Consider the following 123,661-nt stretch of genomic DNA (forward strand, 5'->3'; position numbering starts at 1 on the left):
GCTCAGTAACTCCATCCCTGCCGAGATTCCTTACCTGTGGATGTTGACGGCTGCGCCCCATCGTCGCTCCCATTGGTGATGTTCTTGGCAGGCTGCTCTGACGGTTTGGGACCAACCACTTCATCTCCAACTACTTCGAACTCCACATCTTTCTCAAGCTCTTCACTGGTTTTAAAAAAAAAATGAACCCGCTTGAACGCACATCTGATTGTGGCCAACAGGAGTCAGAGGGACGGATTCCAAGCCAGTTTGGTGTAGTGGTTAAGAGCGGCAGGACTCTAATCTGGAGAAGTGGGTTGATTCCCCACTCACAGAATCATAGGGTTGGAAGAGGCCTCCAGGGTCATCTAGTGTCCGATCCCCCCTGCACAATGCAGGAAATTCACAACTACCCCCCCTCCTCTGCTCTAAGTCAGCTGGGTGACCTTGGGTCAGTCACAGCTCTTCCACAGCTCTCTCAGCCCCACCCAACTCACAGGGTGATTGTCGTGGGGATAATAATAACACATTTTGTAAGCTGCTCTGAGTGGGTGTTAAGTTGTCCTGAAGGGCAGTACATAAATCAATGATGATGATGATGATGACGAAGCACCCTCCAAGTAGCCTTCCTCCAACTTAAGTGGTTCTTCCTCCCACTGAAAGAGCCATTTAAGTTCCAGGAAAGCTCCTTAGGACTAGAAGAAGACTTCAAATTGAGCCAAAACGAAAGGTAGGATATGAATATTTTAATGAACAAAAAAATAGACTTTGCTCAGTGGAAAGAAGGATAGGTGTAGGAGTTACCTCAGAGATTCCAGCAATGTGGAATGCTGCTTTACATGACTTTTCTCATCACTTATCCAAGCTGCCCACCCTATCCCAAAACTATTCATGGACAACTGCTCTAGCAGTGGATCTGAGAAATTCTTCCTCCCCAGAGAAAGAGAAATCATAGTCCTCAGCTGCACTCTCATTTCTCACGAATGCAGAGCTGGTCTCCGGGTTAGAGAGATGGCCCCTCCCTCCCTTTGAAGGCTGTTCCCCTAGCTTCCGGTACCACCCCCATTCCACAAGGTTCTCACCTGTGCAGCACGTTGATCAGCAGGGTGTAATCTTGAAGGAAGTCATCTGCTTGTAGCCGAGTACCATTTCTGATCCCAAAGTCTGACAGCTTCCTGTGGTTATTTGCTAGGAACAAACCAAAAAAACAAGTGAACAAGAGTTGACTTCCAGGGCTTCTCTAAAGATGTAGTAAGGCTGTTTTTACGCATAGCCACCAACAACCCTGTTATGCTAATGATTATACAGCAATGTATACAGCCACTCCTTTATCTGCTTGCCTGTGTCAGATGCCAGAAGGAGGGCTACACTTGATGTCAAAGAAGAGCGGGTACACTTGTCAAAGGTGATTAAAACCAAACACGTACAGAAGGTCCGTGTGATGGTGGAATGCAAGGTGCCTTGGCCAACACAAACAGTTGCCGGAACTCCAAGAGACATGATTGCATCCAGCACCTTAAATACTTCATCCAGTGGCAGTAATACATTAGCATTAATGCCCCACCCCCAAGCAGGTATCCCAGGGAGACTCCGCCTGCAGCTTGGACATGAACATATTGGTTGGGGATTCTCTGATGTCTAAACATGGCTTGTGACAGCGGCAATGGATGTGTTTGCAACTGGAATCCCTGGTGCCTAGGCAACACATGCCGCCAGGGCTAAAGGTAGTTTAAGAGCCAGGCTGGCCTTGGATACTCACTGCACTGTGCATCAGGGAACACTCATTGCATACCTTCGGTTTCTCCTTCTTCGGAGGAGATGAGAATAGTTCCTTTCCCATCTTCTATCTGTACATCCGGAGCTACCATATTAAATTTTTCTTTCACTATCTGGAAAGGCAAGCGATATTTAATTTGAAAAAGCATTATGAACACCAGGCCTCACGTGATGGAAACTGAGAGAGTATTTGCAGCAGCTCAAATTGTTTCACTAGACAGAAAGAACGCCGTCTGTTTATTGCTATTGCTGGAAACAGAAGTGTGTCTCAAAATCTTGGTTTTAAATCCTTTGAAACCTCCGCTATAAAATGCACGTGCTTCAGTAGAAGATTCTTGCCGCCATCAAGCAAGCTTTGATGGCCTCCAGCTTAGATGACGACAGTAATAAATTCTACGAGCGGGCGCCCTTGAGGGCTTACCCAGACTGCGCCGCTTGCTGCAAACGCTGCTGCCTACGGTAGGCACAGATTCTACAGATGAGAAATTCACCACGTAAGTTGAAAACGTTACGAGCTGGGTAACAAAAGCTTACTTACTCTATCCTGCAGTGTCAACACAGTCACTTTGTGGACATTGAGTTTCACCGTCACTTCAGGCTTGCTTGCACACACGTAGCAGTTCGGGTTTGGAGGATCCAAGGCGCAAGGGACGAGCAGCTTTTTTCTTGGGTTTGGCTGCTTATTAAGGAATATCTCCGAAGAGGAGAGAAAAGGAGTAATAAATATCCCGCACGCCCAAGCACCAAGGGAAAGAGGAAGACGGGGGGAAGGGGGGATAACCAGACTTACTGCTCTGCACTGCTCTATTTTTCCCGAGAGAATCTTTAAGCCCTCCAGGACTATCAGGCCAGCTATGACAGCATTAGTGGTCGCTATAGCAGGGATGATGTTTCCTGCCATTGCTGCCGAACAAGCAGAAAGTCAGATTTCTCTTGCGCACCGAAAAGGAGAGAGCAAATACGGGAAAGGATCAAGGGAAGTGTTTTTGTTCTTACATTTGATATCAAACCGGCTCTTCATATTCATACTAAAAATATGCATTCTGAGGTTTGCAGCAGAAGTGACGAAGTCCAACGCCGGAGGGTCATCCTGTCAACAAGTTTACCCATTTCACATGATTTTTTTAAAAAAAAGACAGTTCCTCAGTTTAAACGCAGGATAGTTATGTTTTACCGACCGTAATACTTATGATTACTCAGCAATACAGGCTTGTTACTTATCATTTTCGTATCTAAAAAGATCATGTTCACAGCCCTGGCACATAGTCTCCCCTGACAGCAACAAGCCCATAAGCATTTGCCGAACTAACCTTATCCCACGTAAGGGCAGCTCCATCACCTTTTTCTGCCAGTTGAGTTCTCAGGGTCTCTATGCTTTTAGAAAAGAGGCGTGCACAGCTCTTGACATCCAGAACCTGTTGATCTTTAAGGCCTGAAGAGGGCTCACTCTGTTCAGATGCATTGTTCACTTCAAAGGGGGAGAAAATGTTAAGTAAGCAAATAATGGAGAAGCTTGCTCTTTAAAACCATCTCAAAAATCCTCCAAATTATTTTTTCTAACACGATTTTTACACATCACACCTGAAAATGTGTCCTAAACACCATCTGCAAATGCAACTTGTTTTTTACAAAACAAAAACAGAAACCTGAACTTTAGTGCAACAGTAAGCAAGATCACACATATATGTACATTATAGGATCTCTTATCACTTGATTCCTGGCTGAATGGACAACCCAACTCCATTAGAAAAGCATGGTTATGTCTGGAAAAGCTCAGAAGTATCTGATGCACAACCCCTTGAGAATGCGTTTCGTATCAAGTGACAACTTGTTAGTCACGTGTGGGCTGGCACTAAAATACAAATAATGTTTAAATGTGATCCTTTGTTTATAACATATAGCGCTTCTGAACACTTCCTTCACAACATTTGCGAAAAAGGAAGACGTGTCAAATTCCGAATGACGTTGTCACCTTCTCACAGGTAACTCTCAAATAAATGGAGGGCTTGAGAACAAGGATAAGAGCTGCAGTCCCCAAACATGCACACTGCTAACTGGTTTCCCTCAAAGAGCTGACTCTCACCCTAGTTTCTATCACCACCCTCCAAACTGTTCTGCAGACTTTAAAGATCTAAAGGCTACACAGAAAGCTAAATATAAGCACACCAACATTAAGCATGCAAAACAGCAAAGTAATGAAATTTATAAATAGGGCAAGTGTCATAAATCTGGGCTCATGTGCCACTGATTATACACTGCCTTCCCTTCCCTGGGCTCAAGGCCGGTTCATGGAGTGACCCACAAGACATGGAGCAGCCTTCCCCCCAGACAAAGGACTGGCTGCAAGTTTTCCCTCTGGGCCTAGATTTCCCAGATACCCTCCCAGCCCAGGACTGGTGGAATTGGAAGGAAAAAGCTGGCCAATAGCCACCAGGGGGCACTTGGGAAAGTTAATCCAAGGCTCTCCCAGTCCTTCATCCAAGAGCTGGGTGGCAGAGAGGTCTCTCAATGGGAGGGATTCTTCACCCAAGGAAGGTAGGGCTGACCCTGGAAGGGTCAGGTAGGGAAGTACAGCTAGGGACCAGTGAGATAGCTTGTTATGGAGGTTTTATTATTTCTTTGCTGACTCCTTTCAGCATCATGTTTTGCCCTGCTTCTTGGGAACATACACAGCATGAAACCTTCTGTCTATTTTACAACTGTTTTTCTTGCTTTGTTTAATAAACTAGCTGTTTTATCTGGCCTGGGTCCTCATGCTTCAAACTTAGGTTTTACGCCGGGCAATGCCCAGGCAGTAGAGGGGTGCTGCTTGGAAGGGTGGAGGGAGGGAGTTGTTCTGGTCCCACGCTAGTTGGCTCCCCCTAGACCAGGGCAGTGGCAACAGAGAAGGCCCTTGACTGCTCCAGGGCTGTTGGGTACAGGAGAAGGAGGGAACATGTGGAGGCTGAAGTGCTCCCTGGAGGGGGACAGCCAAGACAGGGCCAACTCTTTCCTTGACAGACAGCCCGACAGTTATTTTACTACCACAGAAGGACAAGAAACGCTTACCCTGGTTTTGTATTTCATTCCAGTCCAGAGGCATTGGGGGTTTCCTTTTCCTCCAGAGTTTATCCATCGTTAGCAGATACCGGATGTCATCTTTGAAAAGCTTAAAAACAAGATTTGGAGAGCAAGTCTAACACAGCCCAGGGTACCCATTACTCCGATTCTTTCTCAGAGGAGATCTTTGCCAGCCCACATTTCTCCAAGCTACAGGAGCCCCAAGCTTAGCATACTTCCATCATAGTGAAGCCAACGGCGTATGAAAATGTAGCACCAGGTTAGGAAGGACAGAATTTCTTGCTTTGTTTCTGTCACTAAACCTCTCATAAAACCACCACAAACAATACCAGTCAGCCAGTAAAGAATCTGCACAGAGCTGCAGGTCACCGAACTGTGACTACCAATTCATCCCCAGGGCTAATGTGGGGGTAGAATCTGATTTCAAATCTAGAATCACCCAACGTATCATTTCCTTTCCACGTGATACTGTGCAACTCCTCTGTTTCACCGGCAACACTATTTTCTTTAATTTACACGGAAGTATAGAGAATCTTTAACAGGACTCAGTACCTTTGTAAAGAGTTTAACTGGATCGTATCCCGTTGATTTTGCCCATTCCTTGGTTGAGACACGATTAATACCACCATCTTCATTCACGGCTCTTGCCCTGGCCTCTGCTTCTGCTGGCTCCCCTATCAAATAACAGTCTATTTACTATTAAGGTCACTCCCCTGATAAAGGTGAAGGTAGTCCCCCTGTGCAAGCACCGAGTCATTACTGACCCATGGGGGGACGTCGCATCATGACGTTTTCTTGGCAGACTTTTTACAGGGTGGTTTGCCATTGCCTTCCCCAATCATCTACACTTTACCCCCAGGAAACTGGGCCAGCTATCTGAATCCGGCGTCTGCCAGGATCGAACTCAGGTCACGAGCAGAGCTTGGACTGCAGTACTGCAGCTTACCACTCTGCGCCACGGGGCCTTTTCGCTCCCCCGATACAGTTCTGTTTTAACTAGAGCACACTGTATTGACATATTGCCTCTAGAATATTTACAGGGTTTCTTGGGACTTCAGTAAAACTTTGCCTACTAGAGAATCACAACGCTAGTTGCAGCATTTGAGCCATTGCATTTCAGTGACTGAAGATAGGGGCTCGAAGCAATATTCATAAACAGAAAGCACAGAGGTTCAGATGATCTTCCAGAAAGGTACAGTTCCAAGGTGGGGGGGAATAAAACATTTCCAGGAGGCAGACAGTTTTCTACGGACAGGAGGCTCTTCTAGAGGATCAAGTCTCTAGATATACGGGCTTCAGAAATAATTCCTGAGACTTCAGCACAAGCTTAGATCGAACAAGCAGGAGTATTGTGCCTTTGTCAAGGCTAATACATTTTCATTCAGGCATCCATCTCTACACACTAAAATCCTCTTCATAGGCTGCATGAGACGGATCCAGTTAGCAACAGACAGACAATTTTACACTTACAAGCTGCTTCGGGATCAGCTCTGTCAGGGGACACTTCTTGATCAGCATCTTCTTCTCCAAACAACTGACTGCACATTAAAAAACACAAGGAATATATATATATATATTTTCCCCTGGTTAGAGCCTGAAGTATCTTTAGTGAAATATTGTTTAAAAAGATCAACATACTGAGTTCTGTCCATAAGAAACAGGCTCCTATGTTTGGCGGGATGTTTGGTGGGTACATGATACAGAAACTCTACTGAAGCTAAGCTGATACGGGTCTAATCAATGCCCGAATGGGAGCTCTTCTGGGAATCCTATTACACCATTTTAGGCATTTGATGGGAAGGATTTTTTTTTTATTTTACTTCATTTATATCCATCCTTTCTCCCCGATGGGGACCTAAAGCAGCTCACGTTATTCTCCTTGCATTGGTTTGCTAGCTCTGAAGTCTGTGTTCTATTTTCTTATACTTGGCAAGCATACCTCACGCATGCCTGCACACTTCCTCCAGAAAAAGGGAAGTGTACTTTTCTAGAAATAGGCAAATGCAAAACAAGAAATAGAATACAAGTCTAATTTAAACTGCCTCATACCCAAATCCTACTCACAAACTTAACAAAAGACCCCTAAACTCTACACACTGGATGACAGGAGTCAGATCTTTGGTATGTTAAGATCTGTTCTGGCAGCAGCATTCCAGGGTCTCAGGAAGAGGTCTTCCACTTCACTTCCTACGTAATCACTTTAAACTGGGAGTGCTGGGGATTGAACCTGGGACCTTCAGTCTGTAAAGGAGATGCTCTATCACTCAGCCATGACTCCACTTCTAAGCTTGACCCTTGCCCATCTTTGGCCATAGTATCTAGTTGGAGTGGTTTGCCAGCACAGCAAATGCTTTACTGAAGGAAGGAGTCATTCTAGCGGCCTTGAAGAAGGTAGTTGTGAGATCCCTCCTTAGACCCCAAACTATTAGCTAGCGGCAAATACTCTCTTCATGGTAAAGATGCTGGAACGAACAGCAGCCATACAACTTCAGGAGTTCTTGGAGGAAAAATTATTACTGGACCCATTTCAGTCAAGTTTCAAGCTTGGTTCTCAAACATAAATGGTCATGCCGGCCTTGGCTGATGATCACTGCTGGGACACAGATGCGTGAGAGTGATCCTGCTAATTTTCCTGGACCTCTCAAGGATTTTTGCTGTCATTGACCATGGTATCCCCCGGACCAGTTGGCTGAGGCACCAGGCTTTGTGGTTCTGCTCATATGTGGTGGATCGTGGATCAGAAGAGCTGCCAGGGAAAACCTGTTTAACGCTATAATAATAACAACATTCAATTTATATACCGCCCTTCAGGACAACTTAATGCCCACTCAGAGTGGTTTACAAAGTATGTCATTATTATCCCCACAACAAAACACCCTGTGAGGTGGGTGGGGCTGAGAGAGCTCTGAGAGAGCTGTGACTGACCCAAGGTCTCCCAGCTGGCTTCAAGCAGAGGAATAATATAATATTTGATTTATATACCGCCCTTCAGGACAACTTAATGCCCACTCAGAGCCGTTTACAAAGTATTTCATTATTATCCCTCACGCTGTGAAGTGGGTAGGGCTAAGAGAGCTCCAGAGAACTGTGACTAGCCCAAGGTCACCCAGCTGGCTTCAGGTGGCGGAGTGGGGAATCAAACCCGGTTCTCCAGATTAGAGTCCCGCACTCTTAACCACTACACCAAACTGGCTCGATTTTGGTTAAGAGCCTAGGGGTTACGTTTCAACTCTGTATTTGGAATTATACTTATTTTTAAATTTCTGCAATCTATACCCTATTGTATTGTTTACCAAATGCCCCGGCCATTGATTGTTTTGACGTAAACTGTGTAATCTGCCTTGAGTCTCAGTGAGAAAGATAAATAACATAAAATAAAAATAAAATAAATGAAGATACGGTTCAAGTATGCCAAGTACAGAAAGCAGGACTGACGCATGCACAGGATTGCAAAGCTTTCAGATAGAAAGTCGGAGAGAAAATGATTAGAGCTTTTTTTTAAAAAAAGAAAAGCTTACTTGAATAAATACTTTGCCCACACGATACAATGAATGGGTTCAGAAGGAGTGTTGCGGATTGTACAGCCCGGAAAGGTTTTCTGGGTTGGCTTAGGATGACATTCATAACACTCTGTCACTCCCTAAAAGAAACATTTTTTCCCCCATGGAGTTAGTGGGAAGCAGAAATCTAATACCATAATGAGCACAGGAACTGTCAAAAGAGTGACATGGTCCCACCTTTTTAATAACGGTCACTTGTCCAAGGTAGCCAGCAGTTCCACTCTCTATAAGGGGGATGTCAGCAGCCAAACACATCCTGTTCACATGATTCCGGGCAGCTGGATGCAGAGGAATTAGAGAACACGGTCACTGACTTTTCCAAAGGCTTTTGGCATCAACCTGGTCTTCCCGCCCATTCCAATTCTGCCCTTTCTTTCCAAGCAGCAAGTCAAACACAGCTATGTTCAATTCTGCAACTTTTTCAGATGTACAGGGGGAAACAACAGCTGTTGTCCATGGGGACTCCTAGAGTACTAGATAATGAGGAAATGGGAAGGCTGACAAGAGACTGAAAGATTTGAATGAGGCCGTGAATGTGCCCAGGTCAGAAGAAAGCAGAATTCAACACTTCCCATTTCAAAGACATGGATTTTATCTGTCTTATACCAGGATGTAAAAATCTCACCTCTGTTATCCAGGGCATTCATAACCAGTGTAAACTGCCGGAAAAATTCCACATTATAGTCAGGGCTGCAGAAAAAGAACACATACTCACGTTGAATGTTTTGTAGATGCATCGGTTTATAGTCCACCACAAACAACAGAAGAGATGGTTGTTGTGGATTTTTCGGGCTGTATAGCTGTGGTCTTGGCGTTGTAGTTCCTGACGTTTTGCCAGCAGCTGTGACTGGCATCTTCAGAGGTGTAGCACCAAAAGACAGGGATCTCTCAGTGTCACAGTGTCTGGTGAAACGTCAGGAACTACAACGCCAAGACCACGGCTATACAGCCTGGAAAATCCACAACAACCATCGTTCTCCAGCCGTGAAAGCCTTCGACAATACAACAGAAGAGATGGTAGAATTAGTTCATTTGAAAACTTTCATCTTATAAGCCCTCATGTCCTTCTAATGACCAAAATAAAAATGTCCATGTTTTTTGTCCAGCAGCTAAGAAATTAGATTCCTGTACCACTTCTCCAAACTGCCTGCTCTGTTTTTAGATCAGAACGGTTTGTGACATTTCCAGGCAGACAGTCTAGCAAGATTTTTTTTGTTTTGAAGGGCCATAACTTGCTTTCAAAAGCCTTCAGAATCTACTCTGTACAACATGTAGTACAGCATATAAAACTGCACATATGTACAGTAATTTATATATACTAATTCTATATAAACCTTCTTATATTTCCTGCACATTCAAACCACACACTTTCATACTGAAGTAAGACATAATTTCCCAAATAAAGAATAACTTTTTTAAAAAAATAACTCAAGAGTAAAAACAGCCACTTGCTTATTTGTCTGAAGAAATAATAACTTTCAGGCAGTAAAGATTTTGTTACTGGAAACCGTTTATTCTTGCTGCTCTCAGCCATGACACACCGATTGTTAACAAAACTATTGTGGGCACACGTAGCTAGTGAAAACATTTGTGGACGTGTGACTTCTATGGACTTATCTGCAAGTGTTTCAGAAAAGAACTGGACATACTTCATAACACTGTCATGATAAGCTGTTATATTTGCTCCTGGATGGAACCGCAAAACACTTTCCTTGGCAACCTACACAAGAATACACAACCAACATTTCAATGATTTCATTCAAGAAACACATACCTTTAAATTTCATGCTGCGCAAAAACAAAAAAGCCTCACAGATTTTAAGAATAAGTGAGTTATTGGTAAGCATTTAGAATGTCTCAAAAATAATTTTATAGAAGATATATTTGAAGGTATATTAGAAGATATCTTTATATTAGCTGTATTAGAAAACTCCTTCAAGCAGTTACATGCAATGTTCATCTAGTCAACACATAACAGGTATACTTCTTCCCCAACGCTATATACATAACTGTGGTTGAGCGCTTATTGGATAAGAATGAACTTCAAAATTTCTCTCACCTGTGCTTTTGATCTTCCAACATGTTTCTTTTGAAACAAAAATTGCCTGTTGAGATTACTGACATCGATGGTATCCAGATCAATCTAGAAATACATAAAGGCAAACACTTCAGATTTGTTGAAATTCTTTTACAAAGACAACCCTTCATGCCTATGTCAGAGAAGGGATGCTTCCAAACTCTCCACTCCCTATCACTCCGGTTATTAGCCGCCACCGTCAGTACTACTGCTAATGGAAGACGGTTGCTGATAACGGAAGAGTAAACATGAGGTGTTTGACTGTACTTGTATTTGATCCTTTTGTTACAATAACTGCCGATATGAAGAGTTGAAACGGGCTTACTTTGCTGGCTTTCCATCGCAGTTATTCTCCAGTGTGTACATCATAACTTCTGACTTGGATCATTGTACAGAATATTGGACTTTATTATATTTATTGCATTTATCTGTACCTCCAAAATCAACAATTATTTTGCGTTACTTGGTTACTTGTTAGACGAGATTGTCAACATTAGGTATTGATACTTTGTAAAAGAATTGATTCTTGCACTTGGCACTTTGTTTCCTGCCATTGTTATATGAATACGTTATTCTTGCACTTGGCACTTTGTAGTTGCCATTGTTAATATGAACCTTTGTAAGATGCTTTGCCTTCCGTATATATCCAAGGTATAATACATGTACTATGAGACCCCTGAGAGATTGTTATTACTAAATGATTCTTTATATGTGTGATACACTCTTTAAGTGTGAGTTTAATAATAGTTTTTCCAGTTAGCCTTTCACGGCTTTTTTCTGCCAGTTAAGAATACAGCAACAGTATGCTTGAATACTCTTCCAGGTGAAATATTCCTTGCAGATGCAAAGTTAAGCACATCACAAAGAAGGGGCCTGAGCTTTCAACTTGAAGCAATTATGACCTGAAGTACCATTCAAATGATTCTCCCTCTTGAATTTTGAAATGGTATGATGTTTTTCATCAAACCTTTTTTAAAATCCTGTATTTTTCTCCACGATATTCAAATGGGAAAAGGCAGTATACACTCATACATTTTATACTCGTGTTTTGTATGCCAAATTCTTAAACATTTTCTTCTGTGTCCACAAGAACCAAGCCTGCAAATGCCTAAACTGATGAAGTGGCCAAGATACAAATACAAACCACTATGCATTTATTCCAAAGAGATATGCTGCAGCATCAGGACGACTCTGACCAAGTTGAGAAAGAGCAGATTATTGATTTTATACCTATGGAAGTCTTTGAAAGATAAGTATATTGAAGTATAACCAGAAATTCAATTTACCAACAAAAAGTTCTAGTTTTGACAGAACTATTTGAAAGTGAGACTTTCTGCATATACAGAAAGTCAGGACATAACAGCAGTGACGACTCAAAAAGAACAAGAAATCTGGTGTTCGTGAAATAGCTGCTATCCTACTTTTCCAAATAACTATGATTTTCTAGCTTTTATCTTGCAATAAGCAGTTAGTAATCTGACTGGTTTAATCTGCATAATTAAAATAAATCAGTCATGTGCTGACATGATAATCTGAGGCAGGTGGCAATGCTGAACCAGTGCATCCCGGTCTTTCTATTACAGAACAGTATTAATTCAACTGAAAATCTGACAGTGAAAGAAAACATTTAACACCTGCTGCATAAAAATGTGTAGCTGAAACAACTGCTCAAAGAAATATTCTTGGCAAAACACATAGGCACAACAATTAGGAAATCATGAATTCCAGATGCTGCGATTTCTTTCAAGAAGGATGCTTTAATACACCTACTCACACTATGGATACCTATGCAACAGCCATTCGACCACTTTGACCGCCTGCCTCAGGTTATGACTTTACAATATCCAGACCAGATGGGTCTACATGGGGATATCTTTAGAGATGCTTTGGAAGCTTCAACAGGTACACACCAAAGTTCACAGGGGCATTCATCAGATTCACAAATCACCAGGGCTTAAGAATCTGCACTGACTCCATAATATCTTCCATGGTCTCTTCAAGTCGCTGTATTTTGACATATAAAGCTCTGAAGTACCTGGACCCAACATATCTGAGAGTACACCTCCATTTCAATGTTACACCATAGCCTCTAAGCCTGAAACAACTGAAGTTTACTGCTGAAGCTTCGAGTCACATTAATAAAGACAACATACAGCGTGGTTGCTCAACATCAACTGTTAACTATCTTCCCCTTCCTCTGCAGCTCACTGAAACACAGCTGTGATCATTTCCCAGAAATAATATGCATTTCCCATTCAGTTTTAGTTGCCATTTTGTTGTCCCAAAAGAAGGCAGCACCAGAAGATTTTGGGTTTCTAAGAACGTTTTTACCCATCCTGAATTTTTGCAAAGGGATGGCCAACATACTGAACAGTTAAGACAGATTAAGTACTAGTTACATCCCAACAGGGAGCAGTTGACAAGATGACCACAAACCTACATAAAAATTGCCTTGCTGAATCAGACCATCCAGTCTAGCGTCAAGTGTGAAAGCGATATTGACCAAACGCCTCTGAGCATCTCAAAATGAAAGTGGTGGGTATCTTCTACAGATTGCATCCAGCACCTGATATTCAAAACTGTTTATTTACTTCATTCATAATCCAACTTCCGACCTGATGGAGACCCAAAACAGTTTACATCCCCTCCATTTTATCCTTACAACTACTTTGCGTGGAGGTCAGGCAGAATGTGCGACTGGTGCGGCACAACTCACCCAGCAAACCTCCGTGGCAGTGGGGATCTGAATGCGAATCCCCCAAATTCTAATATGACACTAACCACTGTGCCATAGCTATGCTTCCCAAAAATCAGGTATTCCGACTCAGAACATGCAAGAAGCTGTATCCACCATGAATGTCGTGCTTTAAAAGAGCAGCCTTTCTGGCTCAGAACAAGCATCAGCTTATCAAGCCTACCCCTGCACGTGGAGGTCCAGCCTCACATCATTGGTAAAAATATTATTGTATTTACTGAGAAAGTTTATACACCGCTTTCTGAAAGGAGAGCTCTCAAAGTAAAAACAAGTCTAATAACCATCCTAAAAGACCAAGAGTCTAGCAGCACCGACAGGACTAACAAAATCTGTAGTAGGGTATGAGATTTCGGGAGTCACAGACGCTCACTTCTTCAGATATAGCTAAGTGAGTCCAACTCACTTCATCACTGTCCATCACTGCACTCATCAAGATATAAGGACAGATGGACTCACATTTTAGCTGTATCTGAAGAAGTGAGCTGTGGCTCACGAAAGCTCATCCTCTATCCCAAACTGTGTTAAGTCTTATAAGTGCTACAGCACTCTTGCTCTTTTCTACTGCTACAGACACAGCTACCCATCTTGTTCTACCAAACATCCTAAACCGCCACAACTGTAAAGTCCTCAATGGCTGATTCCACACACGTTGGATAAAGCACTTCCAATGCACGTTATCAATAGTTCAAGGTGGATTTTCTGTTCCGCAAACAAAAAAATCCGTTCCAAACGATCTATAAAGAGGATTAGAAGTGCATTATCCAACGTGTGAATCACTCAATATTAGAACACTCGAAAAAGATGGAAGGGCTCTCTGAAAGACCAGAGGAACTACCCACCTCAGATGATGGGCAGCATCCACTTGGCCCACCCCCTGCCTCCAACAGTGGCCAGCAGGAAGCCCCCCAAGCAGAAGGGCAGGAGAGAGGGAGCCGCCCCGTGGCCTCCAGATAGACTGCGCCCTGAGCACAGAGGCTCCATTTCACACCCCAGGTAAAACCATGCCTGCCCATCCCCATCAGTGGCTACCCTGAGGCTCTGGGGAAGGGCTGGAGAGAGGAGAGGGCGGCTCTGTGCAGCCAGCCAGGTGGACTGCGCCCGCACGTGGAGGCTCCACTAGGAGGCCTTTCCGAGTTCGCGCCTTTTCCGCGGCGACGTCACAAGCCCAGCCCACCCCGCCGGTGGGGGGGGGAGGAGGAGGAGGAGGAGAAGCGCCCCCCCCCCCCCCTCCGCGCGCCTCACCACGTCGATGTTGACGAAGCCGGTGAGCACCAAGTCCTTGAGGAGCTCGCAGCCGATGCCTCCGGCGCCCACCACCAGCAGCCGCGCGCCGGCCACCGCCTCGGCCAGCTCCCCTTGCAAGGCCGCCATCGCCAGCCCGGAGGCCGCCTGAGGGGAGAGCGGAGCGGGCGGGAAAAAAAGGAAAATAAAAGGGCCGGAGAGGCAAAAGAAGAATGAGGAGCCGAGAGGAGGGGCGAGGCGCCGCGCATGCGCGACTCCATCGCGCGGGGGGCCTTCGAGGCGGGTGCCCCAGAGAGGCCGCTCGCTTCCCGCGGCGCCCCCTCTGGCGGGCAGGCGGGGAACTGCGCGGGGAGGAGCTGCGTTTCCTCGTGGGAGGGCGGAGGGGGACGGGAGCCTCAAAAAGCTTATTTGGCTGCAGTTTTTTAAATAGTGATATTTTGGGGTCGCTGAGTCTCGGAGACAAGCCCTGTCGGTCTGTTGCGGAGCAGAAGTCCACTGGCACCTTCATGACTGGGAGCAACATTTATTTCAGTAGAAGCTTTTGGGAGTCGCAGCTCACTTCTTCAGATATTTACTTCATTTATACCTAGGGTTGCCAGCCTCCAGGTAATGGCTGGAGATGTCCTGGAATTACAACTGGGCCTCCAGGCCACAGAGATCAATTCACCTGGAGAAAATGGCTACTTTTGGGGGTGGACTCTATGGAATTATGCCATGCAAGGTCCTTTCCCTTCCCAAACCCCACTTTCTCCAGGTTTCACCGCCCAGTTCTGTAGGAATTTCCCAACTTGGAGCTGGCAACCCTATTTATCCCCCACCTTTTCCCCCAATGAGGACCCAAAGTCAGTCATCTATTGTTACAGCAAAGGCCAGTAAAACAAACCAAATCTGCGATAAATAAGTTAGTACATCAGGGGATAACAATAAGATCAGAGCATTAGTGCTGGAAGAACTGATGAAATAAAAATAATGAAGATAAAAGAGAGTTAAGAAAAAATGGCAAATGAGGATCCAAAGTGGCTTACATCATTTCCCCCTGCTCCATTTTATCCTAAACATCAACTCTGTTGAGGGAGGTTAGGCTGAGAGGGCCCAAAGTTACCCAGCGAACTTCCATGGCAAGGTGGGGGGGATTCGACCTGGTTCTCCCAGATCCTAGTCAAACAATTAGACTACACTGGCTCCATATGCGGGAAGAAGGGTGCCAGCTCCGGGTTGAAAAGTTCCTGGGGATTTGTCAGAGGGAGCCTGGGGAAGGATATATTTGGTATTAAAATTGTCTTTATTTAAACTAAACTACACACCACACCACAATAAACAACAGAGAACAAGAATAAACAATTCTAAACATAACACATTAACAATACATGTATCTATAATATTAAGAGGAAAAAACAAAACAAAAAAACCCTACACTAAAAGTTGAGTTCCGATTTTCTCAGCAACAAGTATATATCATTTCTAGAGTCCCACTTATTCTAAGTTAGTCACAAACCCCCTCTTTTTTCTATTGTTCCTGTTTCTTAATGCATAAATCCAGATGTTATCAAATCCTTGTTATCCATTTCATGCAAAAAGTCTATTAGCGGTTTCCATTCAGTCAAGAAGTTAGTTAATGCCCTTTCTCTAATTAATGCAGTAAGTTTTGCCATTGACACAAACTCCAAAACTTTTGTCAACCATTCCTCCACTGTAGGCAACGTTGTAGTTTTCCACTTTTGTGCATAAAGTACTCTTGCTGCTGTAATAAAGTATAAAAACAGTGTTCTAAAACTTTTTTCCAACTGGCTGTCCATTATTCCCAACAGAAAAGTCTCTGGTTTCAGCTGAAGTTTAATCTTCAAAATCTTCTGAATCGATGATTGTATCTGCAACCAAAAACTCTTTGCTTTCTTACATGTCCACCACATATGAAAAAATGTCCCTTCTTGTTTAGCACATTTCCAACATACATTTGATGCCCCCTTATACATTCTAGCCAGTTTTTCAGGAGTCATATACCAACGATACATCATTTTATAAAAAATTTAATACTGGAGTTTAATGTGAATTTCAGCCCTCTTGTCCCCATATTTTCCCATTGCTCCATTAATATATCATGTCCACAATTTTTCGCCCATTTAATCATACATTCTTTTACTTGCTCTTCCACCATCTCAAACCTCAACAAAAGTTTATACATTTTAGAAGGATATGTTTGGAAGGGGAGGATGCGATGCCAGACAGTCAACTCTCCAAAGCCACCATTTTCTCCAAGAATCAAGTCTTCCTCATAAGAAGGATCCCCAGTTTGATTTATACATAGGAATTTCAGATGGAGCCTGGACTTCTCGCAGAGCTATAGTTGGTCTCCGGACTAGAGAAATCTGTTCCCTTGCAGAAAACGGGAGCTTTGGATGGTGGATTCTCTGGGACAGCGTCCCTGCAGAGCAGCTTTCTCTTCAGCGATTTCCCAGTCCAGAGCAGGCAACCCTATTTCCGCATATCTGAAGAAGTGAGCCGTGACTCATGATAGCTCATACTGATTTTTTAAAAAGAAAATTTGCAACCAGAGAGAGAGAAATACATAACGCGTACCTGAGAAACACAAACTGTATCTTCCTTGTTAATCTTCCTGCTGATAGCCCATCATAACAGTTTTGCATTTCCAAATTCAAATCCACTTACGACACCAAATTTAATAATTCTTTCTTTGCTGATTCCATGGAAAAATACTTATTCCAACGTTCAATGAAAGGAGTGCATCATTGCATAAAAAAGTCTCTGAACATCTTTCTCCTCGAAAAGAATCTGCTTCCACATTGAAATTTTATCCATAATCATGACACACACAGTTTTTTTGCAACCGTTATCTCCCAAGATGGGAATATACATTTTTTCCAGTTCTATTAATTAATATTCTAGCTGCTACCAGTAATTGTGAAACAGTGAAATCCTAAACAGAGTTACTCCAGTCTAAGCCTATGGGTTTAGGATTGTTTAGGATTGTTTAGGATTGCACTGTAAATGCCATACATTCTCAGGTAATTGTTCAGTTATAATGCAAACATATCAAGTGTGCAAGATGTAAATTCTTCATCATGTTCCTTATCTTTCTGAATCCTGCCCCAATAACCTCTTATATAAAGTATAATTTATTTCAGAAAATTTTATTTTTTTAAAATGAACTTTAAAATTTATCACTCATGAAAGCTCATATTGAAATAAATGTTACCTTTAAGGTATCATTGGACTTTTGTTATACTGAGTTAGCCTGTTAGTCTATAAAGTGCTGCCTACTGGCTCTTCTGGGTCTCAGGTGCTTTTATCTGGAGATTGAACAGGACTTTTGGAATTCAGATGTTCGGCAACTGAATCACAGGCCCAGAAATAAGATGCTGACTTACATGGAATCAGACCATTGGTCTATCAAGGCCAGTGTTTTCTGTAGTCTTCAGTCTTTCCAAACCGGCACCTGCTGAGCACGTGGCCCTCTGCAGAAGCCACATGACATCAGTCTTGTGACGGGAAGAGAGAAAGGCCAAGTTCTGATCTGTTGTCAAAACTGGGCAGCAGATGAAAAGGGCTGCAGCCCCGGGAGGTCAAATACCAGCAGCTTACTGTAGCAAGGAACAAACCGAAGATCAGAGCAACAGAGGAACCCTCTCCTCTACCAAGTTACCTAAATAGGTGCTATTCTGGAACTCTTCTCAGCCTGCAGGTAGAGGTAGGAAACATGGCACCTTTGTTCTGTACAGGTTCTTCCCAAAGGCAGCTCTCCCTCAACGGCAGCTCTGTAGGGCTTCAGAACCTAACTATGGGGGGCTCTGTAATCATGGGTTGAAAACCACTCATCTCCAGGGTCTTCAATACAAGTGCTTCACATCACCTCTTACCTGATCATTTTTAACTGGCAATAGGTAGGGATTGAACCTGCAGCCTTTTGCATGCAAAGCAGATGCTCTGCCAGTGAGCCACAGCCCCTTGCTTCTGAAAGCTTCCCTGTGTCATCAGGACAGGCAGGAAAGATGAAAGCTGGGATGAATTCCACTGTGTTTGCTCAACATGGTCAAACTAGGGAAAGGGCCCAGACCTATGCTGCTTCTTCCTAAAGTGAGTATCCAATAGTCTTGGCCTGGGATACCATGTATGGCTTAGTCCCAAAGAACCTTTGACACCTGAGATGGGGCACTGGGAAGGGCAAGGAAGTATCTTGGCAGGGCAGCCACAGGAACTTATATGGCCCAATGGCTGCGGAACTGTCCTTCAAAGGTTCACATGTACAGAAACGGCTTTTGAAGGAACCTGGAAGATGCACCAGGAGAGCAGACAAATGCCTCCCAAATATCTGGCAGCATTGCATCTCATTTGGCTTCATCTCTGCCCCATCCCAGATGCCTTCTGCAGACAGCACTGCCCTCTGCCTTCCCCAAGCATACTTGCTTCCCAGATTCCCTAATCCTGCAAAACTCCAAGCAACATTCGCTAACACGTACATTCAGTCAAACAAGTCTTTGACCACAGCACCGGCTGAATTTGATCTGGTTTAGGCAGGACAAAAAAAGTTATGTATTTAGGAAAGTTATATCCAGCCATTGGCCACAAAGGGAATAACAACAATCCTAAAAAAATTTAAATGTTACAGCCCTCTGTAGAATCTGATAGCATTGCCCAATCCAATAAAGTCGCATGGATCCTTCCAGGACAGAACAGTCTTGAGATTCCTCCAGAAGGCCTGTAGCAGCACCAACCTTATCTCCTAACTTCCACAGCCTGGAGGCTGCCACTGGGAAGTCCCTCCCATGGGTTGCCTCCAATATTCCCTCAACCAACACAGATTTCCTTGGGGAAGGCCTCACCCACTGATCTCAGGGAACAGGCAGAACTGATAGGAGAGAAAGAGGTGCTTCAGGTATTTTGGAACCAAGCCTGGAAATGGGACATGTTTTTCAATAAACAATACCTTGAGCCTGTCTTCTCTGTTTCTGATGAACATACGAGGCTTTGTGTTTGGACTAACAAAATACAGCTTTATTTATACAAGGAATTAAATAGGATCTATTTAAACAGCTTTTGATCTGGATCTTCTTGCACAAAAATAAATTCTTCCAGGGGCACCGGATGATTAACTGGCCAGCAGCTCTTCTCACACGTGTACACCAGCGCTGTTCCAAATTCCACGGATGGATCTAGAGGTGGGGGGAAACAGTTTTTGAGGTTGTAAAACCCTATTATATCCAGGGCTTTTTCCCAGCCAGAACGTGGTGGAACGGAGTTTCGGCACCTCTTGAAAATGGTCACATGGCCACTGGCCCCGCCCCCTGATCTCCAGACAGAGGGGAGTTGAGATTGCCTTCCATACTGTGGTGCGGAGGGCGATCTAAACTCCCCTCTGTCTGGAGATCAGGGGGCGGGGCCACTGGCCATGTGACCATTTTCGCTGAGGGCGATTTAAACTTTAAAAAACTCCCCCTTTGTTCCAGCTGACCCAAAGTGATGTCATTGCACGGTTCTGGAAGCGTGTGCGCACTTTGCGTGTGCGCACATGGTACCAGATGGACCACCTCCCACTAGAAGCTGCCCCCTGTGCTGGCAACCCACTGAGTTCCATCACCTCTTTCCCCAGAAAAAAGCCCTGATTATATCCAATCATTCAAATACCACAAATGAATTCTCCTTTGAATACCTGCTTCGTTTACTACCAAATCTGCACAATAAAAATGCTGGAGGGGGGTGGTGGTATGTGTAGCAAAAAATGGTTCCTCTGGATATGGGATATCACCACTGAATTCAGAACCAGTTTCTCTGTGCAAAGTTGGTTCAGAATTGCAGCATCAAAATGTCAAACGTACTAGATGATACCTAAGACAGCTAGTAGTTCAATCATTTGCAATGATCAGCATATACCGAAATAACTCTGCTCAGGCACACTCAACTCTCCATATGATTTCCTGGCTCGCATGTTATGAAGGTCTGTGTTTCAACGGGTTGGCAGCCACACAGCTCTTTTCAAACTACAAGCAACAGAAGCGTATTTTTTAATAAGCAATAGATACAAAATCAGGCAAGAGGAGGCCAAAGACCACCATCCTTTCTGAATGCCACTTCCAAGGTAGAATGCTCACGCCCGCTGCCCCCACCTTTCATGTCTGTGCCCCATCCATGCCACTACTTAGTGCTGACCTGTTGTTTCTGAACCAATGTTTCATGCTATAACTTGATGTCATATTGCCAATGCCATAACTGTTTCCTTTCACAGGCTTATTGAAGCCGCAGGTGCCTTATCTAATGGACTGTAGAAACTTTCAGTGCTTCTGACCTTGTATACTGCTCACTCCCGTGCACTGCTATGTCTCAACTTTGATCTCTTGCTTTCTCTGTGTCTCAACTTGATAGTACAAATATGTGAGACATTCTCAGGACAAGTTCGCACCAAAAGTCCTGTTTTACTGTTGGGAGGGGGAAGGAGCAAACATGTGTATTAAGGGGAAGGATTTTCCAACAGGTTACCATTCCTGTCAACCTGTTCTTACTGCTTAGATGCTTACCTTGCTTCTGAGTAATTCTGTGGACATATCTGTGGAAATGATCTGATTTCTGAATAAAGCCATTTAACCAAGAGCCTGGATTTCTTGCTGCAACGGTACAGGGATCTATCGGCCATAGCCTGTCATCCATCGCCTGACACCGCCATCCAAGTTGGCCCTTGCCTACCTCAAAGGAACCCACAGAAGCCAGACTGCAGCATGCCCTGAAAAAGGCAGGAACAACTGAAGTCCCCTAATGGAACCTTGCAGGACAGAACCACTGCCATCAGCTGTGTAAGGGTTTCATGCCTGCAAGAAAATTCTAGGCTCTTCCCTTGAACTTTGAGCTTTCGTTAAATTAAAAAACAGGAGTCTCCACCCCTTCACATGGAGCTGTAAGAAAAAGCACGCAGCCTTTTGTGGATCTGCCAAGAGCGAGCCTGGGACTGTTCCACCAATTGCGGTGCATCACTTGTACATACAGTCGTAAGACGGTTGTTCCAAAGGACACTGGTAATTGGCGGTTCTCCCTCCCACCCCCACGCTCCCAATTTCCCACAAAGCTTTTTAGGGGGTTCTTGCATTTTCCCCCTATTGTTGTGGAGCAGAGGTGCACAACTGTTTCGATTGTTCCTAGTGCCTTCCTCCTTTGTGATGCCTGAGCAATATATCAACCGCAGCTACAAGGGTGGGTTTTTTTAAGCATTTCCAGTGGAATGACAGTGCCATTCAGAATTAGCCACATGTCTCAGTATGATGTTCCGAGAGTCCCCCCTGCATCTCCCCCCCTTCCCCAAAGCTTCTTTCTTTTCAGCTGACTCTAGCCAGAAGCTCCAAGCTCTCTTTCTCAAACCTGAATTGGCTCGACTTTACGAGTTGCTCCCAGAGACCTGGATGCACGGCAAGCAGATTTGCTGCTTAAGAAAAACACGGGGACAGGGAGCCTGGGATACGGTCTAGTGACGAAGCAATGGTGCCAACCGGCTCACTTAATTTTTAAAGCAAGTTCGCAGAGGCATGGACTTGCGAACCGGGAAGGGCTCCTCATTTCAATGGGAAGCATTTGGGAGAAGGCCCTAGAAAACTCAAAATAGAACCGACCCCTACGTGGACCAGAAAATCCCAGGAAGAGAATGAGTTCACCGATGCAGCACCAGCGTGTGGATCCTTCACGGTTATTCCACACGCAGCTCCTGAAGGAACGGTATCAACAGGTTTGCAAAGAAGGGCCCCAGCGCGGAACTAACCCAGAACTTCTGGTCAGGGAATATGAAGGTCCTGGGAGTGTAGCCAAGCCCTTGAGCACAAATCCTTGGAAAGCAAAACGGACCTGTCGTGCCCACCCCCAAAAGGGAATCTTATCAAAGCCCGTTCTTCACTCTGCCCTGAATCTTACCTCCAGTGTTGGCAATACCCAACATCCTAGACATTTTTTAAAAGACTGAAACATTAAACATGCATACCCCACATCTGTACAAAAATCAGTATTCGATGGCTCTCTGAAGGTCTCTATCCAAAATGTATTAAAAGTTCTTCAGAAAAGAATGAAAAGCTTTCCGCTGGGCTCCTGTTCATTATGTCTCAAGCAAGACCTAATATGAGAAAGGCATTTTCATTCAGAAGCAGTGGGAGGGGGACAGGATGGGTATATATAAGATACATGTTGAAAGCTATCCCAGAGAAAGTCTTCTCAGATGGACTGGGAAGGGCTCCTTCATTTCCATGGGAAACATTTGGGAGAAGGCCCCAGAAAACTGAACCTGTAGTCCGTGCAAGACAAGAGGCTGTGCATACCCTGGGAGTGCCAAAGGAGCTTCACCTGACCCCATTTTCCGCTTGCTGTGATGCACCACACATGTCCAGGAAAGCAGCTTTAGCAGAGGTTGTATTCGACGCCCTGAGTGCACATTTCAAGGGATTTAGAAACGATTCTACCTGTCCGTGGTATAAAATGCTACTGTTGCAGATGGCTACCTTTACATGGAAACTGTAAGAGAGCTCAGTATACCTTCCTCTCTGCTCTTCAGCCTGCTGACCAGGGCAGGCATAAGCTGAAATTCAAAGATTCTTTTGCTTTGGCAGCTATTGCAGGGCGGGACAGTCGTCTTGATATCTGACAAGGGGTGGGTTATAAGTAAAGGCTGGCCACCCCAGGAATACCTGCGGAGACAGAAAGACACACACACCCCAAATACACACGTCAGCATTTAACTCTCTTATACAAGACAGCCCCCCTCTATACCTGCCTGAGACTGGCCTCTGACTCTCTGTCAGCATAGCAGAAGGGCCACCTGAGATCCCTTCACCAAAGATACCAGGGACTGAAGCCAGAAGCTTCTGTAAGCAGAGCAGGTACTCTACTGCTGAGCCAGTTTGGTGTAGTGGTTAAGAGCAGCAGGACTCTAATCTGGAGAGCCGGGTTTGATTCCCCACTCCTCTGCTTGAAGCCAGCTGGGTGACCTTGGGTCAGTCACAGCTCTCTCAGGGCTCTCTCAGCCCCACCCACCTCGCAGGGTGTTTTGTTGTGGGGATAATAATGACGTACTTTGTAAACTGCTCTGAGTGGGCATTAAGTTATCCTGAAGGGCGGTATATAAATCAAATGTTGTTGTTATAGTTATTATCATTATTATTATTGGGGCCCTCTTCGGGAAGCAATGATATCATCTGTTTAAAACTCCTCATGTACATCTTTCGTTTGTACCACAGTGACTTTGCGATACTCCAGAAGAATCACAGGCCAGCAGATATGGCTGTGTTTCAGTACAGATCTTGGGAGGGCTGGACGTTGCTTCTTGCATCTACTGCAAGATGAGATTTCACCCAGCAGCCAGTATGGCATAGTGGTTGGAAGTGCTGGGCTAGGACTAGGGAGGATCTGATCCCCCACTTTACCACTCATGAACCTTGTTGGGAAACCTTGGGCCAGAACTCTCTCTACCTAACCTACCTCACAGGGTTGTTGTTCTGAGTCATCAGTGAGAAAAAACAGCAAAGTATAAATATCTAAAAACCAGAAAGTCACCTACTGCCTTTGCCACTGTTCAAACCTATAGGTAGCAGATTTGTTGTTCTACAGATGCCTTCCTGGCATTGCATTCACCTCCCAAAGGTTCTTCCCCCTCTTACTGGTGTGGATTCTACCCTTATTCAACCACTCCACTGAGCAAAGTTCATTCATTTATTAAAATATTTACACACACACCCTTCTCCTTTTGGTCCAGCTTTGACACCCTCCTCCAATCTAAGGAGCCTTTTACGTGGACTTCCTTTAGATGAGGAGTTAGGTAGGACGAAGGTGTCAGGGCTTGCCGCCGCTGCCGCTGGGCGTGGCATTGGGCGGTCTGCTCCTGACATCATAGGGGGGCCAGGGATGCTGCAGGACCCTGCTCTGTGAAAGGAGGGGCGGTATACCTCACCCAGACTCCCTCTCAGTCCACTCGCTGGCCTGCTCAACCTGGCCGGCTTGCCCCCTGTGTATCCCCTCCTTCCAGAACTCTCCTCCAAACCTCCACTCTTGCATTGCACCACTCTCACTCCACATTATCACTCCTTACTCACATCCACCACCACAGGGCTCTTCCCAGCCAGCTTTTATAGGGCTTCCTTCTACTGCCCCACCCCTCTTCCAGCCCAGTCTTGGGCTGCACCAAGCAGTTGCAGCTGGGGTAGCTGATCTGGCCCCACTGACCAGCACCAGCTGTGCCTTGTTCCCTGGCTGCCCAGCCTCCCTGCCTTGGCTGATTGCTGAAGGCCTGTCCAGCTGCAGTCCCCTGGCTAGCAGCTCGGCCTCCCTGGCTGAGCTGATGGCTGAAGGTGGGTCCAGCTGCGGCTCCTTGGCTGGTTGCCCAGGGCTTCCTGCAGAGTGCCTCCAATAGCCCCACCTGGAGTGGCTTGGCTTCTGGCAACTCCTGGGCCAGGCTACTATTTTCTAGCTGGGGCGTGGCTTTGGGCTGTTGGGGCTGCTGCTGCTTCTCCTCCTTAGGTAAGGTCTTTGGGTGGGTGACTGCTGGGCCCCCAATCCTTCTGCCCTTGCCCCCTTCTGCCTTGCTTAGTCCCCTTTCCTTCCCCAGGGGAGTGGGACTCGCTGGCTTCTCTCTGTCTCCCCCTGACTCCTGAGGCCCTGGGCCTTTGCCTCTTGCCCCTGGCGCCGGCAGGTTCTGGCTCCATTTGCCCGTGGGAGGGGATGACCTGCTGTCCCCAGGCTGCCCCCTCTGCTTGCCAGTCAGACCGGTTGACCTACTGCCTGCTGGCTGCCCCCTCTGTTTGCCCGTCAGCCCGGTTGACCTGCTGTTCCCTCTTGTCAAGTCTGGGGGCTGGGGCTCAGACCCCGGACAGAAGGCGACTTGCAGGATAGCCAGATCCACCCTACTTCTTTTCAGCAGTGTCTCAAGAAAGCCCGGTTTCACTCCTGCCCTGTGCTCCCCACCTCCTTAACAAAGAGACCCTGAATTGGTCAGCCTACCTTAAGATCTGTTCTTGGCAAGGAGAAATCCTTTTCATAAACTTGTGGAACACCTGGCCTCTCTTTTCAACATTACTCTTCTCATATTTCTCGCCACAACTGTCAGCCACGTCACTGAGAATAACAGAGTCATCAGCTTACACAAATTACAGATTTTTATTCATTTCATTTTTAATCCCACTCTTCCCCCCTAGAGGAAGGGCAAGATCAAAATGTACTAGATAGATAAGGTAACCCCCAACTCGAGTCTCACCTTTCCAACGTCGACTGTTCCAAGTCAACGCCCTCCCTCTGTTGATACTCCTTCAAGAGTTTTTGGGCATGATCCGTATCACTGTAGCCAAGATAATCATCTTCCTCCACGGCGCTGATGTAGTACGGTTGCCAAACAGGAGCGATTTGCTCTTTCCCAGTTGGGTTATCAGAGCACGAGAGAGGAGGGACGCCTGCAATTTCGTGCAGGCTGAGAGCTTGCAACCGAGAGGCACAATCTCCCTCCCCAGGGAAGGGATGTGAAGCTGCAAGCAAGCCAAGGCTCGGGCTGCACGTGTCCTCAGACGACACCATATCATTGTCTTCCCCCCAGTCGTCCGCTCCATCACACCAATCCTTGGGTGCTACTTCCTGCTTCTGTGAATAAAAGAATACAACCCTATGTGTTCCAGGCATATTTCAACAAGATACAAGAGAAGTAAGTTTTACATGAAGCCCAACATTTATGAGCATTTTTTTAAAGGACCACTTTTGAAGTGAGGTATGTGACTGCATTTTTAAGACTGCAAACCTAATAAACGTAGCAGGTTCATGGGACCAGCCTTGAACAAGCAACACTGCCTGGACAAACAGTGGAGAACCACACCTAAGACAATCCAAAAAGCATATAAGATATAAATTTTTATAAATGTATTTTTGAATTTTAAGGTGCCAAAGTGCAGAGTGCTAATAAATATGAATAAATATATATAAATACAGAAATCTCTTTACATATAAGCTTCATACAAAATATCAATACAAAACACTGCTTGCAAGGATGACATTTAAATACCTAAGAGGCAAATGGCCAAACAATATACAATATTCCAAACTAAAATCCTCTTGTATGAAGGTGCGAAGGTGTCAGAGTAGTCCCGAAGGAGTCTCTAGACAAAGACAGTCAGTACTAAGGGAGCTTCTGTTTGTTTTTTTGAACAAGCAACACAGCAGACATTCCAACAACACATTTACCCTTGAACTTACTAAAAGTCATTCCACAGATACAGTGCCAGCCTCATGTCTAAGTTGAACCTTACAGCGCAATCCTATGCAGAGTAACTCCAGTCTAAGTCCATTGATTTCAGGGGATTAGACTGGAGTACGTCTGCCCAGGATTGCACTGTTAGCGACATAACCCAAAGGCAACACACCAATTGGCATAGGATACCTGCTTTGATTTACAATCTTGCACTTCTTTCCTTTGCGTTTCCAAATATTGGGACCGTAATACCATCCAGCTGTAGGAGGAGAAGAGAATGACAGAAAACATCAGCAACGTTTGTGAAGAAAACAGAAACATTTCACAGCATTTACAATCCTTATTAGCTAAGTGCCTGAGCTATAAATCAGCAACCTAGGTGTGAGTCTAAGGTCTGCCGAGAACTCAGTAGGTAACCTCAAAGAGCTCCCCCCGCCCCCCGCCTCCAGTATGGGGATAACCACACTGAACTGGTTCACAAGGTTGTTGTGCGGATTGCTGAGTTAATGTATGTGCAGATCCCCAAACATCTAACTTCTTACATAAATCCTTTGTCGTCATCATCACCTCTGGACTCTGGTGCCAGCATCCACACACGGTACAAAACTGACAAAGCAGGAAGAAGCTGCAAAACAACCCCTCGTTCACCTTTCTGATTTTCCCCAGCATCTTTTCACAGCACAGGCAAACACATTGAGGACACGATGGAACGGGGAGCCCTCAAGAGGGCAATAGAGCTGCACAACGTGCATCAAAGCAGTCTTGCAAATCCCACAAGAAGGACGAGTCAGAGTCACCGAAGGGACACAATCCTGGAATAAATGGGAACAAAGCAGCTCCAATTAAAGATGAACTCTTACTTTCGATATAAAATAGTTCAGTTAAAATGAAGCAATTATTTTCCAGTACTAGGCAGCTGGCCCTGACCTGGATAGCCCAGGTGAGCCTGATCCCAGGTGAGTCAGATCTCAGAAGCTAAGCAGGGTCAGCCTTGGTTAGTAATTGGATGGGAGACCTCCAACCAGGATCAGGGCTGCAGAGGCAGGCAATGGCAAACCACCTCTGATAGTCTCTTGCCATGAAAACCCCACCAGGGGTTGCCATAGGTCAGCTGTGACTTGAGGGCACTCTCCACCACCGAGCATCTGACAACTAACCAAGGCACAGAGTAGGTTTTTACCAGACCAGCATAAGGAGCAACATTTATCCCAGCATAAGCTTTTGTAATCCAGAGATCCCTTCCTAAGGGGCACTGAAATGGACGTGCCTATTTCAATGCATCTGCTGAACTGAGCTCTGGCTCAAGGCCAAGTTCCAGTGCCAAGAATCAGTGCCTGATGGAGTGCAACCTGACCCTCTTGGGCATTCACCACAGCAGTTAGGCCATGGCTCAAGGCACCTACCACAATACCCGGAGATTTAAACAGATAGCCAGATGTCATCAACATGTTGGAGGGCATCCAAATCCAACACTGTCAATTATTTTCTCCGAAGGGGTTTACCTGGATCTCGTCAGATCTCAGAAGCTAAGCAGGGTCGGCCTTGGTTGGATGGGAGACCTCCAAGGAATACCAGGGTTGCAGAGGCAGGCAATGCCAAACCACCTCTGGTAGTCTCTTGCCTTGAAAACCCCCCAAGAGGTCGCCAGAGATCAACTCTGACTTGAGGGCACTCTCCAGCATAGAGAGATTGAAGTGCATGGTGCCCTGCGGCACCCCACAGGGAATTTGGGAGAGGGGCTTACCTACGAGTAAGCAAGGCGGCTGCTCCAAGGTAAGCTACCTCGGATCGTGCCCTGGAGGTAACGGAGGGGCTACGTGTGGGGAGGGGGCTTTGGGGGTAAATGGCGCTGCAGGGGAAGCCGCCGCCGCCGCCGCCGCCGCCGCCTCCTCACCGGAGCTCCGCCCAGCTTGCTGGCAGCTCCCTGGCACTGCAGGCGGCTCTGGCCGGAGCCCTCGGCGGGGACGGGAGCATCGCGCAACCCCAGAAGCACGCGCGGAGAGGCGGACATCGGGTACGACACACACGTGGGCAAGAGGCACCCGGAAGGAAGGCAGCGGCGTGTCGTCACAGGCCACGTGGGTAAGGCAGCCGAGGAAGGACAAGTGGCGGCGGCTGGGGGAGTGCGCGCTGGCTCTGGCGACAGGGCGCTGGTTGGGAGCCAAGTTGGAGGGAGGAGCGCGATGATGGGAAAGGGCGCCGCGGAGATAACAGAAGGGCCCGGGCCACACCTGTCTGGCTCCAAGCCAAACAGCGGCCTGTTGCAGTCACATCTAGGGTTGCCAGCTCTGGGTTGGAAAATTCCGGGAGATCGGGGATGGAACCTGGGGGAGAAGGGGGTTTGGGGCGGGAGCTCAGCAAGGTATAATGCAATAGAATCCACCCTCCGAAGTTGCCATTTTCTCCAGCGGAACTCATCTCTGTTGTCTGGAGAGCAGTTGTAGTTCTGGAAGATACCCAGGTCTAGGGTTGCCAGGCTCCAGGTAGTGGCTGGAGATCTCCCGGAATTACAACTGGTCTCCAGGCCACAGAGATCAGTTTACCTGGAGAAAATGGCTACTTTGGGGGGTGGACTCTATGGAATTATGCCATGCCAAGGTCTTTTCCCTCCCCAAACCCCACTTTCTCCAGGTTAACCCCCCCCCCCCAAATCTCCAGGAATTTCCCAACTTGGAGCTGGCAACCCTACCCAGGTTCCACCTGAAGGTTGGACGCCCATCATTTAATTTTTGTTGAATTCCTGTTCCCTCCCATCTTATTGAACATTTCTCCTCCTCAAAAGGTTGTACAACCAGCTGTCTTTGGCAAAGCCCAGTGGTTTGTAGTCCAATCAGCGCAGTCCCTACATGAGTTTTTATTGCTCAATAGCCTGCTATCTTTTTTATTGCTTTCAACAAGCTAGTGTAAAGAATTTTGCTGCCCTAGACCAAAAAAATCTGTGCACACACACTCAGATTTATGCCCTGAGATTCTAAAATTGCTTCAGGAAATTTGTGCAAATAACCTTTGCAAGGAAGTTGTTTCACTAGATGCACTCAATCAATCAATGAAAGGTTTATTACTGTCACAAGATCAGCCAAGTTAAGTACAGATAAAAAGAGCAGTTTTTAAATACTTAGAATTATCTATCTATCTACACACACACACACACAATTAATTAAGTGGTAAAACTCGCTCATTGGAGGCAAAAATTAGATATTCCATTGCCTTTGCTTCTGTTTTGTCTAACTAACTCCTAATCCATGGATATATGAGTCACCCAATAGAATTATTTCTCCTTCTTGAAAATATTATACATCTTGTGGCTAGGAAGCAGGGAAGGATGTTGGAGAAGACATGGGACATTTACAGAGCAATCCTATGCCAGGTTACACTTTTCTAAGCACATTGACTTTTATGGGCTTAGGTGGGTGTGTGGCTCCATTCAGCATTGCGTTGTTATACATTTTTATTATGGGAGCAGGGGTATTTACCATGCTTGTGTTTCAGGGGTTCCCAGAGAGTGTGGTTGGCCTCTCCAGTCCCTGCTGCTTGGCTTCTGGTCCTCTTAATGTTAAAAAATTCAGAAATAAATAACCAGAAGGGAGTGCTCTCGGTATGTAGCATCAGTGCCCCAGTAATTTATCCTGCAGCATCATATCATGGAACCTTCCAAGTGGCTTCCAAAACCACAATTTTCATATAAACTACATAACTTTTACTATAATTTTGTTAGTATTATTAATATTAATATGAGCATACCAAGTGAGATGTTTCTGTCTGTCTCCTGGCGGTCCCTTCTGGATAAAGAAGTTAAATCCAGAGGTGGTGGTCTCTGCTTACAGAGAGATTTCCTCTCCCTGCTCAACCTAATAGTAGATATACTTTTTGGAAAGGCAATGGGGCTGCTCCACATGGGCGAAGCTTTCCTTCCAAAGCCCCTCCATTGCTGTGGGCACCAATGCAGTCCAGTGGCATAGGGCTTCCATGGGGCAGGTTTTCCTGCTCTCCAGGGACTCAAGTGGAAGTCTGTCACGTCACCTACTGTCTGGTCCTTTTAACTGGAGATGCCGGGGATTGAACTGAGGACCTTCTGCAAGCAAAGCAGGAGCTCTACCACTGAGCCATGGCTCTTCCTCTGAAACTGTTAGATTATTATTCAGTGGCAGAAAGGCTGTGGGGGAGAAGCATTGTAAAATAAAGCAAAAAGCAAGAATGATTTTTAGAATTATTTATTAAAACATGACCTCTTCATATTTTTCTAAAGATTCAAAGTAGATTGACTTTGTTTGATGCCAGAATAGCTTTGCAGAAGAAAAATGACACAGGGCATAATCTATTACCTTGCAGCAGGATGGGCAAGAGATACACCCCACAGGACTTCATGCACCCCCCTCTTCCCCCATGTACACCAGGTGTGCGGCTGTTCCAAATACCTTTCTTCATCTGGCAGGTGCTCCAATCCCTTGATTGTTTGAGGCTTCCTTTCTTGTACCTTTTCCTAGCTCTAGAACGTGCATCTTTCTAAGGTGGGATGACCTGAACAGTGTTATGCAAGTGGTAGGAAACATGAGCTAGTTAAATCTGCTGAAACAATTTATGACAGTATTATGAGAACAGGGATGCATATGAATGCTGTATTCAAGGAGAGCGAACTGTTGTTCTTGGCTTTTACTTTGGAACCTGAAGAATAAATTAAAAAGGTAGAAACATTGGCTTAAATATTCTACTTTGCTGCCGTTGGTGACCTTCTCAGTCTGTGGCAGAGCATGTTCTTCTGATGTGGAGTCCAGTCCCTATGGTGCAAGGTGCTTCAGCTAATGTGCAGCCAGCATCTTCCAATGAGCAGAAGGCACCTAACTCCAGAGGAACATGTTCTACTGTGGAGGACCCCCTTTTCAAGATATGAAGAGGAATCCACATGGAAGCAAGGCATAAGACTAGGCTATCTTCTTAAGCCAAACCAAACCTATAAACCACACATCATAGCTATAAAACAGCCACTGCCTTAAGAAGCTCCATATAAGACCAGAAAGATTTCTGACCTCAGAGAGGGGTGCTGAGAGAGAGAAGCAATGCAAGCTCCCTTTGACAACATAAAAAGCAGCAGTTACCTGACATTGAGACCTGCGGGCTCCTTGGAAGGCCAAGAACGGAAGAAAAGACAGTTTATGAAAAACTTCCCTGTCCTGCTCTGTGGTGCCTTATTTGGTAGAGAGGGCAGGAGAGAACTTGGATTATAGTAAATTGGACAGTGGGGTCCTCTAAGGTAACGGTTGAGCTATTGCTCAGTGGAAGAGGCTTCCTGGGAGGCAGTGGGCTCCTTCCTAGGAGGTATTTAAGAAGAGGCTAGATGGTCATCTGACAGCTATGATGATTCTCTGACTTAATAGGAATGTTCCAAGATGTGGAGAGGGAGGGCATGAAGGGTTGAGCCGGTACTTGGCTCTCATGGCCCTTATATGCCCAGGGTAGGTCAGCAAGGAATTCTCCTCCAGGCCAGATTGGCCAGGGATCCTGGAGGTTTTTTTCTTTCCTCTGGGCATACAGCAGGGGTCACTAAGGGAAGTGAAGGGGGATAGCTGTGAATTTCCTGTGTTGTGCAGGTGGCTGGACTAGATGACCCTTGGGTTCCCATCCGGCTCTATGTTTCTATGTTTCTGTGAACAGTTAACAATATTTGATGAATCGATTGACCAACATTGCAACCCAAGATAAAAGTTCTCTGAAACGACAAACAACCTAATTTAGTGGCAAAATAGCCTCTCGACACCATGGAGGGCTTATAACTCTGTGCGTGCTCTTCTGCTTTCAGCTATTTTTTCAGGCAAGGTCTTGGTCCAGAAGGCAACTTGCTTCTCTTTCAGCTTCTTTGACACCTTTTGCTTCAAGCCGATTTCCAGATATTGTTCTTTCTGGTCGTACTTGGGCCACGCTGTCAGGCCGTCTCCATTAGGGTTCCTAGAAGCATTCAAAATGGAGAGTTAGTTTGCTCTTTAATTCATCTTGGCCTTTAAAGCTGCACTCTGGGGGAAATGAAGCAAGGGCTGCCATAAAATAAAAAATAAATGACAGTGGATTCTTCACAGGGGGCTTGAGCCCAGCTTCCTCCCAGCTTCGCACTTGGCAAAGCAGATGCAATGCCTCCAACTTGCAGAACGGTTTGTTTTAGAAGCGAGCTGAATGGCAGGCCCTGCTGCTTTACAACTGTGGTATCTCTTTTCACCATAGCTGATTCCTACCCAGGAGCTGAAATTTGCTATGCAAAGTGCTTTTGAAAATGCCAGTGACTGGACTACTTATGAGCTCCGTTGAGGAAGACAAGCATGAAAACGTGGATCTGCCTGATACTGAATCAGACCCTCCATCCATCAAGGTCAGTCTTGTCTTCTCAGACTGGCAGAGGCTCTGCAGGGTCTCAGGATGAAGTTTTCACACCACCCACCACTTGATTCTTTTAACTGGACATGACGGGGATTGAACCGGGGACCCTCTGAGCAGATGCCAGGCAGATGTTCTGCCACTCAGCCTCAGGGCCTCCTGGAATGCTGCTCTGCTTTCCAAATGCATCCCGAAGAAAAAGGTAGGACTCCCATTCCATTGGAGAGGCTAAGATCTGTGGCTTGGGCTGGAACCCAAAGTGATGCAAATGGAAGGATGATGAGAAAAGGGCAGGAGGCCAGTCCAGAAGTTTCGATCTGCCTGCTGAAGATTCCATTGCATGAAAAAAAAGTCAGCACCCATTATGGCTGACCTTTTTTTCACTTTACATTGCCTTGCTTTACACCATAACAATGTTCTTACCCAGTGCGAGCAAAGTTAGCCCAGTATTTCATGATTATTTTGCTCAGGTTTCTCTCTTCTTTGTTAGCTTTGTCTGCAAAGCAAGGCATAAAACAATAACATCAGCAAAAGTTAGAAGATTTATGCCTGGTTTTTAAATGAAGTCATTGCACAAGCAATCAAAATGGTGATTGTGAGATCTGAAACGGAAATTGCTTTGAAGGACAGACCAGATGGATCTACTCACCAAGATGGGGAGCATTTCTAAAATTAACATGTTACGTAGAATACTATTTATATATAATCATAGGGAATAATCTTCCACTATCTGTTTCTTATAGCGATCTTAAACAGAGTTACAATCATCTAAGACCACTGAAATCAAAGGGCTTTCTGTAATTCCTTTCTTAAAAGATGGCAGAAAACTGATTTTGAATTTCTTCCAGGGGACCTCCTATAATCTCTTCATCTGTACCAGCATGAGAGGATGGGCAATCATAATACCAGCAAAAAGGGCTGGGGGTTTAGTATTCTTTTCTTTTTAATGAAAGCTAGGAATTCAAACAACCAAAAAGATAGATTGTTACATGTGATATGTCAGTTGCACATTAAAACATCAAGCCAAAAAGCCCTCCAGAGGTATAATGAACAGTCTCTGCAAGGGACAGGTGTAGAGAAAATGGCGCCAAACTGAGCAGGGAGGTCCGGACTGTCCTACCCATTTGGAAGCCACCCTGGCTTTGCTACGTTCTTTCTCAATTCATCACAGCAAAGCAGGTTTGAGAAAGATTGCAGGAAGAACACGGGAAATCTGGGAAGTACAGAGAAGCACCACGATGCTGTGGGGAAAGGGGGAGGCCTACTACCCAATAGCATCATAGGTGGGGTCAGAAATCTGCATGTATGTGACCATAGAACTTTCAGGATGAGAAAGCAAAAACCCAAATTGCCACCATTCAGCAGAAACTTGATGGATACAAGCCAATTTTATCCCTGTGCTGCATACATCATGTATAATATAAATATGTATAAAAACATTTCCTTCTTTTATTCCTCTGTACAAATTAAAATAGCCCTTTCCTGTGAATTGTTAAAAGCTGCAAATCACAGTATTTTCTGTCCAGGCCCCTTGTGAGATCTGGAAACTGAAGCACCTACAACAGTGGATTTGGGAAGCTTGCTGTCTGCTGGAGTTTATCCTGCCCTTCTGCAAGGTGGCAGAAATGGCCCTCATTCCTATGTTTATCCTCAAAACCAACTTAGGCTGAGAGAGAGAGTGACTGGCCTGAGGACATCTAGTGAGCGTCATGGCAGGGTGGAGGTTTGATTCAACCGCAGGTCCTCCCAGTCTATAATGCTCTAATCACTACATCATGCTAACTCACCTTCCAAGAAGGGCTTTCCGAAGACAAAGCCAATTTCATCTCCGTGATCCGCTTTCACAAAGTCTGGCTTAAGAGCTTCATGCCAACTTGGACGATGCTGGAATTCGTACACATAGGTTGGGTATCCAGCATCTGAGGGAGGGAGGAAGATTTCATCATGGCAGCTGGATTGTACCCAAACAAGGCACGGGCTGATTCCCATTCACTGCCTCTCCCTTTCCCTCGTCCTTTCTGGGACTCCTTGTTCCTCATCCAGAGAGCAAACACCTGTAACCTTTCCTCTCGGGCAATTTTATTTTAGGTTGACAGTCTAGTATTATTTTTACTTTAAGGCACCTCAGGCAGGTCTCTGGAGAGGCATCAGATTCTCAAAATACTTAATACTTGCACTTCCCAAAACCTGGGTCTCCCCATCTGACTCTGCCACTGCCTCTGCCCTCTCCTTTGGAGGTCTCTGCATTTCCCACAAACCTCGCCTGAAGACTGCCACGGTGGCCTTCTGCTTTCCAAATTGTTCCACTACCAGGCCCCACCCTCAGCCCCGTCTCACTGAGGGAAATACTTGGGAGCTATTGTTTTATTTTGGTTTTAACTGGAATTTTTTAAACTACTGTAAGCCACCTTGAACCATGTGGAAAGGTGGGTTATAAATGTTTCAATAAACAAAGAAACAAACAAACAACTTCTCAACAGGACTTTGCTCACCTCAGCAGCTCTCATTTGCAGTCCTATATTCTTTCTTCCCCTGAATTTCTAATTCAGCCTGCCTGGCTTATCTTGCTCCTCATTGACTTCAACCTCACCTTTCCCCTTGGTGATTACAACATTCTTGTTGATCAGCCATCTGATCCACCAGCTTCCCCCTCTCCTAACCTCTTGGACTCCCACACAAATGGCCTCTTGCCCGAAAACAGCTTACCGCATCGTTCCCCCACCATCATTTTATCCTCTCAACAACTCAATAAGTAGGTCAGGATGAGAGAGGGAGTGGGCCCAGGTGACCCAACAAGCTTGACTGTATCAGGCAATGTGTGATTCTGCATTAGATCCCATCTCCACCACCAACTTTTCCTCTCAACTGTTGCTTGAAGGGCAGATTCTTTGTGGAGCAACTGGACTTCAGGGTCTCAGCGATGAGCCAGTCTTTCCACCATTCTTCTTTTGCAGATCTCATGAGACCCATTTCTAATCCAATCTATTGCAACAGAAACTCACCTCTGTGGAATCTCGCTGTTTGAATGCCAGGAGCCACAAAGACCACATCTCCAAACAAGTCAAGAAGTTGGTCCCGCAGTTGTATGGGGTCCTCAATATCCTTCAGATATTCATCGAGAATGATGTGAGCGTGTTCGGGGGCAACAGTCTATCACAAGCAAATGAAAAATCAGGGAGCGTCATTGGCCTCCTATTATCTCAAGAGGATTGCTTCTGCTAAGGCTGACAGTATAAGTGAACTATGATCCCTTTCTGCTGAAAAGCCCAGCATTTCTTTCCCTGTAGCCCCTTCATGTGGGTGTCCCAGGTGGTAGCCAGTGCGTCACAACCCAGATTTTGGGGGGAGGAGGGGTACCTCCTTTTACACTCTGAGCAACCACTGGGTCACCATAACAGATCTTGAGTAGTCCCTTCCACTGCACTGCCATCTACTTCTCCTACCCCTTTCCTCCCTAATTATTTTTTTAAAACAAAGTAAAAGTCCTGTTGGGGCAGAATGAAGTCAAGGATTGTTACAAATGTAAAATGAACCTGAGGATTCCTTTCTCACCGTGAATTGTTCTGAGCCACGAATCACAGTATTTACTGTTGCTCTGTCTAGGCCTCTTGTGAAATCTGGAAACTGGAGCACCTAGAAGTGTAGATTTGAGATATGAACGGTGTGGAAGCCTAGGGAGTTTCTCAAAATGCAAACAGCCTTAAGGTGTGCATTAAAAATAAGAGAAATGTCTTACACTCGGAATGATCCATCCATATTCATGGTTATTGACCCCAATCATGTAGGGTACATTATTGATTTTTTTCTCTGCTAGGAGCTCCTTGGGCAGCTTGGTAAAAAACACACCATCAACTACTGCAGGGAAAAAGACAATGTGCTGGAATGGAAAAGGAGGGAAAGTTAAGAACGTCAGAGTAGCACCTGAGTGGATATTTATTTCTTTGCAAGGATGTTTTTAAAAATACCACCTCTCCAGAATCTACTTTATGTCAAAACGGCCGGCACAGATAATCTAAGCAAAGCCAAAACTGACCCAGATTCCCAAGCACCTAGCTCCCAATGTCCCAACACAATCCCAGCCTCCAAGTTCAGTGGGTGGCCAGGAGATAGGAAAATCAGTGGCTGGAGGAGTTGCCCACCAGCCTCTCTGCAGCCCACAGAAGGGGGCTGGCACACTATTCCCCAAAAGGGAGGGCTCTGCAGGCTGTCCAAAGCACAATTGGAGATAGTCAACTGTGATGAAAGAGCCCACTGTCCAGGAGGCAAGGAAGAGTGCTGTCCATGGCAGCCCCATCCAAAATGCCCAGAAAATGGCGAGATCTTTGTTGCACAACAGGGCTGTCACAAACATTGGAGCAGATCCTACCCAGATCCTACCACACCAATCAGCAACGTTCAGCGTCTTCTTCCAGCCTAAGGAGATTTACTACAACTTAGGTGGCTCTTCTGTTAGAGGAAATGGGAGGAAGGCTCCTTGGTGGATGGTTGGATCCACCCCAGTGAAAAGAAGATGAGGCACGTCTTTTGTGCCCTGTTTGCCCTTGGAAGGGTTTTGTGGGGCTCCAGGGAGCTTGCCAGGCACCAAGCCAGTTCAACACAGCTGTGACACATCCTTCAAGTTTCTCAGTTCTGCGTCTCACCTTGGAGCTTAGTTGGCCTCTTGCCTGCCCACTTTTAGGTTGTTCCCATCTGCATCTTCCTCATCTAACTCACTGTCTCCTAGACGCTTCTCTTTCCAACAGAAAATAACTCTCTTTCCTCTGGTGCATCCAATTGTGTCCAGAAGCTCTGCAGCTGAAGACCCAACCCCTTGAGTCAAAAGGCAAAACACACCAGTGGAAGCAGCTTTCAAATGCTCAGCCAACACGAATGGAGAGCCGATTGTGGATTCGCACTCAGTGCTTCATTGCTAGGCTCATTTTGATGTCAAAGGGTCCATACATCCCCTTCCAGAGTCACTGATTGTTGAGCACCAGTAAAGCTGGATCAAGGCTGAGCTGTTGGGCATAGCAATGTTCGACATACCATTTCCATGTTGGTTATACTAAGGGTTGTCAACCTTCAGGGGAGACCTGGAGATCTTCTGGAATTCCAGCACTTCTCCAGCGGACAGAAATCAGTTCCCCTGGAGGAAATGGCTGCTTTGGAGGGTAGACTCTATGGCATTATAGCCCACTGAGCTCCTTCCCCCCTCCCCAAACCCTCTCCTCCCCAGGCTCCACCCCCAAATCTCTAGGAATTTCCCAACCCAGAGTTGGCAAGCCTTACACTATCAGCTTTCAAGGCGTCAAAGAATTGCATCAAAATTCAGTCTGATCTGGATCAAGGTGTTGGGGGAACTAGGGTTGTGAACCTTACTGGAGAAAAATGTCTTGCCAATTTAACAGAGGCTTAATGGGATGTTATTTACCAGATGATATTATTTATAATGGGATGTTATTTACCCAGGTGATGCTATTTATCTCCAACTATGAAAAACTTCAACTGCTCATTTCCTCATCTTACACCTCTGCTAAAGGGACAGGACATTTTCCTCCAGGACAACTGGCAACTCTAGAAAGAAGGAACGTCTTTCAACCAAGTGTGTGGCAATTTAATTTCATTCACTCTAGTTCCAGGATCAATCCCAGGTTTGAATCCCCGCTCTGCTACGGAAGCATGCTGGGTGATCTTGGCCCCGCCACTTCCTCTTTCAGCCTACCCTACCTCCTAGGGCAGGTTAACATGGGGAAGGGGAAGAGTACTGTAAGCGTGGCTCCCCTGCCTGAGCCACCTCTCTGTTCTGCAGGTCACATGTCTCTCTGGCATACTGTCCTCTTGTTTGGATAAGATAAGGGAGGAGAAAGCTAGACGTGTCTTTGGGCAGGGCACTGGCCCAAAGTGCTCGTACAGGAGAAAAGCGGGATATAAATGAAGTAGGCAAGCAAATAAATATTGTTCTGTATCCCTTTCTTCAGCCCATAAAAAGTCTGTTGCATAGACTGGGGAAGATGGAAGGAATTGCAGTTTGTTCAGGTAAGTGCCCTGCCCAAAGGTAGGGGTAGCTTTCTCCTTCCTCCTCCTCATCCAGCCAAGAGCACAGCATACCACAAAGACATGTGACCTGCAGAACAAACAGGTGGCTCAAGCAGGAGAGCCAAGCTTCGGGCTGCTGCAGAGAAGGGGCGCCGACACAAAGTCTTTATCCAAGTTGACCTCCAACAGAAGACCTTCCAAGCCCCCCAATATGACAGCAGACATGGGTTGTATACAAAGACCCATCCACCCAGGTCATCCATCCCAAGTGGTTTTCTGTGCACATAGATCTGGGACTCAGTGAGCGGCAAAAAAGCGAGAGGAAGTCATTTGCCAGGAAAAGGAAGAGCCAGAATTAGGACCTTTCTGGTGTCCAGGTTAGGCACATGGACAGCAGATGAAGCAAGTAGGGGACAGGGAACACAAGCCAGGAGGTGTACCATAGTGAGGAACAAGCCAAGGGTCAGAGCCATGAAATAAAAGTCTGCTCCACTGGTGAGTGACCTTGTTTTACCAATCGACTGCTTTTCTGAGCATGTGTGCAGAGAGGGAAGCAGTATGGCACCCTTGTTCCCAACACATGCGCACTAGGAGCAGGTCCTTCCAAAAAGCCTCAGCAGAAATGTGACACCATAGAGTTCAGCCTCTAAAGCTGCTGTTCTCCAGAGGAACTGATCTCTGTAGCCTGAGGATCACCTGTAATTCTGGGAGAATTCCAGAACTCAGCTGAAGGTTGGCTCTTGTAGTCCCAACCCATAGGCTGAAGACCACATTCATCCAACTAACACACATGAAAGTGTGCAGAGAGGTTCCTGAAAACAGTCACTAAGGTCACCAAAAAAGACCAACTCAGAAGGGTTCATCTGGACAGCTAATCATTTCTCCCAGACCAAGAATGACTTCATCTCTAATTTCTCCACCTTTGTCGTAGTGACATATTTAAAATTCATGCCGTAGTAGAATCCTCACTCTGAAGTAGTGAAAGACACTTGGGCTGGGAACCAGCCTTTGTTCCCTGTCCATCTTGCCTTTCCTACTTTGAAACTTAGAATTCCTACCACTTCCCCACTTCTGCAGAGAGATTTTCAAGGATAAAAAAAGGACTGCATTTTTGTTTTTCAGAATAAAACAAGCAAACCTTAAAGAAGAGAACCAATTTGGTGTAGTGGTTAAGAGCAGCAGGACTCTAATCTGGAGAACCGGGTTTGATTCCCCACTCCTCCACCTGAAGCCAGCTGAGTGACCTTGGGCCAGTCACAGCTTCTAGGAGCTCTCTCAGCCCCACCCACCTCACAGGATGTTTGTTGTGGGGATAATAATGGCATACTTTGTAAGCTGCTCTGAGTGGGCATTAAGTTGTCCTGAAGGGCGGTATATAAATCAAACGTTATTATTATTATTATGGATGGCGTGTCTTATCACTTTAAACAGAAATACAACCCCCTTAAACTGTTGTTCAGCTTATCTGAACATCCAGGACGACTCCCTGAATGAGCTCACCAGCTTCTTGACCAAGTTCACAGCTGCGCCTGACAGCTACCACAGTCATCAGCGCAGTCCAAAACCGAATGCATCTTTTAACGAGATTATTTTCTTGTCTTTAGTTCATTTCCTCAAGCAATCTTTTTTCCGTATTGCTTTAAGAGACAGCTATCTGAAGAAGCGATCCTTGGAAGGTCATGGGCAGGCCACAGGTCAGCAAAGAGGTACTTACTTTTTCATCTTCCTCCAGATGGACTGTGGTAAATTCCTGGAATTGCAAGAGAAACCACAACAGGGGATTCATTTGTACACTTACGGACACAGAGCTCTCAGAATTCTCCTGCACAAGCCCCACAGGAACAGCAGAAGCTGCACAAAGAGCATCATGGTCTAGAGGGGAAAGTCCATCTCTAATAAGTATCTGCATTCTGATAAGCATCTAAGGGACCCGAGAGTTCCTCTGAGTACCATTTGAACGACACTGATCATCTAAGCAGAGCCCTTGAATGCTTAAATATGTTCCGTTCTCAAGGCTGCTCATTAATAATAATAATAATAGCTGTAGTAGTAGAAGTAACAACAACAGTGTGTCTATATTCCACCCTTCTGGACAGTATCACAATCAGTGCAGTGAAGTCAGTGTAATGATTACCCCCACAATACAGCTGGGGAGCTGGGGCTGAGAGGAGTGGCTTACCCAAGGCCACCTGCAGACCTCATGACAATCCAACCAGCAGCATGCTGATTCACAGCCCAGCCACCTACCCACTATGTTACAGTAGCTGTACTCTATGCTGCTGGCAACAGTTTGAATAACTTCAAAGGGAGACTCCAGGTGATTCCAAGGTTAATTCTATTCATTTAGAACTCACTCAAGAAGGGCAGAGTTTCACTGTGTTTTATCTTGCAATCTGAGTTTGGCATGGAAATGTCACAGCTTGTGCTTTTGCATTTCAGAGCTATTTCCCCCCAGTGTTTACACAGACACACGCGCACACAAAAACACACACAGACCATTTTATGTAGGTATATAATATGCGTGGGTAGCATTTCATGCATCTGAGAGAGTTCATGAAAAGCTGTCAAAATAAGTATGTTAATCTTGGATTCTTATCAGAGAGAATTTGTTTTTGCTGTGACATAACATAGCTGACCGCGCCTTACGGTTTTTATTAATTCTTTTACATGTTTCTGGACTGTGACCATGGAAATAAATGACTTGGTAACAGAAATCTCTGAACAGTCTGTGTTATTTTCCAGCCATCATAACAAAGTGTGTTTGTTTAATGTATTGTCGAAGGCTTTCACGGCCGGAGAACGATGGTTGTTGTGGGTTTTCCGGGCTGTATTGCCGTGGTCTTGGCATTGTAGTTCCTGACGTTTCGCCAGCAGCTGTGGCTGGCATCTCTCTGAAGATGCCAGCCACAGCTGCTGGCGAAACGTCAGGAACTACAATGCCAAGACCACGGCAATACAGCCCGGAAAACCCACAACAACCATTGTGTTTGTTTAGTTTGTTTGTATTAATAACCCTACACCTTACAAGTGAAGACAGGGACATGGCCCCAAATGGCATTCTATCTTGAAGTCCCCCATCACCTCCCTGCAAAGTTCACCACAGAGCTCTGCTGCATCGCCAAGTACAGAACTCAGTTGAAGTTCAAGCTGAAGGCACCTGCAAAGCTCTGCATCATTTCAACCTGAAGGCAACTGCAGAGCTCAAGGCAGTGCAAACTGCAGTCTCCAACAGAGCTCTGCATCAGCATCAGAAGAAGGCACCTGCAGAGCTTTGCATCAGTGCAAGCTGCTAGCAACTGCAGAGCTCTTTGGCAGGGCAAATTGTAGGGATCTACAAAGCTGTGCAGTGCTGCAAAGTCCAAGCATCTTCCTAAGTGCCAGTATTCTGGTCAAATATGAGTTAGACCTCAGAGGAGAACTGAACTGCGCTGCACAGTTCAACCCAAAACAACATGAACTAAATCATTGGACAGTTCAGAATGAAAATTCAATGTTTCCTGTTGGCATTCCTTCCAGTCACAGTAGGCAGTCTTCATCAAGTGTGCCCTTCAGATACTGGGAAAGGAGTGTACGAAGCAGTCAACGTTCGAACTAACCCATTATGAAACCAGAGGCAACATGAATGACCAATTACATAACCTTCATTGTATGCATGACGATGCCCTTACTACTTTTCCTTAACCTTAGGAAAAAATGGTGCTTTTGTGCCTCCATCAAACTGGTTATTAAAATGTATAAACAAACGAGATCCAGTGTGGTGTGTTGGGTAGAGTGTCAGACTAGGATCTGGGAGACCCAGGTTCGAGTGGTGCTGTGGAAGCTCGCTGGGTGACCTTGGGCCAGTGACATGCTCTCAGCCTACCCTACCTCGCAGGCTTGTAGTGACGACAGAATGGAGAAAGAGAAAACAATGTAAGACAGTCTGGGTCTCCACTGGGGAGAATAGTGGAGTTTAGATTAAATAAATAAACAAATAATTACATCATAATGCTCTTCATCACCCTGCCTCCATTTACCAATGATGTAGAGCAGGGAAAGAATACATGGTGACATCACAAGAAAAACTGGCTATTACCCCATGTGATGTGGAGGGGGGGACTTGACATTGGGCACCATTTTTGGCATCAGGCCTGTGTTGTTCGTAACATGAGGTCTATACGAAAGACTGCCAGATTGCAATATATTTACCATCTTGAGGGTGGTCTGCAAAATTTCATCTTCTGTCTTCCCCTTGAGACAACGAACCATCTCGCTTGAGCTTGATGTTTCACAGCCGGCAGATTCTGTGATTTTCTGCAGTCAAGAGAAAGGTATTTGTCACCATTTTCATGTATTTTTGCTAAGTTAACTATTGATTATATTATATTCACTTGCAGTGAGATAGGCGGATTATATGTATCATCATCAGCGTGCTACAGGTGTCCGTTTATCCTTCAGAAACTCTTTTTCCAAATATTTTTATTTATCAACAAATAGGGGTACAGAAAATGGGGGGGGGGGGTTAAAACAGTTTAAAATGCACATTGCAAGGACTATTGAAATATAGTAATGATATGGTAATTGTATGACATTTAAAATATAAATTTCAGATATTCAACTTACTCGTAATACTCAGTAATATTTCCTCTTTTCATCTTAATAAATCTCAACATTAGATAAATAGGCATTTACAGTACAATCCTAAGAAGTGTTACACCAGTCTAAGTCAATTGAAATCAATGGGCTTAGACTGAAGTAACTCTGCCTAGGATTGCACTGTTAATGAATTATATATATTAGTTCATTTAAAATGGGGAAAAAAACTATTTAGTATTAACTGATGGTGCTAGAGTGTGCCCTCAAGTCATAGCTGACTTATGGCAACCCCTACCACGGTTTTCATGGCAAAAGACTAACGGGTGGTTTGTCATTGCTTGTCTCTGCAACCCCATCTTTCCTCCCTGTTTTCTCAGCCCTGTATGTGTGCTGTGTGTGGTTTGTGCTTGTTTGATTGCCTTTTATTTCCCACTAAATTAAGAAACTTTTCCTGTTCAACATCTACTTGGTTATTTGAGAGTTCTCTAATGAATAATCCTGGTATACATAGGTGGAGAATCCCAGTTACTCCCTCTAGTTTACCTCCTTAATGTTAATTCCCCCAAGTAATTAAGGAAACCTCCTCTTTGGGCAACAACAGGTGCCTTCAATTTCAGTTCTAGCACTCCCTTCAAAAACCTACCTTAGCTAGCTTTCCTGGATGAAGGTCTAGGAGAGCATCAAGGAGAGACACGCCACTTTCAGAGATGGCTTTGTGGAACAATCCCTTTGCCAGTGGAGATAAGACCTGAGAAGGGAAGCAGGAATATCAGTGATGGCCTTTCTTCCACTCTCTCTATTTTCATTGCCCAGTGATTGCAAAGCTCCTCAAGGGTTCCTCAACGGGAAGTTCTGCAGTGGAGGATACGTTTCCTTGAAAGACAGACAGCATTACTAACTTTCTCTGCAATGCACAGCCAAGTGGAAGAGGAGAGTGCTGGGTGTATTTTAGGCAGCACCCTTGGCTAATGGAGCCAATGATTAGGCTCGGAGGCCTGGGCAACATCTCTCCTCCCCAAATTTTCTGCAATTGTCTGCTGTTCCTTGGAAGTAGAAAGGATGGAATCCATCACTTTTGTGTTCAACCAGATTAACGTGATCTTTCAAGTCTGAGGCTGCAACTAGCAATCACGCCCAAAGCTTCTCAAAACAAATGCTTGCTCTTCTCCCTAGCACTGATAAACTGAAGGTGTTTCAAATCTTAGTCATCATCAATAACCTACCAGGGCAGAAGCGCTGATTCCACCTGCAGATTCACCAAATATAGTAACAGATCCCGGATCACCTCCAAACGCTGCAATGTTCTCTTGGATCCACTGGAGAGCTGCCACTTGGTCGAGAAAGCCCCAGTTTCCACGAGCTGTTGCGTCACCAGAACTGGAAAAGAGGAGAAGCTCAAGAGAGACATATGTAAGCCTGTCCTGGAAAAAGGGTTTGGGGCCTAGGATCTAGACTGCAGATACATAGACAGACCAGACTGGCAGATAACTGAGCTGTACCTGGGGTTGTGTTAAGTTGCATGTTTAGCAAAGGGTCATGGGACATGCATATAAAAAAGAAGTCACCTGACTGGGAGAGGTGGTATAATACAGGACTGGGCTAGCTGAAAAGACTGGAGGGTGGAGAGCTGCCGCCGCTGGTTGGAAGGCAAAGCTCGTTTCCAAGCTTTGGAGCTAAGAACATCATAGAGCTGAAACTACTGGCTGGAAGAACTGAACTCTTCTCCCTGGAAGAACTGCAGTAGCTGGGAAGAGCTGAAGAAGCAAGTGCAGGAATTGCTGGCAGCTGAACTCATTGACTGCTTGAGACCAACACCCTAGCACAGAGCTGCCCCACTTCGTCTTGCTAGGAGAAAAGGGGGACTGCTCCTAGGGCAACAAGCAAGCCCCAGGATTCAGACAGCAACTTCACAGAGTCCTGCTGTGGCAAGGCCTTTTGGATATTTGGGACGCTGTTCCAGGCAAAGCCTCTAGCCAAATCTACCGAACTGTCTGCGTACTTTACCAGGGGGTTGTGAGTAGGACTGTACTCTGGGGTCACTGGTTACTGATCCAGTATTAATAACTTTGGGAATGTTTTCATAGTTGTGTAAAAATAAATTGCATCTATATTTGAATGGGTAAACATGTTGAACTTGGTCCTTGGGACTCTGGGGGTTACACATACACAGCTATTGGAAAGTTGATGGCAAAGGACTAGGTCCAAATGTACCATGCCAAAAAAGGTTTTTTTTTTAAACTTCTCAATGAGGTTCTGACAAAAGAGAACTGGTGTGCTTTCATTTATTTAAAATATGTGAACGTTGAAAATTGCCCATTACTTAACTTACTGTTTACCTTCCTCTCTCCAACTGCAGATTCCAGGCACTGATTTAGATGAGGAGTCTGAAACTGATGGTACCAGAGCCAAATGCGGCTCAAGAAAATAAAACCTTTTAGTGAAAGTATATTGGACAAGTCAGTGGAATGTTAGAAAACCAGAAAGGCAAGAAAAGCTTTTGATAGCACTCAAGGGCTTCTTAGAATTTTTTTCCTGAAAAGGAAATGCTAAACGCGAACAATTACCACAAATCCGCATGTGAACCATGTACAGGTTTATGCCGGCACACTAAAACCGTTGTACAAGATGCTCCTGTGCATATTTACTACTTATTGTGAGACGTCGCATGTGCCTTGGCCTAATAAAGGACTCCCATCTACCAGTGCCTGGGAAGTTGAAATGTTCTGTGTTATTCATCAACCAATTATCAGTAATGTTAAGCTGTATATTTTTAGCGTTGCAAATTGGCTTCCTTATGCTGTTCTGAATGCTGACATAGTTTGGTTCTCTAATGAGAAAAGTTGCAGACCCCTGATTTTTAGCACCCCTCCTGGCTGCTGGCAAGGCACCCCCTGACCATCTCTGCCACCTGCCTATCCATGAACAGAAGATGCAGGAGCCCTCCCAGGCTCTGTGGGGAAGCACTGCCCCCACCATCAACCACAGGAACCACAGGAAGCAAGGGAGCTGGAGGAGAAAGATGCATAGGTAGGCAGTTGTGGTAGGAAACACAGGGGGATGGGAAGAGGGGTGTGACAGCAGGCAGGGGAGGGTCTCAAGAACTTTCTCCCTGGGCCTTCCAGGTACTCTCTGCCCAGAGCCCCACAAAATCTGGAACCAGTCTTGGTTGTCCTTATGGCTAGTGAAGGATAAAGTGGGACAGTACAGTTAGACTACAGGGATGGGGTATAGTGTGTTAAGCTTTGAAATGTTTGGTGCAGAAAGTTTTACCTAAAAAAGCCAAGGATGCCCAGCCGGTATTGAATCGCTACAACGACCACGTCTTCAGAAGCAGCTAACACCGACCCGTCGTATGTGGAGGCCGCACCCAACAATAACCCCCCTCCATGAATCCAAACCATCACCTGGAAACAAAAATTTTAAAAATGTTATTTGCTCAGTACTTTGTTCCCTAAGCGAGAGTCCTCCGAAAGGGTCAGAATGCATTCCACACATGGGAACCCGCTCCTACCAGGATCCTCCCGCACAGGAAAAAAAAACCCTTACCTTCAAACAGAAGGCTTCTGTGGTGATTTTTTCGCAAGATCAGGGCTCATTTCGAGGGGGGACGCACTGGAACACAGTTCCGGCAGTTCCCCAAAGAGGTCACATGTCAGGTGGCCCCACCCACCTGACTCTTGGCCATTTTGGTCCCGTTTCAGCCTAGATTGGAGCTGAAAGAGCCCAGATCGGGCCTCTGACGGGTGGTGGATCACTCTCCCACTCAGCAGTGGTCCGATCTAGATCATTGTGGGCCCCTTTTCAGCCATTTTCTGTCCCTTTTTGCCATTTTGGGCCCAATTTCAGCCCTGAATGGCCAGGATTGGGTCCAAAACAACCAGGATAGGTGATGTCAGGGGGTGTGGCGTATGCAAATCAGTTATGCTAATGAGTTCCTCCAGCTCCTTTTCTATGAAATGACCCCTGCGCAAGATTGTATTTCTTGCCAGTTGCTTCAGTCATAAACCACAACGGCTTCCTCAGTAAGCAAACCTTATGCTTTATGACTGAAGTATTGACGGTAAATATATTCTTGTGGGAAATCAAAAAGAAAGCCTTTTCCTTGTCTGATGGGCAGGTTTTCCCTGAGTAAAGTTAGCAACTGGAATATGAGGAGTAAGGGTCAAACTAAACATGCAGTTTGTTAAAGAGTTGGGTCCAGTTCCCCAGACCCAACTTGGGTTCCCCACAATCCCACAGCAGCTGTGGGGAAGGGCTGTTAAAAATAAAGGAGAGCCCAAACAACTTCAGAATCCATTGCCCGGGGGGGGGGGGAGCTCCTCCTTCCCGATGTAAGCTGTTCCCTGATAATAGAAAGATTTCTTGGTTTTCTCTTTCTATATTCAAATATAGGTTGAAATTAGGCACCACTTCCACATGCAAAGGAAGTGGCATCTGTGTATCTGATGGTAACATCATTATGATGCTGGCGAGCGTGCGTGCAGGCCAATGAGTCCCTGTTTCCTCCTTTATTTTTTCCCTGCCCGCCAGGTAAGACGTGGTGGGCATGTTCACTGGGGGAATGGCAGCCCTGACAAAGAGGTAGTGTAGTATAATGGTTAGAGTGTTGGACTAGGCTCATGGGGGAGAAAGGGCGAATATAGACAAATAAATGCCGTCCCTAGATTAGCAACGTCTGTGCTTACCGGTAACTTGGGTTTTGTATCCGAACGAGCCACTGTGTAGACATTTAAATACAAACAGTCCTCAGAAATAGTCAATGGAACATGTTCTTTTCTGGTACTAAAAGCATCCGACAGAGTTTGCCCCGCCACTGGATCCTGCAGGCACCTTAGCAAAGCAAAGCAAAATTCAGCCCAAATGAACAGATTTATTCGGTACAACGGGAGCAGAGTGTTTCCTCATAACCATCTCTAATAAACTGATAAAGGAAATTTCAGCAGCATAAGACACCTCTGTATGGACAGCAGGAACTAAAGTATTCCATAAGTGGGAGGCATGGAGGGAAGCCATTTGGGGGCAAACCAGCAAGAAAATGGAATCCTAGAGTGGCAGCCATTTTGAGATCAGCTGAAGGAAGAGTGGTCACAGATCACACTGGTGTGAGGCGAGTGGTCACAGATCTCTTTGTCAGATGCATCTGGCAGGGAGAGCTGTGGTTGTCGAAGGCTCATACTGCATTGGAATTGGATGGTCTAGCTGTTTGGCTGCTACAAACTAACAGGGAAACTCCTTTGAAGCCAACTGACCCCCACACCAAAAGGAGATGTTTACATATACTAGCAAAGGAATGTTTTGGCTGCACCCTCCCCCCCCCCTAATTGCCTCTTCTCTCTCCTCCTCTTCTCCTCCCTCCTCTTCTATATTTGACCAGTCTCTGTATCATGCATCTGACGAAGAGAACTGTGATTCTCGAAAGCTTATGCTACAATAAAATTGGTTAGTCTTAAAGGTGCTACTGGACTCTTTTTGATTTTGCTACCACAGACTAACACGGCTAACTCCTCTGCATCTATAAAGTACAATGTTACCTTGATGGACCAATGGTCTGATTTTGCTTCACTATCAATAGGGTCATATGAGGAAAACACTGAACTTAGGGTTGCCAGCTCCAAGTTGAGAAATTCCTGGAGATCTGGGGGGTGAAACCTGGAGAAACCTGGAGAAAGTGGGGTTTGGGGAGGGAAAGGACCTTGGCATGGCATAATTTCATAGAGTCCACCTCCCAAAGTAGCCATTTTCTCCTGTGGCCTGGACACCAGTTGTAATTCTGGGAGATCTCCAGCCCCTACCTGGAGGCTGGCAACCCTAACTGAGCTTCACAAACCCGTATTTTCCTCACAGAGTGAATTCAGGGGGAGGCTATCTTTACACTGATTGGGTCAACACATGTTCCCACTATGACAAAGGGTGTAACAACCACTGGTGTGAGGCGAGTTAACATCTTGCTTCCCCTTGAAAGGGTTAATGTGTAAAATAGCGGGCTCTTTTTTGTTTTGTTTTTGCAGTTGCATCATTTAAGGCAGGGGTGGGCAAATTGCGGCCCGCGGGCCACATGCGGCCTGCTACAGAGTTTTTTGTGGCCCGCCAAGACAGTAGAAAAGTGTGATAGGGTACATTTGTCTCATTAAACTGATTCTAAAATTAAATGTGCTTGCAGCTATAGATGATATGAAATTAGCACAATAAATAAATTGAATAAAACTACCACTACTTTATTTAATTTATATTTATTGATTTTTATGATACAATTTATACCTTTTCTGAAATGCAAAGTTAACTAATGAATGCAATCATTTTAAAAGGTGCGGCCCTCCGCTAACCTCCGCTCCCACAAAGTGGCCCCCAAGCCAAAACAATTGCCCACCCCTGATTTAAGGGCTTTGGCCTAGCTAGCTTCTTATCAGTCCAAGGTCCAAGCAGTTTGCTTCTTGTAAGAACATCTCATCAGAATTAGGAGGGGAGGCATGTTTAGATTGGTGGTTGCTGTCACCTAGCCTGAGGGGTTAGGAATTATTGCTCCAGAGAAAGGAGGTGCCTGCGATTTTATAGGTAGGCCAGAATCTATGTTGGAGAAATTTCCAGCTGTAGATCACGCTATACTGTATCATGTGGTGGCTGTTGGAAGCTCTGTTAAGTAGTAAAACCTAGCTTTATTGCTTTACTCTTGGTGTGACTTTCAATATCTGTTTGCTATAGCCTTATTACTTTGTCTGTTTGTTTAACAAGGAACGCATGCCTGACACGAGGTAAGTGCCAGGTTCCCTACCTTCCTGGCGGGAGGGGAGAGGGACCTGGCAGCCCTACTGATCTGGTCTACCAGACATGCTCTGGGATATCCAGGAGAGCAAGGGAGGCCTGGTTTGGATTGGGTGTATAGATAGGGCAGGGAGAAGGGGCCCTCGTTGCTTCCACCCTCACTGTTTCTCCCTACCTGAAACAGACCCACGGAGCTGCTGTTTGCTGCATTGGGGGCCTTCCATATAGCTTATGTAAGTTTCCCCAGTAGGACAAATGGTTCCCTGTGGAGTTTTCAAGCCTTCTAACATTCCTGTGAAAGCGCACGGTTCTTTCTTGGAGGGACCTTGAAAGATCCTACTGTTGGGACTCACATGGGTGGGTAGGATGTTGCATCTCTGAGACCGCTCCATGGTTCAGCCGGTACCGGTGGGGCAAACCGCAAATGTCCCACCGGTGGCTTGGCATAGGGAATTCCAAGGAAAACATCCACATCTTTTTTTAGAGCACTGACTTTGATCTGCTGGCCCCGGAGCCTCCCATATTTGGTAAGCACTTCTGGAGGAGCAGAATCACGGCCTGTGCAACAAACATGAAACAGATATCAGTGTATGAGCCAGGGAGTTCTACACAGGGCAGAATTTCCTGCAGACAAAATGTGGAATTCTGATACCAGAAGCAGGGCTGGACATGTCTCAAGGTAAATCTGGCAACTGTTCAGCGCAGTTGTGGCATCATGTGGTGCATGAAAGCATAAACCCAGCACAATTTCTCCTCCTGTGCATTTTCTGCTTCATTGATAATGACTAGCACAGCGAAGAAGCACTTTTATTGCAATTTTTTAAATACAGAACAAATATCTCTTAATTGTATATGGAACAACTAATGCCTCTGTCTTGACAGAAGGGATTAGACATTAGGAATAAATAAGCAAGGAGCCTGCAAGCGATTGCTTGGAGGGGTCACTTTATTTCCCCCTGTATCCCCTTCCCCACTGTATGTCCTCTTTCTGTTCTCCTGTCAACCCACATATTCTTTCCCTTTTCCCTGTTTCCTTCTCCTCTTCCCACTCACCAATCAACATTTCTTTTATGTGCTCCCTTTATCTTCAGCTTTATTTATTCTTTACTTCATTTATATCCTCTCTTTCTCCCCAGTGGAGACCCAAAACAGCTTACATGGTTCTCCTTTATTTTATCCTGACAACTCAGAGAGGTAGATTAGACTGAGAGTGTCTGACTGGCCAAAGATCATCCAGTGAGATTCCATGGCAGAGTGGGGATTCGGACCCGGTTTACAAGTGACGTCTTACCCAGGTTGGACACTTGTCAGTTTCCCTCTAGTTTTGATGGGAAATGTCGGCGTCCTGGTTTTACAGCTTGGCTCTCCATTACAGCTGCAAGACCAGGATGCCTACATTTCCCATCAAAACTTGAGGGAAGCTGACAAGTGTCCAACCTGTGTCAGGTGTCAGCTTGGCTTTCAGATTCTAGCCTGACACTCTAGCCAATACACCGCACCGGACCTCAGCTTTCCCTCCTTCTATCTCCTGGTTGCCTCTCCAGGAGAAAAGTCTGCACAAATTGCATGGTACCAAGTTGCCTGGTTGTTGGCGTTACTGGCCCTGGCGAGTCTTCCCTCCAAGGTTTCCAGGCCAAAGAAGACTTGCACCACTATTCTCTCACATCCATCAATATATCTAATGCTTAAGAAAAAAAATTACACATTTATTTAACTATTTTTTATAGGTAGCAAACATTGGAAAGAAAACGAATAATATTGTATGCTAACTATCTTTAACATCTATAATAGAAGACTTATTTGATATCATTGTACAATATCTATCTTTATTATGTTTGTAACTGTTTATTAAGCATCATTTAAATTTAAAAAAAAAATTAAAAAAGGGAAATGTACAAGCTGCTTCTGCAGAGACTTGCTTGAGGTACATCACAAAGTCAAAGCAATTCAATAAAATCACTAAAGACAAACAGGATTTATCAGTAATCAAACCAGCCATAAAAATAGCACACAAAAAATCCAGCAGCCTAAAATTATATGTGTGAAACAGTCCCTGAAGACAGAAACGGACCATAACAACAGATCTGAGACCATGTTTGGTGTAGTGGTTAAGAGCGCGAGACTCTAATCTGAAGAACTGGGTTTGATTCCCCACTCCTCCACTTGAAGCCAGTTGGGTGACCTTGGGTCAGTTACAGCTCTCCAGAGCTCTCTCAGCCTCACCCACCTCACAGGGTGGTTATTGTTCCATGCAATCAGTGGTTCGAATGTCCCTCAGCCAATTCAAAGAAGAGACAGACGCAGAGTCCTGTGAAAGAAGCAAGCCTACTACATTTATTAAATGTGGAGGAGCATTAGTTACACAGAGAGTAAAGGGATCACTCGTGCCCAACGCTCATCAAAGCTACAATAGCTGTGCAAGATGTTTTATACCCTTTGGTTCATTACAATATTGGGGGTCCCATTGGTTCAAGCATAATTGTGACCCCCCCATTGGTCTGTCCCAGTGACCACCTCCAATGATCCAGTGGTCCCCTAATGGAAGAATAATTCTGGTCAACACCACAATTATAATATGTCCCAATTAGCGTTGCTTATCACTTTAGTACATAGTTTTATCTTTTCAAGGAACATCTCTTTCCTCTCTCACACTTTCCCATTCATAGGGTTCTCCTTATTTCCTGCCCACTTGACAGTGTAACATTTTTCCAAGGGCGTCTAAGCATCGCTTCAGCAACCTTGTACTATACAGGCAGAGATTGTTCCTTTTTGGGTATTGTGGGAGGGGAGCAATCTCTCCTCCTTTAGAATGTGTAGAAAGCTAGTTTCGGTACCCCACATCAATTGCTTGGGACTTCTCACAGCCTTGGGAGATTCCGCTAATCTAATTAACTTGAAGCAAGCTCAGTTCTCTCGCTGAGTGGTTTATTGCCCACTCCTTTGTCCAGAACTTTCCTATCTGAGAGTAACTATTCAGATCCTCCCATTTCCTGCTGGCCTCTCTTGTGTATCCTTAACTATTCTATGGTTACATCTGGCATGAACAGTTCAGAAAAAGATTTCCCTTATCAGCCTGTAAATGTGGCATAGCGCATTGTGAATGCAGGTGCCTCTTCCTAGGAGCAAGCTTGCGTGATAAGCAGGGCTTTTTTTCAGCTGGAATGCAGTGGAACGGAGTTCAGGAACCTCTTGAAAATGTTCACATGGCTGGTGGCCCTGCCCCCTGATCTCCAGACAGAGGGGAGTTTAGACTGCCCTCCGTACCGATCCAGCAGGATAGGCCCAAATCAGGCCTGGATCAGGTGGAATTGGGCCTCTGCAGAGCGTGGGAGCACTCCCGTGCTCCACAGCAGCCCGTTCCAAGCCAATTTGGGCCCGATTTGGCCTGCTTCAGTCAGATTCGGGCCCAGATCATGCCACTGTGGAGTACAGGATCACTCCCATGCTCTGCAGCGGCCTGTTACAGGCCGATTTGGGCCTGATCCAGGTCGATTCATGCCCAAGTCAACCCCTCCCCACGGAGCACGGGAGCGCTCACAAGGACGGCCATGGACTGCATGATGATGTCACTTCCTGGAGCAGGTAGGTGCTGGGGATCCCACCACCCGCCAGAAGGACAGGGGAACCTGGCAAACCTAGTCACAAGTCTTCTGTCAGTGATAGACAGGTTAAAGATCTCATACCAAAAAACACACTATTTTCAATGTCTGGGAAATAAGTTTTTAAAAAGTCAGGTTTCTGGTTGAGGTGACAGCTTAGGGGGACATTATTATTGAAAAATCTTTATAATATTATACTTGATATAAGGTTCTATTTCTATATTGATGATAGTCAGGAGGATATTGGTAAAGATAATATACAAAAATAGATTCTTTTATAAAGGTGATTAAATAAGGATTGTCATAGTGCCAGATCTTCAGTAGATTGGTTACCGAAAATGATATATAAAAAATAAAACAAAACAATGATTTGTAACCATTACTCAAACACTTATTAACCTACTTAACTAATCCCTCCTTCCCTTCCCCCCTCCCTCTCTTAACTCTATTCCTTCTTAAAAGAAAAATATTGATTGTAGCTTTTATTAGAACTGTTATTAACTAAGATAATCCCTTCCTTCATTCCCCCCTCCCACACTTAACCCTAATCCCCCTTTTTTCCCAATGATATTAATACCTAGATGGGTAAAATAATGAATATTTTACGTACTGATAAATAAACTATGGTCTAAATTATGCTAAACAGTTCCCTGTAGCCTAAGAGATACACCCTATAGATGATTGATATCTAAATATATACCAAACTTAAAGAACTGTAAAAAAAATAAATGGGAGCCCTATATGAGCTCCACTGCCTCCCCCCCCCAATACCTCCACTCCTATATGATTTTTAAAGATTATATGGTCATAACATATTTACATGATATTAAATTTTGCATTTAACTTGCATTGTTACATCACATTTTGTTACATCAAATTTTATTTGCTCTTGACTTGCTGGCCGCATCTCACTGGAATCCTGCTTCCCCTGTATGTTGGCAAGAGATTGGGTTCTTTTCTGTATGGTACTGTTGCAGTTCTTAGGAAACTCGATACCGAGCTGTAGCAAAAATAATCTTCCAGATTCCTGGTCTGTAACTTGATAAGTAAAGTCCTGTGTTTTAACATGAAGTTTTGAATAGTTGGTCCATTTATATTTTATCTGAGCTTCCTTAATGCTTCAGTTATTGATCTAAGTTCTCTTCTTTTGTTTAAAACTGAAGATGGCAAGTCTGTAAGTATTGAGATAGGTGTTCCTTTATAATGGATTGAGACTTTCTTCCTTGCTATTTCCAGGATTTTTCTCCATATTTTCCCATCTGGAATTGTAGCTAAGATATCTCTAGGCTTCTTTGATTCTGGATTTTTTTGGGTTCCCATGAGATATGGGCACGAACGGGGGAAAAACCTCGAACAGGCTGTTTGGTGTTCGTTCCTGACGACGAACATGAATGGACGAATGGACCTGAACATGTCCCATTAATGAACATGTTCGGTGTTTGGTGTTCGTGGGTGCCAGAGTGCCCCCCTTAGCACTTAGAGAGCCCATATTCACAGGGAATGTGCAGCAGGCTCTTCTCCAGCCATCACCCAAGTTTGGTCAAGATTACAGTATGGATCTCGGAGTTATACATTCCCAAATTCGACGCCCCCAGGAAAATCCCATTCAATACAAATGGAGCCACCCTCCAGTTCACTTTGGTCCCATGCGGTGGACCTGAAGGTGGGCTGCCTCCCCTCTTGGGGGCAGGGGGTCTGGGTGCTGGCCAGCAGCACCCCCCATGTCCCCGCCCACCAGGCCTACGGACGGGGCGACACTTATCCGCTCAATTGATTGAAGGCGCCTCAGTGTCTAGTTTCCCGAATGGTAGCTGAGCGCAACGAACAAGGCTTCTGCCGACCACCTGTTCAGCTGGAATGGCGCATCACGAACAGCCCGTTCATGAGCAGCCGAGCGGCCTGTTTGTTGGTTTTTTCCGTTCGTAATGCTGTTCGTGCCCATGTCTAGTTCCCATTCAGTAAGCTGTTATCTCCATATGTACAATTTTTCTTGTAGTTGCTTGTTCTCTTGTTGTAACCCAGATAGTTCAGACTGTAATGAGGTGCTTAATGCTAGTGCTTGCCCAGCAATATGTGCTTTTTTACCTAAAGCCGATTTTATTTCTGTTAGCGGATCTGTCAATGGTTGAAGCAAAGTTGACATTTTGTTCACTATTTTTTGTTCCATATGGGCCAGAAATTCAGTAACCATGGGATCGGCAAGGGTAGTTAAATTGCTCCTACCTCTGCTGCTTCCGTCCGTCATTTTGATTGCAGCACAGTTTTTCTCTACTGCCTGCTGCAAGTTTGGGAAGAAGTCTTGCAGTCTTTTTGAGATGTTTAACTTTCCTTTTTTCTTCCCCATGCCTTGTTTGCCCATATTCTTCTCTTATTTTGATTTTTAGTTTTGTTATGACGATGTACAATGAGGAATGAGGGCGGGGAGGGACGGAGCTCTCTTCTCAAGCAACCTTCTCCTTCGGAGCCGGTGCCACGCCCCAGCGTGTACATTTCCTACATTTATTCAATTATTTACTTCATTCTATTCCTTGCCTCAATCATCAACGAAAAGGGAGACTGCAATGAAGAAATCAGAAGAAGATTGAGACTTGAAAAAGCAGCTGTGAGCTAGAGAGATCCATAAAGATAAAGATGTCTCTCTGGGAACCAAGATCAAGATAATCCAAACTATGGAATTCCCCAGTGCCATGTATGAATGTGAAAGCTGGACAGTGAAGAAAACTGACAGGAAGAAAATTGATTCATTTGAAATGTGGTTCTGGAGGAGACAGCTACCATTTGCGGCTACTATGGACAGCCAAAAAGACAAATAAGTGGGTACTAGATCAAATCAAGCCTGAATTCTCTCTAGAAGCTAAAATGACAAAACTAAGGCTATCGTACTTCGGTCACATCATGAGAAGACAAGATTCTCTGGAAAGTCAAGAATGCTAGGAAAAGTGGAAGGCAGTAGGAAAAGAGGAAGACCTGAAATGAGGTGGCTTGACTCAAAGAAGCCACATCCTCCAGTTCGCAGGATCTGAGCAAGCCTGTTAATGATAGGACATTTGAGAGGTCTTTCATTCATAGTGTCACCATAGGTTGGAGGTGACTTGACGGCACATAACACACACACATAGTCCATCTTTTTCCTCTGTGGGGAGTGGCTTCCAGTTAGGGTTGTCAGGTCCCTTCCGCTGCGGGATTGGGGGGGACCCGGTGCTTACCTAGGGTGATCTTGAGCATGCACAAACAGTGCAAGTGCTCCTATTGGCTGTGATGACACTTGCAGGTGCAATGATATCACTTAAGAAAGTGACATCATCATAGCCAGCTGGAACGTGCCCACTGTGCGCTAGCCCTGGAGGGTTTTTGCCTTCTGCTTCCATTCCGCAAGGCCTTTCCCCCACTAACTAGGTGAGTGACGGCAGGGAGCATAACCTGGGAATGGGGTTTTTCCCCCTCACAGGGGGACCTGGCAGCCCGACTTACAGTGTTGTCTTGTCCTTCATGTTATCCTCACAACAAGCCCATGAGGCAGATAAGGCTGAGAGTGAATATGACTGGCCCAAGGTCACTCAGTGAGCTTCTGTTGCAAAGCGAGATCTCCAAGATCCCTAGTCTGACATTTTTATCACACTGTATACTTTTTCAATAGTGCTTCTTAAACCAATTCTAGGTCTTCCCCATAGAAATGCAACAAGGGGATTAAATCTCCTCCCTAACTTAGATCTGGCTTGCATTGTGCTGCCTGCAAGAAAGAACTTTCTGAGAAGACTGCTTTGTGGGGGGTGTCCAGCAGGCTGGAGAAAAAAATGCCTTGCCTCTTTAATAGAGGTTTCATTTTTGGAATGGGCAGTTGGCGCTTTTCATGGCATGGAGGCTGATAAAATCTCATGGAAAATATCGCTTGGGAAATAACTTCTCAGTAAGCCTCTATTAAAGGGACAGGGCTTTTTTTCCCCCTTCGGGCTTTTAGCAATTCAGCCGCTGTAGTTTCAGGTTTGGAAGCTTCCCATGTAACAGTCCCTTGAACTCCCTCCATGCCCTCCATGCATCTGACAAAGAGAACTGTGATTCTCGAAAGCTTATGCTACAATAAAATTGGTTAGTCTTAAAGGTGCTACTGGACTTTTTTTGATTTTGAACACCACAGCAGTTGCTTCACTGCATGCTTACATGCTCATTTCTGAGTATCGGACCTCAGAGTATCGGACCTTGAGAAAAAAGCCTTTTTCCCCTGGTCAGTTGGCACCTCTCACTCAGGACCGGAGGGACTTTCTGAGGCCAAAGGGGTTGTAAGAACTCACCCAGTTCTTGCACCCGTCTTTTGTGTGCCCTGCATTGAGTCCAGCTTTCTTCTGATAAGGCCCCCTCTTCCCTTCCCCAAACTTTTGAACATTGCAACCCAATGTAAGAAAGTCTTCTTAGAGTCAGCTTTCTCTGCACCATTTAAAGTGAAATACTAATCTGAGTTACCCTTAGTAACTGAAGTCAGTGCATTTAGAAGGGCGTAACTCTGCCTGAGTAATGCACTGCTAAGCCCTTTTAATTCCAAACATCACAAATATCACCTTTCTCCTCCTTCTCCTCTGTTTATTATTCTGTAAGGTATATAGTAGAACAAAAAAGGCCTTTGAATCTTAAATTTCAGCAATTGACTCCTGTGCCAACATGGACATGTAGAAACAACGCATGGACAGCAACACGCTTGCTCCCTGCTTTGTAAATTCACTCCAAATAAGCTTTCTTGACCAATATAGACAGGAATATCTTCATTTTTATACTATTCAGGTTTTTTTTAAAATGATGAATATCTGAATTTTTGTTCTGTACAGTATCTATCCTGGTTTTCTTTCTTAAAGTTTCCTAGCAGATCAAGTAACAAGAATGTAACATTTCATTCTTTTACCATCAAGTTTTATCTTAGTTGCCTCTCCCCCCTCGATGAAACTTTTATAACTGAGGGGCAGCATGTCACAGGAGACCAGGGACCTTGGCATAGATGCTGGCACAGAGCCTGGCACTAGTTGGAAGAGACTTTTCTAGCCTTGACAAGCCACAGAGGGCACAGATTTAAGGGGAAAGTTCGATTTCAAAGTTCCACTTTAGGCCAATATTCCATCTTTTGCCAAAGATCAAGGGCAAGACCCCAGCACAGATAAGACAGTGTAATCCTAACCAAAGTTACGCCCTTCAAAGTCCATTGAAGTCAATGAGCTTTAAAGTGTGTAACTCTACTGAGAATTATACCACAAATGGCATTTTTGATGCAGATATGCAAGTTCTAGTCAAGCTTGGTAGGATAACTACCTATCATGGTATGGTCTTCCAAATTAATGTCCATGGAACAGATTTTAGAACCCTTTGGAAGAAATCCATGCTGCCTGTATCGCTGGCTGATTTCTTCTCTGTGGGATTATTTGTGGGTGTTCCCATAAAGTGTTAGCATCTCTTCTGCAAAGTTTAGATAATCCAAATGCTGGGCAATATACTTCCCCATAATTTTCTTCCTGAGCTGTTAAAGAAAAATGCTGGGCCTCTGGATCGGTGGGCAAATTATCCTAAAGATAACAGTTCCATACAGATAGCCGTGTTAGTCTGTTATAGTAAAATTAATGCTTTAAAGACTAGCAACCTTTTTTTTCAATGTGAGCTTTTGTGAGTCGAAGCTCCCTTCCTCAGATGCATAGAAATCTATATCCATCAGGCTGAGTTAGACACCCCGCCTTCTTGTATTTAAGACAGCTTGATGGATGTACATTTCTAGGCTCATGAAAACTCAAGCTGAAATAAATGTTGCTAGTCTTTAAGGTGCCACTAGATTTCTGTGTCATGATATTAAGGGTAATAGTTTCATGTCTCACCCAAGCAAGTCCTTTCCCAAACAACATCATTTTCTTTCCAGCTCTATTTCTGCAACAGGGACCCAAAACAAAATAACCCAACCAGTTTCTCCCTCCTTAAAAATCTTACCTTCTGCTACCCATGCAGCAAAGATCAGCAGGACCAAAGAAACTCCCATTCCACTTGACATGGTGAGTCTGCCCAGAGACACCTGTAATGCAAGTGCTGGATCTCTTTAAATAGTCCACTGAAGTCCAAGGTTCACTTGAAATAGAGAACAGAATTATATTGAATTTCAACCCTTGCCAGCTGCACAGTCTGAGGTTAATATATCCTGCAACTTATTGGAAATGGGCCAAAAAAATAGCTCCCCCTTCTCTGGCAGTCGAAAGGTTTTCAAACAACACCAAAGAATCTCAAGGGAGGGAGTGCTGTTGAAACCTCTCGCTGGATTTATTCTTGTGCAGTGATTGGGCCACAAGAGGACACACGGGGTTGCTTGCAAGACACCAGTTCAGCTGGCTTTTATTAAAAGCTGTTCTGCGAGTCCCAGGAAATGAGCTAAAAAATCATGGAAGAAACCTGTTGTACTATAAGTCTGAAAGTTCTTGGATTTGAATCTCCACTGCCATGAAGTTGGCCTTAGAGAACCTATTATTTCATGACCTTAGTGCCCACTCCCCCATGTACTGTATACGGCAACAGATCTGCAGCTGTACAGGATGGTTTTAAAGACTGCAACAACAAAATAGTATATGGGCTTTCATACTCTATAAAAGTGTAAGTTGAAATGCAAGGAGCCTCTAGTGAAATGCAAGGAGGGGAAAGGTATAGAGGCCCCTACCCCACGCACTAATAAAAGTCTGCGATTCCTAGTCTTGTTAACCCTGTGGGCACTTTTGGCCTTTTGAGTGGCTGCCACCACACAATGGCTACCATGATGTGCTAGGCCCATGTTGGAGGTTGCAAGCCAAATTTCTTCCTATGATCTTCCTACAGTGGAGGAAACCATTTCTCAATGAGTGCTCCCTCAGACACAAAGGTGAAATCTCCTTGGCTATTTTGAAGAACCTCTCACTCCATGTAGGGTACCAAGCTCCAGTTGGAGCCTAGCGTTCTCCCAAAATTACAACTACTCTCCAGACTACAGAGGTCTGTATGAAATAGCTTTCCTGATGAGGTCAGGAAGGCTCCCACCCTCCTGGCTTTCTGCAACTTATGTAAAACCAAATTATTCGAGAGGGTTTTCCTAATAGTGCTGTATTGTAACAATACAGTTCAGGAAGATACTTGAGTAAAGGGTTAGGAGGAACTGTGATCTATTCTACTGCGTATCGTTTGTGCCGTTTGATGCTATAAGTAGGATCCTACTATGCAGTGTTTGCATTGTTTAATGCCTTATGTTAATATCTTTGTTTTGCTTTAGTTTTGTTTTCAGATTTCTGGTTGGCATCAGATTCCAAAAATCCAAATCCTATTGCGTTGTTCATTGGATGTTCCATCCTGTTGATTGTATCGACTCGCCCTGTGTAATTTGCCTTGAGAAAGGCAGACTGCAAATAAAGTAAATGAAATAAGTAAATAAAATGTGGACATTCAAATTCAGCCACTAAAGGATTTGGCATGCCCGTGCTTCCAACTTCATTATGCTCTGATTTGTGTAGGGTGGGGGGAGGACTGAAACTAAGCCTGTACTCTTTGAGGTCTTTGATTTAAGCTCTGAGTTCTGCTGTAACCTAGTTCCTCCTCTGAGGCCATCCCTAGAGACTCGTGGTCTACTCGTATGTGGTTGCATAGCTGGCAGAGCAATAGGTCACTCATTGTGTCCATGTCCACAAGATTGTGAAATGCCTTCTCCTCATGAACGGGGGCAGGTCTAGCAGGTGGAGAGAGTGTCATTGCTCTAGAGAGAAAGTCTACCAGTAGCAAGGCTTTGTCTCTGGTGCAGACGATCTGGTTGTCATATTTTTTAAACTCTTACCGTGTATTTTGTAGGTGTCCAATAGGCTTAGTAAAAATTACTATGTCTGAATGGACTATCCCTTGGGTGCAAAATACATACCAGTAGAATTTAATCATAGCAAAAGCAATTGCAGTAGCTCTACTTCTACGGGAGCATGATTTTGCTCAGTTGCTTCTGCAGCCATGGGTTGCTCTCATTGCCACAGACTGGCTCCCAGACCATCTCTGAATGCATCTGCCTCTACTCCTAGATAGTTCCTTGGATCAAGGATTGCAGCAGTGGAACAGCTGGGATGGTGTCTTTGAGCTTGTTTAGGGCTTTTCTCCGTAAATATCTCCCCTGCCAGAGAATTACAATTTTCCAATAACACCCAGTCAGTCGTCGAGACTCACATGGAATGTACTGGGCCAGGTACTGAAGGGTGTCTGTCTTTGAAAGCCTTTCTCCTTCTCCGGGGAGGGCATTTTGTTGATTGCCTGCATGCCAACAGCAGGTGCAACATGATCTTTGGGAAAGACACGGCCCATGTACTTGACAGTTTCTAAGACTGTTCTTGTTAAGCCGTGTGCCTTTGTATCATGCTGTCCAGGGCACATTTAAAAATGGCGTCATGTCCCAGTTGCTGCTGTCATCTGTTGTGTGTTGGACATCTTGGCCCCTGCTGACACATGCATGATTCTTTGGTTGGAAACTAGCATGCCGCACCCACGTCATGCTTTACAAAACCCTCATGTTTGTAGGTGGACTTTGCATCAACCTTTGACTGGAGCCTTGTACGTGCCAGACTCTCGCATCCCTTTTTCTCCTCACCAATGTGGCATGTGCATAGAAGCGTCTGCAGCCTGCCCGTACTGCCCACTGTTCTCATTTCCTCCACCCACCCCAGGAAGCCACTATTAGCTTCGCTGTGGACACAGTACTTCAGTGGTCACATGAAACAGTGCCGATATTGACTCCCGTATGGCAATGCAGAGAAGGATGCAGCCAGTTCTGCCCATGCAGCCTGTGTTAAGTGTAAAATGGCCGTTATAATACACTGTTTTTCTTCTCTGTGAGCCCGAGGTGGCTGACCCAGTGGGTGGGCTGAGTGGTCTTCTTGTTGACCCCCTCAGCTTCTAGTTCTTCAGATGTGGACTTAGATTTCCTCAGGACAGAAAAGGTAAGTCCTATTTGAGGCAATAAATTGACCTCCGGAGAAGTACACGAATCCCTCCCAAGCAACAGAGGATCATGGTTTTCCATCATATCAATGATCAATTTGATTTCGTTAGAACTTTTACAGTAGTGTGCCTTAGGTCTGGCTTGATAACCGACCCCCAAAATACTAGCGTGACTAGCATACCTGCCTTTTGTGTCCCCCCCTTTGTGTTTGTTGTTTGCATTAATGCTCTGCTGTCCAATTTTAAATGTATTTTATCTTATTAATGTGGTTTTATATTTTTATACATGTTGTTGTCTGCTCTGAGCCCACTTGTGGGGAGAACAGACTATAAACGTAATAAAATAAAAATGAAAGAAAAGAGACCTGTAGGCTTTCATGTCTCTGCTCCCAAGTAGGATCTGGTGTTCTACTGGGATTACAGCTGAACTCCAGACTACGGAGATCAGTACCCCTCTGATGAAAATGGTCGCTCTGGAGGGCAGACTCTAAGGGATACCATAGAACCTAGGAGAAACAGAAGTCTGAGTGTGATATCACATGCCTGCTGAGCTCCTTCTCTTCTCCACACTCCACCTTTCAAGGAATTACTCCCAATTTCTAGGAGTTTCCCAAGTCAAGCTAGTGACCCTAGAGTTGCACCATACATTAGAATGATCCACCCCCCACACACCATTAGAATGGTCCTCTCTAAAGGCTGCAGAATGGACACAGAGAACATGGCCATGCCTGTGACCTTTTCCAGCTTCGTACCTTTTCCCATTGATCCACGCACACTGACTACAGGGGATTTAGAAGGGTGTCACTCTGTTTAGGATTGAGCTGGTATCCCAGAACATGTGTGCGTATTTCTGCATCTATTGCAAACCTCGCTTTGGTCCCGCAGAGCACAGAATGTGCAGTGAAAATTTCCCTGAGCGCTGGCATTGCTTTTGCTGGCAGCCAGGGGGGAAATTTTTTACTGTTGCTCAATTGCATGCCATGTTGTTTCTGCCAACAAAACTTTAACCTGGGTACTCACAATAGCTTTTGCTCTGCAAATATCCAGAACCGCGTGCCAGGGTGAGAGCAGGGTTTTCCAGAAGTGTTTTTCCCCCCTTCCCCTTTAGTACATTGTACTAAAGGCAATCTTGTCCCTTAGCAAAACATCCTCATAGAGGCCAAATTTGCGATGCTTTCCTTTTCCACTCAGCAATATGACAAAAATCATCTTATTCCTGCAGCCTCATTGTATTTCAGCTATCAGAGCTGGTTTCTCTCAGACGCAGTGCTCTTCCTGGGCTTAGGGTGGGCCGGCCTTAAAGGCTATTAAAGCTTCTACCTGGATTATGTCGATAGGCCTGCAAACACCCCATGCATGTAATAGGTTATATCGTGCCATATTTCTCAGCCAGGTTTAAAGCCTCCCTCTCTCTTATAAGTATGACTTATAAGTGCAACTCCAACATGACGCCCCTCTAGGCTTGCTTTTGAGTAAATACTGTAACTGTACCAAGGTGAGGGAGAGAATAAGAACAATGTTATTTAAGAGCGGTGCTAAGAGCCCCAAAGACTGCTGTTCGTAGCTTTCTTCAAATGGAAACCTTGAGGTGTTTCAGACTGTTTAGATTGCCATGAGAACAAGGCAGACTTCAAGATACCCCTGAGGCTCCCGGGATGAAGATGTAAACACGGAGTCTCTTCCTTTAAAAATATAAAGACCAGAAGTTTGTCACACCTCTCTCCAGTTCTAGCCTGCCACCATCTAGTGCACGGTGCCCACTTAACTCTGTAATGGATTGCGTTCACTGTAATTTGTGGCACTTGAGCCAAAATTAAGGTAAAGTTTTGGTAAGGCACTTTCCATTTTTTAAAATGTTCAATAAACTTGACTTAAAAAAATCTTCAGTATGGATTTTAATGGGTTAATCAAATCTGCAGCCACTTACAAATGAAGACAAATAACAGCTCTGCAGGGGGGAAACTGCATTTTTAGACGATCTGCACATGTAAGATTGTATGTTTCCCCAGAAAGGCAAGTAACAGCACCCGAGGGCTGCTTCAGATTGGAGAAACAGTATGAAGGGGAACATTTAAACTCTTTCCCCTCTGAATTGGGTGCCTAATTTTTGGAGGAGGAAAGAAGTTGTCAGCTGGAACTCCTAAAATCCATATTTTCTGTTTGAGTATTAAGGTATCTGCTACCATTCCTGTTTAAAACAACTTTAAAAACTCTATGCTGCTTGTTTAACCCCAGGCACCTTGCAAAACCAATCTCATCAATTGACTAACAGTGCAATCCTAAAAAGAGTAAAATATTACAGCCCCGATTTCAGTTCTTAAGATTCACCAACAGCATTCATAGTAATCTCCACCTAGTAGCTGAAATCCTTGACAGCACTTCCTAAATGCTGGTCAGAATCACACGAAATTTCTGGTTGATAAAGACTGGTTGATAGCAGTCAAAGCCTCTGATTATTTCCCTGCCTTCAGGGCTAAGGCACACTTTGACAAATACAGTTTTCAGTTATCATTTAAGTATTTGATGTCTCAAGACAATAGCAAACCAGCAAATAACGTTGCCAGCTAGAGATCCACATGTATTTCCTTTTCTTTTGTGGTTTTCTTTTTGTCCTGCAAAATCTCCACCCAGAAATCAACCCGGTCCTTTTTCAGTTTCTCTGCTTTCTGTTGCTGCAGGTTCAGCTCCAGATATTCTTCATTCAGGTCATAGCGTGGCCACTCCACCAAACCTTCACCGTTTGGATTTCTAGAAAAACATCAGAAACAAAATTTGCATTTGGATTGTGGGTGTTAAAGAGACTGAGCCACACCGGTTTGAAATAGCCAGGAATCTCACCCTGTGCGAGCAAAGTTGGCCCAGTATTTCATGATAGTCCTGCTGAGCTTTTTCTCATCCTCTGAATCGTCACCTGAAGATGGGACAGGAGAGACAAAAGGGAAAATAGTCTCCGTGGCTCTGTATTAGAGCATCTCCTCCTTTGCCTGCAGAAGGTTCCAGGTTCAATCCCTGCCTAGTTTAAAAGTAACAGGTGATCCGAAAGGACTCTTCCTGAGACCCTGGGGAGCTGCTGCCAGCTGGAGTAGACAAGACTGACTTTGACAGACCAACACGTGACTCAGGAGAAGGCAGCTCCATGTGCACAATGAACTTGGAATCCCTGGGATGGGGGGCAGCCGTAGCTTAGGCATGGCTGTTTTAAAAGAATCGGGCATGTTTGCAGGGTTCCTTGCCATGGGAGCTCCATGCCCTGTTCAGAAGCAGGGGAGCCCTGAACGCTGGATGCTGGGCGGGAACACTGGAGGAGCAGATCATCAGACCCCAACACGGAGTTCCTTCCCGGAGGTATCAGGATGGCGGCTTGGTTTGAATAGCAGGGTGCTTTTGAATGCGTTCAGGCCTTCAGTCTTGAAAACATCGAAGAGAGTGGGGAAAGTCTTGGAGGATCATAGTTGGATTACAGGAAGCTATCCACTCACAGACAGGATCAATGCTGATTAGGACCTGCATTTTGGATCTTGCTGGTTTGTATTTCTGGTTTTATGCTTTGGGGTTTTTTTTTCTAAACCTGGATTTTATATTTCTGTATACTGTTGTAGTAATTCTCACTGAGAATTCCTTAGAGGAGAATCACTGTAATGTTAATGCTACAACCAACCAATGCAATTCTGAAGCTTGCCCATTATTAACTTGACCCATAATCATACCCTTACTCATGAAGGCTGATTTACCTTTTATTAATGGCCATCCGAAAACAAAGCCAAGTTCATCGCCATGATCTGCCTTCACAAAATCTGGCTTTATATCTTTGTACATATTGGGCCGGTGCTGGAATTCATAAAAGTAGACAGGAGCACCAGAATCTTGAGGGAAAAAGAGAATAAGTCCATTAGTAAACATTCCCAAACTGCTGGAAATGTTCAACAGGAAGCCACAATCAATTGGGTGCTCCAAAGGAATACACACAGTTCAGTCACATAATAGGATGGCAACTGCCTTTTCACTGCAAGGCTCAAGGGTCCACTAGGCCTTACCTTTCTTCTCTATTTATTTTAAAGTGTTTTTGTTTTTTTTGCAGTTGTAGCTGCCAGCATTGCTCTAGAACAGAGAACTTTAACCCTTTGCTCATCTGCTGCTTTCTTTCTGGTAAAAGCCACTCCTCAGCTGATTTTACCCCAACAGGCAGAGGAAGGGGTGGGAGAGGAATATAAGTACTTCCAGGGCTTTTTTTGAGGGGGAATACTTCAGAATGCTGTTCCAGCAGCTCTAGAATCTGCCCACGTGATTCCTTCCTCGTTCGGCTTTGCAGGGTCTTCAGAGGAGGTTTAGCTGCTTTGAGTTCATTCTGCTTTTTTTCATTCGTGAGAGAGAGAGAGAGAGAGAGAGAGAGAGAGAGAGAGAGAGAGAGAGAGAGAGAGAGAGAGTACAAGCAGAGCTGCTGGGGCCAGCTCTCCAGAGGAGGTTTAGCTGCTTTGAGTTCATTCTGCTCTCCCTCCATCCCTCTGTGAGTGACAGACAGAGAGAGAGAGAACTGGGGCCCGGCACAAGCTCTGCAGAGAAGGTTTAACTGCTTTGAGTTCATTCTGCTTTTTTTCATTCCTGAGTGAAAGAGAGAGAGTGAGAGTGCAAGCAGAGCTGCTGGGGCCAGGTTAAATTGCTTTGAGTTCATTCTGCTTTCATTTCATTCAGGGGTTTCTGTGTATGTGTGTGCTGCTTTGAGTTCATTCTGTTTTATTTTCATTCAGGGTGAGTGGGTGGGGCTCTGTGTGTGTGTGTGTGTGTGTGTGTGCTACTATGAGTTCATTCTGCTTTCTTTTCATGGGGTGGGTGGGGCTGTGCATGTGTGTATGTGTGTTGCTTTCAGTCTTTTGTTGACTGAAGTTGACATTGTTATGGTTCCCGCAGCTTTTGAATACAGATTGGTTCTGTATCAGTTAAATATATCAGTTATGGTTATTCTAGTTTTATGCAAGGAATGGATAGCTGTGTCCAAGTCACAGAAGGCTTTCATCAATATATTCATCAGCGTACAGGTGTTCTTATGTCTTAATAGCTGTAACTCAAATGGTTCTCCCCTCCCCCTCAGTTGATTAACATCACTGAAATTGCAGTGGACATATGGGTGTTAAGGAAGTTTTTATTAATATTGTTTGTCTGGGACATTGGAATATATACGAGCATTTCACAATGTCAAAACAGCTTAGCCATTGGTAAGGTAGGCAACCAAAAAAAGCCATTTTAAACTAAATATGAATCTAATGCAGCTAAAGTTGAGTATCTCATTTTGAATTGCTCCAGTAAAGTAAAACCCTCCCTGAAAATTTGAAAATTCAATATTCATTAGATTAGGAATTTCAGATTCTGTAGAATTTTGAGAAAGAATTTTGGAATTGTTTTTCTGTGCTGACAGAGGGAATCTGTTCGAGTTTAGATTTGTGAGATGGGTTTTGGATGTTTAGAGGTCCTTGCCTTCTTGCATATTTTAAAATATGATTCCAAAGAAATGAAATGTTTGGGAAAGGGAATGGAAGATTTCACTTTTTGTAGAGGATCCAGAAAGGAAAAATACCCTTTCTCATAATAATGTTATTATCCAAGCTTACTAACATTTATCTTGTTGTAATGCATTGTGCTGGGTTCCGGGAAGCGGCGTCACTTTTGGGAGTGATGTCACTTCAGGGAGTGATGTCACTTCCGGAAGTGATGTCATCACGCATTTCCAGGAGTGTGCATGCACTTTGCATGCGCACATATAATAGAGTTCCACCACCTCTTTTACCAGAAAAAAGCCCTTACTTCTAAATATTCCCCAGCAGGTAGGGATGCCAGTCCCCCAGTCCCACCTTCCACTCCCCGCCTCCACTTATCTAGCCAGCAGGGGAGGCATGGGCCTCCTGGGGACGTACTCTTGGTATGCTTCCAGGTGGTGTTGTGCACTCCTGGATGGCACGGCGCATTCCTATGGATCCACTCCGGCCTGGTTCAGCCCGGTTAAAACAAAGGCACATACAGTATGCTTTTACAAGGAAGATTCACATTTTGGCAGTGAAATCCAAATGTGAAAAACAGTGAGAATTTGGGTCAATAGGGCTTCTAAATGTCTTCTGTGAGAGTTCTGTTATTTCAGAAAATTAACCTCTTTGGCTTCTAGCTGTTCGAATAGCAGGAATGACAAAGAGGACGTCTCCCATCAGTTCTCGGAAGTGGTCTCGTAATTGGATATGGTCTTCTGTGTCTCCCAGATACTCATCCAATACCTTCTGCACAGATTCAGGTGAGAGCCCCTACAAGGAAAGGAAATGGCAGGTGTGTTGAAGGTGTTTATAGCCATGTATATTTGCAGTGAACAGTTCTAGCATATGGATTGGCCTGAAGTGATAATAGCTTGGGGGAACGAGAGCCTTTGGTAATGACTGGGGACATCAGTTTCAGAGGTGTGAGAGTATAACCCCAAACAGGCCCAATTAGGCCTCAAATGGGCCAAAATCAGCCTGCTGTGGAACACAGGAGTGCTGCTGGAGTGGCACGACAAGCCCTGGAGTCCTCCTGCGCTCCTCAGCGACCATTTGAGGCCGAAATTGGGCTGCTGCAGAGCGCAGGAAGGTTGCCCGGGCAGTGTGATGGTCTCTGGAGTGCTCCTGCACTCCACAGGAAGCCTGTTTTAGCCCGTTTGGGGCCCTAACTGTGGGGCACAGGAACACACCAGAGCCTGTCACGCCGCCCCAACATCATTCCTGTGCTCAGTTGCTAATGAAGCCATATTCTACAACTTAGATATATTAACTAATAACGGGATTCTTTCCAGCATTGTGCTTTTGGTTGTTTGGCTGGTTCTTTAGTTTCAGTGCTGTGAATCCTCCTGATTTATAATATGCAGGTCTACACATTTGGTCTGGGTATTGAGCAAGATTCTGCTGGAAGGCCCTTTCCAAAGTGCTTGACTAGGCACCAGGATTTCTTGACCTTTCATTACTACCAGAACTTAAGGATTGCCAGCTCAAGGTGGAGAAATTCCTGGAGATTTAGGGGTGGAGCTTGGGATGGGCAGGGCTTGGGGAAGGGGCGGAGCTCAGCAGGGTTGTGATGCCATTAGGGTTACCGGGTCTCTTGACTCATCCAGTGGGAAACTGGGAGCCCAGCACTTACCTCGCTGCATCCTGGGTTTGTTTTTGTGCGTGTGCACACATAGCGTGTGCACTCATGGTTTGCACGATGATGTCACCTCCCGAAAGTGACATCATCACATGGGTCAAAGGGCAAACCCAAGAGAGCTCCTGCCCTCACCAAAGGAATTTGGCCCAAAACGGGCCTGCTGGAGAGCGTGATTTGGCCCAAATTGGGCCTCTTTAGGTGTGAGAGCACACTTTAGGTGTGAGAGCACCTGGGGTCAAGCCAGGCTGCCTGGGGGTGCCCTGAGAAGCGCATGCCCTGCTGGCCAAGTAAGTGAGGGTGGGGGAGGGTGGGAACAGGGGATCCCCCGCCTCGGACAAGGGAACGGCACCTCTAGATGCGATAGAGTTCACCCTCCAAAGCAGACATTTCCTCTAGGGGAACTGATCTCTGAATCTGGAGATCAGTTGTGATTCTGGGTGATCCCAGGCCCCACTTGAAGGTTGGCAACTTTACCCCACATCCTTGTGCATTCATCCCCCATATTACCAATTTACAAACTCAGAGCTCGTCTCTGATGGTCAAATCAGAGAACACCAAGATATCTGTTGAATTAGATCTTCCCTGCATTTTTTAAAGGGTCTATAATATTTTTCTTAAGTCTTTCCAGGTATCATGGAATTTATACATTAATGGCCATATTCTTGAGCAGGTTACTCGTTATCGTTATCTCGGAATGAGATAACATGCCCCCCCAAAGTCCAATCGGTCTGAAACTTGGGGGGTTGTTAGAGGGGAGTTAGAGGAAGGCCCCCACCAATTTTGGCTTGATTTGGTGGGAAAATGCCTCCCCCAGGCTTCAGAGAAGCCTGGGGAGGCTTTTTCCCATTGAAATAGCTTTCCCGAATCGCCCCGAATCGCCCCGAATCAATTCGGGGCATGCTGATTCGGGAAACCCGAATCGATTCGGGTTTCCCCGAATCACCCCGAATCAGGGTGAGTCGGGATTTTTTCGGGTTTCATTAACCCGAACTGCACACCCCTATCTGGAAGGTATCTCAGAACATCTGGATAAGAACAAATTAGAGAAACTGCTGTCAAACTCAGATTTTACTGCACTACACCAGATAGCAAAATTTTGTGCTCTGGTCGTTAAAGCCCATTGGAGTGTAGGCCTCCATCTCGGTTGCTTGCTTAGAACTATGCTGACTTCCTGGTCTTTACAAATTTTGATAGATATTAGGAAATTATGTTTTCAAATTGTATATACTCATATGTTTCATGTTTTAAATGGTTGTAAAATGTGCACTTAAATTTTTATTGTAAATGTACTGGCTAAGTGCTGTAATAAGGAATACTACTACTACATAAACAAGCCATTCCACGGTCCAAAAAGCATGGAGTATCTGCTTCTCTCTTACCAACACAGAGGCTATACCCTGGAATGCTGCTGTGATGTTCTCACGATTTATACCATCTTTCATATCTTGGGAATGCGCTACCTGTGTGTAAAAAAATAATAATAACATTTTTGCACTTGCATTCAATATTGTTCAGTGTGAGATTATGCCACTTCAATGGCAGCAGAAGATATAAGGTAATAATGCGTGGACAGAAAAGTCTTATCCATGAATAGCTTTTGCAGAACTGCATACACAGAAACACATGAAGCTGCCTTGTATTGAATCAAACCATCTGTCCATTAAGCTCAGTATTATTTATTCAGACTGGCAGTAGCTCTCCAGCATCTCAACCAGGTTTGTGGATCACCTACTGCCTGGTCCTCTTAACTGGAGATGCAAGGGATTGAACCTGGGACCCTCTGCATGCAAAGCAGAAGCTTCTCCACTGAGCCACAGCCTCTCAGCATTGAATTTATCTTTTTTTATGCCATTGTTGTTGAAATGATGGACTTGTGCCCAATGCAGAATGATGCACTCAGCTGTCTACCTTCTGGGGAGCTGGCTAAACTATGTCTGACACCTTAAACTTGACTTGGGGGACACTTTCACACCTGCTGAATGACGCACTTTCAATGCACTGGATTTTACTGTGTGACATGGAAAAATCCACTTGCAAATGATTGCTAACGTGCATTGAAAGTGGACCGAAAGTTGTTCAGTGCCTGTGAAAGTGCTGTACACCCCATCTCCTGTTCCTATTTTTTCATTCCCCTTTGCAAAGATGTGGTTAATACATGGTTAATACAAGGCTGGAGAAGAAATGGGAGTAGTATGGAAAGCACTTGGCAAAACAGAACTGCAAGACATTCCAAGATGTTCCCCGTATCTGATCTATGCTAAGGCAGATTCACATATTACAAAGTCCTTGTGGCTGACGGATGCATTTCTACCAGAGGTATTCTGGGAGCTTCCTGCTGGAAACCTAGCCATCAGCACACATTAGCCATAATTTATGCCCACTTCTGCTCCAATGGGAGCTCAAAGCGGCTCACCACAGTCTCCCCAGCGCCATCTTTTCCCGACAGAGTTGTAGGGTAGGCCAAGAGTGTGTGAGGCCAGCCCAAGGCCACCCAGAAACCTTCTATGGCAGAATGAGGAATTGAACCTGGGTCTCCCAGGTCCTAGTCCAGCACTCTAGCCACTATGCTACATTTGCTCTCAAGTTCTCCTGGTGGGGCAAACAGTGGCTCCCTGGGTTGGGAAAATGGTGCATGAGAAGAGGGGGAGGCTTGAGCCACTTGCCCCACGGGTCATGGTTCTGATCTAAATCCAGCCAGTGTGCACCTGGGAACGGAAGTCCTCGTAGGGAACTCTAGGCACTCATTTGACAGAAAGTCCTCATACAGGCCATGGAGGGCTTATATAGCATATGACTCATCCCTAAGGCACCTTTTCAGATAATGCAGGTGCTGGTGATACAGAAAGAAGAAACAAATGTCTTACAAGAGGCACGGCCCAACCGTATTCATCATTATTTACGCCTAGTAGATATGGCACAATGCTGAACTCCTTTGCAGCCAGAAGCTCTTCGGGTGCCTTTGGAAAGAACTTGCCGTCCACAACTGCATTCATGCTTCTAATTTCCTGTGGTTGGATTTTTAAAAGGAAAACATATCTTAAATGTGTGCTTGCTTCCTATAGGAAGAACATTCCAAGACATTCATATTTAGAATGAAGCCAATCTGAGCTAAGCTAGACGCGTACGTAAAACCCAACAAGCTCCAGCTTCTGCATAGGCCCAAACTGTATCAGCAGCATGCCAACTGCACACCCAGTTTTCAGGATCATTATAATAATTTCTATGCTTGCACGTGGGTAGAGTCTAGAGCAGCATCAGCAAGTGGTCAACCTACACCAAGGAGCTCTACGGCCAAGGCCAAGAAGTTGCCCCAATCTCCACCCCATTCAGTGCAAGGAAGAACCTGCCAAACCACAGGCAGGGCGAACACAGACAAGCATCTGCTTGCCAGGCAGTGCCTGTACCTTCATAGTAAACAGGTAATCTGCATTGCCCTGCCAGGTGCTAGGGAGAATCTTATCATTTCCCTGCTATGGTACCTGTATGCTTTCCCCAATTGGCCAACAGCAGCTCTGGGAAAGAGGACATTTAAATGGCAAAAACAGCATGGATAAAAGGCTTACTCTCCCCCCAGTCGGGCCACTATCCCATGCCTGGTCTGGTTCTCAGCAAACTGAATCCTGCATTCTGTAGGTCTTCTGAACTCCTGTGGAATATATCTTCCTATATATCTATAACTGCTGACAATTAGCAGCATGGTCCACACACCCCCAACTGCACTGGCAGATTCTCAAATGTACACCCCAAATGCAGCCCCTGCACAAGTGGTATTTCTGTCCACCACCCCCTTTGCTGCAGCCAGAGAACTGGAAGGTTCAGACATAGCTATGGTGCAGGCCTCCAGTTCATCCCCGATTGTCTGAAACACAGAGAAGCAAGATGCTAGGGACTCACCCTGACCCATAACATAACACAAGAAGAGCCTGCTGGATTGGAAGAGAGGTCTATGTAGTTCAGCATCCTGTTTCATACAGTGGCCAACCCGTTGCCCTGGAGGGTGAATGACAGGGCATAGGGGCCAAGGCCTTCCTCTGATTTTGCCTCCCAGCACTGGGATCCAGAGACTTACTGCCTCTGAATGAAGAGGATCCCTTTAGTCACCATTGCTAGTAGCTGCTTGAAGGACCTATCCTCCATGAAGCTTTCCAGTCCCCATTAAAAGCCATCACCACATGCACTGGCGGCGAATTCTACAATTCTCCATTGGCAGTAAATTCCACCTACTGGTGAGAGCCAGTTCGGTGTAGTGGTTAAGAGCAGCGGGACTCTAATTTGGAGAACTAGGTTGTTGTTGTTGTTGTTGTTGTTGTTGTTGTTATTTGCAGCTGTCGCTACATTTGCTAGCAGTGAATCCCACCATTTAAATACGCTTTGAATAAAGAAGTCCTTTCTATTGTTTGTTCTGAATGTGTTGCCGGAGATCTAGCATATGAGAAAAAAAACCCTCTTTCTATCTAATTTCACCACCCCCTGCATAATTTTATAAGACTCTATCATGTCATCCCATGGTGGTCTTTTTTCTACAGCAAAAGTCCCAGACTCTTTAGGTTTTTTCAGAGAAAAGGTGCATCAGCCCATGAGCAGAGAGCTGCTCAACACAATGGCCGTTTCCAGATGGCTTACCTGAAGCCGCTCCGTGCCGCAATGTTGTAGATCATGCTGGCGAAAACACGACGTCATGCAAAACTCGCGCGAGAAAACGCGATATTTCGCGTTTTCCCCGGCACGATCCACAACATTGCGGCATGGAGCAGCTTCAGGTACGCCATCTGGAAACGGCCAGTATCAGAAAAACAAGATAACAGCTGCAGAATCAGGTAGGCAGGAGGGTGGAGAGAGGAACAGGCTGTGATACAACTGGTCGGTGAAGGCCTATTTCCACGCTACGGCTGCCACCAGTTTGTCACCTTTACAGAGTATTCTTGACATTCAGTGTATCAACAACATGTAGAAAACTTATAGAGCAAATAATTTTGTTGCTGGTGAAGGCAGTGCTGACTGCTGTTTCATTGGTGAATTGAATTTTTAACTCTTTTTTCTTTCCTTACTAGAACAGGTCTCCAGAGAGGGAGCAAATAAATTATCTAATAAATACATAAATAAATCCCTCGATGGTTGGCGTTCATCCATATTTGAAAAGAATATAGATGAACTGTTGAGAACATGAATGATCTGTTTTTCAGCATCCTGGAATTTAATAGCTCAGGCAACGGCCAGCATAAACTCTACACAACATATATCAGTTCATTGCTTTATGTTCACCTTTTAGATATGTCAGTTTATTCAAACAAGTCTACGTAGCACATAGCCTTTTAAATAAAATAATTAAAATCTATGTTCACCATAGATCAGGAAAGGTAGCCATGTCATGTTAGAGCGGAACTACAAGTGACAAAAGGCACAGGTTGGACACTTGTCAACTTCCCTCAAGTTTTGATGGGAAATTTAGGCAGCTTGGCAGAATGTTGGACAAGTGACAGTTGAAAAGTCCATTGGACATCAGTCAGAGAGCCAAGCTGCAAGACCAGGATGCCTACATTTCCCATCAAAACTTGAGGGAAGCAGACAAGTGTCCAATCTTTGCCTTTTGTCACTTGTAGTTCTGCTCTTAGTCTGTCTGTGGCAGTAGAAAAGAGTCCACTAGCACCTCTAAGTACCTGAAGAAGTGAGCTATGACTCTACCCTACCACAAATTTAGTTAGTCTTATAGAAGCTACTGGACACTTGATCTTTTCCAAGGTCACCATGGATAGCATCTTGCAAAACCTTGTGGATAAAAAGTGCAGAGGACAAGCCTCCAAATGAATGAATGAATTTACAATCAGGCATGTTCCCATTGATTCAGTTGGATTTTAGGACCTATCACCATACTGCAACATAACAGCACAAGACCCTCCCATGGCTTTTACCTACCTTCATCAAGGATTTTAATTCTTGCTCTGTTTTGCTCCTCAAGCAACGCACCATTTCAGCATTGTTTGTCCCACAGCCGAAGACAGTTGCTATTTCCTTTGTTAAGATTTTAAAAAGACGGCAATTAAAAGCAATTATGATATGAACAGAGTAGGGAAGGAGACTGATTTCTCTCACTTATTATAGGTGGCAAACTTGTGTACTCTTTGCTGTTTCCTTTTAACTCTTTGTGCTGTTTCCGTTTAGCTCTTTGTTCTTTAATCTCATTTCTGTTCTGTTGCTTAGCCGGTTGGTGCTTTTAATGGCCACTCTAGACTGCTGCTGGGTGTGTGAGTTTTGCCCCCTGCTTTAGAGGACGTTTCTGCTTTCTTTCCTCAGCCTGGCTGTGGGAGGTTTTATTCTATTTATTTCATTTATTTATTTTAATTTATTTCATTTATCTTGTTGTTTGATTCTGATCGGGTGTGCGGTGGAGCAAGGGAAAGTGGAGAATAAGATTAATAGGGTGTAACTATCCAGCTGCATTTATTTTTCCAACTGTATTGTGATAAGTCTAAGAAGTTGAACTTTACGCTACTGCTGTGTTATTATAATATTTTAACTTGTCTTAACAAGTAAAACCTATAATTGGAATTTAATAATAAGTGGGAAAGAAATGGGGCTGCCCATTCAATGATATTCCTGCTCCCTGCTCTAAGCAAAGTAAAATGGAAGATTTTTTTCCCAGAGGGATTCTCAAACTGCAGTAGACAGGCAAACAGATACCAGTGTTTGTCTGAAGAGTCAGGGCTGTCTCCAAACTCCAACCCGCAACACCTACGATCAGATGAAAGCCAGAAGGAACTGAATTTTACTAATCTTTCTGAAATTCTGTTATCAGGAAATGGAGGTCCAGAACCAAGTAAAGCAGAAACCCTGGGCTATTTAGCCAATCAAACAGTGTTAATAAGTCAGGCTCTTGCCAAGATCTATGATAAATTGGACCTGATAACCCAGAACTTCCAGGCACAATCACTGATTAATCAAAAGACCCAATTAAATAATAATCTTCCTCCTGGGACCTGCCCACTAAAGGAAGTGAGAGGAAGGGCCTCTGGGAGGACTTATTTTGGCGCAGTTCCCCATTCAATTCCGGATGAGGACGTTTGTCAGGTTGTGTTGAAGATCTATCCTTACCAAGGGAAGCATATTAATTGGCTCCCGAAATGGCGTGCTAAGCAACATCTAGCCTTCTTCCTGAATGTACCACATATAGACTTAAGAACAGTAGAAAGAATCCAGGGTCCAATATACCATGATCATATTCTACTTACATTCTTTTCCCCAAGGTTACCAAGACTTATTTTGGCTAAAAGCAATTTTCTACAAATATATGGAATAACTCCCTTAAAGAACCTCCGTGACCCAATAGTTAAACCACTGGTTCCATTAAAACGTTTCATCTCTGAAAGAAGAAGTTGTGATAGAAAGATGAATAGGTCTATTGACAACATCGACCTATGTAAAGATTTACCACCATCTTTAGACCAGAAAAAGGAATCTAATGAAAGGGAAGGCAAGCAGGGAAAGCCATCCCCCAACAATAGAAAGGAAACTAAATCTGAATCCAACTAATGACCCCACCAATAATTTAGCTAGCAAATTCCATGATCTAACTGCTACATCAGCTTTGGACTCAATTGAAAGCAACTTGTTTATATCCTTTTCCAACCTGGACTTACAAGAACAGGGCAATATGATAAAACGTTTTCAAGTTCTTCAACAGAAACTAGAGGATCTTCATCGATCGTCTCATAGAAAATACAGCAGGCTCGAAACACAAAGTCCTGCAGAAATTGACTCCACCCCAATTGCCCAAACAAGTGCTCATGATGGAGCTCTCAATGAGCTTGAAGCTAGCGACATGGAGCATGAAGGCAATGCCCCGCTGCCCCTCGAACCCAGGATTGTAATGAGAAAAACCAAGGCTCACACCACATAGACCCCAGATCCGATCTTGCCATTCTCCCAAGATTGACTCCCAAGTACCCCTGTCAAAATCCTTTCATGGAACGTGGCGGGATGGACATCTAGGATAGGGTCTCCAGCTGTAGCTGAGTTCCTCAACAACTTTTCAATAATACTACTCCAAGAGACTTGGAAGATGTGTCCCTCCCAGGATACACAACCTTCACGGAGAAAGCAATAAGAGGGAGGAAAGGGGGGCGCCCTAAAGCTGGCCTCTCTTGTATGATCTCAAATGCTCTGAAATATGATAGAGTAGAACTTCTTCATCCTCTCCTTCAACGTTAGTTATTTATTTGGAGCTGAATGTCAGTGCCCTTATTTTGGTGGCAGTCTATATCCCTCCTATCTCTAACAAAGTCCTTTTAAATCAGGCTTGGTCTCAAGAGAATCTGATAGATAGACTAACCATTTTCCACCCTAGAGCAAAGATTTTGATGGCAGGGATTTAAATGCCCGTATTGGAATGAATGATGAATTATGGCTGGCCTCAGCAGGATTTACTGAGATTGAATCGACTGATCTGGGATATCTGTACTTCTACGAAAGGAGATCTGAAGATGGGAAAGTTAGTCCCGCAGGCCTGAAACTCTTGGATTTTGTTCTGAAGACCAATATGATCATTCTAAACGGGTGGGCCGGCATCGATGAAAGGGGAGACTACACGTTCTTCTCAAACAGAGGTGCAAGTTTGATAGACTATTTTTGAGTCTCCCCTGATATAATCCCATATAAAATGAAATTGCAAGTGGAAACTTACCTTGGAGGTGACCACTTGCCCCTGTCACTTTCAATCAAAGGGAATTTTGAGGTTCTACTATTAGCCCATGAGGTCCCCCTTTGCCAAGAGGGCTATTTATTGAAGCCAGCCCGTTGGGCCCACCACGTGGAAGCGAGAGCTAATGCTCTTCTTGAAACCCCTGAAGCTCAAACACTTATTAGAGAGCTACAGGACAGACAGAATACAGTACACACTCCATCAATTTTGGTTAAGTTATTAGATTTGTTGACACCAGCCTTTACTTGTAAACCATCGATATGAACAATGAAGAATAGGCATTGCCCCACTGGGGTGGTGATGAAGAGGTTGCTGAGCTTACTGTCTTAGCGTTACTATTGTGCGTTTCAGTGGGCTTCCAGACCAAGCAACAGGTTGCAAGGTGCGCTATGGATGGCTTACATAAATTTAAAAGCAAATACAATAGTGCATTACCAAATGATATACATGTATGGAAGCAGGAGAGTGCAATATGCACAATCACTCTATTGTGAAAAAAGGGCAACGTGTGCATTTTCCACGCAGGTACAGCATCCATTCACCTGATATACACAATATGGTGACTGTGTATATCAGCTGCATTACAGGGGCCAACAAGCTACCACACTGCAGAAACAGAACGCCAGCATTTTGTCTGCAAAGGGCTTATGTTGTGTTTCATGCACATCTTGGTCACTTTTAACCTGTCACTTTTCTAACCCTATTCAATCAGATATATCCCTTGAATCTAATAAAGAAATCCTTTTTGCCTAGATTTGTTCCTCTAAATGATAGCAAATGCTTGAATTTCACACACACGCACTCCGGGACAATATTTGCCTGGAACTGTTTCCAGTGGGTTTTCTCTGGGGTGAGCAATTTGAGGAGGGGCTATTCTTAGGAGCACAATACAAATGTTACACAACAGCACACTTACTTTCGCAAGGACTTCTGGGTGGGAAGTCAACAAACCTGGAATCTGAACAACTCCACTTTCTGATATGGCTCTCTTAAACAAACCCTTGGATAACGGAGATAATACCTGAAGGAAAAAAGTATGCAGTTTAGGATATATTAAAGATCTAAGGTGTTTGAATAGTAGGTGAACCTGGTTATTTCTCTGAGGAGGTGTAAATGCAGCCTCTTGACCAAAGGAGACCCAGGCAGGTGCTAAGGGTTATATGCACTCCGTTGGAAACTTTGAAGGTTTATGTTTTGGTCTCATCTGGCATGACCGTATTTTAAACATTTTTTTAATTCATATAGTTTTCTGAACACAAACTAACAACAAACTTATGTAACAGCTTATAACACAGAAGTTGGTCCAGTCAGGGAAAACAACATTCGATAATAAGATCAACAATATGGGCATTTAACAATCTTTAACAGTAACATATTATGGCAACGACATATATCACAAACTGTCTGGTTTGTGATATATGAATAGTCTAGGAAAGGCAACCATTATTCGAGAAATGTTAACTAGTAATGCAGGTTATCTAGAGTTTGAAGATGGACTGAGATTCTGTCCACAATAAAAAAAACCCAAAGTTTCACAAACCAGTTTCACAAAGGAGGCAAAGTCCCCCCCCCCCCGATAATGCAAGCAAACAACCTCGGCTGAAAGGTTTGATGAAGGAGAATTACCTGATCTGTTCCAGCCTATCCATCTCCCTTGATCTCCCTGTTGGATGGAACCAGGATAAATCCCACTATTTGGGACACAAGACCAAGCCCTGTAGCACACTCTAGTCCTAATAATGAGGAGAGAGGGAGTTTCCCTCCACATTAACTTGCCATGGCTTTCCCATCTTCCAAACTCTGTTTCTGTGAATGGCTTTGCAGGGGGCTGCACCAGCCTTGCTGAGCCTGTGGGCATTTGGGGAATTTTGAGCACAGACGGGGGTTTCTAATAATACAATGGCTGCCATGAAGACCAGGTCCAACCACAAAATGTTGGGAGGCTCCACAAAATATTAGCCAATTGCAAGCTTCCTCCTATGACAGGGGCAGCTTTTTCTGAATGGGAGCTCCTTGCAGATGTAAAGGTGATGCTTCCTAGGAACTTCAGAAGTGCCTCCTGCTCCAATGAGGTTTAAGGCCGCTTTGGGGGATAAAGAAGTGAGCACGATGGTGCAGAGGCAAATTCTACCACTGTCAGTATACCCACCTGAGCATCAACGCTAAATGCTCCTGCAGACTCGCCGAATATGGTCACAGACTGGGAATCTCCTCCAAATTGCTTGATGTTTTCCTGAACCCACTGGAGAGCTGCGATTTGATCCAATAAGCCCCAGTTTCCACGAGCTTCTACAGATCCAGTACTACAAGCAAGACAGACACAGTACACAACAAAATCAGAAACAGAGAATCGACTACATCATTTACATGCATTTTTCTACTTGTTACAAGCCAGTGCTGGAAGAGTATGAAGGGAAGACACTCAGCCACTACCCCGTTCTTGCTTCTTTTTGCTGCCAACATGATCTAGTTTCTCCTGTCCCTCGGCCTTTCATTAGAGTTTCATCCACTGCCATTTCTCATCCATACACAGTTAGAGGTCTACTCCACTGTTCTCATTCTTTGCTTCAGGCTTTTTTATCTCTCCCGATTGGGCTGCCTAGTCTTTTAACGTTCTCTGCATTTTCAATCCCCTTCCCACACAGCTTACGCGATAGACTGAGAGCCAAGCTACAAGTGACGAATGACACTTGAACGGCAAGTGAACAGACTCACGTGCAGGGCTCATTTGGAGGGTGAACGCACAGAAACGCTGCTCCGGCAGTTCCCCCAAAAGGTCACTCTCAGGTGGCTCCGCTCACCTGACTTTTGGCCATTTGGGGTGGGGGAACCCTCCTCTGCCTGGCACCGACCCGATCCCGGTCCTTTCGGCCGCATTCTGGGTCCAAAAGGGCCAAAAATAGCAATTTCTGCTGGAATTGGGGCCAAAACAGCTTGGATAGGGGGCCATTTTGGGCCCATATTGGCCTGGATAGGGGCCAAAATGGCCCTGATCAGGCCACTGCCAGGTGTGGGAACACTCCCCCATCTGGCAGCAACCAAATCCCGGCCATAGGGCTGTGCAAGCCCTGGTCGCTTCGGGTTTCCCGCTTCGGGTTTCCCCGAACTGGGAAACAGCTTCGGGTAAAGTGTATTTCCGAAGTGGCAAGCAGCTTCGGAAATACAGCTTCGTAAAGCTTCGGGTTTGCTTCGGAAAGATTCGGGTGTCAATTTCACTTCTGGCTTTCGGGTGCTCTGGGGGGGGCAATTTCTTTCCGAGGCAAACCAAACTTGGTGGAGACCTTCTCCTACCTCGTCTCTAACAACTCCCCAAGTTTTGGAAAGTTTGCTCCCACTTTGGGGGCCATTTTATGGCCTCTCAAAGAAGCTGCCCTTATCCCCCCTCCTTTTCTCCATTATATCCTATGGGGGGGGGAAAGAAGAGGCTTGTCTGGCTAGGGGTGGCATTTTGCATGCAAAATGCCCCCAACCCTGAGGGGACCTCCTCCTACCTGTCCTCCCACCCCCCACCAAGGCTCAACCTGCTCCCACTTTGGGGGGCCATTTGGGGGGGCCTAACCCAAAACCCCCAAAAGCCCCACACAGCCCCAAAGACACCCTCCCCAACATTCCCAGACTTGCCCTTACCCCAAGAGCAGGCTGGCCAGCCATCTCCCATTGTTCCCTATGATGGGAACTTTTAAACTCTCTTTCCCAGGGCAATTATGCACATCCCAGGGGTGCCATAATGGAGGGCACACTCCTGAGTCCAAGCTTGTCCCTGTGAAAGCACACCTGAACCACATACACCCTCCCCAAAATTCCCCCACGACCTACAGAGAGGGCTGGCCAGCCAGCCCCATTGTTCCCTATGATGGGAACTAACCTAACACCAAAGAACAAAACCACAAACACACACTGAATAAAGTTTAAAATCTTTATTTTTCAACCTTCAAATACCGAAAAAAGGCATGGTAGTGTGACACAGCACACCATTCCCCCCACTCCAAAGGAACACAACTCACTATACACCAGAGAATCTGAAAAACACAGTTACATGCAAAAAATCTTTATTTCCTGTTGTGATTCAAGTTACACAGCAAGAACACAACACTGCGGGCAGACACACACAGAGACACACACACAGACACACACACCAGGAAAAACTCTTCCCCCTCTAACCACACACACACACACACACAATGTAGAATTTTTTTTAAAAAAATTCACTCCCACCCAGTCAAGCCCCTAATCCTCCCCTCTGCTCCCCACACCCACCAAGACAATCCCCCCCCCCCAAGAAAACCCTGTGAGTCACTGACTCGCTCACCACTCCTGCAGTCCAGCGATGGTCAGGCGACAGGCAGGAGTTCAACGGGGGAAGTCCTCCTCCACAGCAAGACTGCAGAGACAAGATGCTCGACCAGCCACAGCAGCAGCAGGAGTCTCTCAAGTCTCTCAGTCTCTAGGAAAGAGCAGAATGGAAATTGGTTATTAAATAAGTATATTAACTCTTTAAAAACTACTTCTAAATTCTAACCCCTCAGTCCCAAAGTGTGGAAACCAGAGTATAAAACTAGGCCAAAGCCTTGGCACACACCAGGGAAGCCACCCACTGTAGAAATGAAAGGCAGGCATAGTAAAAAAAAAACTTTAAACAGAGCAGCAGTAGGCCAGCTTCAAGTTAACCTCCCCACCACCACCACCACCTAGGCCAAAGCTTTGGCACACACCAGGGCTTGGCATGAGTCTGCCCCTAGGAAGCCACTGTTAAATTTAAAAAATAAAAATAAAATGCAAACTTAAAACAAACCCTTTCCCAAACCTATTGCCCCCCAACCACCCCCTCCCCCAAAGATCAAAGAATCTTGTGAGTCAGTGAGAATCACTTACCAGTGAGATGCAGGGCCAGTCAGCAGCACTCCGCAGCAGGGTCCTCCTCTTCCAATTTCTGTCCAGGAAAGCCGCTTTCTCAACGTCAGGGTAAATTGGAAGATTCCTAAAAGGAAGCCTCCAATTTATAGCCCTGCACTGCAGCATTTTAAAAAAGATACTCTCCTGCCAGAGAATCCCCATTGGCTGGGCTGGAAGGAGAATACTACTGTAGGATTGGCCACTCCTAACCTCTCCTCCCACTTGCACTCATTGCAAAGTCTGCAAACAGTGCAAAGAATCCCTCCAAATGTGCAGGTTTGCTTGCTGCTTGCATTGGCAATGGAAATCAGCAGCAGCAAGCAAAAGCTCCTGCCACATTTTCAGGGATGGGAGGGGGAAGGAGGAGGTTAGAGTGAGTCACTCACTACTCCTACCCCTCCCCTCTCCAAAGCCGGAACTGGAAGCCTTGAATAGGCTTCAAAACATTGCCTTTTTTTTTTAAAGCACGGGAAGCTTTTGCTTGCTGCTGCTGATCTCCATTACCAATTGCAAGCCTCCAGCGATAGAGATCAGCAGCAGCAAGTAAAAGCTTCCTGTGCTTAAAAAAAAACAAAACGGCGCTCTAGCGGCCGCTCCGAAGCGACCTGAAGCAACATGAATTGCTTTGAATTGCTTAGCTTCGGTATTTTCGAAGCGGGGCCATCTTGCTGGCCGCACTTCGGGAAATTCTGAAGCTACACGAAGTGGGTCGCTTCGGGTAGCTTTACCCGAAGCGAAACCCGAAGTGACCAGCCCTACCCGGCCATTTCGGGCCCGACCAAACCAATTATGCTAATAACACACTTCCGGTGATGGCGAGGGATGTGGCATATGCTAATGAGGCGTGCTAATGAGTTCCTGCAGCTCTTTTTCTATGAAATGACCCTTGCTCACGTGTATTCCTCCCTGTTCACTTGCGCTCCACTTGATCACTAAGTGGAGTGCAAGTGAACAGGGAGGAATACATGTGAGTCTGTTCATTTGCCGTTCAAGTATCATTCGTCACTTGTAGCTTGGCCCTAAGTGCTTGACATAAAAATGCCTAAATCCTGCCTCTCCACACCTATGTTTTCCTCTTCTTTCACTAGAGCTGTCAATCACTGTCACATTTCCATAAATAATGTCATCAGAGGAGTTTTGCAGGTAGACAAGCAAATAATACAGACACTTGTTACCTTACATTCACATATGAGCCTCCCATGTACCCACCTGGAGTGGGGAATTACCAGGGGCGGCGCAAGGGTTTGCGGCGCTCGTGGCCATCTGGCCGGGCACGCACACGTGCACCAGCCTGCGTGATGATGTCACATGTGACATCATCACGGGGAGTGCGCTTGCGCGCCGCCGTCACCGCTGCCAGCCTGATCACTGCGGTGGGCAGCCTCTGAGCTCTCCTGCTTGGTTGCCTGCGCCGCTGCAGATGCTTGCCTGCGGCGGCTGCGCCTGGCCAGGGGCTTGTGCTGGTGGCGGCGGTGCAGGGCGGGAGGGATAGGAGGCTGCTGCTTTGTGGTGCGCGCTCCCGCCCCCTGTGCCTCCTCCAGCGCTTCCTCCTGCACCCTGCGCCTGAGGCCACCACCTACCTGGCCTCTATGGGCACGCTGACCCTGGGAATTACCAGCCCTCAGCCCCAGTTTCCCACCCACAAGGAGTTAAGGAGCAGGAGTGAAAATGGGCTTCACTTAGTGACACTCAAGGAATCGCCCATAATCTCTTTGGTAACCCCCCCACCCCACCCCAAGACTAGTCAAGGCAGCCTAGAGCATCACCCAGAAGTGACATCACATCCTCACCAAACTCTCTCATTTCTACCCAGGTACTGCCTCCCAAATCTCCTGACATTTACTGAGGCAGTATCGAGAACTCTAGCCACATAACGTCTCAGGAGAGCCTCATTATACATTATTTATTCATTTATCTACATCATTTATAGTCTGCCTCTCTCACTGAGACTCAAGGCAGATTACACAGTGTGAGTCAGTACAGTCAATATCAAAGACATTTCAATAAACATATAATAGAAATATACATACAGTTTGCAAAGATGTAAACAACTGGCTGGAAAACAACTAACAACATTATTCAATTTATATGCCACTTGTTCAGGAGGACAACAGAACACCCACTCAGAGCAGTTTACAAAGTGTGTTATCATTATCCTCATGACAATCACCCTGTGAAATGGATGGGGCTGAGAGAGCTCTGAGAAGCTGTGACTGAGCCAAGGTCACCCAGATGGCTTCAAGCGGAGAAGTGGGGAATCAAACCCGGTTCTCCAGATTAGAGTCCTGCCGCTCTTAGCCACTACACCAAACTGGCTCTCAGCAGAAATCCAATACAGAGTTGAAAAAAACGTTGAAAGAGCATAAGCAATTCCACGACTGACATATTAAACAGCATAGGGACTGTATTGTCGAAGGCTTTCACGGTCGGAGAACGATGGCTGTTGTGGGTTTTCCGGGCTGTATGCCATGGTCTTGGCATTGTAGTTCCTGACGTTTCGCCAGCAGCTGTGGCTGGCATCTTCAGAGGTGTAGCACACTGTGACACTGAGAGATCTCTGTCTTTTGGTGCTACACCTCTGAAGATGCCAGCCACAGCTGCTGGCGAAACGTCAGGAACTACAATGCCAAGACCACGGAAATACAGCCCGGAAAACCCACAACAGCCAGCATAGGGACTACCGAGTAGGATCATAATGATCGAAGTCTACGGTCCTTCACTGTTTCCAGCAACAGTAGTAGTAGTCTGTGGTCCCTTCCTATCCCTTTACTGATGGGTTCCTATCTCTCTAATGATGGATCTCTTGAGACCACTTCCTTTCAGTACAGTCTTTCTATCTAAGCAAAAGTCCCTCTTGAATAATTAAATTTTGCGTTATTTGTGGAAGGCCAGGATAGCTTCAATCCCTTTGTGAGTTCATCCCAAATCCTGTTAATCAAAACATGTGCTGGGAGTCCCTTGTTGAAACTTAGATTCTCGGGCTCATGGGGAGTGTCTGGATCAGGATCACAGTGCACAGAAAGAAGGGACTGAAGCTCCACACACCCTCCATACCAAATGACTCCACGGAGCTGCTGTTTTTCCAGTTGAGGAAACTTCCATATAGCTCATGTGGCCGGAAAATACTTCCCCTATGCCAGAGGCCCCCACACACCTGAATGTAAGTGTATTGTATTTTGCTACATTTCCATGTTGAAATTTCTTACTGCGCAACACTTGCTAACCAATCATGTTATAATTAATTACACTGATGTCTTGGTGTCATGAAGGTTCTAAAAATTCTGCTGCTCAAGGGAGGAGCCAGAAGGAAACATTTTCTTAAGCATGAAATTGCCTTGGGTGTCCTCTTCTCTTTTTCCAAGAAAAGTGTTATAAAACCACTCTCTACACTCCAGTCCTTTGTGTCTAATTGGAGAAGACATTGAGGGTGGGCTGTTTCCAGCATAACTACAGGGCACTCCCAAAATATATCTGCTTGGCAGGACCTGGAGCAGACCCATAGACAGCCTAAAGTAAAGAGAGGCTCATAACCTCACAAAGAAGAAAAAGGCCCTCCTGGTCACCATCCGTCTTACCTAAAGAATCCGAGGAGGCCCAGCCTGTAATGAATTGTTACAACGACCACGTCTTCATAAGCAGAGAGTACAGATCCATCACACATAAAAGCTCCTCCCAACACCAGCGCTCCTCCGTGGATCCAGACCATTACCTGAAGAAGAAAAACCAGACCAACCCATGATGTTCCTAATGCAGACAATACCGATGATAAAAGACAAAAACATTTTGAAAAATGGCAGAAGAAAATATTGGAATTCGTGTGGGCAGGAAAGAAACCAAGAGTGAAAATGAAAGTTCTTTGTGATGCCAAGGAAAGGGGCGGAATGCAGTTACCTGATCTTCGACTTTATCATGAAGCGATATGCCTCGTTTGGCTAAAAGAATGGGTGTCTTTAACCAATCATAAATTACTAACTTTGGAAGGCTATAATAAATCTTTTGGATGGCATGCATATATGTACAAAATAGACGCAATGTTCCAGCACCACTACTTAAAAAGAAATTTATTATCGACTTGGCTAAAGTACAAAAAATTTATAGACCAGAAGAAACCACTGTGGATTATACCAGCTGAGGTGATCAACCCCAACTTAGAATATAAAGGAAAGGAATGGCTTACCCTCAAAGATTTAACAGAAGTAACAGATAATGAGTTGAAGCTTAAACCAAATGAGGAGTTGCCTTTTAAATATGGTTGGTTGCAATATAGACAAATTAAAGACTTAGTTGACTCAGACTAAAGGAAAACAGGCTTTAGAACCAAGAATTCAGAGTTAGAAGAATTATTGTTGGGAGGTAATAATAAAATTATTTCTAAAATGTATAAATTGTTATTGAAGTGGTTTACGGAAGATGAAACAGTTAAGGTGCAAATGGTAAAGTGGGCTATAAACTGTAATAATGAAATAATGATGGAAGCATGGGAACAATTATGGAAAAATACTTTAAAAATATCAACATGTACTAGTAATAGGGAGAATGGCTATAAAATGTTATATAGATGGTACTTAACACCAAAAAAATTAGCCATAGCCAACAAACAGCTATCCAATAAGAGTTGGAAATGTAAGGAGCATGAAGGTTCTCTATTTCATACGTGGTGGACTTGTCGTAAGGCTAGAGACTTTTGGACCAAAATATGTACTGAGATGTCTTTGATACTTCGTTATAATGTTGGAAAAAATCTAGAAATGTTATTATCATTGCATTTGGAAGATGTTAATAGAAATGATAAGATATTGTTATATTATATGATATCAGCAGCTAGAATAATATATGCTCAGAACTGAAAGAGAGAAGAAATACCTGAAATTGAAGCGTGAACAAGGAAATTGTTGTACATGGCTGAAATGGACAAACTAACAAGAAATTTGAAGGAGCAAGATCAAGAAGCATTTTTGGAAGATTGGAAAAAGCTGAAAAAATATATAGAAAAGAAATGGGATGTTAAGGGACAATTATGGTCTTTCGAGGGGTTTTAAAGAAATTAAGATAAGATATAACTAAGATCTTTACTAATAGTAAGAAAAGAATAATATTAATATAGTAATAAGGTATTATTAATAACGGGGGGTTGGAGTGCAGTTGGAAGTCATTATTGAAAAGGGGGGAGGGGAGGGGAGGGGTGGGGAAACATATACAGGGGTATTGAAATGGAGTGTATTGGTATTTGAATTTGATTATATATTGACCCATCCAATAAAAATTTATTAACAAAAAAGAAAAGAAAAACCAGACCAAAGAAGCTCGCTGGGACTCTGTTTGCTGGTTCCAGATGCAATTTAAAAAAACACCACAACGTGATGATAAACGACAATCATTGGATGTATTCTGTTTTGTCCGGCTGCATATTTAATGTTAAGCCTGTTTAATTATTTATTTATTTATTTAATTCGATTTATATCCCGTCCTTCCCACAAAGGGGCTCAGGGCAGCTAACAACATTTAAAAATACATTAAAATCACAAAAACATAAAATCAACAATAATTTTTTTTTTAAATCATTAAAATAGTCCAGAAACAGGCTATTTAGACAAATATTGGGAGTCCGTAAAGATAGAATGTTTTGGAAATCTTTCATTCACAGGGTCGCCATAGGTCAGAGATGACTTGACGGCACATAACACACAATTTAATGTTTAAAAATCTCCATATATGACAGAATACTCAATGTCATTCCAAACTATATTCCATTTTATTTTCCAAGGAACTGTTTTTGTATCTACTTTTTTTCTTGGCAAGAGGGGTCCTTGAACCAAGATCCTGGGCCTGGCAGCTCCAAGGCCTTGCTTTGTTTGCCAACTGAGCTGCCTGCCTTCACAGAGGGCTGCTTACTCATCTCCTCTGCCCCACAGTGCCCCTCCTAGAGATCCAACAGGACCTTCTTGGATAAACTGACTGAAGGGTCCAATGAGACTTCACTGGGAGGTATAAAGCTGTTGCCTCCAGGTTGGGCCCTTCGGCCTGAGCAGTTTGTCTGTGGGGTCAAGAAATGTGTTTAGCCTGCTTATCCAGGTTCTTGCTCATTAAGTCCCCTTGACTGATCTTCTGCCTAGTGTTCTGGGCAGGACTTTGCTGTCCTCTTTGAGGCCTAATTTAAGCTTCTTCTTCCCTCCCACTTCAGATCTCTCCATGCTCCTGACCTGTTTTACGTTTCTCACTCTCTGGCTGCTTCCATACAGGGGTGCAAAAAGATGCCCCCACCACAGAAGCAGCGACAAGTAGGGCAGCAGCCATCTGCACGCACTTGTTGCTATTCCCACCCTACCTCTCTCCGCCATTCTCTCATGTTGGTGCAGAAGCACTGATGGAACAAGAGTTGTGCTGCTCCCCCTGCAGGCTTACAGTCCCCCCCTTTGCCCCTTCCCAGCTGAGCTGCAATTAAAGATACCGCAAGGTTCATCTGGGACAAGAAAAAAGTAGGGCTCCCCCCCTTTAGGGAATGCAGAGATTCACCCTGCCAATCTGAAGACGGAACTTAGTTCTGCCACCTTCCTGCACTGACTTTCCACATGGGGCTCTGCCCACAGCCACCACCCTGCATTTGCTCCATTGAATTGGATCCAAAGAGGTTTTCCTATGATGCAACGTCAAAGAGAAAGCCCTATGCCCGGAATGAACAAACGTGACATTGCGTAGAAGCTCTAAAAACACGCATGGGCAACAGCGTTCCATGCAGGAAGAGGAAGCCCTTGGGAGACTCTCCCCTCTTCGTCCCTTTGGCTCCTCTGTTCTACCGATACTTGTCCTGTTAGCCAAGTCTTGGATTAGCTCTCCGGTTTCATCCCTCTTCCTACTCCTTTTCACCAGCTTGCACTTCCTTTCTCCTGCCTGCAACAACATACCCTGAACATGAGCTTTTATTTCTTGACTTTTATTTATAGTTCATCTTTCTTGCTGAGACTCAAGGAGGATTAGGGGCTATAAAGCTGTGCAATCAGACAACATAAGACAACCAATGAACCTGCCTACCCCCCTTCCCCCTTTCTTATCCCTTCTAATGTTTCCACATGTTGACTTTTTAGATTGTAAGCCTGTGGGAGGGATCACTGCAGGGGTCTCCATCCTTTTTGAACTTGCAGGCACCTTTGGAATGTCAAGAGGGGAGGGGAGTACCAACCCAATAGGGCTACCCCAGGAGGCAGAGCCAAACCTCAAATGGGTTCTACTGGAGTTGCCTCCCTCCTCACACCCCCTGGTAAGAGGAAAAGCTGGACGGGTGACTAAGGAAAAATCAGGTGCTTACCAGTCTTCCTGATCCTCCAGTGTCAAACCCTTCATTTGAACAAAAATAAGCCCCACCTTACAATGGCCCCACCCACTTTCTGAAAAGCTCTGCAGGTGCCAAAGGAAGTACTGGTGGGCCCCATGGTGCTCACGGGCACCATGTTGGGGAACCTTGGGCTCATGATATTTGTATACATGTACAGCATATTATTTTTTTTCACAGTCCACCAGATGTTAGGGCTCGAATATTTGGTCCCACACTGATTTAGATTTTATCCAAGAATCTAGGAGTCAGCCAGATATCAGTACGTGGTCTGTTCGAAATACTACAGCTGTTTGCAACTGGCCAGTTGTTATCCTGTCTATGCTGATATCAGGTGTTTAGTTAGGCCTTTTGGAATCGCACTTTGCGCTCCTGTCACTACTGCAATAATCGTTGTGTGTTTCTCCCAGAGATGCTGAACTTCAAAACTTAGATGATGATGACGATTCCTACTACATAAATTAAGCAGAATTTCACTTACAGGCAACTGGGCTTTCGTGTTTGGGGTGTAAATATTCAGGTAGAGACAATCTTCGGATGTAGTCAACGGAGGTAATGTGGCATTCACCAAACTCTGAAACATATCAAGCCATCCCAAATCTTGCAGACATCTATAGAATAAAAGCAAAGGAGAGCAAACAACAGTGAGATCAGCCAGCAAAATGTCTGGATCATCAGGATATTGTGTGTATGTGTTTGTGTGTGTGTGTTATGTGCCATCAAGTCACCTCCGACCTATGGTGACCTTGGATAATTACATTTTGGCATGAGTGAGTGTGTGATATGATGACATTTTGTGTTTGCTTGCACTATAGATTTAAACTCATGGTCATTACCCTGGGAGGCCATTCCAAATGGGTAGCTGTGTTAGAGGCACCTTAAAGAGTAAGAAAAGTTATTTCATGGGTCAGTGCTCACTTCATTGGATGCAAGCTTATGCAGAAATAAACGTTGTTATGGTTGGAAGAGGAGGATTCAGCGCTGTCCCGCTCCTCAGGTTTCAGAGGAGGACAAACCAAAGAGTTAGAAAGACGGAAAGGTCAAGGCATCCTGTTTACTGCTCTTATTATCCCTTCGTTCCCGTTCTCAGGACTTTCTCCTCCACATCCTCCTTCTCACTCTTCTTTCCTGGCTTTGTTCCAGACACCATCTGTCCTTCTCCTTCTTCCATCTTGGAACCATGGATGCAGGACTTGTCCTGGCATCCATGGCATCCTTAGACTAGATCCTTAAACACCGAATAAACTAAACTAGATAAGTAGACAGGATCTGTCTCTCCTCCTTTCCTATAAGACTATGGAGTTCCTACAATAAAGAACTCTTATTTCCTTTCTTAATGTAAGTGCATGCATTGTTGTTTTCTCTCCTACACACACACCAGCCAGCAGAACCAGCTCACAACCACTTATGATCACACTTCCACTGCTAAACGATAAACTCTGCTAACAGCCCAAACATGGAATCCTTTCATTAGGTTTCTGGGGACAACACAGGATTTTTTTTATCAGTTATTCTTTAAGGTTTGTGAGGCTCCTTCCTCACTAGTGCCCCCAGACAGCCCTCTGCCATGATGCAACAGAACCCTGGTACATCATGTGTTAATAGAACACTTAAGAGCTCAGTTTTCTTAGCTTAATGCACCTGGATAGAAATGTTCTTTCCAATTAGCAACTCAAGGCCATTGATCAGGAGAGTGGTGCAAACTGATTGCAATGCTTGGAGGGGGCAATAATGACCATTCAGGAGGCAGTTCTGGAAAGTTACTAGAAACTGGCCTTCTAATTGGACAACACTGGTCAGAAGCCTATAACTGGACCAGGGCCTTAGCTTCTGAAACTCACCAACTTGCAGAACTGAATCACCATCAGCATCTTCAGATTTCATGCTGTGCTGCTTGAGATTTGAATTTTTGCGACTTCTGGTTTGTGATTAATGGAGACCTGACATAGTCCAGAAGCTGGGCTATCAAGAGTATCTGTTTTGGGCTTGCCAGGTGCTTGGATCACCGGCAGCTGCCTCTTCTCAGGCAGAGGAGGGTCTCGAATGCTACAAGACCCTGAGAGCGTGTGAACTCAGTGACGGGGGGAGTTCTGAATAAAGGATTTCCCCCACCACCTTGAGGTCCCCTTGGAGAAGGGTGAGCTAAAATCTCTACAGTGCTCTTTGAGCCATTCAATTGGCATAAGGTCACCAGAAACCAAGCCTCGAGACCAAATTTGAACAATTGGAAACAAAAAGAAACAGCACGAAGATCCCACAAGGAACATAAGAGGTAAAGATTGTTATCTTACTTTCCGGAATTGGAAATAGAAGAGAGACCCACTCAAATTTTAACACAGTGGACGATTGGGACATAAGAGGAAAAGAGAAAATAAATTTGGGACTAAAAAGAGAGCTTGACAAACTTTAAAGCACACAAAAAAGTATTTTTTGTTTATGCATACCTGCAGTCGCGGCAGAGATAACAACCCTGAGAAAAGGGAGGGAGTCGGAGTACGAGTGCAGCAAATATCGCGAGAGGACAGAGAGCATTGAAGGAGTTGCCTAGAGAGGCCCAATTTGATAAGAAGCAACAGGAACAAGGAAGCAGAGGAAGAGAGAAGATAGCGGAAGCAAAACAAAGCAAAAACCACGAGAATAAGGAGTGAGAATTTAATTGAAACAGAAGATATTGCCAGCCATTCTAGGAATCAGGAAGTAAACAGGAAGTTACCATAGAAAAATTGTGCCCGACATTTTGAAAGCTTAAATTGGACTGGATTTTTAAAAAGAAAATAGACTTTAAATTAGTGGAATTAAGTAAAAATATTGGAAAATAAAAACAGAGCTTAGAAAGAGAGCAGATACCTGTGGGGGGGGGCGCAAAATCAAGTCCAGGAGTGATGAAGAAAGCGGAGAAGGAATGGCAGGTAACTATAGAAATAGCAATAGAAATACTGGGGGGAAAAATGTTGGAGGGCAACAAAGAGCTGAGTCAATTGATGCAGATGATGGAGGACAGCATGATAAGAAGTATAAAAGAATTTGTGAAGTCAGAAATAAGAAAGCTGGCAAGGAATATAGAGGGAGTTAAGAAAGATCTGCAAACAACAAATCAGACAGTTCAAGAAATGGAACAGAAAACTACAGGGCTGACATCTAACCTGAAAGAAGAAAATCGAGTGCTGCAGGAACGGATGGCTGTAATGGAATGTAAGATCACGGAAAATCAGCTGAGATTTAGGGGCGTGCCTGAGTCTACAACGCAGACAGCGCAGGAGCAAATAACAGAAATTTTGGCGGAATTTTTAAATATGCAACCAGAAGAGATAGCAACAAATTTGGATCTATCATACAGAGTCAATTCCACCTATGCGCAACAGAAGAATCTACCAAGAGATATTATTGTTCAATTGATAACAAGAAGAGTGAAAGAGGAAATCCTGAAAAAACATTTTGAAAATCCTCTGTCAATAGAAGGGAACAGAGTGAGAATTATGAAAGAGCTTCCCAGAAGAATTCTACAGGAAAGGAAGAAGTACAGAGAATTGACGCAAAAGTTAAGAGATGAGAGCATAAGGTACAGGTGGGAACTCCCGGAAGGATTGAGCTTCCAATTTCAGGCAAAGAGAATCACTATTAAGGCAAAGCATGAGATGGATCTATTCTTATTAGAAAATGACAAGGACTTTCCCAGAACAGACAGAAAATAACATGATGGAGTACAAATTAATATCTTGGAATGTTAATGGATTGAACTCACCACAAAAACGTAAAGTAATATTTCATTGGCTAAAGAAACAAAATTGCAATATAATATGCTTGCAGGAAACACATATAAAAGAGCAACATGCAAAATTTTTGAAAAATGGTCAATTAGGGAAAGAGTTTATGACGACTGCAAAACAAAAGGGGAATTGTGATATATATAAAAGAGCAATTGGATCCTAAATTAGTTTTTAAAGATGCAAATGGAAGATATGTGGCGGTTGAAATAATGATGAACTCTAAAAAGACTTTGATTTTGGGAATATATGCACCAAATGGAGCAAAACATGAATTTTTCAAGGAGATTATACAAAATTTAGACCAACATTCATATGACCAAATAATGTTTATGGGAGATTTTAATGCGGTAGTGGACCTGCAAGTAGATAGGAAAACTAAGCTGACAAAGCAAAAATTGGGGAAGTTACCAAAATTGTTTTTTGAACTGTTAGAACAGGAAAAGCTGGTGGATGTTTGGAGAAGCTGGAATCCTAAAGTTAAAGATTTTACATTTTACTTGGCAAGACATCAATCGTTTTCGAGAATTGATATGATTTGGACAACAAAGGAGTTGAGTGTTATGACAAAGAAAATTGAATTAATGCCAAGAGTGAGTTCAGATCACAACCCTGTAATGTGGAAGGCCTTGAGTGGACACAGGAAAATAAGATGGAGAATGAATGAAGATCTGTTACTGAAGCAAGAAAATGTAGAATATATCCAAAAGGAAACGAAATTCTTCTTCCAATACAATGTAGACCAAGAGGTACCAATGCATACGGTGTGGGATGCATATAAAGCAGTGATGAGAGGAATTTTGATTACATTGAACAATAAGGGGGGGGGAAAGAGATGAGAAATTTAAAGAAATTCAGGAGAAAATTTCAAAAAAAGAGCAAGAGTTAACGAAAAGACCGGGTAAGAAAGTAATAATCCAAGAAATTAAGTTATTGCAAGAACAGTTAAAGACTTTTGCTAATAAAGAACTAGAATGGAAACTGAGGGTGTTACAGCAGAAATCATTTGAAGGGGCAAACAAGCCAGGGAAATATCTAGCTTGGCAACTTAAAAAGAGGAACGAAAAAAATATAATTAATAAAATAATAGAAGATGGGAAAGATGTAATGGACCATCAAGCCATAAAGAGAACTTTTTATAAATGTTATGCAAAATTATTTCAGAAAAGAACAATAGAAAAGGGGAAATCAATGAATACTTGGAAAAAGCTAAATTACCAAAGATTACAAAGGAAATGAAAGAGACCTTAAATTGCCAAGTTATGGAACAGGAAATTTTGGATGCCATAGAGTCAACCAAAGTGGGGAAAGCACCGGGCCCGGATGGAATATCAGCAAAGTTTTATAAAATAATGAAAATGGACCTAGTGCAATCCCTACGAAAGCTGATGAATGGTATTTTGAAAAGAGAAGGCTTTCCAGACATTTGGAACGAAACCACTATTTCGTTGATACCAAAGGAGTCACAAGATTTAACGGATGTAAAGAACTATAGGCCAATATCTTTATTAAATAATGACTATAAATTTTTTGCCAAGATATTAGCAGAATGGCTTAAGAAACTACTAATGGACTGGATTGGAGAAGCCGGATTTTTACCAAATAGACAAATCAGAGACAATTTGAGAGTGGTGTTAGATGCCGTGGAATATTATGACAAGCACCCTGATAAGGAGATAGGCTTTTTCTTTGCGGATGCAGAAAAAGCCTTTGACAACTTAAATTGGGACTTTATGTTTGTAACAATGGAAAAGATGGACTTGGGGAAAGACTTCATAGAGGCAGTGAAGGCTATTTACAAGAACCAAAGAGTGACACTATGTTTAAATAACGATGTAACAGCAAGATTCGAGGTAAGATAAGGTACGAGACAAGGATGCTTACTTTCGCCCTTATTATTTGTGATGGTGTTGGAAGTCCTATTGAGGCAAATAAGAGAGGACGAAGACATTAAAGGAATAAAGATCAAAGGTTTCTCATATAAGTGTAGAGCTTTTGCGGACGATGTGATGTTTTTAGTAGAAGAACCAACTCAGAGATTACCAATATTATTGGACAAAAGGAGTTTGGAGACCTGGCAAAATTTTTTATAAATAAAGCTAAGTCCAAATTGCTTTGTAAAAATATGAGAAAGGAGAAACAACAGGACTTGATGAGAATAACAAATTGCGAAGTGGTTCAGAAAACAAAATACCTAGGAACTGAGTTAACAGTTAAGAAGAATAGATTTGTTTAAGAACTACGAAAAACTATGGGCTCAGATAGAAAAAGATATGATTAAATGGAATAAGCTAAATCTGTCTCTGTTAGGTTGCATTTCAGTAGTTAAAATGAATGTATTACCTAGAGTGATGTTTTTATTACAAACGATTCCAATCGTAGAAGACAAAAAGCAGTTTGATAAATGGCAGAGAAAAATTGCAGAATTTGTGTGGGCAGGGAAGAAACCAAGAATAAAAATGAAGGTGCTATGTGATGCCAAAGAAAGGGGGGGCTTGCAATTACCAAATTTGAGAATATATCATGAGGCAATATGCCTAACTTGGCTGAGAGAATGGGTAAAATTGTCTAATCGTAAATTATTGGCTCTAGAGGGACACAATAAGCTGTTTGGATGGCATGCATATTTGTGGTATGATAAATACAAAATGGACTCTATGTTTCTTCATCATTATGTTAGAAAGAATCTCTTTGTGGTATGGCAAAAATATAAGATGTTTTTAGGTGAAGAAAGACCATTGTGGATAGTACCAGCTGAAGTTGTGAACCCAAGTCTGGAATATAAAGGAGAAGAATGGATAACCTACAAAGATCTGTTGAAGTGGGACAAAAACGAACCTAGGATTAAAGACAATATAGAGTTACCATTTCAATATAGATGGTTACAATTTAGGCAAATTAAAGATCTATTTGAAACTGATAAAAGAAAGAAAGGTTTTAGACAGGAGCATGGGGACCTAGAAGAAGGTTAGGTGATGGCCTAAAAATTATCTCTAAGATATATAAACTTTTGTTGAAATGGTACACGGAGGATGAAACAGTTAAAGTTCAAATGGTAAAATGGCAATGAATTTTAATAGAGAAATTACAATGGACACTTTGGAGAAACACAATGAAAATATCGACAGCTACTAGTCTAAAAGAGAACGGCTATAAGATGATGTACAGATGGTCTTTAACACCAAAAAAACTAGCAAATGCCAACGATCAAATGTCAAACAAATGCTGGAAATGTAAAAAACATGAAGGTTCAATGTATCATATGTGGTGGACTTGTGAAAAAGCTAAGCTATTTTGGTCTAAGATTTTAGCTGAAATGTCAATTCTGAAAAGTAATATAGCAAAAAGGCCAGAACTGTTATTATTGGGGTTAAATATGGAAAATGTTAATGTTAAGGATAGAGCCCTGGTTTATCACATGACGGTGGCTGCAGGACTACTGTATGCTCAACACTGGAGACAGGAGGAGCTACCAGAAATTCAAGATTGGATTCAGAAACTGTTGCACATGGCGGAAATGGACAAATTAACAAGGAAATTGAAAGAACGAAATCCAAGGGAATTTGTGGAAGATTGGGGTAAACTTAAAAAATATTTAGAAAAGAAATGGGACATGAAAGATCAGTTGTGGTCTCTTGATAACTACTGAGAGATTTAGAAATATAAGATAAAACTTTGCCTTAAACTATAGGGGAAAAGCAATTTAGACTAGAGTTAGTTATTAGGGGAAAAGGGGTCAGAGTGCTGTTGGGAGTCAACAAGGGAAAAGGGGAGGGGGGTGGGATAACATATATTAAGAAAAGGGGTATATTGTTGTAAAATGTATTTGAAATGTATGTGAACCCATCCAATAAAATTTTATTACAAAAAAAAGAGAGATTTTAATTTTTGCATGCTTTATTGCCTGGCTGCTACTCAAACCAACTGTATGTGGGAGCTAAGATCCCAGGCAGCTCAGCTCCAGGTAATTATTGTAACCTCTAGCTAAGATAGCTTTATTATTCTGTAAGCTTCAGAACTGCTGAGATCTGTGCTGGATCGGTGTTATCTGAATTCCAGGTACGGGAAGTAAAAAAATAGTCATTAGACTTTGTGGAAAAAAATAACAAACTGGAAATGCACACGTGCACAGAAGATGCATCCTTTAAAAGTTGCTAAGTGTCACAAAAGTGCTTTGGATGGGACAACTGGACAACGGGCCAGAGCTGTCAGATTCACAGATTAACACTGAAATCAACACTGTTCATCTTTAAGGGGCCACCAGATTCTCCATTTCATTTTGCTGCAATAGCATACCTTTGCAGTCAGATTAACAGTGCACTCCTAAAATGTGTGAATCGACAAAGGAAAGGGACATATAAAAAATTAAAAATGTAGCACAAGAGGCATTACGGCGAAGTGAAAAATGACCGGCTCTTACATTGGAGAGAAAGATGTCGCGTTTCTGACGTGACTCCAGGGCTCGGGTGCTTGTGGAGGAGCAAATCTAAGGGATCCAATGGGTGGCTTTGTAAAAGGGATCCCCAAAAAGACATTTACAGGCTGGTCAATACCGTTCACACTGACTACTTTGCCCCGAAGGCGCCCTTGTGCAGTAATCACTTCCGGGTGGTCATTTCCTTCACCTAAGAAAAGTCAACAAAGATAATGTCAGAAGGCATAAAACTCTCCTTTTAGCAGCTTGGCTCTTTTGTTCTTTCTGCTATTTCTTAGCTACAACAATCACGAACTAAAGGAGGACAATACTTGTCCATCTCTTCTTTGCATTTCCCTATGCCCTGAGTCTGTATGGATGTAAACATTGGACAATGAAGAAAGCTGACAGGAAGATAACTGATTCATTTGAAAGGTAGTGTTGACAGAGAGTTTTGCTGATACCATGGATGGCCAAAAAGACAAAATAGTGGGTTTTAGATCAAATCAAGCCTGAATTTTCCTTAGAACCTAAAATGACTAAACTGAGGCTACCATACTTTGGTCACACTGTGTATGAGAAGACAAGACTCAGAGCAACGGTCACAAATGTGGGAAAGTAATTTAAAGATGACAAAATCGGCCTCATTGAAGGAAAATGTATATAAAATGTTTTATAGGTGGCACCTAACCCCAATTAGGTTAGCTAAATCCCGCTTAAATATGTCAAATAATTGCTGGAAGTGTGAGAATATACCGGGATCTTATTATCATATGTGGTGGACATGCAAAAAAGCAGTGGAGTTCTGGAAGATGGTACATATAATGCTACAGCAGATACTTATGACTCCACTACCTTTGAAACCAGAACTTTTTTTATTAAACCACATATCGGTCCCGGTCAATAAGGAGCAAAAGCATCTGATGTTGAATATAATTACAACAGCTAGGACTGCATATGCGAGACTTTGGAAAATGACAACTATCCGAACACAAGAAAACCTGGTCGAAAAAATACTTGAGACGGCTGAAATGGACAAATTGTAGCGTTTATTGAAAGAATTGGACACTACAACCTATAATGACATTTGGGAGCTTTTTTACAAATGGATACAAGACAAGTTTGGAGAAATTTAATTTTCAACTAAGATGTGGTCATTTATGGACATTATAGAAGATAAATGGAAAAATTTGCAAATAGAGAGCTGATTAGCAGAATATTAACAGCAAAAAACCACGTGACGTGTCTGACAACAGTGGAACCAGTGTATTTAATACATAAAACACATTACACAGTAAAACACATAATTCTAAAATAGCAATTCATAAAACAAATACTACACTCCACATATACAATACCATTAATAAAGTTGCTAAACTACAGGTACCATAAATTGATAAAGTGCTGGTGCTACAAACTGCTACAAAAATTCATTGCACATATATATTGTTAAAGTGCAAGTGCATAGTAACAACTCAGCATATTATTTTTTCACAGGTCCTTGTATGCAACAGTCCAACAACGAGTGGAGAGTTCCAGTAAAATAAAATCAATCTCTTGTATATTGTTTCTTGTTATTATTTCATATTGGCTGTAAAAAATCCAAAGGTAGTCCTCCGACGGGTTATCCAGATCCTAATGTGCCCCGTTTCCTATGATCTTCGTCAAGGACTACACAATAGTTAAAAATCCATCAGTATCATTCATAGGTAACCATTCATAAAACCAGTTCTTAGTTCTTCACAGCACTAAGAATTATTATTATTAGTCTCAGTGCCTGTTTTGTTCAGGTTTCTGGGTGTGCTGGGCCAGGGCTGTAGCCCCAGCCTCTGGTTCCAGGGCTGCTGCCAGGCTCTGGGGCCAAGCTCTGTGGGCAACTCGGGCTCACCCTATTATTATTATTATTATTATTAGTAGTAGTAGTAGTAGTAGTAGTAGTAGTAGTAGTAGTAGTAGTAGTAGTAGTAGTCTCAGTGCCTGTTCTGTTCAGGCTTCTGGGAGTGCTGGGCTAGGGCTCTAGCCCCAGCCTCTGGTTCCAGGGCTGCTGCCAGGCTCTGGGGCCAAGCTCTGTGGGCACCTCTGCTGAGGGCTCATAGTGTTCTCTCCTTTTCTGTCCTCCTTAATTCTAGTTTGGTGTGACAATGAGTCTTCCTGTTGTGGTGGCCACGGGTAGTCGTGGGGGGAAGTGCAAAGGTAGTCCTCCTGGTTTCCTCGTGGCAAGCAGTACTGGGTGTGGCTCAGGGGCAGCAGAGAGTACTACCACTCCCACTCCACTGTGAGGGCTGTGGAGGAGGCCAAAGAGGTCTTTTAACAGGGGGGAGAGGATCTCTCTCAACATTTTGAGAAGGAGGTGAGTGAGGGTTCCCTGGAGGAATGGTTTGTGTTTCATGAAACATCCCTCCTGTCCCCACCCAAACTCTCGGTGGTGTCCCTGCCTGCAGTCCACCTCTCACTGCGTCGTCCATGGCCAGCTCTGAGGGGCAGCCTATAACCCCTCGTCGTCCTTCCCCTGGGACAGTTAGCAGTCCACGTTTCAACACCTCCATATGGAGGCACTTTCGGGCCCTTCCTAATGACTGCCGTGTGGTGCGGTGCTGTGCCTATGATGTCCTGGTGCGCAGGGGCAAGAACCCCAAACACCTGTCATCGACGGTCCTGATTAGGCACCTGAAGAAGCACCACCCAAGCCTGTGGTCTCCGTCCTCACCCAGCGAAACATCTGTTGGGGGGAGAAAGAGGGCTACCAGCTCTCCTGAGCAGGGGTCAGTGGGAGGGTCACCGGATTCCACCCCGGGCAAGAATCCTTGCCCTGAGGGTGATGCTGGTGGGAACGGAGCTCTCAGGCAGGCCTCGATTGTGGAGGTTGTTCCCTTGGGGGCTGGGGCTGCGCCAGTTGGAACAGCATGGTTGAGGGCTCAGGAGGCGGGCCTTCGCGTCTTGGCAGAGACGATTGCCCTACATGGCTTGCCCCTATCCATTGTGGAGGCTGTGGGCTTCCGCAGGCTACTGCAGCATCTTGTCCCTTGGTTCTCCATGCCATCAGCGCACACCCTTACCTGTCAAGTCCACCAGGTATTTCGAATGAGGGCTGGCACAGTTGGGTCAAGTGGGAGCGGCACGGTCAGGCAGGCCGCCCCTGCGGCGGTTGTTCCCTCGGGGTCAGGGACAGTGCCACTTAGAACGGTGAGGTTGAGGGCTCAGGAGGACTCCTCATGACCACGGCTTCCCAGGCCAGGGGTCAAGCTGGGAGGGCACCTCTGCTGAGGGCTCACCTAGATAATTAGTAGTGCCTGAGCTGGTCAAGTATCTGAGTGTTGGTGTTGCGCTCGAGTCTCCCTCAGATCCCGGGGCTGCAAAGGTCCAGAGGCCAGCTCGGTGGGTTCCTCAGCTGATGGCTCGCATAGGTTTGGGTCTTCTTGATCCTGTTCCTCTGGGTAACCTTTTGTCCTCCTCTCTCTGAAAAGTTCCATGTCACTCTTTCTCCCTCTCCCTCTCTGGATGGAACTACTTCAACCCTCCCCCATGACCTCTCCTGTCCCATCCATCCCCTCCTTTCTGCCAAGGCAGGAAGGTGGGTGATGCTGGCGGCAGCCTACTTTGGGCACTTGTGAAACAGCTCAGGAGCCATTGCACATGTAATTGAGCCACATGGTGCCCCCTATCCATTGCAACCGCTGTTCCCTCTGAGCAGGGGGGAATGGGTCCCGCAACTCTGTCCTTTCTGCAAAGGCAGGAAAGTGAGTGCTGTCGGCTGCTGCCTCTTTGGGCCACGAGGAACAGCTCAACTGCTGTTGCACATGAAGTTGAACATCACAGTGCCCCCTATCCAAAGCACCCACTGTCCTCTCAGAGCAGTGGGGAATGGGTCCCGCAACTCCGTCCTTTCCATAAAGGCAGGAAGGTGGCTGAAGTCAGCTACTGCCGCTGCCCTATTTCTTCCTCTTTCTCTTTGGAACCACTCTGACCCCACCCAAGTACGTCTCCTTTCCTGTCCATCCCATCTTTTCCTCTCACGCAGTAAGGTGGGTGACGTTAGCTGCCGGTGCAGAGTACCTCTGTGGGTTCCTTGAATGGGGCCTCAACACTTGGGATCTTTCCAGTTCCCGGTCCATACCTCTCCTTCTCAGGCACTGCCACAAATCCCTTCCCAATGACTTTCACTGCCCCGTTCCCTCCTTTCCATGACAACAGGGAGGTGGTTGATGTCAGCAGCTGCTGATGGATCAGGCTCTTCCCGTTCCTCTTGCCGGGTCTTCCAGGTCTGGTTCCTTCCTTACTGTGGCAGGAACCCCTGGTTCCCCCCCTCACAAACCACTTCATCGTCCCTATTTGCTCCTCTCCCTCTCAGATATTTCCACGAGTCCCTTCCCAACGACTTCCACCACCCCGTTCCCTCCTTTCTGTGATGGCAGGGAGGTAGTTGATGTCAGCAGCTGCTGACGGATCGGGCTCTTCCCATTCCTCTTTCTGGGTCTTTCAGGTCCGGCTCCCTCCTTACTACGGCAGGAACTCTTCCCCCCCCACCACAGACCACTTCATCGTCACTCTTTGCTCCTCTCCCTCTCAGGTACTGCCACGAATCCCTTCCCAATGACTTCCACCACCCCATTCCCTCCTTTCCGTGACAGCAGGCAGGTGGTTGATGTCAGCAGCCACTGACAGATCGGGCTGTTCCCATTCCTGTCACCAGGTCTTCCAGGTCCGGCTCCCTCCTTACCATGGCAAGAACCCCTTGTTCCCCCCCTCACAGACCACTTGGTCGTCCCTCTTTGCTCCTCTCCCTCTCAAGTACTGCCATAAGTCCGTTCCCAACAACTTGCACCACCCCATCCCCTCCTTTCTGTTACAGCAGGCCGCTGGCTGATGTCAGCAGCCGCTGACGATCGAGCTCTTCCCATTCCCACCCCCCTTCTCCCCCTGACAATTTCGTGGTCCTTCATGGTTCCTGTGGAACCACACCGACCCTTAGGGGACTTCTCTTATCTGTCCCGTCCAGCCTGTCCTTTCCGCAAATGCAGGAACGTAGTTGGTGTCTGCCAGTGCTGCCTGAGCAACAGGGCCAGCTCAGCTGCTGTTGTGCATATGGTAGTGCAACACAGTGCCCCCTGTCCATGGCACCGACTCTCCCCTCTGACCGGTGGGAATGGGTTCCACCACGACTCGCGTCCTTTCCTTGAAGGCAGGAAGGTGGTTCTTGTCCACAGATGTCGGTTTTTGTGCACTAGGGGCAGCTGAGGAACTGTGGCACATGCACTTGTCCTGCACAGTGGCCCCAATAAATGGCACCTGCTGTTCCCTCTGAGGAAGGGGGCATGGGTCCCGCACTCCATCCTTTCCACAAAGGCAGGATTGTGGGTTATCTGGGAGGCAGCCCCTGCTTCAACACTGGAGGGGCGTCCAGTGCTCCATGCATGTCCAGCTGGTGTGTTTTGGCTGGACGGTACATGACGCGAGGTGTGGACAACACCATCGCCCCGATGCCGTGAAGTACCCCATCTGGTGAACGTACGTCAGTGTCTGACCTACCAGGTTGTGTGTTTGTGTGTACGAGGCCTCCACATATGCCATGTTGTCTTGATGGAGGATTTTCTTAGCAAATTGTGACTGAGTCATTTTGGGCCAATTCCAGACGGCCCTCCCCATCCCAAAACATCGCGCGTCGTTGCATGGAAAATGCGAAATATCGTGTTTTCTCGCGCAAGTTTTGCGCGATGTCGCGCAAAACTTGCGCGAGAAAACACGATATTTCGCATTTTCCGCGCAACGATGCACGACGTTTTGGGATGGGGAGGGCCGTCTGGAATTGGCCCTGGTCTGTGATGGCCAACGACATCAACCACCTTTTATACCTTCTGGAAGGTATAAAAGGCCTGGCAGGCTGGCACATGGGGGGTGCTGCCGGCTGGCAGCCAGACCCCCCCCCGAGAGGGGAGGCGGCATGCTGCTGCCTCCTCGAGCCCGCCAGGCCCAGCAGCCACAGTCATCAACCACCTTGCTGCGTGAGCAGAGTAATAGTCTCTGACCTGGAGACCTGGCAAAGCCCACCAGGCCCAATGGCTGCAGTCAACAACCACCTTGCTGCGTGAGCAGAATAGTAGACTCCGACCCGTAGGCCTGGCGGGTGGGCACATGGGGGTGCTGCCGGTCGGCAGCAAGACCCCCTGCCCCTGAGAAGGGAGGCAGCCCACCACTGCCTCCTCGAGCCCACCAGGCCCAGTGGCCGCAGTCATCACAACCACCTTGCTGCTTGAGCGGAATAATAGCCTCCAACCCGGAGGCCTGGTGGGTGGGCACAAGGGGGGTGCCGCCAACCAGGGAGGAGGGTGGGCAAATGGGGGGTGCCCCTGAGAGGGGAGGCAGAACGCCACCGCCTCCACAAGCCTGCCAGGCCCAGTGGCCGCAGTCATCAACCACCTTGCTGCATGAGCGGAGTAGTAGCCTCCGACCCGGAGGCCTGGCAGGCAGGCACATAGGGGGTGCGGCAAGACTCCCCCCCTAGAGGGGAGATGGCCTGCCTTCAGGTGCACTGCACGTGGCCAAAGTGAACTGGAGAGGGTGGCTCCATTTGTATTGAATGGGAGTTTCCTGGGGGTGTCAAATTTGGGAATGTATAACTCCAAGATCCATACTCCAATCTTGTCCAAACTTGGGTGATGGCTGGAGGAGAGCCTGCTGCATATTCCCTGTGAATATGGGCTCTCTAAGTGCTAAGGGGGCCACTCTGGCGCTGACGAACAACCAACACCAAACACCGAACACGTTCATTAACAGGACATGTTCGTTTAAGTTCAGATGTTCGTGTTTGGTGTCGGCAACGAACAACGAACAGCTTGTTTGGTATTTTTTTTCCGTTCGTGCCCATGTCTACTTACAGCTTCCCTGTTCCTCTGGCAGTAGTTGTTTCAAGGTGGGAACCACCTGCCAACCACAAGCCCACCTGGGCAAGGGCTTTGCCCACTTTCCTGAAACAAGGGCTAGGGACCACCTTCAGGGACAGTGCACAGAAGAATGGCATGTCAAAGACCCCCCCCCCCTGTGGCTCCCAAGTCACTGAGTATCACTGGTCTAAAGCATGGCACCTACAGCAAGATAATAGTACAATGTCAAATGATGCAGCCATTGTCAGTCTTTCTGTTGGGAAGGCATACGATACCAACTCTTCTGCACTGACATTAGTGGACCACCAGGGCAAGAGGAGGACGGGGGGAGAACGATGTTGTAAGCTGTAAGCTGCTTTAGGTCCCCATTGCGGAGAGAAATTAAATGTAAATATATAAAAATAAATAAAAAGACTACCCGCATAGTGGCCTGAAGAGTCACATATTATTAAAGCTTAACCAGAAGAGCATCTTAAATCTAGAATGAATTGTGCTGTTAGACCCTGACCTCAAAGCTGTTTATTCACTTCTTTCGAATGAATGTTATTATTCCTTTCACATCATCTTTGCTTTATTAGAAACATCACCCTTAACTCTCCCATTGTGGTTTTCCAAGGAGGCTACAACCTAATAGTGTAATCCTTTGCATGTTTACTCAGAAGTACATACCATTGAATGCAACAAGACTTATTCCCATGGACACATGCATTTTGCAACAAAGATATTAGCAGAAGTGTATAAAACAAACAATTCAGATCTCGCATAACAAGCCTCATGCAGACACAAACATTTGGGTTCTGCTCTGCTGCACACTATACTTAAAAGAAACAGGAAGCGAAGACTGTTCCGAAAGTAACAGCAGCATAAAAGCCCTTTCAGGAAGGATATTTTATGAGCCTCTGCTTGAAAAGTAGGTCCCTTGAATGTCACCATAACGTTTTCTCACAAAAAGCGAAAGGAGGTACCTTTGGTCTCTGTTGTCGATTCAGCACTTGACTTAGCACACAGCAATGCTCCGAAGAGCAACCAGCACCAGCCAGCAGGTAACATTTTCATCTTTGCCTCTGGTGAAATGCTTGCTTCTCTCTTTTAAAGAGTCCAAAGATCTCCGTTTAAGGGTGTGTTTCTACAGGAACTCCGAAGGGAGACAAGCGCCTGGAGGAGGAGGCCCAATTTCTCTCCCCTCCCTAATGCAAAGAACCAGTTTGGAAGTGGTCCAGCTGGCGTCTGACTAACCCCAAAATAACTGAGCAAGAGTTCACAACCTTTGATTTACTTCCAAGGCTGGACAGAGGAAAAATAGGTATGAATATCTGACATGCAACAGAGTTCAAGCATGGCTTATGCTACCAGAGAAACACTAAAACATTGGTTGGAGAGTATAAATTCTTTGACAGCCCAGAGCACTGAGGGTATAACAACCCATAATTACGGTTACTTCTTGGTAGAGATGTGACAACCCAGTCAGTGTAAAGTTCACATGGCTTTTCTGAAAAAGCTGCTCTACGAAGGCCCAGAAAATTAGCCCCAAAAGATGGCTGACAGCTGTTGCACTGTAGAGGCTAAGAGATGCGGCTTCTAATCTGGAAATCTTTGGAGCTGAATCTTTGCCATCATGAAGACAAATGAACTGGAATGCCATTTCCCCAGACGTGTGATGCCACAAAAATATTAAAACATCTGTTTGAAAATGATATTTTTCCTGACAATCCAAAACATAAACAGTTAGATATGGTTACTGCTTATCCCTACCCATGGTTATTCTTGCAACACTGCCACCTTTACCCAACCTAAAATTTCCCACTCCCTCAAATGAGCCCACCCGTTTTCTCTGATACTCCTTACACCCAAGCTCCCTGGCAGGATATCTGTGAGGCACTACCTCTCTTTGTTTCTTTCTTCAACACCCAACTCCACTGAAATTCTGCCCTACCTGATTAGTCCTTGCCCAAGCGGCAGAGTCAAACCACATGTAGCAACACATCCTCCCTTCTTCCTTCCCCTCTGATGCATCCCTCAATACCTCTTACCAGAAGAACCTGCTATTTTTTTTTGCTCCACCTTCCAGGCAGAGTATGGCACAATACAATGCTCTGTAGTTATCTGATTGGCACTTTTTGATTTCCTTAAAAGGATGAACACAGAGCCTGATTCAATAAGGTGAGGAAACATTTTTTGTACTTGGACTGTATACGTCAGGATTGTGGCCCTTGGTCGGGAACGGGAATCTGTGTGTACTACTGACAGCTGACTAATCGCCTCAGCCTGGTACTGGTTTTTCTTGCTGTGTAATTTTTCATGAACTTGACACTAATTAGAAAGAAACAAATCTTACTATGAGGCGCTTGAACATTCCATGGGAACTAATTTCTCTAGAGTACCACGTGGACTAGAACAGATATTGCTGGCAGGATAGGTACCATCAGTCTATTTGTTTATTAAAAACATTCATTTTGGACAACAGCTCTTGTCCTTATAAAGAATCCAGAGAATATGCTTTGCCCTCTCCTTATCACACCTGCCTTCTAGTTTTATTTGTCTAACCTAAGCAGTTAGAACTGGTTTATAATAGAACAAAATACTACCCATCCAGCAGTATGAATAACATACTGCAAGTAACAGAGTAGATGTTTTGATTGGTGTTTTGAAATTTGATTGAGACATTTATTTCTTTTTTTTAAACACTTATAATTTATTGATTGCATTGTATAGCATATAATAGACTGATTGATAAAACACTTCTGTGTTGCCTTTCCATGTTAACCCTCAAGATCACTCACAGCAAAATAAACGCAATTCACACCACAAGAGTTACAATTATAGAGAGGAACAGCTGTCATGTGGGAATTCCTCCCTGAGGGGGCGTCCATTGTGAAGGTAAGGGAAGGGACAGGGGGCTGACATGTCCTGAAAGCATCTATAGCTTTATCGAATACATAAAACAGAATTTCAGCAACCGTGCATTACATTCCCCAAAATGAGGCTTGGCCAAGTTGATGAAGCGTCACTGACTGGTCTGAAGAAATCTAGCAAAGGAGATTTCTGCCTCACCCTCGTCTTTGGGGCTGCCTTTTATACCCCTTTCCCCCTCTTCTCTGAGATCTTATTTGGGATGTCTTATGTGGGCTTCTCCGATTGGACCCTCTCATTGCCACAGATTCCTGATGCAGTAAAATGTTTTCAACATGGGTTGAAATATGGCACGGGTTATTCTGATTTCGTTCATTGGTACCCAGGAACTACCTCATTTGGGTAACTTCCCCCTTTAGGGCCATAACATGCTCCATCCATGATCTTTATGCTTCTGTCACCTGCTAAGGGCTCAGGGCTTTGGCCCTCGGTGGACTCCCCTTCCCTACCAGGTCAGTTATCTGGAACTCCATGGTTCAACTGTATTCCTATACTCAAACCCTTTCCTAAATGGGTTTAGACCTGAGTAACTCTGTTTAGGATTGCTCTGTTAAGCATCTAAATATAGCTGCAGCCCCAACAACACCTCCTACCTATATTGTGAACCTGCTCTTTCATGAGCAGTATAACCTCATCCATGGCGAGCCGTAACCCAGTTCCTCGATTGGCATCTCCACCAACCAACAGTACCTCAGACTTACCTGGCTGGCGTCCCAGTTGATTGGCCCCAATCCATCCCATTGCTGCCTCCGGGTGCCAGTTCTGACATTCACTGCATCTTCTGACTCTGATTTAAGGGAAAGAAAGGGCCGCCTGTTGTCCCCATGTGGGTGGCATTTTACCCCATTAACTCCAGGAGACCTCTCCCAGTGCTTTCCAGAGGAGGTTTAGCTGCGGGGCAGAAAAAATGAACCTTGTAGAACTCTGAAACATAAACGGACATGGGGCCAACATTCTTTTAAAAAATCTGGATTGTACAACATGGAAGATGGTGTGATGAATTGCCTCACAATCCCTTAAACAGCCAGTGCAGCATAGCAGTTAGAATGTCCAGAGTAGCATCTGTGAGACCCCACCTCTGCCCTGGAAGCTGGCTAGGTGACCTTGGACCATTCACACACTGTCAGCAATTTCAGACCCTCCAATCTTAACTGCTACGATGCTATGTCCAGGGCCATATCTAGGTGGGGCAGGAGGGTTACCCTGCCCACGGCACCCTCTTTTTGGTGGTGCCAGGCACAGCTGCCAGCCAGGAGCATATGCCACAGAGCTGGCAATGATAGCGCAGACAACTGAGTGGAGGGCTGGAAGGCCGCCTGCGCCGTTCGCCTGCCCCACTGATGGGGCTGAAAAAAATGGGGGGGGGTGTTGAAAAACCCACCACAAGCTCTATGATAAATATACAGGTGTAAAAACCTGTATATTTAAATCGATAGATCCACATAAGAGATACGCCAGGAATTGCCGGCGTCATTCTCGGAGGTGGGTTGAGAAGCCCTGTGCTTACGTGTGCAGGTGAGTGTTTATTTTGTTACCTTGGAAAGAATTTTCATAGCATGTGCCTGTATGAATCAATGAGCCGTAGATGTTTTCTCTGTATAGCGCTTGCCCCTGAGGAAGTGGAAGACGAAAAGGCGATTTGAACATCTGGCCAACGTCGTCCCTTTGGGCACGCTTGGGAAGCTCGCTTACAACGTGTGAGAGACTGTCCAATGAAATACTTTTAGGCATTGTCCTCATTTGAATGTTTGTTAAGGACGCTCTCATCTGGACTCAACCCTCCCGGTCCCCACTGGGGAACTCGTCATTACACTCTGCAAAGTTTATAATGTATAGAACAGTGTTTCATGAATTATTGTCTGTATGCAACATTGTATGATTGAATAATTGAAGACAATTGCTTTTGGAAAAGGTTTCATCCTGTATTGATTGATTAGGTTTTTACACCTGTATATTTATCATAGAGCTTGTGGTGGGTTTTTCAACACCCCCCCCCATTTTTTTCAGACCGTTATACCACGGCTGGCCCCCCTCTTTTGGTATTACTCTCATTATGGCCACTGATGGGGCAGCTGGCAGCAGCGCAGGGCACGCCCCGGAAGCGTGCTGCCTGTGCTACCACTGGAGAACAGGGAGTGCGTGGCAAGCCAGCCGCCCCATGATGTCATATTGCCGATGCCATAACTTGCCTTGCTTTCACAGGCCTACTGAAGCTGCAGGTGCCTTATCTAACTGCTCTGAAGCTCTCAGTGCTTCTGACCTTGTACACTGTTCGTTCGTATGAATAACTGTGTTTCACTTTTAATCTGCTGCCTGCCTGGTGTCTCGACTTGATATGTAAACTATGCAGAGAAGTTCTACTTTGTGCCAAAAGTAATGTTTTGCTGTTGGGAGGGGGGGAAAGTAATTGTGCTCTATAAGAAGAATGCTTTTCACACATTTAGCTATTCCTGTCAACTTTCTGGTCAACCTTTGGACCTGTCTATGAATATGACATGATTCCTGAAATAAAGCCTTTTCAACCAAGACCATGGAGTACTTGCTGTGAGGGTACAAGGGTCTATTTGCCATAGCCTGCCATCCTTAGAACTGACACCCTCCGCTCAGCTGCCCGTGCTGCTGCTGCCAGCTCCGCGGCGCACCATGTGCTGGGGCGGCTGGCTTGCCGCACACTCCCTTCCCTACAGCAGCAGTGTGGGCGGCACGCTTCTGGGGGGCCCTGCATAATGACCTCACGAAAGTGACATCATCACACAGTGCCAGGCTTGGATTGACCCGGGCACGGGCAACTGTAGATCCAGCCCTGGCTATGGCTATTGTGTCTTGGTTTGTCAGCAGTGGGTTTTTTTAAAATTTATTTACCTACTTCATTTATACCTGGCCTTTCTCCCCAAAAGGGACCCAAGGTGGCTTATATTGTTCTCCCCTCCTCCATTTTATCCTCACAACAACCCTGTGAGGTAGGTTAGGCTGAGAGAGAGTCTCTTGTCCAAGGTCATGTGGCAAGCTTCCATGGCAGAGTGGGGGGAAAATATACATATAACACCCATTTCAAATAGTCCCAACAATAGTCAAAATACAAACTAAAGATAAAGGTAGTCCCCTGTGCAAGCACCAAGTCATTACTGACCCATGGGGAGACATCACATGGGCAGACTTTTGTTACGAGGTAATTTGCCGTTGCATTCCACAATTATCTACACTTTACCCCCAGGAAACTGGGTACTCATTTTACTGACCTCAGAAGGATGGAAGGCTGAGTCAACCTTGAGCCGGCTACCTGAACCCGGCTTCCACCGGGATCAAACTTAGGTCATGAGAAAAGCTTGGGCGGCAGTACTGCGGCTTGCCACTCTGCGCCAGCCAATTAATATAAACACAATCCTCCCTTCCAGTAATTGGTGTAAGAAATTAGTATAAGAAATTTTCAAACCTAAAAAAATACTAAAATGTTAATAGAAAGGAATGTTTCTGAGGTGAAAGTGCTTTCCCCTGCAGTTTCAGGCCCTCCAATCTCTCAGGGAAAATTGTGCCTTTTTTACCTTACAAGGAATACCCCAACTCTTTATCTCCCTCTAGTGGACTAAGGGCTACATAAGCAAATATATCAAACCCCATTAATGGCAATTGGAAAAGTAATACACGTCTTCTGGGAACTGGAAAGTCAAGTTCCAGAAAGGCAGCACTTTGCAACTAAGGGCCTCTAACGGAAAGATACTGGCAGTTCTTACATATAAGAGGAAGAGCATTGCCCCTACTCAGAAGACTGGGAAGTTTCCTCTCATTAGGAAAGATTTAAGAAATCTTTGTAAAACTGGCTTCTGTGTCATCAGTTCCGCATAGGGATCCCATTCCCCCGGTGGGGGTGGAGGATCCCTCACTTTCACCCTCCATCCACCACCACCACTCACCTGGCCGGCAGGGAAGAAGGGCGCAGGAATGGGCCTCCTGGGGGCACTCCTGGGGGTGGCACAACGACGTCACTCCCGGGAGTTGCTGCAGTCTTTAGCATCTCCTTTTTTGGGAATTGGGTTGTAGACTGAGCATTGCCAGTCCATGGTCCATTGTATTGTTTTCCATATTTGTTGACAGATTCTTGTCAACAAGAATCTCAATTTCTGTGGACTCAATTTCTGTAGCTTGAAATAGCTGTATTGGTATTTCATCTACTCCAGGTGCTTTGATTTTCCCAAATGCTTTGAGTGCGGCTTTTACTTCAGTTCTAAGATTTTTGGTTCTTCATCAAAAGTTTCTTCTTCAAAGGTATCTGTCATCCTTCCATCTCTTCTGTATAGTACTTCAGTGCATTGTTTCCATCTTTCCTTTATTTTATCCTGATCAGATCCTTTATTTCCATGACAGTAGAGTCCAGTAGCACCTTTAAAATCAAACGACGTTATTGTAGCATAAGTTTTGAGAACCACAGTTCCCTTCGTCAGTTAGTCTTAGAAGTGCTACTGGACTGGACTGTTTTGTGACTACAGACTAACATGGCTAACTCGTCTGGATCTACGTATTTCCATGTTGATCTTTCAGCATCTGAAGCCATGGCTTGAATTTCCCTTTGATTTCTCATACCTTTTGGAACAAATCTCTTGTTCTTCCTTTTTTTTGTTGTCTTCTATTCCTTTACACTGCTTATTACGAAAGATTTTTGTCTCTGCGCGCAAGTTGCTAAAAAGCTGCATTTAGAATTTTGATCCTATTTCTGTCACCTTTTGCTTTTGCTTCACTATTTTATTATAAATGTGTATTACAACATATATTGCCAATCTCTTTACCTATTCTAATTTAAACTTAAAATTCTTGCTTATTCTTGATTTTTAGCTAAATAGTCAAAAATATTTTCCATTTTGCTTGAAATTCTGAGGTTGGCATATTATTAATATAAGATGTTAATTTTGCCATTGTAGCATGTCATTTATTCGTCCATTCCTTCAGATCTGGAACTTTTCTGTCTTCCATTTTGCTGCAAAAATCACCCTTGCCACTGTTATCACACACTATGCATTTTTGGTAATATTGCTTGGTATCACAAATTTAAATTTTAATCTTTTGCATTTCTTCATGTATTTCTATCCAATATTTCCTTGCTTCTTTAAACGTCCACTATGTCAGATCTGTGGCTAAATAATAGTTGTAATCCAGACTACCTTCTACAATCAGACAAGAGTCCGTTGTTTTCAAAAGATTTACTGAAAAAGGCAACCATTATAGTCCACTGGCCTAGATGCAATATCTGAGCTGGTACACGTGTATTGTTATGAATGATAGGCAAAGAACAAGGTACAGAGTATCAAACCCCAGAAGGCCCAGCCTCCCCCCATAGTTCTCAAAACAAGCCGCTTGAAGCTGAGAAAGTGAAAGTTTCCCAAGGCTGGAAAAGCTGAAGTCAAAACATTCTTCTTCTGTGAGATAACTGCGAGGGAGCGTCTTGGCACTTGTGAAAGAAGCACTCAGATTACTAAAAGAATTAAAATGGAGTTTCTTTGGTTATACATAGAGACAAACATTCTGAACCTGACATTTCTGCCCCCTCTAAAATGCTCCTCCCCCCAGTTTATGCGGATAACGGGTATGGAACGCCTTAACTAATCTAGGAGCATGAACATGTACAGTGTGCACCCATTCATCAAACCCAGAGTCAAAGTCCTTCCATCTGATGAGATAAAATAACTGGTTTCTCTTAACTTTAGAGTCCAAAATTTGCTGTACTTCATAATGGGTTTGATCATCAATCAATGTTGGAATAGAAGGGGCACGGGTGTGCCATTGATTTGCTGGGGGAACTTTTTTTCAAAAGGCTGACATGGAATGTATCATGCACATGGTGCAGATTTTTTGGTAAATCCAGGGCTACAGTCACTTTATTAAGTACTTTACGAACAGGAAAAGGTCCCAGAAATTTCAAAGCTAATTTCCGACTGGTTTGAGTAACTTTTAAATTCTTTGTGGACAGATAAACTAAATCTCCTGGTTGTAAGTCCCATTCAGCCACACGGTGGCGGTCAGCGTATTTTTTGTAATCCTGTTTGGCTTTGTCAAGATGTTGTTTAATTAGAGTCCATTGTTGAGCTGCTTCCCCCCACCATTCCGAAACATCTCTGGAGGCTGCCGAAGGAGGGGGGAGCGCTTCAAATGGGAAGGGCTTAAAGTGGAAGCCATATACTACTTTGAAGGGGGTTTCCCCTGTAGATGCATGCACACTGTTATTGTACGAGAATTCCGCTAAGGGTAGTAAATCAATCTAGTTGTCTTGTTGAAAGTTGATATAACAGCGGAGGAATTGTTCTAATATTTGATTAGTTTTTTCGGATTGTCCGTCGGTTTGAGGATGATGGCTGGAACTTAAACCTTGCTCAATTCCTAGAAGCTGTAGAAGCTCCCGCCAGAAGTTGGCAACAAACTGTCCGCCGCGATCCAAAATCACCTTTGACGGAAAAGAATGTAGTTTAACAATGTGCTTTAAGAAGATATCTGCTAGTTTTCGGGCCGAAGGTATGGTGGTGCAGGGTATGAAATGAGCTTGTTTGGAGAACAAATCTACCACGACCAAAATGCAAGTGTGGCCCTTGGAGGGGGGAAGATCTGTGATAAAATCCATGGATATGATTTCCCATGGCTTGTTTGGCATTTCTAAAGGTTGCAATAGTCCGGGTGGCTTGCCCTTGCGTGACTTGGCACTGAGACAAATGGGGCATCACGCTATATACTGTGAAATGTCTTTGCGCATGCCTGGCCACCAAAATTGCCGTTGCACTAGATGGTGTGTTTTTAAGTACCCATAGTGGCCAGCTGTGGAGGCGTCGTGACAACGTTGTAACACTTCTTTTCTTAAGCTGTTGGGTACATAGAATCGATCCCCCCATAGCCACTCTCCTTGTTCGGATTGCTGCAATTTTTCTTTGGGTACTTTATCCCCCTCCTTTTCTACTTCAGATTTCAGTTTTAGTCTCCACCCTTGATCTGGTTGAGGAGGCTGGGCTGCGCGACTGCGCGTTGTGACCACTCCTCCCAATTGCGTAGGTGAAAAGACAGTGTCTATTGTCTCCTCCCTTTTGCTTTTGTGTTGAGGCATGCGTGATAGGGCGTTGGCAAGAAAGTTAGTTTTGCCGGGCAAAAAGTTCAAAGTGAAATTGAATTTAGAAAAGTATTCTGCCCATCTGAGCTGCTTGGCATTTAACCTTCTAGGGCTGCGTAAAGCTTCTAAATTTTTGTGATCCGTCCATACTTCAAACGGATGGTGGGCTCCCTCTAACCAATGCCTCCAGGTGGAGAGTGCCGCCTTTACAGCAAAAGCCTCCTTTTCCCAAACGTTCCAATTTCTTTCAGGTTCAGAGAATTTTCGGGACAGGAAGGCACATAGTTTAAGCATACCGTCCTCCCCACGCTGCAAGAGGACGCCTCCTATCACAGTATCGCTGGCGTCCACCTGTACTATAAATGGGCGATTTTCGTCAGGGTGTTGCCGTACTGGTTCGGAAATAAATTGTTTTTTGAGTTGATCGAATGCTGATTGGCACTGTGGCGTCCAAGACAATTTAGCGCTTGGTTTTTTAGCTTGCTCCCCTTTGTCTTTGGTTTTTAACAGTTCAGTAAGGGGAAGCGTTATTTGAGCAAAGTTAGCTATAAATTCTCTATAAAAGTTGGCAAACCCCAGAAAAGATTGTAGTTCTTTACGAGTACTGGGCGTTTGCCATTCCTGGACAGCTTGTACTTTGCTCGGGTCCATTTTCAAGCCATCTTTGGAGATGCAATATCCTAAATAAGTGAGTTCTGTCTTATGAAATTCACATTTGGACAGTTTAATGGGCAGTTTGTTACACATCAGAGTAGTTAAGACTTTTTTCACAAGATCTATGTGTTCCTCTTCAGATTCTGAGTAAATTAGGACATCATCCAGATATACAACTACTCCCTTGTACAAAAATTCATGCAATACTTCATTGATCATGGACATGAAAACCGAAGGTGCCCCGGCCAGACCAAAAGGCATAACTAAGTATTTGTACTGGCCGAGGGGCGTATTGAACGTGGTTTTCCGTTCATCGCCTTCCCTTATACGAACGTGGAAGTAAGCATCTTTTAAATCTAATTTTGTAAAGATCTTACCTTGTGCCACGACGTTGAGTAGATCTCGAATGAGTGGTATGGGATAGGCATTGCTGGATGAGACTGCATTAAATCCTCTAAAGTCCGTGCACAGTCTCAATCCCCCATCCTTTTTTTTGACAAATAGCACTGGAGCAGCATGCGGGCTATTTGCAGGTCGGATGAATCCTCTTTGAAGATTAGTGTCAATGAACTTGCAGAGCTCCTCCCGTTCATTTGGGCTCATGGGATACAGTCTGCCCTTGGGTAAAATTTCCACGGCACAGTCCGTCCTCCGGTGGGGAGGTAAGGAGTTAGCTTCTTCTTCAGTGAAGGCTTGGACATAGGCTCTGTACTGTTTAGGTATTTGGTTAAGTTCCTCTTGAGTTAACAGGGCTTGCTCAATGAGGGTAGGGTTGTTACCCCAATTTTGGTTCCAACGATGATTTTTACATTTATCATGGGAAAAAGTAATGCTTCCAACCGTCCAGTCTATATATGGGTTGTGATCCCACAACCATCTGCTTCCCAAGATTAATGGGTATTTGGCTGTAGTACTAATTACGAACGATCTCGTCTCCCAATGTTGTCCCATACCTGTGATAACAGGTATTGTTTCGGTAGTGACTGGATTCATATTGGTGCCATTCATTTGTTCAAAAATGACTGGAGTTTCCAGATCTTTTATTGGGAGTACTAATCCATTCACTAAGGCTGGTGCAATAATGTCTCTAGAGCACCCTGAGTCTATGAGTGCTTGCACACGGATATGTGTTTTTCTTTCTGGATTGACTAACGTAACTGGTATGAATAGTATGGACCCATGAGGTCTTTCCAGAATTGGAACTGACTGATTTTCGATCTGCCGGTTGGGTCCTTTTACGACAGATCCATCTCGTTTCCCGAGGCAGGACTTTCGGGGTTTTCCTCACCAATTAGAGCTGTTGAATCATAGTCCATAATTTCTTCTAGCTCTAAACCTTTCTCGGGAGGATTTCTGCGGAAGGTCCCTCTGCCTCTTGTCGCTCTTGGAGCGGGTGTTGGGCGGGCTGGCGTGGGCAGAGAGGTGGGGGCTGAATGCCTTGGTGGGAACGGATTTCTTTGCACAGGCCGGAATGGACATTGTGCCGCGAAGTGACCACCTTGGCCACACTGTAGACACAATCCTTGTTGCCATCTAGCATCTCACGCTCCCCTAGTTGCATATCCAGCACCCTTACTCCCTCTCACAAGTACAGATGAGTGCTGGTGCCCAGTGGTTTGTTGCTGTTCGACCAAGCGTACTTCTTGCATACGATTTTCCACTTCACAAGCTAATTGAATCCACCCTAAAAGCATGGGGGGATTATCTTGCATAAGGGCCCTGTCCAACAGTCTGGGATTCATGCCCTGTTTGAACAGAATTATTTTGGTGGACTCCTCACACCTTGGACATTTGGCGGCCAGCTGTCGGAATTTTGTAACATAGTCTCTAACCAACATGCTGCCTTGTCTAATTGATTGTAATTCTGTTCAGGCTCTACTTTCTTCTAGGGGGTCTTTGTATTGGGCTCAGAGTGCATCTACTAGACCCTGCAATGAATTCAGTTCGGGGGGCCCCAATTCATAAAGGGCTACATACCATTCTGCTGCTTTTCCTTGTAGGCGAGTCCCCAAATGTTCGATCTGGCTGGCTTCATCTCCGAACAAATGTCCCCAACAATTGAAGAATTGTAAAGCTTGTACTAGGAAAAACCCTAATTTGGAGGGGTTCCTGTCAAAAGTAGCTTCCAACTTTACCCACCCCATCGGCAGTTCTTGAGGTCTGGCGACCAGAGCAGGCAGTGAGTAATATTGTATTGGAATTGGAACTTGCCGAGGTCTCCCATCAGGGTACTGCGGAGGAGGTTGCAGAGGAGGCTGCTGGGGCCTCGGTTGAGGCTGTAGCGGCGGAGGGGGTCCTCTCAGTACAGGCTGTATTGGCGGAGGGGGTCCTCTCGGTCCCGGCTGCGGTATTGGCCGAGGAGTGGTGCCCCATTGAATTGGTGCCACAAATCTCGGCAGGAACGGCTGCCCTCGCGGCTGGGTTGGTGGCGGTTGGGGGATTGGCTGTCCTTGCGGCTGAACTGGTGTCGGTGTGAGGACCGGAGCTTCCCCCTGCGGCCACTGTGGTGTACCTCCGGGCTGTGGCGGGGTCTCTATAGGCTCCTCTCGCGGTTGTTCCCCTCCTCCTCCTCCTTCTTCTTCCTCTTCTTCTTCTTCCGTTTTGTCCGATTTATCCTCAGCTGGCCTCGGCGGTGGATTTGGTGGTTGTACGGGTTGTTGCTGATCATCTGCTAACAGGAGCTGCTGTTCTTGCAGAGCGGTGCCTGCCCCCGGAATAATCCTCTGTAAATTTGACAGACTCTGACCGATGCTCTGTACTCCAGCAGCCCTTTCTTGGTTCCCATCTGATCCTCCGACCACGAGTACGGAGAGCAAATGAACTGCATGGGCCAAACTCTCTTCCATACTAGACAGTCTCTCTTCTAGTACCTGTACACGACCTGGGCCCACCACGGTGGCCTCAGTTTCTACAACTTTATGGGGAGGTTCATTAGAGGCTTGCGTAGTCTCTAAATATTCTGCATAGGACGCGGCTGCCCCAGGCCAATGCCTTATTTCTCCCATGCCTTGGGCCCCGGTACCTTGCTCTTCATTCAATCTCCCCGCCAGGATTCCTTTCGCTAATCCTGTGACTGCCGAGATTCCGGCATCTACTGCTATGGTTCGGCTTTGTAATTGTATCCACGTGTGCTCATTAGGATCACCTTGTCCCGTCCACGGAATGACTTCAGTATAGTCCCAACTCATCATATCGCAGCGGGACGTTTCCCATGTTTGAGTGCTCTCCGAACCTCTTCGATCCCACTCCAACTGGTCAGCCTCACGGTTCCAATAATACCAAGGTTGACTACTGGGGTGCTCTGCTATCACGCCCAAGCTCCGTTGGCCTTCCATTGGGGGTTGCGAGAACATCATACTCGCTCTCCTTTCCCTCGCATCTTGTGGCCTCGATCCCCACTGCGTCGGTGTCAGCAGGGATATCAGTGGGTCCGCTGCCGCTGTGGGTCGAGTTTCAGTTCTGGTAGGAGCGAGGGTGTATATCGTAGTAACGGAAGATCCTGTTCCCCTTTGAACAGGTCCTTGAAGTTCCAGTCCTTCCGAACCGGGGGAGGCATAAGGATCAAACAAAGGGTCCCTGTCAGAAGCGGCTTTGGCATCCGTCTGCCCCGGCTTAGGCATTGGAACAGATGTGATTCGTAACAAAATGTCAGATCTGTGGCTAAATAATAGTTGTAATCCAGACTACCTTCTGCAATCAGACAAGAGTCCGTTGTTTTCAAAAGATTTACTGAAAAAGGCAACCATTATAGTCCACTGGCCCAGATGCAATATCTGAGCTGGTACACGTGTATTGTTACGAATGATAGGCAAAGAACAAGGTACAGAGTATCAAACCCCAAAAGGCCCAGCCTCCCCCTATAGTTCTCAAAACAAGCCGCTTGAAGCTGAGAAAGTGAAAGTTTCCCAAGGCTGGAAAAGCTGAAGTCAAAACATTCTTCTTCTGTGAGATAACTGCGAGGGAGCGTCTTGGCACCTGTGAAAGAAGCACTCAGAATACTAAAAGAATTAAAATGGAGTTTCTTTGGTTATAACATTAAGGAAAGCATTCTGAACCTGACACACTACATGTGATAAAAAGTTGCATCCTATTCTGACATATCCAACATTTTTTATTTTTATTAATTTTTGCAATATCTTTGGGCATAATATTACAATCTAAAACCATTTTATATTAATTCTCCCATCTCCTCAGCTATTTTGAAAAACCTCTCACTCCATGTTGGGCACCAATCTCCAGATGGAGACCAGAGTTTTCCCAAAATTACAACTGCTGTCCAGACTACAGAGATCTGCATGGAATAGCCTTCCTGGTGAGGTCAGGATAAGGCTCCCACTCCCCAGGCTTTCTACAAACTATGTAAAACCAAATCATTCAAGAGGGTTTTCCTATGCAGATAATAGGGCTGTATTGTAACAGAACGGTTGAGGAAGATAATCTAGTAATAACAACGTTCAATTTATATACCGCCCTTCAAGACAACTTAACACCCACTCACAGCGGTTTACAAAGTATGTTATTGTAATCCTCACGACAATCACCCTGTGAGGTGGGTGGGGCTGAGAGAGCTCTAAGAGAGCTGTGGCTGACCCAAGGTCACCCAGCTGGCTTGAAGCGGAGGAGTGGGGAATCAAACCCGGCTCTCCAAATTAGAGTCTTGCTGCTCTTAACCATTACACCGAAGGGTTAGGGAGTCTGTCATCTATACTACTGAATGTAGTTTGTGCTGTCTATTGCTATAACTAGGATCCTACTATGCAATTTTTACATTGTTTAATGCATCATATTAATACCTTTGCTTTGCTTCAGTTCTGTTTGCAGATTTCTGGTTTGCTTCAGATTCCAAACCCTATTGCGTTGTTCATTGGATGACACATCCTGTGGATTGTAGCAACTTTAGCTGCAGCCTGCCCGTACTGCCCACTGTTCTCATTTCCTCCACCCACCCCAGGGAGCCACTATTGGCTTCACTGTGGACACAGTACTTCAGTGGTCACATGAGACAGTTCCGATATTGACTCCCGTACGGCAATGCAGAGAAGGATGCAGCCAGTTCTGCCCATGCGGCCTGTGTTAAGTGTGAAATGGCCGTTATAATACACTGTTTTTCTTCTCTGTGAGCCCGAGGCGGCTGACCCAGTGGGCGGGCTGAGTGGTCTTCTTGTTGACCCCCTCAGCTTCTAGTTCTTCAGATGTGGACTTAGATTTCCTCAGGACAGAAAAGGGACAGTTCCTACACCTAACAGATGATTTAGGATACCGCTGTATCCAAATAGATATGGAGAGTGCTAGAAAACTGTCCCAGACTTTCAAAACATTTGTATTATGATTGAGGTCATCTTTCAGTGTAAGTCCTATTTGAGGCAATAAATTGACTTCCGGAGAAGTACATGAATCCCTCCCAAGCAACAGAGGATCATGGTTTTCCATCATATCAATGATCAATTTGATTTCATTAGAACTTTTACAGTAGTGTGCCTTAGGTCTGGCTTGATAACTGACCCCCAAAATACTAGTGTGACTAGCATACCTGCCTTTTGTGTTCCCCCCCTTTGTGTTTGTTGTTTGCATTAATGCTCTACTGTCCAATTTTAAATGTATTTTATCTTATTACTGTGGTTTTATATTTTTATACATGTTGTTAACTGCTCTGAGCCCACTTGTGGGGAGAACAGACTATAAACGTAATAAAATAAAAATGAAAGAAAAGAGACCTGTAGGCTTTCATGTCTCTGCTCCCAAGTAGGACCTGGTGTTCTACTGGGATTACAGCTGAACTCCAGACTACGGAGATCAGCACCTCTCTGATGAAAATGGTCGCTCTGGAGGGCAGACTCTAAGGGATACTGTAGAACCTAGGAGAAACAGAAGTCTGAGTGTGATATCACATGCCTGCTGAGCTCCTTCTCTTCCCCACACCCCACCTTTCAAGGAATCACTCCCAATTTCTAGGAGTTTCCCAAGTCACGCTAGTGACCCTAGAGTTGCACCATACATTACAATGATCCACCCCCCACACACCATTAGAATGGTCCTCTCTAAAGGCTGCAGAATGGACACAGAGAACATGGCCATGCCTGTGACCTTTTCCAGCATCGTACCTTTTCCCATTGATCCATGCACACTGACTACAGGGGATTTAGAAGGGTGTCACTCTGTTTAGGATTGAGCTGGTATCCCAGAACATGTGTGCGTATTTCTGCATCTATTGCAAACCTCGCTTTGGTCCCGCAAAGCACAGAATGTGCAGTGAAAATTTCCCTGAACGCTGGCATTGCTTTTGCTGGCAGCCAGGGGGGAAATTTTTTACTGTTGCTCAATTGCATGCCATGTTGTTTCTGCCAACAAAATTTTAACCTGGGTACTCACAATAGCTTTTGCTCTGCAAATATCCAGAGCTGCGTGCCAGGGTGAGAGCAGGGTTTTCCAGAAGTGTTTCCACCCCCTTCCCCTTTAGTACGTTGTACTAAAGGCAATCTTGTCCCTTAGCAAAACATCCTCATAGAGGCCAAACTTGCGATACTTTCCTTTTCCGCTCAGCAATATGACAAAATTGTATCATTGTATTTCAGCCATGAGAGCTGGTTTCTCTCAGACGCAGTGCTCTTCCTGGGCTTAGGGTGGGCCGGCCTTAAAGGCTATTAAAGCTTCTACCTGGATTATGTCGATAGGCCTGCAAACACCCCATGCATGTAATAGGTTATATCATACATTTCTCAGCCAGGTTTAAAGCCTCCCTCTCTCTTATAAGTGTGACTTATAAGTGCAACTCCAACATGACTCCCCTCTAGGCTTGCTTTTGAGTAAATACTGTAACTGTACCAAGGTGAGGGAGAGAATAAGAACAATGCTATTTAAGAGCAGTGCTAAGAGCCCCAAAGACTGCTGTTCGTAGCTTTCTTCAAATGGAAACCTTGAGGTGTTTCAGACTGTTTAGATTGCCATGAGAACAAGACAGACTTCAAGATACCCTGGGATGAAGATG

General features: G+C 45.0%; 4 protein-coding genes across 6 annotated transcripts in view; all 4 read right to left on the bottom strand.

Moving 5' to 3' along the window:
• UBA2 (ubiquitin like modifier activating enzyme 2) overlaps nucleotides 1-14,680 on the bottom strand; it is a 16,084-nt gene extending 1,404 nt beyond the window's left edge. Inside the window, exons 1-16 of the mRNA XM_055000851.1 lie at nucleotides 14,450-14,680; nucleotides 10,435-10,518; nucleotides 10,025-10,095; nucleotides 9,001-9,065; nucleotides 8,553-8,653; nucleotides 8,334-8,455; nucleotides 6,286-6,353; nucleotides 5,368-5,489; nucleotides 4,804-4,903; nucleotides 3,066-3,223; nucleotides 2,752-2,845; nucleotides 2,546-2,658; nucleotides 2,294-2,449; nucleotides 1,772-1,868; nucleotides 1,062-1,167; nucleotides 35-165 (exon numbers count right to left, since the gene is read on the bottom strand). Coding sequence (XP_054856826.1) covers nucleotides 35-165; nucleotides 1,062-1,167; nucleotides 1,772-1,868; nucleotides 2,294-2,449; nucleotides 2,546-2,658; nucleotides 2,752-2,845; nucleotides 3,066-3,223; nucleotides 4,804-4,903; nucleotides 5,368-5,489; nucleotides 6,286-6,353; nucleotides 8,334-8,455; nucleotides 8,553-8,653; nucleotides 9,001-9,065; nucleotides 10,025-10,095; nucleotides 10,435-10,518; nucleotides 14,450-14,578 — 1,717 coding nt within the window. The 5' untranslated portion in view covers nucleotides 14,579-14,680. The remainder of the gene's footprint in view (nucleotides 1-34; nucleotides 166-1,061; nucleotides 1,168-1,771; nucleotides 1,869-2,293; nucleotides 2,450-2,545; nucleotides 2,659-2,751; nucleotides 2,846-3,065; nucleotides 3,224-4,803; nucleotides 4,904-5,367; nucleotides 5,490-6,285; nucleotides 6,354-8,333; nucleotides 8,456-8,552; nucleotides 8,654-9,000; nucleotides 9,066-10,024; nucleotides 10,096-10,434; nucleotides 10,519-14,449) is intronic.
• Nucleotides 14,681-19,445: 4,765 nt separating this feature from the next.
• PDCD2L (programmed cell death 2 like) lies at nucleotides 19,446-28,699 on the bottom strand. Of its 3 annotated transcripts, none has more exons than XM_055000163.1 (7): nucleotides 28,546-28,699; nucleotides 27,300-27,463; nucleotides 26,841-26,910; nucleotides 25,674-26,050; nucleotides 25,421-25,534; nucleotides 22,964-23,115; nucleotides 19,446-19,617 (listed from the first exon to the last, which is right to left on the bottom strand). In XM_055000163.1, the coding sequence occupies exons 1-7, from the start codon at nucleotides 28,660-28,662 to the stop codon at nucleotides 19,487-19,489; spliced, it is 1,125 nt and encodes a 374-aa protein (XP_054856138.1). In that variant the 5' UTR covers nucleotides 28,663-28,699; the 3' UTR covers nucleotides 19,446-19,486. The 3 variants fall into 3 exon arrangements, with proteins under 3 accessions (XP_054856138.1, XP_054856139.1, XP_054856141.1); XM_055000164.1 differs by having other exon boundaries at nucleotides 28,396-28,632; XM_055000166.1 differs by lacking the exon at nucleotides 28,546-28,699 and adding an exon at nucleotides 28,154-28,208.
• Nucleotides 28,700-30,846: 2,147 nt separating this feature from the next.
• On the bottom strand, nucleotides 30,847-60,089 carry LOC129344289 (fatty acyl-CoA hydrolase precursor, medium chain-like). The gene is made up of 14 exons (XM_055000865.1): nucleotides 59,915-60,089; nucleotides 50,714-50,918; nucleotides 48,287-48,431; nucleotides 46,872-47,005; nucleotides 44,825-44,978; nucleotides 44,245-44,349; nucleotides 43,215-43,319; nucleotides 40,741-40,776; nucleotides 36,748-36,888; nucleotides 36,564-36,644; nucleotides 36,014-36,161; nucleotides 34,799-34,930; nucleotides 33,435-33,507; nucleotides 30,847-32,591 (listed from the first exon to the last, which is right to left on the bottom strand). Exons 1-14 carry the CDS (start codon nucleotides 59,973-59,975, stop codon nucleotides 32,414-32,416), a joined length of 1,698 nt encoding a protein of 565 aa, XP_054856840.1. The 5' UTR covers nucleotides 59,976-60,089; the 3' UTR covers nucleotides 30,847-32,413.
• A 4,979-nt stretch (nucleotides 60,090-65,068) lies between these two features.
• LOC129343935 (fatty acyl-CoA hydrolase precursor, medium chain-like) lies at nucleotides 65,069-107,372 on the bottom strand. The gene is made up of 13 exons (XM_055000347.1): nucleotides 106,997-107,372; nucleotides 99,160-99,364; nucleotides 91,457-91,586; nucleotides 87,224-87,357; nucleotides 80,905-81,058; nucleotides 79,672-79,776; nucleotides 75,974-76,069; nucleotides 72,925-73,065; nucleotides 71,440-71,520; nucleotides 69,045-69,192; nucleotides 66,640-66,771; nucleotides 65,747-65,819; nucleotides 65,069-65,656 (listed from the first exon to the last, which is right to left on the bottom strand). Exons 1-13 carry the CDS (start codon nucleotides 107,085-107,087, stop codon nucleotides 65,473-65,475), a joined length of 1,674 nt encoding a protein of 557 aa, XP_054856322.1. The 5' UTR covers nucleotides 107,088-107,372; the 3' UTR covers nucleotides 65,069-65,472.
• Between the last annotated feature and the right edge of the window lie 16,289 nt (nucleotides 107,373-123,661).

This window comes from Eublepharis macularius, chromosome 16 (assembly GCF_028583425.1).
Source record: "Eublepharis macularius isolate TG4126 chromosome 16, MPM_Emac_v1.0, whole genome shotgun sequence".
Classification (NCBI taxonomy): domain Eukaryota; kingdom Metazoa; phylum Chordata; class Lepidosauria; order Squamata; family Eublepharidae; genus Eublepharis; species Eublepharis macularius.

What these genes read in the sequence shown, in the direction of transcription:
- PDCD2L (XM_055000163.1), bottom strand. Translation starts at nt 28,662, where the DNA reads ATGTCCGCCTCTCCGCGCGTGCTTCTGGGGTTGCGCGATGCTCCCGTC. An exon ending in AAGATTGTAAATCAAAGCAG is followed by an intron (nt 26,051 to 26,840) that starts GTATCCTATGCC and finishes TTTTATTCACAG; the next exon opens with AAGCAGGAAGTAGCACCCAA. An exon ending in TGCCAAGAACAGATCTTAAG is followed by an intron (nt 23,116 to 25,420) that starts GTAGGCTGACCA and finishes CTGTCTCCGCAG; the next exon opens with GTATTCCTGGGGTGGCCAGC.
- LOC129344289 (XM_055000865.1), bottom strand. Translation starts at nt 59,975, where the DNA reads ATGTCAAGTGGAATGGGAGTTTCTTTGGTCCTGCTGATCTTTGCTGCA. An exon ending in ATACAAAACCCAAGTTACCG is followed by an intron (nt 47,006 to 48,286) that starts GTAAGCACAGAC and finishes TTTTGTTTCCAG; the next exon opens with GTGATGGTTTGGATTCATGG. An exon ending in CGGAAAGCCCTTCTTGGAAG is followed by an intron (nt 33,508 to 34,798) that starts GTGAGTTAGCAT and finishes CTTGCTTTGCAG; the next exon opens with ACAAAGCTAACAAAGAAGAG.
- LOC129343935 (XM_055000347.1), bottom strand. Translation starts at nt 107,087, where the DNA reads ATGAAAATGTTACCTGCTGGCTGGTGCTGGTTGCTCTTCGGAGCATTG. An exon ending in CGGATGGCCATTAATAAAAG is followed by an intron (nt 65,820 to 66,639) that starts GTAAATCAGCCT and finishes TCCCATCTTCAG; the next exon opens with GTGACGATTCAGAGGATGAG. An exon ending in GCCAACTTTGCTCGCACAGG is followed by an intron (nt 65,657 to 65,746) that starts GTGAGATTCCTG and finishes ATGTTTTTCTAG; the next exon opens with AAATCCAAACGGTGAAGGTT.